Source organism: Arvicola amphibius, chromosome 2, assembly GCF_903992535.2.
Source record: "Arvicola amphibius chromosome 2, mArvAmp1.2, whole genome shotgun sequence".
NCBI lineage: Eukaryota > Metazoa > Chordata > Mammalia > Rodentia > Cricetidae > Arvicola > Arvicola amphibius.
Genome location: NC_052048.2, coordinates 154,184,010 through 154,328,188, shown reverse-complemented (window position 1 = coordinate 154,328,188; position 144,179 = coordinate 154,184,010). Strand labels below are relative to the sequence as shown.

Genomic DNA, 144,179 nt, shown 5'->3' with positions numbered 1-144,179 from the left:
TGTGACTTCCCCTCTGCCACTGGAAGGAGAAGGCTCTTTGCTGTTAGGAGTCACATGGTTAGATCAGGCTCATCCAAATAACCTCTATGTTTTTAAAAGCAAGGGAATGTCATCCCTGGGAATGATAGCTCATCACAAAGACATGTAAAAAGTTTGAAATTTCTGCCTATATCGCTCACCTTGTACTTACTATTTTCCATTGTTACATCTCAGTATTTTAGTTGAATTAATTCAGTTATCCCTGCCATCCACCAAGGGGCTGGGGTTATTTCCATTACACAGATGAGTGATCTGAATCACAGAGAAGACAAACAAATTGCCAAAGGTCATGAAACTGGTGAGTGATGGAATCACTGCCAACAAACTTATGCTCAAGCACTGCTTCTTACCCCTCCAGATGGAGTCGCCCTGGATAGATAATTCTGTCTATTAATCACTGCAGCTGGCAGAGACCTGTCAGCAACAGAGGTGATACATTCAAGAGTCAGCTGAAGAGAGCATATAAGAAACTGTTCCAGAGAGATGGGCATGGTGAATAAGGATGGTGAATGGACAGAGTTTAACTCAGAAGCACTGGGTCTTGTTTCACCATCCCCACCTGAGCAAAAGGGAACAACTGTGTTGCTTGAGGCTGGCAAGATCTGGAGCTGTGGAAGATAACTGCTGTCATGTGACCTATGACCAAGTATCACCATTGCTGGAAACATAGCAGGAAGGCAGCAAATGAAAGCAGAGGATGATGTGCCTCTGCCCTCTCTCTCTTCTTGATTTCCAAACTCCTTGTGTTGGCCAAACTCAACTAGAAGCCTGGATGATGTCCTCCCTAGAGCTATGTTCTAGAGAGTCAGCCATAGAAGGTTAGAGAATAGTAATGACTGGGAGTGAGTGGATAATGACTGAGGGAGAATAGAGAACAGTTATGAGATAGTAGAAATGATTATGAGTGAGAATTTGCATCAAAGTGTTGACCGAGGTTTCTGTCCCACCTGGTCCTGCAGCTATTCAGTCCCAAAGAAACACACAGAGTTCTACATTGATCATGAACTGGTTGGCTTATTAGCTCAGGCTTCTTATTAACTCTTATAACTTATATTAGCCCATAATTCTTGTCTGTGTTACCCATGTGACTTGGTACCTTTCATCAGCAAGGCATTCTCATCTTGCTTTCTCTGTGGCCAGGTAAGAACTGCAGACTGAATCTTTCATCTTCCCAGAATTCTCCTGTTCTAATTGCCCTGCCTCTACTTCCTTCCTGGTCACCCTGCCTATACTTCCTGTTTGGTTGCCGCACCTACACTTCCTGCCTGGCTACTGGCCAATCAGCATTTTATTAAAATAATACAAGTGACAGGATAAAAGACCATTGTCCCACAGCATCAAAGCAAGTCTTTGAGTCCCATGGTTAGAAATGCAGTTTCTACCAGTACTCACCTCAAAGATACAAGTGTTTCTCAAATAAGCACTGGGCAATAACAGCAGAGACTGTAACTGAAGACCACTCTGTAATGCTGGGGTTTTACACACTCACACAGTATTTGTAAGTGTATCAGATTCCATCTGATTTGCTGGTTGTCAAGTCCCTAAAAGGCAGAGCAGACTTCATGTTAATATGCTACACAGCACACACTGACTGGAAAGGGACAACCATTTGGAGCAGAGAAATGCTGTGAACTGGTTGATGACACAATTTTAACTTGAACTTGACCATGTTTGGATATTTACTTTGTAAAACTGAGTAAATGGTACAGACTAAGCTTCTTGCTTTTTTTTAAGGAGCTGGGGGTTGTATATTAGTATACCACTGTCCTTAACTAGTTCTTTGTCTAAGCTCTAATTAAACTGTTGGTCTAGGTTTTCTCAGGAAAGGGACTGAAGCAATGCAACCAAAAAGTGTGCTATCTTGGCAAGATTTCTCAAAGAGTTCTCTGTACACTATTGTAATTCTTTGCAAAAAGGACTCCAGATAAAACAACTTGCCCATCACACAGATGCTAAGACCACTGAGCCTTAGAAATTTCATCAGTGAGGTAGGATTCTGTGCATCTGGCATGCATCTATCATACAGAAACATTTATGGTGCTCTCTACTTCCTGTTTACCAATGCCAGTTAGCATAGTATCAATTTAATGAACCAGTCAAAACACCTTGATTACTATTGTATCTCTGTGACTCATTAAAATAATCATTCCTATTTTATCTCTGACAGCCAAGCAGAAACATTTGGCATCTTCTTTCTACTCCTGGATCCCATTATTCCCATTTCAGTCAGCCTTGTTCCATGGTAGCACATCCCATCGTTATTCCAGACCTAATAACTTTGAAATTTTAAGTAGAGGATTTAAGGCATACCCTAATACTCTAGTAAACAAAAAGTCTTGAGACACTCTTGCAGTTCTGACTGCAGTCTATGTATAAATTCACCAGCCTCAACCATATTGTCTTTCATAAAAAATAGCTCACTATCATAACCTCATTAACTGTAGGCTTTTATTCATTGTCTATACTTCATTCTGGTAAGCACACTCAGTTCTAGTGATGCACCAAACCAGGAATTATCTGTGAGCCTCCATATTGATCCATGTGACTCACTATAGACTCATGTTCCACCTTCTATACTCAGTATAGAAGTCAGTGTCTGGGTGTGTACCCAAGACCCCTACCAGTTTACAGGGTAAGATTTCACCTCTATGCAGAAGAACCTTTGTTTATTACCAGAGTCACCCTCTCTCTTCTCCCTTTGGGCTGCTGACATCAAACTTTGATTATAGGTCTGGAGGTAGGGAAATGGTGGAGCTTGGAGAGGGAACCATCCTATTGCAGGGTGGCTGCCCTATGGCAGGGCAGGAAATGGGTGTAAAGGAGTCAAACTTCCTTGGGGAAGAGGGAAGATTTAGGGGTATTTCAAGACTCAAAACACACAGCACAGCCTGGTATGTACATGTTTCTATTTCAAGTCTCAGAATCTCATTCCTTATTCACAAATGCCTTAGTCAGCATGTGATATCTGGAGAGGTCAAATGTTCCACCCATGTTCCCTCTCTGCAGCACATGTAGTGAACACATGACCTAATTTTCAGTCATATCTATATGCTTGGTAAGAACAGTCAAAGGTCATCTTTTTGGCTTCTTCACTCTCTCCTTGTGTTTTGACTTAGAAGCTTAATCTTTAGTCTCTCCCTTCCCTTCCTGTCCCTCTTCCTCCCTTCCCCTCCCCCTTTGTCTCTTTTTTTCTTCTCTATTCTATTCATTTGTCAATTATCCAAGGTAGTCAAAAGTAGCCAGACTACAAGTAGTAACTCTCGTCCTGTTAAGAACCTGCAACCAGAGGACACCTTGTTACTGACTTGCTCTGCATTGCACACAACTGATGACTGGACTAATCTTAATATTGTTGAAGATTGGTGCCATGATTATCTTAGGTAGATATATGTAGACTCATAAAAATGTGCACAGCATGGGTGATGTTGCTTAGTGATCTTGCTGATCTTGAAGAAGACCAGAGTTCAGTCCCTAGATGCCTAGGTTAGGTGACTCACAGCCATCTGTAGCTCCAAATCCAGAGGATTACACGTCCTTTCTGGCCTCCAAGGACACCTGCATTTGCTTGTACATGAACACATGTACAAATAATCAATCTAAAAACACATAAAATGCACAACAGAAACCCCAAATCCCATTTGAGGGTCTGTTTCTTTGGGTTATTCTCTATACAGATTACTATATCAACCATGATACACACAAGAAACAAATATCATAGTCAAATAGTTTTAATTTAAGAAAGTATAATGAAGGAAATATTTTAAGTATAGAATCTCCTAAGAATAGAAATATATAATTGTATACATACATATGCATACATACATTTACCCCTCCTCCAACACACACACACACACACACACTTGGCTAACAGTTTAGGGATGGAGGAAAGTCCAAAATTTACAGAATTCATATCTTAGTGTGAGTCTGAAGATTGACTGGAATGGTTCTCTGTGTGGTGTTTGCATGAGAAATGTTCCCCCATAAGTCCCAGGAGTTTGAACATGTATTCCCAGTTGGAGGTACTGTATGGGGAGACTTAAGGGATTTGGCTTTGTTGGAGGAAGCACATCACTGGTAGAGGGTGCTGAGACTTTGAAGTCTTCTGACACTTCCACTTTACTTTCTCAGTGTGTGCTTTTGACCATGTGAGCTCTCAGCTTTCTGATCCTGATGCTATACCTGCTGCTTTCTGCTGTTCCTCCCTGCCTTGCTGGATTCTTATCCCTCTGGAGCCATAGGCCCAAGCAATCCCTCGCTTCCTTCAGCTCTGTTCAGTCACAGTGTCTTATCACTGAGACAGAAAAGTAATTAATACACTACAGAAGCAGGAGATGATGTCAGCTTTTTCATACACACACACACACACACACACACACACACACACAGGTATATATTATATGTGTTAATATATCTAGTGCTTCAGCTAATTGGATGAAGCCAATTTACAATTATAGGGGAAAGGAGGTAATCTGTTCTACATAGTGTACTGATTTGAAAGTAATTTCATTCAAAATACTTTCAGCAACCACCCCAAGCATTCTGAACAAATGTAGGCACAGAGAAGTTTGTCGGCACTTGCTGTGCTAGTGAACATACCTCAATATACTTTAAGTTGACACATAAAACACACTAATGCTTGCCGTATACCACAGTTATTAGGGACTCTGGGAACCAAATCAGGGCTCTGAATTAGCTGCAGCACAGTCTGTTACCAGCATTCATCCACAAGAACCGTGGAGAAGGCCTAACGTCAGAGTCTGCGATGGCATGGCGATAGACATGGAAACCACTCAGCTGTGAGCACACCGAAGCACAGTCTCTGTTAGAATCACTCTTGATAACTCAGGATCCCTCTCTCTTCTACCCTCGCACAGTGCACCACCCTTCCACACGTCTTTTCTGTAAGAAGAGTTAAGGACAGAGGAACTGCCGGGGTACTCAGCAGGTCAGCTCCTGGAAGACAGAATGGCACAAAGCACTGAGGCAGGGCATGGAGAAGTCCTGGAGCAGCACCTCTCTGCTGTCACCAGCTACCCATGGGGAGGTGTCTGGACCCACAGACATAAGGACATTTGCATAGACTGTGTACACCTACGGTAAAGTTTAATTAATATGTTAGTCACAGTATGAGATTAATGGTAACTAAAACTACAATATACTACAATAATATACTCCAATAAAAGTTAGGTGACTGTTCTCTCTCTCTCTCTCTCTCTTTCTCTCTCTCTCTCTCTCTCTCTCTCTCTGTGTGTGTGTGTGTGTGTGTGTGTGTGTGTGTGTGTGTCTCCTTCTTTCTCTTTGGCTCAAAGCATCTCTTTGTGCTCATCTTTTGTTTTGTGATGATGTGAGAGGAAAAAGTGCCCCGGCCATGAGATGACGTGAGGTTAACTAAACAGGCACTACTCCATAGAGTTAGGCCCTATTAACCCTTAGGTGACACTCAGAACAAGGAGCAAGCATCAGACCATAGTGATGATGTCAAGGGTCAGATGTAGCAGTGTATGGTCTGATCACTAGGAGGACTGTGATGTGGTTACAGGGCAGGGGTGTGTGGAATGCAGGTACACTGGGAAAGGCATGGTCCATTCTCTGGGCAGGATGAAGTGAGGCCTATGACGGCTCATTGTGCTTCTCAGAATAGTGTATGACTTAAATTTTATGAAGTGCTTATTTCTGGAAATTTTCATCTAATATTTTGAAATCGAGGATGACCATTGGGTACCAAGACCATGGAATATGATACCACGAGAAAGATGCAGGTACATATTAAGTTCATCGGGCTGGACTTGCTCAGTCAACAGGAAGATATACTTCTCCTTTTCATAGCATTCTCAAAGGCTACTAAAGCCAGAGTGCGTGTGTGAGCCCCTGGCGTGCTTGTCCAAGCACGTGCTATTGAATATCCAAGCTCTTGCCAACACCACTGAAAATGTTATCTGCATATAGTTTTATTATTTTTATTTCTCTTTTCTATGAGGAAGCTTAATATCCTTTCATAGAAATTCAACTCCAGTTGAGAGATAATGCAACTCAAATTATTTTGTAGTTAGGAAGAAAGGCAGTCCACAATGCAACAAAATAAACAAAGCAGCAACAACAGCAAAACACCAGTGGTCTGTCTGGATACACATGTTTGGTCTAAGGACTTAAGATGTCACCAAATCTGACTTGGTGTAGCACGTCCCTCTATTCCAGGTTTTCAGTCTTACAACTTCAGTGTGCTCTGCAGTCCTCAGCTGTGCCATGTCTTTACCTATGATGCATTGCTGTGCACAGGACATGCGCAACTTTCCTTGGGATAAACCATAGGACAGCATACCCTTCTACCTGTACATAGGTCTTCACCAATGCCGTATCAACATCCCTCAACTAGACAACTCGTGCATTAGATGTGATCCCCTGCATCCCAGGGGGAGCAAGGGTGCATAACCCTGAACAACACAAAAATCAAGAAGCCTGGGACTGCTCCAAGTTCAGAATCTACAGGAGATGAATATTCTTCCTGGGTAGGTATTAATGTGATTTGTCAAAACCCAGTAAAGTGATTAAATGAATATCATAACTCACACCATGCTTTCAGGGAGATGATGGCAACTGATATTAAACCTTTCATTAAAAAAAAAGCAGACAAGGAAACCAGGCCCACTGACCTCTGCCTCCTGCATACGTAGCAAGGTTCCAACCCTGAGGTGAGGCTGACTCCCTAGTCAAATAATTTCAGGCACTTTGAAAGCTTGCCTTTCTTTGTCTTTAATCTTCCATGGCTCCATAAGAGTTTGGCACCTTTGGCAAGAATAACTCTCCTGGTTGTGTCTGTTCAAGGTCTTGTTTCCCGAGGAAGAAGATTTGAAGTCCTGAAATCACCTCAAAGACTGACAATTGCAAGACTGTTGGATATGGAGTCTTTCTGGATACGACAATCTTTTAAAAAGTTACGAGGCAACAACCTTGTGAGGCCAGTTTTATTATACTCCTTTCCCAGCTCAAAAATATGAAATGACCTCACTTTTTCCATGTAGCTAGAAGTCAGAAAGCCAGCAACGATAGCTATGGAAATCTATGTTTACCCTTCTCTTCCATACAGCTTCCTGTGTGTCCTATGGAAAGTAGATTTCTTTGTAATTTCGCTGTAATTAGCAACAAAGTTTTTATATTGAGCAACTCTAAATAAAATTCACACTTATTTCCCCTAACACACACAAACACACACACACACACACACACACACACACACACACACACGCATGCACGCACACTGCACGCTGTGCTAACTTCCTTTGCAGATCAGGAGAAACATGATGAAAAAGCAGACACATTCTGCCTTTCTCCTGCAGGTGCCACCCTTACTACAGCACAGCTACTCCACCCTCACCACAGCACAGCTACTCCACCCTTACCACAGCACAGCTACTCCACCCTTACCACAGCACAGCTACTCCACCCTTACCACAGCACAGCTGTACCACCATTACCACAGCACAGCTGCTCCACCCTTACCACAGCACAGCTACTCCACCCTTACCACAGCACAGCTACTCCACCCTCACCACAGCACAGCTACTCCACCCTTACCACAGCACAGCTACTCCACCCTCACCACAGCACAGCTACTCCACCCTTACCACAGCACAGCTGTGCCACCATTACCACAGCACAGCTACTCTACCCTTACTGCAGCTACTCCACCCTTACCACAGCACAGCTACTCCACCCTTACCACAGCACAGCTACTCTACCCTTACTGCAGCTACTCTACCGTTACCACAGCACAGTTACTCCACCCTTACCACAGCACAGCTTCTCCACCCTTAGCACAGCACATCTATTTGTGCACTAGTCCAGACATTTCAGAAGCTAGAAGCCCTTAGTTCACTGTGGTTCAGGGTTCCAATAGGCTAGATTTGAATCAACCACTCTTGAAGCCATGGACAGAGTCAGAGTTACTCAATTTATGGATGGGGTGATGTTCAGCTAAGATGTTCAGTTTTACAGTGAGAGATCACGATGATATAATATGAAGAAGGCTACCTACAACTGGCTGGTATATATCACAGGTTTTTCTACAACCCATGACTTTGACAGCACACCACCACACTCTTGCAACTGCACATGTATATCCCTTCAAGAATACTTATATCTACTCAATCGGGTCATTATTAGATATTTTAGAAACTACACCCTTCCCTTACTGAGGGGGACTGCACAGTTCCATCTAACCATTGCTGTAAGTCCATCCTTTCCAGGTGATTCTTCCTGGATCAACCCTAGTGTGACTATTACTCTATTTTCCGTCATAACCAAGGCACAGAGAGACAGGGAAATGATAAGGTAATTACAGAAGACATCCATTTGGCTAACAGGAAAGTGGAAAACTGTCCCTCCTTGAGCTTCGGTCCATAAGAAGTCCCATGATTTTCAAACCAGAGCATCTCTCTGGCCTGGGCTGGCGTGATCACCCTAGCCAACTGGAGGCTCTGCAAGGATCTCCTTTGCCTTTTGCCTTAGGTGGCCCCTAGGGGCTGGTGACCTCTGATCAGGAGACTTTTCTGGAGCCCAATTTCCTTTCTCTTTAGCAGCTGCTCACTGTGGGGATTGTCTTGAAGACTGAATAATCACAGCTGTTGTTTTCTGATTGGGAGTTTCTCTGGGCACACACTTTTTATAGCACACTCCGAGGCATTAACCTATAGTGTAGGTAGCATATTGCGCATTTAATGTCTATGCAGTTTAGCTCAAAAACATTCGTCTCCCCTGCTATTACTTTAAGTCATATAGTTGAGTTTAAAAAAAAAGAGCGAATGGCAAACTAATGTTTGAAAACAAGTATCAGGCCTCCAGTGTGTGTTCATGAAAATTCAGCTTGTAGTAAGAAGCTACTCTGAGGAAAACGGCGGCCCCTCACCAGTGCCCTGCTGACAGTCCTCCGGTCCCCTCAGATGCAGAGGGCGATGAGCAGGGGCACACTCGGCTTGTCCTGTAAGCGTCCGTGTCACTACCGGACATTTCTTTCCAGCTTTGCCCCTGGTCTGTCAGGGATGAAAAGCCTGAGAAATTTTGGAATATGAAGTCCATCCACGTATTATTCCATCTGAGTGCCTTTCCCACCCCCACACGCACGAGCCCAGAGTTCTGTGTCTCCAGCATAAAGCAGGAATCTTCCCATTTACCTTTGTATTTATGCATTTTAGAAGGGTTGCACTATAACAGGATTCAAAAGCTAAGTGTACAAAGTATTCATTAGAAACAAGCTCCTTTCATCTCTGATGGTTACCCACCAGTCTCCTCTCCCTAACCTTCATCATGGTAATTCATTTTTCTATTCTTCTAGAAGTCTTAATGCCTATGCAGGAAATGTCAGCACAGGGTCTTCTCCATCCTTTTAACATGTGATAGGAAGCAGTTCATGGTGCTCTATTCTTTATTTCTATACAGCCACTCATTGTGTGGGCCTTTCTGTCATGAACTCCTAACTAAATTGCACACTCCTTTGATGGACTTTAGAGTCTTGCACCATGTGGTTCAAATTGCTTCTCTGATGGATCCTTATTGCTTGCTGTTTGGAACAATGATGTACCCAGTAATTTCACATATGCCTCATCTTACATATGTGTGTGTATATCAATTGACATAAAAGCATTCTGGGTCTGAATCTGCATGCAGTTACAATTTTAACAGATAAAGCCTAATTTGACATTTTAAAGGTTTGTTCCATTCTCACTGGTAAAATAAGAGAATGTCTATTTCGTTGTAATGAAGCATTGTTAATGTGTCCTCAATGCCAACTTTCTTGATTTGCCAATACAATAGGTAAAAATGCTAGGCAGTTTCTAATATAAAATGCTTCAGAGAATTTTAATTGCAGGAGGAAATAAAACAAACAAACAAATAAATTACATTCGACTTTCAGAAAAGTAGTCATGTGTCTTCAAACTAAACAGCCAAAGGCAAACCCAGTGCACATAGCAAGCCTGGACACAAGGATCTGATCCCTGGTCCCAACGCTTGCGCAGTTCTTTCTCATTTCTCTCTCCTTTTACTTTGTCTTTCTCTGGCTGCCCCACCTCCACCCTGCTCCAACAGTCGTCTTCACTTGTTGGCTGAGGAAGCTCCTAGAATGCATATTCATAGCTCTTTGTTGGGGCTGCATTAATTCAGGCCTTACTTCTAATCAGTGTAGGCTTGGGCACTGAGGATTGAGGAATCAGTTTGTAAGTCATATATATTATTCATATTTGACAAGTGAAGAAACCATGGCTTTAAAAATATTAAATAAAATAGTGCAGTTTATAAGCACTGTATACTGAAAATACAATGTCTAAAACTATTGAAAATTGGCCAAAAAAATCCCCTTTAAATGCTTTTGTCTAAATCTGTACAGTAATGATAGTAAGCATGACTATGAACCTCTAGATGTGGTCTGCATGCTTTTTCCCAGCATCCACAACAGAATCTTGCTGTCAGCACACGGGGATCCATGTTCTAGCTCCTCAGGCTGAGAAAGAAGCTGAAGGTTTCCATTGTGGCCTCTAGATGGCAATGTTGCCACAGGATAGCTCTGCTGCAATGCGGCATAGCAGAGATGTTCTAGAAGGTGGGGGAAAAACGGCTCCCGTGGCAGCTCCCCCACTTAGAACTGCAGGGGGCAATTCTATTGTCATTGCATTTTCCTTTTAAAATATACATTTTAAAAATATCTGTGAAGCGTTTATAATGTTATAACAAACCCCACAACTCAATTTTATTCCCTAAATTTTATGCCACCTCATACCACAAATAGTCTGAATAAATATTCTCTTCAGATATATCCACAGACACAAGAGCAGCCATGAAATGATATCTCCTTTCCTTCTTTGTTTTGGTTACACGGATATCTGTTTTAAGATTACTGGCAATACATATTGAAAAGAGTGTCTGCATTCACATAAAAAGACAAACCTTGTTCTTCACAGCTTCACAGAGTCCCTGGCGCAGTGTGAGTTTTTACATAACCTTACTGATTGCGGTGTTGACAGGTATGTTATATAAGCAATGACATACTCAATACAGCTTTATTTCATGGACACGTACAGCTGTTATGGAACTTCTAGAAGCAGAATCGTGAGCTTCAGGTATATGTGTTTGCAATTTTGACAAACATCTCCAGATGGACTGTAGCTCCTAACCCCCTCACCAGCACATATGGTGGTTCCTCGTTCTCCATAAGCTGAACCACTAAGGGTTGTGAAGGGAATAGATATCAAGCTATGATGGTTTGAGTTAGGATAAACATCTATTTATTGAAGAAACATTGCTTCTTTTTTCCATCTGTGAGAGTTAAAGCTCCCAGCTCCGAGTGACCAAAGCATAAAGAAGAAATTTAATCTTCAAATAAGGGGCATGTATGATTAGTATTCTCTCTCTCTCTCTGTCTCTGTTTCTCTCTTTGTCTCTGTCTGTTTATCTCTGTCTCTATCTGTCTCTGTTTGTCTCTGTCTGTCTCTGTCTCTGTCTGTCTCTCTCCCTCTGTGTGTGTATCTCACATCTTTATCTTATGTGGTTTTGTTTTTTCACCTGGGTGGTGAGCCCTAGCAATTCTAGGACATCAGGTTTTATGAATTTTCTCAGCTAGGTCTAAGCATAACTCCTTGGGTCCAGCCATTTTTACCTGAGATTTAGGATAGTCATCCTTAGTCAATGTAAAAGCTATTTATTAATAAACAATAACAAACTGTGATTAAAAAAAAAACCTGTGGGGAATGCAGGAAGGGGACTGGCAGAGGTGACAGGCTCACGACTGGGCTGCACTACCAGATTTCCTGAGAATAAATCCCCGACTGCTCTGGTTCTGTTCTCTGGGAGATTTTTCTTATTGAAGGTCTCTTTCCAGCCGTGCTTTGGCCATTTCCATGCTCAGACTTGAGTCAGAGAGACTTGAGGTTACCTTAGGAATTGAACACCACTAACTGATCTGAGTTCAGAGTTTTAAACTGAAAACAAAACCTCAACCATTATGCCTCAGACAGACAGGGAGCCTTTGCCCATAGTCAGAACCCAGGCATGTTCCTTTCCCCGGTACACTGCAGTCTTGATGTGCTTGCTCCCTGGGACCTGGCTTTTTCTGTAGCATTTGTATGACTATTAAAACTTTTCTATCAGCAACAAAAGGACATCCTCTGTCCCACCTCCAACCACACATGCAACACCTTAGCTCTTCTGCCTTTAAAGGGGAATCACATTTTAATCACACTTCTCAGTTCATCCTGAAGGGGTCATCTGAACCACACAGCATATCATTTCAGATCATTCACACCTGCAATAGATTAGAAATTCTAGAAGGACAAAGAAGCTTGACAAGCCAATATCTAGAGTAAGCAATTCAGTGCCCGGGGCTCATGCACATGCTTAGGGATTTACGCTTCTGATGAAATTGTTGACTCTATTGTTTTTTAAATGCATATATTGAATATTTAAATAATACATTGCTAGTTCGTGCCCACGCGCGCGTGCACACACACACACACACACACACACACACACAACTTGTGGGCTCTCTTTCATCGTGGCTCCTATCTGCTATGTCTTCATGCTTGCTATCTCGGTGTGTTACAATTTACTATTTTCTTGCATGTTGTGCTACCATAAAATCAATCAAACAACATATCTTAATATAATAAGCATCAGATAATCTTGGTTTGTTTTTCTAGAGTATTTTATTTTAGAGTGCTCTAACATCCAGAGATGCTTTACTCTAAACCAGTCCCCGCCTGACAGGTAAAATGGGACCTCTCTCCATTCTCTCCACTGCAAACTGCTTCTCTTGTTTGGAGGAAGACCAGGCAAGTTATTAAAGGGTTATGAGAGGTTAGTGGAAAAGTCAAGACTTTGCCAGCCTCTGGCATTGGCAAACCAAGTACGGCTAGGCTTAGTGGACAAGAGAACATACAGTTTGTGAGCATAGCTTCCAGGTTTCTGGGTAAAGGAATCTCTGGGAAGCACGTTGGTCCAGTTTCCTCTTCAGACCCTGTGCTAAGGGACAATGATGTCTCCCTGGTCCTGGGTGTATAACCCTTTTCAGATTTGACTCATCCATACTATTTGTGACTCGGGCAAGCAGCTCATATATAGGTGTGGGGTGAGACAGTTAAAGAAATCCTTCTTCTCCGGGTGGATTTTACTGTCATTTCCATTGTCTCTACTCAGTCTTCCTCAGAGTGAACACGCAGAGCCATGGCTCCAGGAAAAGATGGCTGCACAATACTACCTTTTCTAGTCATCATTTTAGAACCTAGTGCTGACTTCGTTTGTAATATGTAGAAGCAAAACACAGAAAAAGCTGTCTTTTTTTCCAGATTCTAAATCCAAATACAAAGAGGAAACAGAATGCACAATGGAAGGCTGGGCCCAGGGGTGTCCAAGCAACTATTCCAGTGTGAAACTGGTGTCGTTCCAATGCACTATTATTTCTTTTACTAAGTTGGTTTAATTGACCAAATGTTTTGTTTTTATATGCACAGAGCTTCAGACTGCTGTTTGATGACCAGAAGCCACAGCTAATTAGAAAACTCAGAAAATATAATGAGACCCTAGAAAACTCTTTCAAGTATTAAGTATCATCCTTATTATAGCCTTTTCATCAGATGTCCTTTTGCGTTTCTGTGGAAAGACCATGAGCTTTGGGAACAGCAAGCCTAGATCAAATGTGGCTCCAGTTATAACGCTTAATGTGATGCTGAGAGGATTATCAAACCTCTATGAGCTTATCTATAAGATAATTAAGGATCTGCATTCATCCAGCAAATTAGGTCATTAGGTCATCACTGTGGTATCTGTAACCCAGGGAGTGTTCAAAAATATTTGTTGCTGAGTCTCCTATACCCAGCTGACACTGTATTTAATCCCATGCTCAAGTGAACAAGACAAGGTTTCCTGCATTAAGATGACTTTACATTATGGTATTGTTATGATGTCAAATAAAGAGACTGGATACTTTGGAATCATTAATAGTCCTTTTAAAGAGAAAGTTGAGAAAAGAATAGAAAACAAAATATGAAGAGATTATATGAAAGTTTGAGGAGTTTTGGTTTCTCATGTGAGCACATGTCACAGTACAGCTTTTGAGAGTGGTTTGAATATTTGTTGATTTAGAACAAGAGACATTTTAATTCCTGAATGCTGTGAGGGCTGTCAGAGAAAGAGAGCTTGCAATCAGAGGGGTTTGGTAAAGGCAGGTGCCTGAACAGGGGAGGTGGGTATTTGGACTGACATTTTTGCGTTTGAGTAGAGGTTTACAAACTTTTAGCCATCTTCTTAAAATGAAGTTCTGGGAGCTGACAGATTGGTCAGCTCTAAGACCACTGGCTGCTCTTCTAGAAGGCCAGGGATTGATTCTCACATGGTGGCTCACAAGCATCTGTAACTCCATTTCCAGGGGATCCAAACTCCTCTTCCAACCTCTGTGGGCACCAGCCACACATGTGGTACACAGACACACATGCAGACAAAACTCCCATACACATAAATAATAAATAAGATTTAAAAACTAAAGTAGAATAAAAAAGAATGCCTTGCAACTCAATAGGTCTGGCCTAGTTTCACATTCTGCAAGTCTAACAAGTTCTCGGATAGCAACAAAGATGGTCTTAGATGCCAGTTTAGAAGTGGTAGAAGTGGAAAGGGTAGACACGGAATAAATCACCCTGTCATATGAGCTGGAGAGATGGTCAGTAGCTCAGAGTGCATGCGGCTCTTGCAGAGGATCTGAGTCTGGTTCTCAGCACCCACATCAGGTAGTGCACAACAACCCATAACTCCGGCTCCAGAGAGACCCTAGCCTCTGGCCTCCATGAACATCAGAACTCACATGAACCCACCCCACATGCACAGAATGCTTTAAAAAAAGAAGAAATAAAGTTACTAACAGCTATGGAAGAGAAATGAAAAGAGATATCCAGATGGATATAGTTGGCCTAGCACTGCAGGTCCTGGTAGTGAAACCAGTCCACTTGATTACATGGCCTTCTCTGTTTACTTAGCAGCTCCAATGTGGGAGCACAGAAGATAGACGAACTCTGTGAGTAGGAAACTTTATTTCATTTGGAAAATACCTAGTATCTTGCCCACACATGATAGGCAAATTGAAATGCTGATAATCCTCAAATGGAAAAAAGAAAGCATATTTAACAAGTGGTGCTGGCACAACTGGATATCAACATGTAGAAGAATGAAAATAGATCCATATCTATCACCATGCACAAAACTCAAGTCCAAAGGGATCAAAGACCTCAACATAAAGCCAGCCACAATGAACCTTATAGAAGAGAAAGTGGGAAATATACTTGAACACATTAACACTGGAAACCACTTCCTAAATAGAACCTGAGCAGCACAGACACTGAGAGAAACAATTAATAAATGGGACCTCCTGAAACTGAAAAGTTCCTGTAAAGCAAAGGACACGGTCAACAATACAAAATGACAGCCTACAGAATGGGAAAAGATCTTCACTAACCCCACATCAGACAGAGGTCTGATCTCCAAAATATACAAAGAACTCACGAAATTGGTCACCAAAAGAACACATAACCCAATAAAAAAAATGGAGTACAGACCTAAACAGAGAACTCTCAACAGAGGAATCTAAAATGGCTGAAAGACACTTAAGGAAATGTTCAACATCCTTAGTCATCAGAGAAATGCAAATCAAAACAACTTTGAGATTCCAAATCTTACACCTGTAAGAATGGCCAAGATCAAAAACACTGATGACAACTTATGCTGGAGAGGTTGTGGGGAAAAGGGAACACTTTTGCATTGCTGATGGGAATGCAAGCTGGTACAAGACTTTTGAATGTCAGTGTGGAAATTTCTCAGAAAATTAGTAAATAACCTTCCTCAAGATACAGTAATACCACTTTGGGTTATATATCCAAAGGATGCTCAATCGTGCCACAAGAACATCTGCTCAACTATATCCATAGCAGCTATGTTCATAGCAGCATTATTTGTCATAGCCAGAACCTGGAAACAACCTAAATCCTCCTCGACTGAAGAATGGATAAGGAAAATGTGATACATTTACACAATGGAGTACTACACAGCAGAAAAAAAAAATGACATCTTGCATTTTGCAGGAAAATGGATGGAGTTAGAAAACATTTTGAGTGAGGTAACCCAGACACAGAAAGACAAGTATCACATGTATTCACTCATAGGTGGTTTTAAAATGTAAAGCAAAGAAACCCAGCTTATAAACCACAGTCCCATAGAATTTAGACAACAATGAGGACACTAAGAGAGACTTACATAGATCATTAATCTACATGGGAAGTAGAAAGTAGAAAAAGACAAGATCTCCTGAGTAAATTGGGAACATGGTGACCTTGAGGGAGGATTAAAGGTAGGAAAATAGAGGCAGGGAGGGGAGCAGAGAAAAATGTAGAGCTCAATAAAAATCACCTAAAAATAAAACAATTCTAACTGAGCTCAGGGCTCTCCGGTTATTCCAATATGCTGGTCATGCGGACAGATCGAGTTTGCAAACTTGATTAAAATAAAGGCTCTTTGCTTTTACATGTGGGGGGATAAAGGGAAAGAAATGCTGATATTCCTTCTGTGATAGAAACCACCTACACAATGTGGCATAACAGCAATAGGCTCGAATAACTCCCCTGCTGCAGTCCTTATATCGTATCTTCATTCTTGTCACTCAAGCCATAACAGCCAAAGTTCCTCTTCTTGATGCTAAGCTTTCTCAGTTGCTGACATACAAATTCAATCTGAGGGTCTTGGTCAGGCAGTTTTAACTACTTCCAGAAAGTCTATATTAATTTTGGCGGGATGTTAAGTCCGTTTATTTTTTTATTTAAAAAGTTTTTTATTTTATTTTATTTTATTTTATTTTTAATTTTACCTGACAACTCCAGTTCCCCTTCTTCTCATTCTCCTGCCCCGCACCTGTAGGGCCTGGGTCTACCCTTGTGCCTGGGGTTCATCTTGAGGACAGTTTCTGGTCAGCTAACTAAGCATCCTGTTTGTTCCTGTGCTCCCTCTGCCCCCGCATGGTAATTCGCTGTAGGGCATTGATGACTCCATTGTTGGTATGGTAATTTCCCACCTGCCTGGGTGGAAATCCTTGTGCAGCAGCGAGGTGTATAAGGATTTCCCCAAATTTAAATAAACGGCATTCGGCTGATCTCCTTCAGAATGACCCAGGTCTCTTTTTGTGTTTTTTCAATCTCCAGGCCCTTGCCCGACTTGCTTACGGTACAGTGGCATGCGATCTGTACCAAGGGGGTAACACAGAATAGGGTGTTACACCCACCTTCCCCATCTCATCCCTCATTCACTCCTCAGAGGGGGTAAGGCCTCACTTGGGGAGTCAATGAAGTCTGGCATACCAAGTTGAGGCACGACCCAAGCCCTTCCCCCCTGTATCAAGGCTGAGCAAGGTATCCCACCATAGGGAATGGGCTCCAAAAAGCCAGTTCATGTACCTGGGATGTGTCTTGGTCCCATTGCTCACCCTCTCCCAACAAATCAAGCCACATAACTGTCACCCACAGTCAGAGGGCCTAGTTTAATCCTATGCAGGTTATTTTAAAGCTTCTAGAATATGAATTCAAGGTGATTGGTTCACAGATAACACTATCCACTGGACATCATCTACCATCCTGTTAGACACTCAGTGTCCCTGATGTTGCAGTTAATACACCCATTTTACCCATTGTTTCCTTACAGTCTCTCTTTCAGCATAGCACTATCATCCAAGGGTCCCTAGCTACTACTCATACCCGGAAACTAATGTATCTCTTTGGCATCTCGATAGCAATGTCTACACAATACCCGTGGCATTAATCTGTGCTTGCTCATGATGCCACATGCTATTATTAATAATTGTGGGTACTCTACCACCACTTTAGGGAACTTGTCTCTGACTAACACAGCATTTGACCTAGAAGATGCCCTGAAAGGATTAGAGGCTGAATGAATAAATAGAGGAACAAATACCAGATCGAGCAAAGAATCAAAAAACAGAAAAATTGATAGGGAGACCAAAAGCAAGCAGTGTGGTAGAAAATAAAGATGTAATAAACAGAATATTGTAAAGACAAAAGAATAGGCTTTAGCAGGAAGAAGACCATTAGAGCCTGGAAGACAATGCGGGTGATTTAATCACAAATAGTTTTAAGAAACATGAGAAAAGAGGTCTGCAGGCAACTTGAAATCGACTCTTAAGTACCTTTCAAACCTGAGAAAAATAGGTAGTGGGAAAATCAATGCATTGGAACCCAACAAGGCTTGAATGTACCATCCCGTTTCAATCACTTGGACGGAAAATGATGTGTTTAGTACATCCTCCTTCTTCATGTTTGGACCTTTAAATAGGGTATTTGGATTCACAGTCTGTAGCAGGCTCAGATTGTCTCTGCTTCCAGCACACTGCTGTACTTTTTAAATGACACCAGCCTTCCAAGAAAGATTGATTGTAAACTTGAAAAGGTTACGTGTGATGTAATGAATAACACATGCTACCCCTCAAGCGTGTCTCCAGAAGGGCACACACCCAGCCTTCTGTATGTTCTCATCATTTAGAAAACGTGGGGATGGATCTTAATAATCAAGCCAAAAGAAAACTTCCTATTATACTCTCTTAATAATCTGTTTTAACTCATTCACTTGGTGAATATACAGTTATTAAGAACCAACTATTTTTATAGTCTACCAATGGCCATGAATAACTGAGCAGGTGAACAAACACATTTTGTGCTAGTCCCGATGCAGGACACAGTGAAGGTATTTAGATAATTAACACACGGGCTCTTCTTTTAACAGATTACAGGTGTATACGGAAAAGAAAACCTTCCTGAAATATGTGGTCTAGTAACCTCCCAGAGCACACATAAAAACGCACACTATGAGAGAAGTAGGTATTGATTGACAGGAGTGTCAGGACTTCTCAAGGGGCTGTGTTGAAGCTGGATCTTGAAGACTATGGACATGCAGAATTTAGTCTTCGGGTAACGACACTGAGGCAAAGAGAGAAAGTGAAGTAGAATGTACAGGGAAGATAAAAGGAGTGCAGTGTGCACCAGATGTGGAGTTTTATAAGGGATGATACCAGGCAACAACTCTAGATTGTACTGAGGGCTTGCATGGAGATCATTTCAAGTTAGAGCCAGAACTTTCCATGGGGTGGTGAGCTGCTGCTCATGTGTTGTCATTATGTGGATTACCTCAGTTAAGGTACATCATAACCTTGGGCTTTCAAGGCTCATGAAGTTCTCTACTTACCCAAATATAATTGGCACCACGAGAGACCAACCCAAATGTCTCAATTAAAATTGAAGATGTCTCAATTGAAATTGAAGTCATTTATTCATGAGTTTTATAATAAATTGTATGTAGTTTGGAAGCATAGGGTGGGCTTAATTAGAACATTATCTTTTAATTTTATTACATTATTGTTAATTTTATGTGTATATTGTTTAATAATGTGTATATATTATTTTATGGATGTGTTGCTTCTATGTATGTTCATGTATCAAGTGTGTTCTTTGTGCCTCAGAGAACAGAAGAGAGTGTCAAATCCCTAGAACTGGAGTTACAGATTGTCATGAACCACTGTGTTGATGCTGGGAACTGAAAGGAAGTACTCAGCAAGCATAGACAGGGCTGTAACCTCAGGCCATCTCTGCAGCTCAGAACTTAGCACCATGACACATTTGTCTTACCTTGTATCTGCATTAGCATTGGCATTTCAACTTTCTATTAGCTCTTTATTATATAGACAAAGAATGATTTAAATGTGTTTGGGGTGGATCTTTTATTTCCAAGAACATTACAAAGGGGCTGGAGAGATGGCTCAGCAGAGGATTGATTGCAGAAAAAGAAAGAAAGAAAGAAAGAAAGAAAGAAAGAAAGAAAGAAAGAAAGAAAGAAAGAAAGAAAGAAAGAAAGAAGGAAGGAAGGAAGAAAGAAAGAAAGAAAGAAAGAAAGAAAGAAAGAAAGAAAGAAAGAAAGAAAGAAAGAAAGAAAAGAGTACTTGTTGCCCTTCCAGAGGACCTGGGTTCAATTTCCAGCACCCACCTACCCACCTGTTAGTTTACAACCATCTGTAATTCCAGTTATCAGGGGATCTGGTGCTTTCTTCTGTTGCCTCTGTGGGTACCAGACATGAATGTGGTACATAGCCATACATGTAGGCAAAACACCCATGTACATAAAATAAAAATAAAAACTTTTTAGAAAGCAACAATCAAGAGAATCAGTAATACAATATCTATATTATAAGATTTTATTTTCAAGACAATCACAGAGGGTTCATTGTGTAAAATTCTTTAAGGTTTTTATGCATTTTCTTTTTCCTTTTTCTTTTCTATTATTTTTTAAATTTTATTTTGCATTCGACCACAGTTCTCCTCCTGCTTGCCCCCCACAGATTTTCCCCTCCCCAGTTCACCTCCTGTCCATTCCTCCCTACTAGTGAGGGCTCCAATGGGGAGTCAACAAAGTCTGACACATTTAGTTGGAGCAGGACCAAGCCCTTCCCTGCTAAATTAAGGCTGAGCATGTCATCCCACCATTGGTAATGAGCTCCATCAAGCTAGCTCGTGTACCAGGAGTAGATCCTGTTCCTACGGCCAGGGGCGCCTCAAATAGTCCAAGCTTCACCACTGTCTCCCACATAAAAGGCCCTAGTTCAGTCCCATGGAGGTTCCACAGCTGTCAGCCTAGAGTTCATAATTTTCTATGAGCTTGGCAGCTGTCTCTGTAGATTTCTCCATCAGAATCTGGCCTCCCTTGCTCATATATTTCCTCTTCCCTCTCTTTGATTAGATTCCCAGAGTTCAGCCTGGTGCTTGGTTATGAATCTCTGAATCTAGTCCCCTCAGTTGCTGGATAAAGGTTCTATGATGATAGTTGGGGTATTCATCAATCAGATTAAAGGGGGAGACCAGTTCGGGCACCCTCTCCACTATTTCTAGTAGTCTTCGCTGAAGTCATTCTTGTGGATTCTTGGGAAACCTAGTACCAGGTTTCTCCCTAACCCTATAGTGGCTCTCTATCAAGACATGTCTTTCCTTGCTCTCCTACTCCATTCTTTGAAATGCTTATCTTTGAAATGTTCTGGTCAATTTCTTTTCATGAACTGTTATCACATTTTAACTCTGCTGAATATGAACAATGGCTTTGTACATGACTCAAATAGTTCCCCACTTTTCTTGACCTTGTGACATCCCACGTCATTTGCATTCTCATTTCGTGTGTATTTAATATTCTTAATTGTCATTATCTGAAATTGCAGAAGTTTTGAACATTGTGTGATAGTGAATAAGCATCTAATAAGAGGCGACATAGCTGTGCAGGGCACTCAAGTGGAGGTTCCAAAGAAGAGGCCAACACATTAGTTAATGTTTTCACAATATGACATGTTTTATGATCCTATAAAGGCTTACATAATAACTACGTGGATGTTGTTGTTTTTCATGGCTCCTAGTTCACACATGAGAAAACTGGGCCTTGCCAGTGAAGTCACACCATGTGCCCAAGATCAGACAGCTTGCTGTGGATGGAAGCACACTCAAAGGCAGCCTGGCTTTCCTGACTCTCGGAGAAGTGTGGGATGAGTCAGGTGTCCTGAGGTGTTGACAGGGCACAAGCAAGGACTTGGAGCCAAGAACCTATCAGGAACTTCTCTTTCTCCCACTGTCTGCTAATTTCTGAATGCGTTCCTAACATTTTTCATTTCTAGTTTTATTAAAACATATGTTATTAATTTAAAGACTGTTTCTGCTTCATTCATAAGATTTGATATAATCTTTTCATACAATGCATAGAAATGCTTTAGAATTTCTGAGCAGGCTGATTACCATTTGGGTTGGGTTTTTTTTTTTGTCCTTCTATCACAATTTTAAAATGTCTCCATGAAGGAGACTCTAGAACCATCAATGCTCATTTATTCCACTTTGGGAACCATTATAGGATCAACTTCAGTAATGTGGTATAGATATGTAAAAGTAAATGATATTTATATTCTTTATAATTTTCTTAGGGTTCATTAGGATACTGTAGGATTAAATTGGATCAAACTTGTTATTTTTTTCTCAGCATGTAATGAATATATAATTTAATTTATTAATTTGTTAATAGGTTATATAATATGATATAATTTAACAATAATACACATAATATATAATTAATATTGATATCTATATTCATGTTACTTACGAAAGGAACTGAATTGACATCTTATGATGAAGAACTTTTCTACTTTTGAGATAATTTTAGTTTTTAATTTTGAGATTATTAAGTGCAGACATTTTCTATATCCTTGGTGGTGGTGGTGGTGTGTGTGTGTCTGTGTGGGCGTGTGTGTGTGTGAGTGTGTGTGTGTAGTATTACATACATGTATATGAATTCATGTGGGAGTGTCTGCTCCTGTGCTCATGGAGGCCATAGGTCAATATTGGATGTCTTCCTCACTCACTCTAATTTTTTGACATACGATCTCACTGTACCTGAAGCTCACTGTTTAGGTTCAATGGAGCAAGCACAACTTGCCGCTTCCCAAGCACCAATGCTATGGGGGCAGTCACTAGAGAAGACTGCTCGGAGATGGGTTTAAGTCAATAGAAGGACTTTATTAGCTGGCTGGTGACAACACTGGATGTTCAGGATCCCAGTGGAGCCCCAAACTTTTCTCAGGGTGAGTTTGTAAGCATGCGTGTGTGAGCACGCACATGCACACATGCACAATGCACACACGCACACACCACATTCTGGGTTGGCATATTTCAGTTAATCAGTAGTGGAACTACAGAAGCTTTTTGAAAATTTCCCAGAACTATCTGGTCTTTGATGGATTAGGACTATATTTTGTTTTTTGGCAGATGATGCTATGTACAGGCTGAGTTTTACAACCTGAATGCCACTTCCATCATGGAGTCAGTTGTGCTAAGGTCTAGGGACCCTGTTACACCAAGGTTACAGATGTATTCCCTTATGCCTAGCTTTTATGTGGGTGCTGGGGCTCTGCACTTGGGTTCTCAGGTATCTCCTTGAGCTCTCTTTAAGTGTTCTGTTCCTTGTCACTGTGCAGTTCACCTGTTCACCACTATAAACATGCATTTTGATTTAAAATTATCATATTGTAGCCACATTAGCTTTCTGTAGCTTAGCATTTTCATGAAAGAATGTTCTTCTTCCTTTGTGTCTGTCCTATGCCAGAGAAGGACATTACAGTTTCATTGTTACAGAAGTTACAGCTTCCTTGTAACTCCATTTATTTTGTTTTATTACACCAGTATTTTATCCACATTTTTGCTCCTGTATCTCATTTGTACAATGCCTTCAGAGGCCAGAAGGGAGCGTCAGTCTCCTTGAAACTTTAGAACTGGAGTTACAGGCAGTTGTGAGCTGCCACGTGGGTTTGGGAATGCAAATCTGGTTTCTCTGGAAGAAAAACCAGTGCTATTAACTACTAAATCATCCTCTCAGCCCCTCAGTCTAACAGTCTAACTCTTACAAGCAGTAGACTAATATTTTAGAGTATATCAATGATTTTAATATAATAGTGCTTAAAGTTCAAAGATACAATTTCAGATCTCATGTTCCAATTAATCTCTTTTGTTATTGTTAAGTTTTATTCAGGGTCCCTCTACATAGTCCAGGATGACCCCATGGGGGTCCCTCTATGTAGCCCAGGCTGACCCCAAACACAGTACCTTCCCTCCTCAGTTTTCCAAGCACCAGGATAAGAAGTATGCACCCATTATCTTTCCAAATACTTTGTTCTAATATTACTTTTTTGTTATCATATGAAGAAATTATTTCCTTGTGATATTGTCCTGAATATATATCACCGTATCTTGCTGCTGTTCACCACTCCCATGGCTGTTCCCCAGAGAAATAATATCTTAAAAATCAGTATTTATTTCTTGGTCTACCATTTTAGTGAGGGTGAAATCTCAGCAGATAATCAGTTTAATATGGAAAAACAGTTTGACCTTTCTTCCTTACCAGAGCCACAAATAAATCTACTAAAATTGCTGTAACAAAATTCTATCGACCGGATGGCTTAAGCAGAAATTTATCATCTGGAGGCTAAGCAGGCAGGAGAAGCGCTTCTGTCCTGGGAAGCCTGCCTTCCTGATTTCTTGATGACTGTCTTCACTTATTATAAAGGAAGAAACATCGAGCTCACTGATGTCTCTCCTTGTGAGGGCACTAATCCCATCCTGGGGGTTCCATCCTGAATACCTCATCCAACCCTGATCTCCCAAACATTGTGTCTTACACACTGCTCTCTCAGAGCTTATGGCTGCAGCTCGTGGCTTTGGGAGGAGACAGGTATACAGGTCATTTCATAACTTGTCTCGTCCACTTGTGGATGTTAAGAGCAGGCTTTCCGTTCACCCAGTGGACAAGGCGCCCATTCTCACCTCAGATCTTTTAACAGCATTAGCCTCTGTCTTGAATCTCCAAGCCTTCTGTTCTCATTGTAGTTCTGGAACCCAGGGGCTTCATCTGCTTTCGCTGAATTAAAGCAAAGTCCTATGCTCAGTGGGTGGAGTTCCCTAGAAGGCCAGCATTACTCTTTCCCTAGAGTGAGGAACCTCTTCTAATCAGCTTTTTTAAAATTGATTTTTATTGAGCTCTACATTTTTCCCTGCTCCCCTCCCTGCCTCTATTCTCCCCCCTGCAAGCCTCCCCCAAGGTTCCTATGCTCCCAATTTACTCAGGAGATCTTGTCTTTTTCTACTTTCTACTTCCTATGTAGATTAATGATCTATGTAAGTCTCTCTTAGTGTCCTCATTGTTGTCTAAATTCTCTGGGATTGTGGTTTATAAGCTGGGTTTCTTTGCTTTACATTTTAAAACCACCTATGAGTGAATACATGTGATACTTGTCTTTCTGTGTCTGGGTTACCTCACTCAAAATATTGTTTTCTAGCTCCATCCATTTTCCTGCAAAATTCAAGATGTCATTTTTTTCTGCTGTGTAGTACTCCATTGTGCAAATGTTCAACATTTTCCTTATCCATTCTTCAATTGAGGGGCATTTAGGTTGTTTCCAGGCTCTGGCTATGACAAACAATGCTGCTATGAACATAGTTGAGCACATGTCCTTGTGGCACAATTGAGCATCCTTTGGATATATACCCCAAAGTGGTATTGCTGGGTCTTCAGGAAGGTTGTTTACTAATTTTCTGAGAAATTTCCACACTGACATTCAAAAGTCTTGTACCAGCTTGCATTCCCACCAGCAATGCAGAAATGTTCCTTTTTCCCCACAACCTCTTCAGCATAAGTTGTCATCAGTGTTTTTGATCTTGGCCATTCTTACAAGTGTAAGATGGAATCTCAGAGTTGTTTTTACTTGCATTTCTCTGATGTCTAAAGATGTTGAACATTTCCTTAAGTGTCTTTCAGCCATTTTAGATTCCTCTGTTGAGAGTTCTCTGTTTAGGTCTGTACTCCATTTTTTTTTATTTGGTTATGTGTTCTTTTGGTGACCAATTTCTTGAGTTCTTTGTATATTTTGGAGATCAGACCTTTGTCTGATGTGGGGTTAGTGAAGATCTTTTCCCATTCTGTAGGCTGTCGTTTTGTATTGTTGACTGTGTCCTTTGCTTTACAGGAGCTTTTCAGTTTCAGGAGGTCCCATTTATTAATTGTTTCTCTCAGTGTCTGTGCTGCTCGGGTTCTATTTAGGAAGTGGTTTCCAGTGTTAATGTGTTCAAGTATATTTCCCACTTTCTCTTCTATAAGGTTCATTGTGGCTGGCTTTATGTTGAAGTCTTTGATCCCTTTGGACTTGAGTTTTGTGCATGGTGATAGATATGGGTCTATTTTCATTCTTCTACATGTTGATATCCAGTTATGCCAGAACTACTTGTTAAATATGCTTTATTTTTTCCATTTATTTTTTCCATTTTTTGTTTCTTTCTCAAAAATCAGGTATTTGAAGATGTGTGGATTGATATCCGGGTCTTCTCTTCGGTTCCATTGGTCCTCCTGTCTGTTCTTATGCCAATACCAGGCTGTTTTCAGTACTGTAGCTTTGTAGTAGAGTTTGAAGTCAGGGATTGTAATGTCTCCGAAGTTCTTTTATTGTACAAGATTGTTTTGGCTATCCTGGGTTTTTTTTTTTGTTTTGTTGTTTTTTGTTTTTTGTTTTTGTTTAGTTTTTTTTTTTTTTTTTTTGCTTTTCTATATGAAGTTGAGTTCTGTTCTTTCGAGGTCTGAGAAGATTTTTGCTGGGATTTTGATAGGCATTGCATTGAATCTGTAGATTGTTTTGGTAAGATTGTCATTTTTACTATGTTATTCTAATAAGTTTTTATCTCTTATTTGTGTGAGTTGAACAAATCTGAATCTCCATGCCTTTCCTGTTAGGAAGGGACAAAGTACAGAAGCATAATATTAATTCTTCTCATGTAGCAGTTCTGAGAAAGAGCAATTAGACAGAGCAATATGCTGCAAATTAGAAATGTTAAGTATAGCAAAAGCAAACAGAGTTTTTCTAATAATGCATTTTAATTATCATAGATTGATATAATGTATTTTGTCTGAGGATATTAAAGTATATTATAACTACATTAGAATTCCTTGAAGCGACCATGAATGTTTTCAACCCAGCAACCACAGAACAATAAAAGGCCATTTGGGATTTGATTGTAAATTGAGTATTATTGACTCATATTTTGAAGATTATAAATGCAATGTCTAGAATAGTGTACTGTTGAAGTAGAGTTTTCTCAGAACATACATGTGTTAAGTAGTCAGAATGACCAACTTCAATGGTGAATTCTCCGGGATCCCCAACTCAGAAGTGAGAGAAAGAGTTGCATATACAAATAGCTTTTATTGGAAGCAGGATGGGCACTGGGGGTCACAAAAACAGTAGTCTCTTTTGTTGTCTTGCTGTGCTCTACTGTTGCTTATTTGTTTTGTTTTTGTTATGTTTTCCTCCAGAGACAAAGAAAAACAGGGTCAGATGAAACAATTCTTTGCAGTTAAGCGTGAATTCAAACCTGAAGTACTTAGCATCTGGAGAAGATGTCACTGAGAAAACTGTCCTGGCTTTGTTCTTAACTGCCAAAAGACAGAGCATCTGGGTAAGGGTACAATCAGAGCTATGAACAAGGGTGTGGTTAGCAAGGCTAACTTTTTCACATTAGGGATAAAAATTAAAGAATCAAACTTATTCCCATGGTATCTTCTAGAATTGATTCAAACCAGCCAGTCCTTACCTTGAGACATATCGAGCAGGATTCAGCTACACATTCATTCTAAGAATGATACCAAATATTAGAGACAGCTTGTTAATGCCACCATGACCCTTCCTGCTGACATTTATATGATTTCATGACAGTCAGACAGCTGATGTTGCCTTGACACTTGCTGAAATACGGAAAGATTACTACCTTAGTGCTTGGTAAAAAGCAGATGAGTGTCTCAAATGCCTGACCAGTCAGCCCTTATGGGGTCTTGTATTCCAGCCCAGACTACACCATAATGAGGATTTACTGCAGGTCTGGTAGCCACAGCCCAGCTCTGTCCCAAGAGTGTGTCCCTGAGATATAGTTCTGACCATTGATGACATAAGTTGCATGTTGCCCCAGTGACCCAAAGGGCTGAAATCATACTAGCTCCTCCATGTCCCTCTAGCATTTCCACTCTGCATGCCCTCGCTTGCTGACTCTTTGAAGGCCACCTGCTGTGGCTAGAGATCTGTTTCAAATCCCTGTCTTGCCATCACCATTGCTGTGCACGCTCCTTCACACTGTATCGTAGAGTGTTAGAGTCACAGATCCAGATAAGGGCTTCATCTGTGCTGCATGGATACAGGAAGTGCTGTAAATGTACAACGTGCCCTGGTCTTTGTGGCAGCATTAGCAATGCTGCAGAAATCCACTTTAATTTAAATAAACCAGACACAGAAAGGCAAGCATTGCATGCCTTACTTTCATGCAGAAATGTTGGTTTGTCTCTTAGATGTAGGAAGCAAACTACTGGCTAGTCAAAGCTGGGAGGAAATGAAAAGAGACGGAGAGGGTTTCATAGGTTGAGGAGTAAAAGGAATAATTTTTAATGCTGTATGGCACAGTAGGTAGGGTATTACCTGTGGGGTAACTACAGCTGACAACTATTAGTTGAATTTTTCCAATGTTCCAGCACAAAGAAATTGTAATTATCAAAAGTTAACAACATGCTGTCTATCTCAATCTGCTCATTTGTCACTATATACACTATTAAAATATTGTACTCACTGCTCAAAATTTATAATTATTGCTTGTGAATTTTTAAGCATATCCATTGTTTTTTTAAAGAAAGAACTGTTTAAATCCTGTGAAGTCTGACATTATCATTTTAACTTGTTAAGACAAAAAAAAAAAAAAAGCCCACTAATTAAATGCAATTTTCTACCTCTGTTGTTCCACATAAAAAATAGTGAAAGCCACCAGTTTGGAATAAAGAGCACCCAATTCCTCACCTTATGAAGCATGCACTGGTTAGTCTTTAGTCTTTTCAACTGTACCGAGAATTAACCATGGTGGGAAGTGATCCGCGGCATTTGTACCTAATTAATTTCATCTGACTGAAAACCACTAACTACCCCATGTGCAGTATGACACATTTTGGAGTTTTAGACCTGAGCTTTCAGCAGGCTTCAACAGCTTGAGCGAAGACAGTGAAGTGTTAGCAGTGACTTAACCTTTCTTGCCACACTGTGGAGGAAACCGTGAGCATTGTGGCTCTCCCACGCCTGCAGAGCTTGTCATCCTCAGGCTGGACCCAAGCCTAAGAACTTAGTTCATCATTTTCTATGCATTATATTGGCATTGTAAACTTATTTATATGTGTGTTCTTCAATACTGTTGGTGTTTCCTGGTAGCATGAATTAATATCCTACCGATGTGTAAACACAGGGTGAAATGCTGAAGGCCAGAGTGTTTTGGATTTCAAATTTCCCCACTATTTCTTTGCATGTTGCAATATTTGCATATGGATAATGAGAGATCTTGGAGGCAAAGACCCAAATCTAACCTGTGATTTATTCATGTTTCAAACATGCCTCAATCACATAGCCTATGGATAATTTTATATAGTATTTTTATAGTATAACATGTATGTAGTTATAATATAGTATGTAACATTATATCTGCAATAAAGTCTCATAAAGTGAAGCTGATCTACTTGCATGTCTTGTCAGGACTCAGAGAGTTGGAGATTTGGGAAATATAGTCAGGCATTGTTACAGGCAAAATAGTCCATGCCTGCTATGGAGAAAATTATTCTCTGACTTAAATAACAGTATCTGTAAGGACCTTTCCTATCTCTATTCAACCACATCAAAGAATGGGTGATTTTGATGCCTATTATGAAACAACAGAATAGAATTTTATCTGATACTTGATAATTTTGCCATATTGTGTTTGGGGGGAAGAAGAGGTCGCTGTTGCAAGACAGAAAGGCATAACTGATTAGTCTATTGGTTACAGCATGAACAGCCGTCCGAGGAGTGTAGAAGATTCAGCTAGTAATGGTTCTCTGACATCAATACAATTAGTTGTTTTTCATCTCTGTTGTAAAATTTCTGACTCACTTTAGCCCTGTGTATTATTCTATTATGGCATGATTATTCTCATTATGTGTCCCCAAACCTAACAACAGATAGAGTCTAGACTCTAATTATCTCTATATTTAGTCAAAATAGTCAGGCTTCATCTGTTTCCAGAATAGTTAATGTATTTGGCTCATTACTCTGAAAACACAGAGTACAATTTAGCTCTGGCATTAGCTTATGTAAGGAGCACAAAGGTCCACTGAGCGACGATTTTATCCTTTCCCGATGGCAGTGAGTCAGGAAATAATAGCTGTTATTTCTGATCACTTACTGTGTACCAGACACTATGTTCACCTCTTATATGTATTATTCATCTAATTCTCACGAAAACAAATTATTCCCACTGTCCCAGTTTAGAAGCTTTCCACAAGTCACACACTGAGGAAGCAGGGGCAGAAAACTCAAAACATCTGATGTCAAAGCCCAAGTCTTAACTACTTTGTTGTAGGATGTCCCTGATTCCACAAACTCTGATGTTAAGTTTGGTGTTCATATAGGCCAATACAGTTATGTGTTTAAAGGTTCAAAGGATGGAATTTGTGTCTCCCTTGTGAGACAGTTCTCGTGTGTGTGTGTGTGTGTGTGTGTGTGTGTGTGTGTGTGTGTGTTCAGCCTATTACTGTACACTTCTGGATGGCTTGAAACTCACTATGTAAGCCCGGGATTCCACAAGTGCACAGAAACCCATCTCCAGCGGCCTCCTCGGTGTTAGGATTAAAGACACATGCACCATGCCAGTCTGAGATTGTTTGTTAATTTGATGATAGCATTCATTTGGGCATATATTTGTGGTGGGATTAGTATGCCTCTGCTCTAAACCCTAGAATGATTTTATATTGGTCTATGTGGAAACTCCAAGTTCTCTCAGTCCTAGGACTCTTGAATTAGCTTCCATTCCAAGGCCTCTTCATTTACTCTGACCCAGACATTCTTTGCTCAGGCTCTCTGCCCTATACCTTCTGATTCCGACGTTTTAGGTCCCTTCAGTGCTTTCAAACTCCATTGTGTATGAATAAAAAGATATTTCTAGAGACTGGAGAGATGGTTCAGTGGTTAAGATCTCTTGAAGCTCTTATAGAAGACTCAGGTTTGTTCCTACCATCCACGTGGTGACAAAAACCACCTGTATCTTTAACTCCAGAGGATTTGGCATGGCACATAGATATATATGTAGGAAAAAGACCCACATACATTAATAAAAATAAGTAAATTTAAAGACCTTGTTTCCTGGTTTCATTCCCAGGCTGACCAGGGTCTGGGCCAAAACCTACCAGCGATCCAACAAGAACACTTCCAGAGATGAAGAGAAAGCCACACCTGCTGAGCCACTGCTTATAAATCTTCTGTCTGGTCAGTGGATCAAAGACGTGGAGACAGTCAAGTGGGGAGCAGACAATGCAACTCCACTCCACCTAGGGAGCCAGCAGGAGAAAACTTGACTGATGACTGACAACGAAGTGTGTTGCTTCAAATGGGTGGACACCAGTACGAGGCTGCAGACAACCAAAGCACAAAGCAAGCGTAGCCCCATCAAAGTCATCTATCAGAGCTCCTCAAATTCTCCTAATTAGGCTCCCTCAACTCTCAATCCAAATCATGTCCTCCTTAATACCCTTTCCATAGAATCCTTTGAATCTATTATCACAGGTTATAGACATATCTTAGTTTTCTGTATCTGAACCTTTTCTTCCAGTTCCAAAATGTAAGATTCATCAAATGCAGGCACAGTGGGGATCTTGTTCATTGCTAACCACTCGAATCCTCAACCCCACACATGTGGCTAGGAAGGCGCACTAAATGTAAGGATGGGAAGGACTCCTGTAGTGGTGTCCTTTGCGAGCGGAAGCCGTGCTGGTGGAATAACTCAGCAAAGCACTACAGTCGTGAACATGAGTCTAAGTTCTCAGCTCTCAAGCTAGACTAAAGGCGTCTGTTTATTACTGGACTACTTTTATGAAAATTCTATTTTTTAAAATTCAGAGAACTACTTTCATGAAGTTACTGAGAAAGCATAAAAATAAGGGTAAGGGAAGCTGTATTTATACTGACTGATCCTTAAGCTGGAGATGTCATGTGCTTTTGACACTTAAAAATAGTATATATGTGTGTATATAATATTCATGTTATCATTTATTTACAATATTATATTATATATTTATATATAATATATTTAATGTATTTATATAATATATAAACATACGATGGTAGTGAAGAACACAGATCTTAAATTATTAGACTATTTTCATCAGATAACATTTCTATGTTTAGGAGTAAAAAGAATAGATGTGATTATACGTTCAACCTCATTTTTAGCAAATCTGGTAAGGGGCAGTGAAGGCACTCATGACTTTGTGACCAACAACTGTTAATTCCAAAGTTTATAAACATTGTTTTCTCCAACTGTTAAAATTTTGGGTCTGGGGAGATAGTTCAGTTGTGCTTGATAGGCTAACATGTGAATCCAGCACCCTTAAAATTAAACAGGGTGCAGAGGCCTGCTTGTAATCCAAGCACTGAGGAGGCAGACGTGGCAGGATTCCGAGGGCTTGCTGACTGGCCAGCCTAGCCAAATCACCAATTTCTCGATTCAGTGAGAGACCCTGTCTCAAAAAACAGTGGAGAGTGACAAGGGGAAGTTCTTGACATTGTCTCAGATCTCCACAGACAGGCACATACAGGCTACACACACACACACACACACACACACACACACACACACACACACATACACACGCACGCACACACGCACACACGCACACATGCATGCACACATGTACCAACCACAATTTTACCAAAATAAGAAGTTGAAAGAGAGCATCAATGAAGATAGATATTCCTAGTTCAAAATCTGTTTTTCTTTACATAGGCTTCCATAGAAATTAATTACAAGGATAATACACATGCATCATTAAAATGTTGGAAACATCTTAAGAAGTATGAACAAAACACTTCAATCCCAACAACTGCTGAAAAATCTGAGGACCATATGGTCTATTTCCTTCCATTCTTTCTCTCGTGTGCTTGAAGTGAACCATATTTGTGATGAATTTAGATTATGCAAGACTGATTATAGTTTTTAAAGTTTATTTTTATGACATGCAAAGTAAAGTATGCATTCAATACACAATATTTTTGGAAAATAGAAAGTATAAGAATAAGTGAACAAGCCCCATATGTCACCGCCCCCACACAACTATTACTGAAATCCCAGCATATGCTCACCAGACTTTTTCTAGAATATTTTCTCATGCTGTATTGGATATTGATTTGAGCAAGCTAACCAAGCTAACATAGAAACATAGAAGTCTTCACAGATCCCATGATGTAGAATAATTTGAGGGCCAATTATTTTTATCTGTTTTGGCTCATCTGCATCTGACCTTGTGGCTCAACAGAACAAAGCTCAGGATAGAACCAGCCTGTAGTGTAAACGCCCCCTCTACTGAGCTTACAGGTGGGCTAATGTGTAAGACAGGAATGTCAAATCTGGCTCACTTGGAGATCCTGAGCAGCAAGACACGTTGTTAATAATGGCAGAGCATGGGCTACCAGGAAGTGTGGACCAAGCAGATGGTCTGTGACATCGTTTCACAGGTCCTGACAGGAACTCTGACCTAGACCAATAGCTGAGGATTGTATCTCACAGGAGGAAGAGATTTTAGTTTATAAACTGTCTCCACCTGAGACTCCAGAGTTGTCTAACACGTGATGTCCTTCAGAGACACTGCGTGGAGGACCTGGAGATGCTAGACCTGTTTGCTAAGTGGTCCTTAGCAAGGGTAGCCCACTGAGGCATCCTGTAGATATGAACCTTTCTATTTAGCAAATATTTTTAGTTTATTTATCTGGAGTTCCCCTTGACTAAGAAAGTAGATGACATTAAGCCACCTTCATTCTCTCTTTGGGATAGTTTCTCCCAACATGTTCAGAAAAATGAATAAACCTTTGACTACAAATGCAGTTGCCACCCCCTGAACAGGTTGTTTGTCTAGCCCTCCCTTCTATATGGTGGGATTTGTGGGGATGACTGCTGGTGGGTTTGTTCTGAAACATACTTAGCCATTTCCTCCTCAACACCCACCCCCTGGAGTGTTCTCTTATTCCTATGCACCTAACATATAAGAAAAGTAGAAACTCCTAGAAAACAATATGAGAGAAAATCCAGACTAGCTTGGGTATAGCCATGGTTTTATCTATCCTTATTAATGCATATTAACTACACAAAACAGTGGATTTTTAAATGATATTTTCATGCTTATGTGTAAGGTACTTTGACCACACTTACCTCCCACAATTAGCCCCTCACCTCTCTGCTCTTCTGATCTCTCTCTACTTCCTAATAAGCCCTTGTCCATTTTCAGGTCATCTTTTAGTTTTACTGTAGGTTCAGCATGTGCCAGAAAACATGCATTTTTTTCTTTAGAAGTCTGGCTTATTTTCCTTAGTATGATGAACTTCAGTTCCATCCATCTCCTGGAAGCATTATTGACTATCCTTTATGGCGTGGTAATATTCCATTGTGTATAGTTGTACTTTCTTTAGGCAGTCATGTGCAGGTGGCCACCGGTGCTGATCCACTCTGAATAGCAGCAGTGATGGAGATGCTCCTGAAGGTACTCAGCAAAACTTAACAATCCTCTATAGGTTGCTTTGGTCTCGACTCTGTTTGCAGCTCTGTGGGTTTTGACAAATGCATCATGCTTTTTGTCTAGCACTGTAACTTAACAACTGTAAAAGCCATGAATTCCTCTGCTTACCACTCCTCCCTCTCCTCTAACTCCTGGCCTCCCTATAACCACTGGGCTTCATTATCTCTGTAATTTTGTGTGTCGTACTCCAGAACATCCCATGGCTAGAATCGCATAACATAATCTCTTATACACTTGCTTCCTTTACTTACTAATATGTTTAAATTTCTCATCTGTTTCTCATAGCTGAAAGTTGGGTATTTTTGTCATTGTTGAATAATATTCAGTTGCATGGACATACCACAGTTTACTTATTCACTTACCCACTGAAAGATATTTTAACTGTTTCCATGTTTTGGGAATAACATGTAATGCTGTTGGTAAATACTGTGTAAAAGTTTCTGTACTGACATATTTTTAAACTTTCAGTCATTTTGGCAAATACCTAGTGGTGCAGTGGTTAGTACATAGCTATTGCTACCATTTTAAGAGATTGTCAAATTGTTTCTAAGTGACTGCATTATTTTGCATCCCAGCAAATGATAAACAGAGTCCCTGCAGTTTCTCTCAGCAGCATCCTTTATTCAGTGCCCTTAGTGAGTAATTTAATAAGGGTACCATTGCTTTCGTCTGGAATTTCCCAATGTTATGTAGAAAACACTACGTATCTTTCCACATACTTGTTTTTCATCCCGTATCTTCTTGAGTTGTCTAATTATAGTGTCTGCCTCCTTTTCATTTGGGTCTCTTGTTTGCTTCTCTGTGAGTTTTTAATTATCACAGCAACCTGCAGTCATATCACAGTTTAGCAGTCACACTGAATTCTTTACAGCGGGGTTGCTTCCATAGTTTCCCTTTCCTCACAATATTTCCATGCTTTTCCCTCACTTAACTTAGAACCGTGCTATTTAGGAATATTTTCTTACAATCTGCTTTCCCATGCCTATGTGTTCTGTGCGTCAAGTTTCCTTGCTTCCTAGTGCTTGGCCTTCACGAGCTTGGCCATGTACTACAGATTGTCCTCCAAACATCAGATGGTCTCTTTCGGGACTTGAATGAAGGGTCACCTTTAGACACGGTCTTAACTCCTATCTCTGCTGGGATCCTAGAAGCATTAACAGTCTATGACAAATTTAGACTAAAATTAAACTAAATAAATCACTTGATCTGTTTTGGGCAATTTAAGTGATGTATTGGGACTGAAAACCTTTGCTAGTAAGACTTGTAGCAATAGCTCCTGGGGGAAGCGCTAGCATTCCGCACATTAAGATGGCCCCCAAAATAGGCCCTTTAAAGTTCAAAAGACACCGTACACTAGAAAGGTCATCTGACTCTCCCCAAACCATCATTCCCTGCATAAAATCAACGTATGGATAATAACATAATAGCCACTGACGTGAGTAGGTGAGCATTTGACAATAGCATTGCAGTTCTACAATGAAAGACTAGGTAAGGCCAGCTGCACACAACAAAGGAAAGGCTATGAAACTCGCACCTATCTATATCTCAAGAATTGTCATATGTGTATGTGTAGAAATAAAAAAATCGCTATGCTGTTCTAGCCAGGGAAGAACAAAAAATATAAGGAAGTCACCAAGTCGATGATTTTTGCTGCTCAAATACCTTCCCTAAGGATGGATGCCACTGATAACCTTTGTATCCCTAATGGGCTTTGAACTAATTGAAGGCAAGGGGCTCTTCAAGAACTGACTGCTATTAGGACAGCGATCCTATTGAACATCATGCTGGATTTGGAAAATAAAGTCAGGAACTGTAATTTATCCTAAAATTTAAAGGAAATTCATTTACAAGCTTTCTCATTTCATGGCTCAATAAGGAATCTACTTTTAAAAGCCAAATTAACCAGATTGTCCATTAACATTGATCATATTAGCAGATAATTGCCACGTCCTCATCTAACTGTGCTAGGTGGGTGCGGCTTGGGGGGGGTGGAGCAAGGCACCTTAATGCAATGTCCTCTTTCACATCAACGTCTTTCACAAAATTTCTCCAAAGGCCTGAGCCCTGGAATGAATGAACTGTGTCCCGACCATTAATTGGAATTGTTTATATCATGTAAATTTAGGGAGGGGCCTGCAAAGCCACGCCTTCCCCAAATGGAGTGCAATGACTGAGTCTTGCAACAATGTGTCACTCTGTAGGAGCAAATGGCTGGGTTCAGAGACAAATACAAGCAGGATTTCCCTAAGAGTGACATGGTGTTCCTTGGAATAAGACTTTAAAGGGGAAAACAAAACCTTCATCCCTCTCATTAGCTACTGTAGACAGACCTGCCCCACACCTGGGGGTCTTATCACCCAGGAAGCAAAGAGTGAACTTTGAGTCATCCATAATCTTTCATAATTTTGCCAATGAAAATCTGATAAATATACTTTGTACCAAACTTGTGCATAGGAAGAATAATCAAACAATAACTAAAAACAAGGCACAAAACATTCACATTTTATTTAGTGAATGAATATAGATCCAGTGAGACCTATATACTGAAAAGATATATTTTGATAAACAAGGGCATATTTTGTGTGTGTGTGTGTGTGTGTGTGTGTGTGTGTGTGTGTGTGTGTGGAGCGAGAGAGAGAGAGAGAGAGAGAGAGAGAGAGAGAGAGAGAGAGAGAGAGAGAGAGATCGTGGCTGGTTTCTCTGCTTTTCTAAAGATTATATTAATTTGTTGTATCATTGGTAAGACTACTCTAAAATTTTCTTCATTTTAGAGTAGAAAAATAAACGCTATTCTGTATAACTTACAGATATGCAGAATATTTGGTGCCAATATTTGTCTTCTTGGGAAAATGAATACCCCGCTCAAAACTCTCAGTGTGATACACTGTAATTATAACTTTTAAACCGTAATCTTGCTTCCTATAAAAACTGAAAAAGGACTCTGTTTTCCCTAGTTGACTATGGTAGAAATTAAAGAATATTTTATAAAAACTCTGTAGAAAGTGCATTAGAAAGATATCAGATTGCATGTTGTTAATTTCTTTAATAGAGTGAATGAAAGTGTAATGAGAATGAAGAATGGCTTGGCGTCTATCAGTGATGTGTCATTCAATAACAGTTGAGTTTGTTTCCCAAATGAATTTCTTTTTCTGTTCTGCTAGTACATTATTCAGACCATTAGAGGAAGATGGTGCATTCTGTGAAGAGAATTATGTATGGTCTACTCGGTAATGCAAGTGGGATCTCTGCTCCCTGATTGCAGCATTATAAGCTCCCATTATAGCACGGACTATAAATCATCTTGCACCCAGGGGACAGGGCCAGATCCTCTGGTAATCTGTGAGCAGTGACACTCTTTATAACAAGGTTACACCATTCTGTCCTCCTCACCATGAGCAGAGCTTCCAGAATACATGGCCCCACATTTCCATTAGACAGTTAGCAGTAATGATCAATAAAAGAAGATCTATTTCTCCTGCATGCAGCAGATTCAGAATGGGGAATGGGAGGATGCACATCCAGCCACACAACTCACTGCGCAGCCCATCTACGGCTTACTCCTGCAGAGCACGTTTGTGGATGGGGATGGGGACAGAAATAGAATGCAGAGCTTGCGTCTGTGTGATGTAACTTGACCTTCAAAACGTTCACATGCAGCAGGTCTGTTGGCATTTTACAGACTTATGCAGTGGTTATTTGGATTGCTCAAGTTCATAAAAATGTCCTAATTTACATTAAGTTTCTCTTTGCAGTGTGTCTGACTGTGCAAATGGAGGCAAGAATATTTCACTGTGTTACTTTATTAAAACTTTAGTTTCCTGACATTCTTAAAGAAACTGGAGTAAAGGTGAACTGAGATGAGAGGGGAAAGCAAGAAACAATGGGAACTTTCTCCAGACGGCAGGAAACTCTGACATGTTATAGTCACATCCTCATGAATGGCACAAGATGGACACATGCAGCTAAGATTGGCGTGTGATATTGACTCCACCTAGTCTTTGATAATTTTGCTCTAATCCTTATGGGAATGTCTTAAGGTGCTTAAGGTGATTAAAGAGGATCAGTTATTTGGCTTTACCCTTTTCTTCAGTTTTTAAACTCTTATGGTTATGATTGCTGTGGTTGTTACTGTACACATGTGATATGTGAGTGTGCCTGCATAGCCTTCTGTGTGAGGGTTAGAGATAACTTTCAGGTTCTCCCCTTCCACTTGTTGAAGGGATTGGTCATATTTTTGCTTCGTGATGTACTACAGCCCAGCATTTGCCTGATTCAGTCACCACCCTCTGTCTTATAATAGGAGAACTGGATTTCAGACACACTACACCTTGCAAACTTTTAACTTGGGTTTCTGGGACAAAATTTGTGTTTTCTGGCTTGTGCAGCAAGGCTCTTATCCACTGAGCCATCTTGAAAGTTCTGATCTGTTTGCTTGTTTGTTTGTTTGTGTTTTTTCTGACACTGAACTTGGTACGCATCTGACCTCTAACTTCCTATGTGGCACAGGCTCTCCTGGAACTGGTCATCTAGCCTCATCCTCCAAACATGCGCCATGACACCCAAACTTCATCACTTACTTGATCTGGCTCTTTTCTACCACTACATTGGCATCATCATCCAGATGCTATCTACCCCTGCTGTTTTCATGTAATGCTCACCAAATAGATTAATAATACTTGTATTCACATGTGTGTGTTCACAGCATGTGTGTTAAAAATTTCTAATTTCATGTACAGGCCGGAGACAACTGAGAGTTCATCAACAAGAGGAGGCCTTGCTGCGTTTGCAGAGGATACAGGGTTGGACCCTCTGAACCCATGCGGCACCTCACAACTGTCTATAACTCCAGTTAGGGTTAAGCCATCTTATTGCCTCTGAGAGTATCAGGCATGCCCATGGTACACATATACACATGTATGCAGGCAAAAGGCTCACACATATCAAATTAAAAATAAATAAGAATTACAAGGCCAGATCACTTTCTGGGTCTTCTAGAGACCACCACGCAGATGTTTTGAAGATATTTTAGACTTTTGAGCCATTTGTATCTCCAGTTAGGGCCGTCCATTTTTAGAAACAGAAACTTAAGATGCAGGTTGAAAGAAAATCCAATGAATGAAGATAATTATATCTTAACTCTAGGACTTTCAAGGTTAGAGCAGGGTTAGGACTTGGCTCCCTCATCACCTCTGTGCTTTCTATGTTCACCATGGGACAGATACTGGGTGCTCAGGTGCTAGGTGCTCGGTTAGAAGAGTAAAAAGGAGGTGTCATATGTACTTTGGGTGCAACTTTGTATATGAAACACATTGGAAATTTTTCTTGTGATTTTTAAAAGAATTCTCTTTTAATTTGGTGTATTTGTGTGTTGTAGTGATATTTCATTTGTATCCTAATAAATAAAACTTGCCTGAAGTTCAGAGAGTAAAACAGTCCCACTGATCAGCCTTACAGACCAGGCAGTGGTGACACACACCCTTAATCCCAGTAGCCACACTAGTTTGCCATAGAAACCAGGTGGTAGTGGTGCACGCCTTTAACCCCAGTACTAGAGAGGAATATAAAACAGGAGGAGACCGCTCTCACTCACAGTCTTTTTCTGAGGTTCCTGAAGGCAAGATGGCTATTTTGGACTGAGGTAGAGGTAAGAGCTGTTTTGAGGTAGAGGCTGGCTGTTTTGCTCTTCTGACCTTCAGGTTGAACCCCAATTTATATCTCTGTGATTTTATTAATTGTGCACAGTGTGCGTTTGCATGGGGTCATGTTCTTGTGAGTGCAGGGGCCCATAAAGATCAGAAGATACTTGGATGCTTGGGAGCTGAATTTAGAGGTGACTGTGAACTAGCTAATATGTGTGCTGAGAGCTCTAGCTGATATGGACGCTGAGAGCTGAACTTGGTCCTCGGAAAGACTGGTACAGGCTTTTAACTGCTGAGCCATTTCCCCGGCTCCTATCTATTAGTACAGAGATCCAAAAGTTGACAAAAAAATTTTTAAAAAACTATCAAAAATCACCTTTTTTATTTCACTTTTTGTTTTCTTGACTCATTGACTCATGAGAGCACTAAGAAATAAGGAAGAATCTATGGATTACAATGCAATTGCATTCATTCTTCCCAAATAGAACAAGCTACATTGCAGTCAATCCTCCCTCAAAGAGCAGGAAACCGACAAGCACAACTTCCTTGTTTGGCCCATGGCGTGCAGCACACAAACTGTGCTTTCCTGTGGGCCCTTCTCCGCTGTCTCATGGTCCTGGAACCCACCTCTTTCTCTGTCAGCTCTGGGAAAGTGATCCTTACACAATGCAACCCAAAGGTACTTAAAATTCTGGAAAAGTGTTAAAGTTAAAAAATAAAACTCTTAGGATCTAAAGAAATGAAATTATAAAGGGCCAAAGGACAAGTTGTAGTGATTGATATGTTTGACCAGAGAACCATATTTGCAGTTCCCCTGAAGCCATATTCTCAAAAATAGTTTAATAATTGATATATTAATGCATTAGCATAAATTTTCATGCAAAAATAAAACAATATTTTATTCAGTTGTTAATGACACAGGTACATTATAACCTTGAATATACAGAGATTAGATGTTATCCTTAATATTTTTTTAGAGCACAATTAACTGCAAATGTGATTATTAAAACATTTACATTCTGTTTTCTTTTAGTAAGTATATTTCAATTTGAATTAAAATTTTACCACCAAAACATGAACCATGATGAATTTAAGCTTTGTTGTATCTTTGGAGTGTTATTTCTCAGGAACACTGATCGAAAGACATAGATTAATTTTATTTATTCTTTTATGTCTTACCTACCAACCATTTGACCCTTCCCTTCATTCCATGTTTCTTTACTAGAGTCCAGAACTCTAACTTCCTCCTGAGCTTAGTTTGTAAACTGTCCAGGAAGCACTAAATGCTGGATTAGTCAGTACACAATGTGTAGTGCGGATGTTGGCTTCCTTAAAAAGGATAAAGTAAACAAGCACCTTGAAAGTGGAGCCAGGATGAGCATGCTTACAGATAATCTCATAGGCTTCTACTCATCTCTTTTAATTATCTCTGTAATAGGTGATATAACTAGATAGTTGATGCAAATAGCACTGCAAATTAGCTGACAAAACAGGCTGTCCTGGCAGCTCTTGCAGCATCGCTGCTGTAATCACGGTGTTGCCATGGTGCATGGACCTCAAAGCAAGCAGGGCAGACTGAGTGTCCTCCAAAGGTGTGCAGAGCATCCCAGTGCATGCTGAACTAGATCTCCCCTCTCTGCCCAAAGCAAAGCAGTGGGAGGAAAAGGGTGCAGTGATACAATTTTGGGGAGTTTTGCCTGTTACAAACAAAGTTTGTTTCTCTTCTTTCTTTTCCACTCTACGGGGCTCATAGATCTGACTCAGGGGCTTATGAACTTGAACAATGTGTCATTATTTTCATTAAAGTCTAACTGAAATTTAGCATATCCTTCTCTTGAGAACATAAGTAAAAAAAAAATCTATGCTTTTTTCATCAGAGGAAATTAAAGTTATTTTCTTATTATATTAAATTGGCAAGTATCATAAAAGGTTGTTTGGATTCTTTTCTAAAGCAAAACCAAAGACATTATTAGACCATCACTAGATGTTATTTAATGTGATTTTTGAAAAGTACACTCATCACTATAGTATAAACATTGCCTAATAGCTTAATAACTGTATTTAAGTGTAATCATCTTTCTTTAAAATCTTGCATATTTTACTTTATTATTGTAATATATTTTTCTGATAAAAGGTCTGTTTCCTACAGACAATGCATTCCTGGCTCAAAACAACCTAGTTTTTCTCATTTCTTCTGCTGGCACCAACATTCTCACTTGTAAACATTTTGTAACATGGAAAAGAGCCTGTTTTGTGGTGGACATATAAAATAACTTAAAATGGATGAAATGAGATTTTATATATATAATAATCTCATTATATATATACATATATATATGGTATACATTTGTAAGAGAGTTGTATGAGTAAGCCAAAACAAGTATTTTCAGTGAAAGTTTGAAAAAAATCCCACTGATCTATCCAAGAGGAAATGTGGGGTGTGTCTTCCAACAAAAGGCAGTTGAATTCTTCTTTAATCACCATAATTGGAACCTTTCTATTCAATAAGTCCAGTGCTCATACCAAATCTCCAACCGCAAGAGGCTCCAGTACTTTATCCCTAAATATATGCATCATTTCTTTGAGAGGTACTTCTGTTATCACTTAATACACACAGACACTTTATACCTCAGTTAATACAGATACACAAAATGTGATTATAGCTAATACGATACAAATCTAAGAGAAAATATCAATCCATGAATTAAGAACAAAATTTTTTAAATCTTTAAAAAAGAACACGCAATATATAACAAAACCAAGGCAGTAGAAATTCTAAAAAGATAAAATATAAGAAAACTCTAAAACTCACTAGAAACTGTAGAGAGTAAAGGTGATGTTTGCTTTTTGCTGCAAAGTGACATTTCAAAATCATAAGGAAATATATACAAGGCCCTGGGTTGGATCCCAAGCACTGGAAGAAGAAGAACTAGAGAAGGGATCCCAGAAAGTCCCCTCAATGGCAAGCGTTCCATAATTACAGATGGAAGTAAAAAGGAGAGGATGATCTGCCTTCTAAAAACCAGATCCCAAAGATATGTCCAAACAATGGATGAAAGAAATCCTAGGTCAGCCATGGGACCGTGAACTTTTACTTTCCTGTTGAAGAAATAATTCTCTAAGTTGACAAAGAGAAAGTCAGAAAAGACCCACGAATCAGGGGACTTCCAATGTAGAAAGAGATACAGGAACATTTGGGAATCACACACAGAGAGAGGAAGTGGCATCTAGGGCAACTATGCAGATGCCAAGGGATAAACCTCAGCAAAGAAAGGTCAGAATTCACCTACCGGTCAGCTGATGCGTTTGTTATGAGGAATTTTAAAGCTTTGTAAGATAAAGTATGTGGCTGTATTATTAATTAATAGGTACATAGAAAAGAAAGGGGGTGGGGAAGAGCTATTCAGGAAAGGACGGGGAAGGAAAAGTGACTGTGGAATATAACATAATATGGTTTAGCTGATATGTTACATATATGAGACATTATTAAAGTGAGTGAGCAGAGAGAAAAGGGTAGTAAGCAAGCCTGATATTGGTTTTGCATTGTAGGAAGGCAATGTGTGATACACACATTCTAAAAGTATGTGTGATTTCAGAATTGACTGTTTGTGTTTGCCACCAGCAACCAACTGCTGTACTCTTCCTACAGAGGGCCACCTCTCTCACTCAGCTTTACTTGGTTTTCTGTAGCTCTTTGTGTAGCTTTGGATCCTTGTGGACTGTCCCCCATCCATGCTGTTGGCTTCATCCTTGTTCAGTTTATGTTTGGGTGGTCGTGGTGGGGAGCCTTTGCAACGGTAGGCTCTGCTGTTAGCAGAGTCAGTCTCGCAGCCAACTCCCTGATGCTCTGCACACTATTTCTACCTCCTTTCTCACAATGTTCCCTTAGCCTTAGGTGTGGGGTGTTTGGTTATGTTTAGGCATATGCATGTATGTATGTATGTATGTATGTATGTATGCATGTATGTATGTATGTATACAGTTACATATATGAAAACAATAACAAGTACTCAAGTACTGAAAAAGGAGGTCATAGGGGAAGGTATATGGGAGGGTTTGGTGAAAGAAAAAGGAAGGGAGAAATGTCATAATTAAATTACAATCTCAAAATAAACAAACAAGCAAAATTTTTAAAGAAAAATTAACATATAGGATTCTAAAAATGAAATCATATGCTGACAGTAATGGAAGAATAAAGTTAGATAGCCTTTGACAGAAACATATTTTCAATAGAAGGAATATAGAGCAATGCAGGGTAAGTGATTTCTTTTGCATATTAGAAATGATCTTACTTGCCTTACATAGAGAAAACTCAGCTGTAATGTTCACAATACAAAGGTAGAGCCTGGGATTTAAGGTTATCAGGTACTGATCCCAGTGAGGGCTTCTTAAGTGTTACAGGTATCGTGGCAGTCTGGAGCCAAGGAATACTGCAAAGTCAAGGTAAGCAGAGCAGCTCCAGGGAAACACGTTTCCTCAATGCAAGTGTAACATTTCCTCTGCTCTGCTCCAGAGAAGAGTTACATCTCCACTCGGGTTCCCTGGAGGGTAACAACTCTGCTCCGCTAGAGGAATGATCCCCCAAGTGAAAGTGTTACCGTTCTGCTCCACCCTCCATTGGCGATGGTTGTTACAGCTGTGTTTCGCTCCTGCTGAAAGTGTCACACCGCACAATAAACTTCAATCAAGAGATTCATTGGGAAGGAAAAATCCAGGAGGGTGGCTGCTTCTAGGGTGAGAAGCCACAGCAAACTGAACCGAGTGCAGAGCTTAGATAGGTATTCTTGGGGTTGTTGGAGGGAGGCTTTTCCAGGGTGACTTTTGTAGCCTGGTTGTGGGGCAAGCTCAGGGATTGGTGGAATTCTGCAGCCTGACTCTGAGGTAAACTCAGGGATTAGTGGGATTTCAAGCCCTTGTCCTGGGGACAAGTTAGGGTCATGGTGCTTTCTCCTTGATCCTTTTTTACCGTACAGGCCTGGAACCAGTAACTTGGAGCCAAGCTCAAGAGGTTACCCTATCTGGCCTTTTAGAGTTTTGCTGGTTTTGCAATTACTGTGCATCTACTTTTACTCCTATTTATAGAATGCCTGCTTCTGAGGACGCATAAGCAAAGGTGGATGGCTCAAAAATGATATGCATCTAGGCCAAGGGGGAACACCAGAGAAGCACTAGAACATGTGTTTTAGAATAGATAGGTTAGGGACAAAAGGCATGAGAGGAAGGACTACCAGGCAGAGGAAAAACTGAAGTCAAGCAAGCAAACAGGTCCTCTCTAGACAGCCATACATGATTCATTTAGCTAGCAGGCATATGGAGGCAGAGAACTCCTCCAAAAACTAAGAAATATATGGAAACAGTTTCTATAGCCTTCAGACCTAATCCCACTCTTTTGTCTTTGTCCCTCGATGAAATAGCCAGAGTTGTGTTGCTTATTCTTTTCTTTTGGTTGCTGTTCAGAACTGGTAGGTTGCTCAAAGGATTTTAAAAAACAACCAGTTAGGACCAGTTAGTAAAAGCTTATGGAAGTAACTATTAAAGTTACATATGAATGTCCGGTGTATTGCTCCAGACTACAAAAGGGGATATCTCACATCCTGATCCCCTTGTTGAACTTCCTTTGTGATTATTCCTTCTGGTGGGATTCAACACAGATTTGTACTTAAGATACACTAACCATACATAGTTGGGAGGAAAATAGTTATTTTTCAAATATCCAGTGTAATATCAAATCTCAAATGTCACTGCTTGACAGAGGAAATGGTTTCATAAGAGAGTAGAGAAATTTTCTGGGAAAATATCAGAATAAAACATATATCAAGACTCTTTGACAGAACAAATAGAGCTGACAAAGACCCTGGAGATAGATTTTGAAAAGGTGAAAAGGCACAAGTACACAACATTGGGAAGACAAAATCAACAATGCTCCAAAGGTTACAAAGACAAGAAGATGTTGTTGGGAATGACTTTATGGTGTACCTGCCAAAGCTCAGGGGAAATGAATACATCTCTAGAAAAGCATTGTGACTTACTAAAATTTACTTAGCAAGAAATAGGGAATGTAAAGAGTATAATGTAAAATGTGTAACCATTGAAAACTGAATAAGATCAGAAAACTCTCACAGGTTCTTTTTTTTTTTTAATTAGGTGGTCTATTTGGTGTTGGTTAACAATTTCTAGCAAACAATATAAATATGTCAAAGAAAAAATAATTGCAATCTCACAAAACTTATCTGAATCTAGTGGAATAGCTCCAGATGACGTTTTTAGATAAGTGGAACCTTGACAGGAAATCCAGCAAAGATGATTAACTGTAGGCAGAGACTGTTCATTTCTTGGCCACCCAGACTCGAAATAATCACACAGAAACTGTATTAATTTAAACACTGCTCAGCCTATTAGCTCAGGCTTCTTATTAATGGACTCGTACATCTTAAATCAACCAATTCCTATTATTTTGTATTTCACGAGCTTCATGCTCGTGGTTTACCGATAAGATTCAAGAACCTCTGTCATCTTCTGCAGCTACATGGCTTCTCCTTGACTCTGCCTTCTTTTCTCTTCTATCTCTGCTTGGAATTCCTGCCTTGCTCTATTCTGTGCTGCAATAGGCCCAAAGCAGCCAAATCTTAATGTGGCTAAATTTTCTTATTCTATTACTTTTTCTATAAGCTTAATATTTATTTTATCATCTTATCTCCTTTAATCTATGACTGTCTGTACTCTTTTATATTATAATTGTCTATACTCTTTTTCCTCTCTCTCTCAAGCCTGCATACATTTATCCAACACTGCAATCCATTTAGAGTCTTTTCCATCTGCATTTGTTTTTATTGCATGTGTATCTGTAATTATTTTCTGACCAGGCAGCATGGCTAGGACCAACTCTGCAGCCCTGCCTGTTGGCTCTGCTCAGTCCAACATGGCAGAGGCATGTTTATTGCCTCTGAGAGCTGTGCATACTGACCAAGTTCCAGGGTCATAGCAGGTTTATGTCACCATTAAGCAATTTGTATCACACTGCTCACAGACCCCATTTAAATGTTCGGCCTCCAGGAAGAGCCAGAGCTGTTTCTGCAACTAGCATGAACCAGGAAGCCCTCCCCTAAAGAAGCTGCACAGCCTTTGCTGCCAATGCTGAGTCAGGAAGACCTCTCTTAAAGGAGCCATGGCGTTCCTGCTCACTGCCAGCAAACAGAGCCCACCCTAAAATAAAATGCGGCTACCAAGACGCTGCACTAAACTCTGCTTTTTGTGTCTAGAATTTCTTTTCAAGCTCTCTCAGGTTTTATGTGGATGTAGTCAGCGTACATTGGTGTGCCAGTTGTAGGCAGAGACTGATTGTTCATTTCCTAGCTACCCAGACCTGAAATAAAAACTGTATTAATTAAAACACTGCTATAAAACAAGCCTATTAGCTCAGGCTTCTTATTAACTAATTCTAACATCTAAAATCAACCCATTCCTATTAATTTGTATTTTATCACAAAGCTTGTGGTTTACTGGTTTAAGGTTTTAAGGTTCCAGGGCCTCTGTCTCCTTTGGCAGCTACATGGTGTCTCTCTGACTCTGCCTTCTTTTCTCTCCTATCTCTGCTTGAATTTCCTGTCTTGTTCTATTCTGCGTTGCCATGGGTCCAAAGCAGCTTCTTTATTAACTAATAGTAATAAAACATATTAACAGCATACAGAGGAGAATCCCACATCAGTTAACCTTGCTCATTAAGAAATACAAGAACTTGGAACAGAATAATAACATAATCCTGAAGCATTTAGGGCACTGGCATAATGCACCATTGGATTAATGTATATTAATTATAAATTAGTTTAAAATTAATGTATTTTCATGTCACCAGATGAAATGGGAGAGGATAATCATCATAACTGAGAAAAAGCAACTGATAAAATTCCACATCCTTAATCTGACAAAACAAATGTGCATCAAATAACCCTCATGGGGGTTATTGAAAGCTCCCTCTCGGACTGAATGAAAGCTGGGACCAAAGCTCCACCTGATAATGCTGTGCTAGCCTTTGTGAAGATCTTAACTTATGTTGAGGCATTAAAAGGTAGAAAGAAATCAGGTCAGGCAGTGATGGTGGCGCACGCTTTAATCCCAGCACTCGGTAGGCAGAAGCAGGTGGATCTCTGTGATCATGAGGCCAGTCTGATCTACAGAGTGAGTTCCAGGACTGATTCCAAAGCTACAAAGAGAAACCCTATCTCAACAAATAAATAAATAAATAAATAAATAAATAAATAAAATAGAAATGAAGTTAATGTTGTGTGGATATAATCTGAACCAGAGTTCTAAAGGAACACTAAACAATCAGTAGCTGTGGATATTTTTAGACCCGGTAGTGGGTTTCATCATGGCACCTTGCTCTGTGTATCATTATATGCACCATGGCTTCAAGACATAAATTCAGTATGTACAAGTATTTTCAACAGCAGAAAATCTAATATTTTGTTTGTTTGCTTTGAGATGGGGTTCCATTATGTAGCCTCGGCCATCCTGGAATTTGCTATGTAGCATAGGCTGGCCACAAATGTGTGGCAGTCCTTCTCCTTCATCCTCGGAGTTCTGGAGTTATGGGGATTACAGGCAAGAGCTGGAAAATCCAACTCAGAAATTTTAACTTAAAACCATCTTTATAATAACATCAAAATTAGAAAATGTTTAAAAGTAAACAAAAAAATTCCAAAACCTAAACAAATCCAACTACAGAGAAGAGCCTTGATACCACAGGAAAATCTGTTAGAAACTAATTGGGAATTAGAACTATCTCATTGAAATTTCAATAGGAGCTGTGCAGTATTTAACAACCCAACTAACTTTTAAAAAATTAATTTTTAATTTTGTTTACTGACTTAAAATTTTAAATAGGAAAGCAAAACATCTACATGAAGGAGTACTTCCTTACCACTCACATTTTTCTGACACCTTTATCATCAAGGTAAAGTCCTGTCAGCACACACAGAAGTGACCTCAACTCTAGAACCCCAAAAATGGGCCTACTCTGACAAAGACCTTTGCAGCAGATTGAAATGTATAGCAGGCTATTTTGGAAGAATTAATTTGCTAATTAAATTATACAGGCACAAGTGGGACTCCACAGGTGAGAAGGTAAAATGATACACCTATCGGCGTTATATTTAAACCCCAGTCTCATTAAATTAAAATCTTTGATGAGAAATGTCAAAACTAAACAAGATAGGAAAATAGCTTTTCTCAATACAGTGAATAATGCCTTATGTTCCACAAAAAGCCAGATAGAAAGTGGCACTGTGTCATTTTAATAAAAAGGCAGAAATATAATTAATGCGCAAAGTGAAGAGTCCTCTTAATATATAAAGTTCACAACAGATTAGGATGAAATACATATAGAGAAAGGGAAGTGATGCCTCCTGCAAGTAAATCAAAGGAAAAAGACACAAACCAATAACATGGGGAAGACCACAAACAAGGCTCCACAGACAAATAATTATATGGGAAATAAATTTATGAAATGACGCTCAGCTTTATAGAAACTATGAAGTGTAAATTTGGGCCCCAGTGAGATATTATCACACACATTCAATACTGATGAAAATTAAAGTCTGGCAATTTATATGCTGGTGAGGATGTGGTAAAAGGGCAGAGTTTATTACAATTCAGAGGAGGCTCAATCATGGTGACAAGCACTTAAAACATAACTTCCTTTCTAATCAGATTGAAAGTGTGCCAACTGTATGACAGAAGGATTCCACCCAAGGGTGGATTTGCAAAAAGGCAACAAAATAAATGCACAAGAGTGTGCATAGTTGCACTATTTACCCCAGCAAGTTCTAAACAACCAAGCAACAGAGAACACAAAGCTGAGTTGTATGTTACTGTGATGGATTACTGCAAGCTGGAGAAATGCAGTGAATTTCAGCTGCACACAAAACAATCTGAGTTTTAACAATATATGTTTTAAAACATAGGTAGTATGGTTCCTTTTACATAAAGTCAAACTATTTTAGGGTTCTAGGAAATGCTAGATCACAGCTACTTCAAAATAAAAAATGGAAAACCACGAGAGAGCAATGAAACGGTTTCAGAATTTTGCCCACATTGATTCTTGCTGGGCGTTGGGTAATGGGTGTTCTCTAATCACTATTTCTTACATATTACACATCTTCACAAAAACTTTAATATTTAATGACTGTCGCTAGCCAATTTCTTTTAAATTATTTGAACCTCATCAGGAAGTCTGTCCCCAGGCTCTGAGGTTTAAAGAGACTAGGCCCGTTAAGCAAAATCCCGTATGTAAAGATGACATGACAGGCCCTTGTAGCCTCTCAGAGTAAGACACTCCACTTAAATTCTCTTATTCCAATTCCAATTCTGTGAACCCACCTCCCAATTATAAATTTAAAATCCCACATAGATTTATCCACAGGGGGAAAGGTTGTTGATCAGCACACACGAGTCACTGGAGAAACTGATAGCTCCATCCTTCACTGTAATTTAAAGCTGGCATGTTGGCTGTTATTTCAAATTCTGTAAGCATCCTTAGGGACAATCTAAGCCTGCTGAAGAGAAGATGGAGAGATGAATCATTCCAAGGACAAGTGGAGGGGGCAGATGAAGTCAGAAGAACAGAAGGGAAGAAGAGTATCCAAAGCCACAATTCAGCATTCAGATGCAGTGTTAAGGGAACTTGTTATCAGGCACTTGAGTGGATGCAAGTAAAACTTCGAGTGTTTACAAAGGAAGTACATGGTTTTATAAGTACTAAGTGCAACTTCAGAACAAAGAATCAAGCAGAAGAAAGTTTTCTGAGTCAGTCTTGACTCACATCTTAGTTCTGTCATTTCAGAGGTCCTGAACTCAGTAGATGAAGATAGTAACACTGTTGATGACTCAATATGAGGTACTGCACCTGGTCCCAAGCAGAGGTAGCTTATTGAAATGGATGTGCTTGAGTTTTCACGCCAGACGTTAGTCAGAATCTGTCTCTTCTATCTTTTAGTCACATGAAGAATCCAAAGCTCATTTTTCTTATTTGCAAAACAGTTAAGGAAACTTACCTGCAGATATTGTGGGGCACAGAGGTGATAAATACAATAGTGACAGTGAGGGACTCAATAAATGTCAGGATGATCTTGTTGTTTAATTAATTAGTTGTTTAAAAGGTAAGATTAAAGATGGGTTGCTCATGGACATTCTGAGGGTGAAAACTATGTTTGTTCAAAAAATGGATAATAATAGTTGATAATAGAGTGAATACTTGTGAGCTGTTATTTATGGATAATTTACATTGGTATTAGATTTGTTACTCTTGTTTACATTATTTGTACACCTATACAAATTTATTTTATCAGATTGTATATATGCATGTTTCTATTTTGGTTTAGGACATTTTGTATATTGATACAACTTTTAGGGTATATCTTCATATTGCATTATATATTACTCCTACCTCCAATCAAGATACTTATACATTGTTTACATTTTGAGGTCATTGTCCTCATTTGTTGCACATTTGTTTACAGATTATTTAATATTCTGACATGAAGTTTTAGTTTTTTTTCCAGTTTATTTATTTTTTATTAAAAATTGCCATCTCCTCCCCTCCTCCTCCCCCTTCCCTCCCGTTCCCTCCACCCACACCCCCACTCCCTCCCTCTTGAGGCCAAACAGCCATCAGGGTTCTCTACACTATGTTGAGTCCAAGGTCCTCCCAACTCCCCCCAGGTCCAGGAAGGTGAGCAACCAAACTGATAAGGCTCACACAGAGCCCGTCCATGTCGTAGAGACCAAGCCCATCGCCATTGTCCTTGGCTCCTCGGTCAGCCTCCACCATCAGCCACCCTCAGAGAGTCCGATTTGGTCGCATGTTCCATCAGTCCCATTCCAAGTGGACTTGGTAGTCTCCCATTAGTTCTGTCCTGCCGTCTCAGTGGGTGAACGCATCCCTCATGGTTCTGACTTTCTTTCTCATGATCTCTCTCCATCCGCTCCTCATCAGAACTTTGGGAGCTCAGTCCGGTGCTCCTATGTGGGGCTCTGTCATTTTCTCCATCCAATGCCAGGTGAAGGTTCTATGGTGATATGCAAGATATTCATGAGTATGGCAATAGGGTCTGGACATTTCTGGCACCCTCTCCTCAGCTGCCCAAGGACCTAGCTGGGGGTGTCTTCCTGGACACCTGGGAACCCCTCTAGAGTCAAGCCTCTGCCAACCCTAGAATGGCTCCCTTAAGTAAGATATATAATTCCTTGTTCCAATATCCACCCTTCCTATATCCCAACCATCCTATTCCCCCAAGCTCTTCCCATCCTCCACTTCACACTTTTCTCGCCCCCATCCCCCCGCCCCCCATCCCACCCCACCCCTATGTTCCCATTTTTTGTCCGGCAATCTTGTCTACTTCCAGTATCCAGGAGGATAACTATATGTTTTTCTTTGGGTTCACCTTCTTATATAGCTTCTCTAGGATTTTTACGAATTATAGGCTCGATGACCTTTATTTATGGCTAGAACCCAATTATGAGTGAGTACATCCCATGTTCATCTTTTTGGGCCTGGGTTACCTCACTCAGGATGGTGTTTTCTATTTCCCTCCATTTGCATGCAAAATTCAAGATGTCATTGTTTTTTACCGCTGAGTAGTATTCTAGCATGTATATATTCCACACTTTCTTCAACCATTCTTCCACTGAAGGGCATCTAGGTTGTTTCCAGGTTCTGGCTATTACAAATAATGCTGCTATAAACATAGTTGAACAGATGCTTTTGTAATATGATTGGGCATCTCTTGGGTAAATTCCCAAGAGTGGGATTGCTGGGTCCTGGGGTAGGTGGATCCCAAATTTCCTGAGAAACCTCCACACTGCTTTCCAAAGCGGTTGCACAAGTTTGCATTCCCACCAGCAATGGATGAGTGTACCCCTTACTCCACATCCTCTCCAGCAAAGGCTATCATTGGTGTTTTTGATTTTGGCCATTCTGACAGGTGTAAGATGGTATCTTAACGTTGTTTTGATTTGCATTTCCCTGATTGCTAAGGAGGTTGAGCATGCCCTTAAGTTTCTTTTGGCCATTCGAACTTCTTCTGTTGAGAATTCTCTGTTGAGATCAGTGCCCCATTTTTTAATTGGGTTCATTAGCATTTTAAAGTCTAGTCTCTTGAGTTCCTTATATATTTTGGAGATCAGACCTTTGTCTGTTGTGGGGTTGGTGAAGATCTTTTCCCAGTCAGTAGGCTGCCTTTTTGTCTTAGTGACAGTGTCCTTTGCTTTACAGAAGCTGCTCAGCTTCAGGAGGTCCCATTTATTCAATGTTGCCCTTAATGTCTGTGCTGCTGGGGCTATACGTAGGAAGCGGTCTCCTGTGCCCAAATGTTGTAGAGTACTTCCCACTTTCTCCTCTAACAGGTTCAGTATATTCAGATTGATATTGAGGTCTTTAATCCATTTGGACTTGAGTTTTGTGCATGGTGATAGACACGGATCTACTTTCATTCTTCTACAGGTTGACATCCAGTTATGCCAGCACCATTTGTTGAAGATGCTTTCTTTCTTCCATTGTGTGCTTTTAGCTCCTTTATCAAAAATCAGGTATTCATAGGTTTGTGGGTTAAGATCTGGGTCTTCTATTCGATTCCATTGGTCGACTTCTCTATTTTTATGCCAATACCAAGCTGTTTTCAATACTGTAGCTCTGTAATAGAGTTTGAAGTCAGGGATGGTAATGCCTCCAGAAGTTCCTTTATTGTACAAGATTGTTTTGGCTATCCTGGGTTTCTTGTTCTTCCATATAAAGTTGATTATTGTCCTCTCAATATCTGTGAAGAATTTTGATGGGATCTTTAAGGGGATTGCATTAAATCTATAGATTGCCTTTGGTAGTATTGCCATTTTTATTATGTTGATCCTCCCAATCCAAGAGCAAGGGAGATCCTTCCATTTTCTGGTATCCTCTTCAATTTCTTTCTTCAAAGACTTAAAGTTCTTGTCAAATAGGTCTTTCACTTCCTTGGTTAGAGTTACCCCAAGATATTTTATGCTATTTGTGGCTATCGTGAAAGGTGAAGCTTCTCTGATTTCTTTCTCTGCTTCCTTATCCTTTGTATATAGGAGGGCGACTGATTTTTTGGAGTTGATCTTGTAACCTGCCACGATACTAAAGGAGTTTATCAGCTGTAGGAGTTCTTTGGTGGAGTTTTTCGGGTCGCTTATGTACACTATCATATCATCTGCAAATAATGAAAGTTTAACTTCTTCCTTTCCAATTCGAATCCCCTTGATCCCCTTGTTTTGTCTTATTGCTATTGCTAGAACTTCAAGTACTATATTGAAGAGATAAGGAGAGAGTGGACAGCCTTGTCGCGTTCCTGAATTTAGTGGGATGGCCTTGAGTTTCTCTCCATTTAATTTGATGTTAGCTGTCTGCTTGCTGTAAATAGCCTTTATTATATTTAGGAATGACCCCTGTATCCCTAATCTCTCCAAGACCTTTATCATAAAGGGGTGCTGAATTTTGTCAAATGCTTTTTCTGCACCTAATGAGATGATCATATGGTTTTTATCCTTCAGTTTATTTATATGATGGATTACATTGATAGATTTTCGTATGTTGAACCAGCACTGCATCTCTGGGATGAAGCCTACTTGATCATAGTGGATAATTTTTCTAATGTGTTCTTGGATTCTGTTTGCCAGTATTTTATTGAGAATTTTTGCATCGATGTTCATGAGTGAGATTGGCCTCTAATTCTCTTTCTTGGTTAAGTCTTTGTGTGGTTTAGGTATCAGGGTAATTGTAGCTTCCTAAAAGGAATTTGGCAATGACTCTTCTGTTTCTATATTATGAAATACCTTAAGGAGTATAGGTATTAGGTCTTCTTGGAAGTTCTGGTAGAATTCTGCATTGAACCCATCAGGTCCTGGGCTCTTTTTGGTAGGGAGGTTTCTGATAACAGTTTCCAATTCTTCGCAACTAACAGGACTATTTAGAGCATTTACCTGGTCCTGGTTTAACTTTGGTACATGGTACTTATCTAAAAAAGTGTCCATTTCTTTTACATTTTCCAATTTTGTGGCATACAGGCTTTTGTAGTAAGATCTAATGATTCTCTGAATTTCCTCTGTGTCTGTGGTTATGTCCCCCTTTTCATTTCTGATCTTATTAATTTGTGTGTTCTCTCTCTGCCGTTTGATTAGTTTGGCTAGGGGTTTGTCAATCTTGTTGATTTTCTCCAAGAACCAGCTTTTTGTTTCATTGATTCTTTGGATTGTTTTCTGTGTTTCTATTTTGTTGATTTCTGCCCTCAGTTTGATAATTTCCAGTCTTCTACTCCTCCTAGGTGAGTCTGCTTCTTTCTTTTCTAAAGCTTTCAGGTGTGCTGTTAAGTCTCCAATGTGAGCTTTCTCCGTTTTTTTTAAGTGGGCACTTAGTGCTATGAATTTTCCTCTTAGCACTGCTTTCATAGTGTCCCATAAGTTTGAGTATGTTGTGTCTTTATTTTCATTAAATTCAAGAAAGACTTTAATTTCTTTCTTTATTTCTTCCTTGACCCAGCTGTGGTTCAGTAGTTGACTGTTCAGTTTCCATGAGTTTGTAGGCTTTCTGGGGGTAGCATTGTTGTTGAATTCTAATTTTAATCCATGGTGATCCGATAAGATGCAGGTGGTTACTAATATGTTTTTGTAACTGTGGAAGTTTGCTTTGTTACTGAGTATGTGGTCAATTTTCGAAAAGGTTCCATGAGCCGCAGAGAAGAAGGTATATTCTTTCCTGTTTGGGTGGAATGTTCTATAGATGTCTGTTAAGTCCATTTGGTTCATTACCTCTATTAAGTCTCTTAATTCTCTGTTAGGTTTCTGTCGAATTGACCTGTCCATTGGTGAAAGAGGAGTGTTGAAGTCTCCCACTATCAGAGTGTTTGGTTTGATGGCTGTCTTGAGTTCTAGTAATGTTTCTTTTATATAAGTGGGTGCTTTTCTATTAGGGGCATAGATATTCAGGATTGAGACTTCATTCTGAGAGATTTTTCCTGTAATGAGTATAAAGTGTCCCTTTCCATCTCTTCTCATTGATTTTAGTTTGAAGTCAACTTTGTTAAAAATTAGTATGGCCACACCGGCTTGTTTCTTAGGTCCATTTGCTTGATAAACCTTTTCCCAACCCTTTACTCTGAGTAGATGTCTGTCTTTGTGGTTGAGGTGTGTTTCTTGTAAACAGCAGAATGTTGGATCCTGTTTTCGTATCCAATCTCTTAGCCTGTGCCTTTTTATAGGTGAATTGAGTCCATTGATATTAAGTGATATTAATGACCAGTGGATGTTAACTCGGTTGTCATTTTTTATTTGGTAGTAGAGATTGTGTTTCCTTTCTTTGTGATGTGCTGGTGAAGGGTCGCTAGATGTCTGAGTTATTTTGGGCAATGCTGGACTCCTTTGTTTGTGAATTTCCTTCTATTACTTTCTGTAAGGCTGGATTTGTGGCTATGTATTGTTTAAATTTGTTTTTATCCTGGAATATCTTGTTTTCTCCATTTATAGTGAATGAAAGCTTGGCTGGGTATAGTAATCTGGGCTTGCATCCATGGTCTCTTAGTTTCTGCAAAACATATATCCAGGACCTTCTGGCTTTCATGGTTTCCATAGAGAAGTCAGGTGTTAGTCTGATAGGTTTACTTTTTTATGTTACTTGACCTTTTTCCTTTGCAGCTCTTAATATTCTTTCTTTATTCTGTATGTTTTGTGTATTGATTATAATATGGCGAGGGGATTTTTTTTTTTGATCCAGTCTATTTGGTGTTCTGTAAGCTTCTTGAACCTTAATAGGAATATCTTTCTTTAGGTTTGGGAAGTTTTCTTCTATAATTTTATTAAATATATTTTCTGAACCATTGAGCTGTGTTTCTTTTCCTTCTTCTACGCCTATTATTCTTAGGTTTGGTCTTTTTATTGTGTCCCAGATTTCCTGAATGTTTTGTGATGAGGATTTGTTGGATTTGCTGTTTTCTTTGATCAGTGCATTTATTTTCTCTATGGTATCTTCAGAATCTGAGATTCTTTCTTCTATCTCTTGTATTCTGTTGGTTATGCTTGTTTCTGTAGTCTCTGTTCATTTACATAGATTTTCCAAATCCAGTTGGCCCTCGGGTTGTGTTTTCTTCCTTGCCTCCATTTCAGTTTTCAAGTCTTGCACTGTTTCCATTATCTGTTTGATTGTTTTTTCTTGGTTTCCTAGGATATCATTTACGGATTTACTCAATTCTTCAAACTTTTTGTTATTCTTCTCGTCCATTTCCTTAAGGGAGTTTTTCACCTCCTGTTTAAGGGACTCTATTACTTTCATAAAGTCAATTTTTTCTACTTCTTCTTGATTAGTGTGTTCAAGTCCTCCTGTTATAAGTTCGCTGGGTTCTGGTGCTTTCATGTTGTTTTTTAAATTGTTGGAGGAATTCTTGCATTGGCGCCTGCCCATTTGTTCTTCTGAATAATGCCCTTTGGGTCTTCTTTTAGAAGTTCAATTCACCCCAATGAATTAAATTCACTCACCCCAATGAATGATGGATCCTCTGGCAGACTGTCAGGTCTCCTTGCAGGCCAAACAGTTCACTGACAAAGGGCCTACCTTGCTGCAGGCAGTCTAATGAAGGAGGGGACCTCCCACCGGCCTGGGTCCACTCAATTCCAGGTCCCTGGGTGCCCAAACAGGCTGAGCTGTGGGATTTTGTGGCCCCAAAGACAGGAGGATGAGGCAGGGGGAGGGGGAAAGGATTCTGGGTGCAAGCTGGGAAGGGACAGGAAGAGAGAGGCAGTATCTAGGGAGAATAACCCTGCAGGAAGAGCAGGAAGTGTGCGGGTGGCAGGGGGAGTTGTGGAATGTCGGTGGTCCCTCTCCGGGCAGCTGCCGTGGTTCGGGCACTCACTCCTCACTCACCCCAAAGAATGATGGATCCTCTGGCAGACTGTCAGGTCCCCTTGCAGGCCAAGCAGCTCTCAGACAAAGGCTTACCTTGCCCCAGGCAGGCCAATGTAGGAGGGGACCTCCCACGGGCCTGGATGCACTCAATTCCAGGTCCCCAGAGCCCAAACAGGTTGAGTTGTGGGATTTTATGGCCCCCCGAAGTTTTAGTTTTTAAGTTATATAGGCATTAATTATTATTGGTCAATAGGTGTTCATGTTTGATGTACATATAGTCAGATCAATTAGGTTTTTTAGATGCATAGAGATTGTATTCTGTCTAGAGAGGTAATCTTCAACCACATCAAGGATCTGTGGAATGTGACATTTAAATAATTTAGGGTTCTGTTGACATAACACATGATTGCTTCTGGCTGCACCAATCTATTCCCAAGAGAATGTTGAGAACTGAAGACACTCCACTTGGAGTTTGTTTTCTTCCTGGCAAAACAGGCCTTTGGGCAAGGAACTGACAATGCCTCAACTACTGACAAGTTACGTAGTATTCAGAAATGGATATCAGGACTGTCAAATCTTGCCAAGACAGAGTAAGATGGTTATGGAAAATTTCCTGCCTCTGAATATGTCAGTAACACTAGGCCTTAGCCAAAGTTGGTTGCTACAACATTGCAAAATGAGACTTTGGGTGATTTTATTTAAATAGAAAGGGGGAGGTGATGTGGGATTCTCCTCTGTATGTTGTGAATACCAGTGGTTAATAAAGAAACTGGCTTGGCCTGGATGGAGTTGGAAGGGCCTTGGACTTCCCACAGGGCAGGGTACCCTGCCCTTTCTTAGGACTGGTAGGGGAGGGGAGAAGGGTGAGTGGGAAAGCAGGAGAGAAGTGGGAGGAGGAGAGGAAGTGGAAATTTTGAATGGTATTATTTATAAAGTAATAAAAATTATCAGAAAAAAAGTGGCCTAAAATGTGGGAATAAGTTAGTCAAAATTGTAACTAATATTTTGTTTATGATAAAAATAAAATTATGCTTTTCTCTAAAAAAAAAAAGAAGAAACTAGCTTGGCCTGATAGGGTAGAACAGAGCAAGGCAGGAAAAACTAAACTGAATGCTGGGAGAAGACAGAGTCAAAGAGAAGCCGTGTAGCCCGCTGGAGCTGTTAAGACCAAGCAGTGATTTAATTAATACCCTTTCTGTGTGGTTATTTTGGAAATCTGGGCTACTGGGAAATGAACAATGAGCTCCTACTATACACGAGGGCACACTTTCTGGAATGGGGCAGGGTTTTGGGAAAGAGAAATGGGGGACTGAGGTGGAGCATCGACCAGAACTTCCCAGACTCTTTGGGTATATGGGCTCCAATTCATGTCTGACTGCATCCCGAAGGCATGGGATTATGTGTGTGTGTGGGAGGGAAGAGTCAGGAGTTGGTGGGCTCATGCTCAGAAAGAGGTATGGGTGGAGAAACATCCAGTTAACTGCCATCCTGAAGACCACAGGTATCTGTTTCTTGAGGAGGTGAAGAAGGTAGGTTGCTGGGAAAGAAAAAAAAATAGATCATTATTATCAGTCCTATGAAAGGGGCTAGCCATGGGAAGGGTGACAACTGCTAGAATGAACAGAACAGAGAAGTGTCTGGTTGTATAGAAGGGGCAAGTGTGAATGAGCGAGACACAAGGGCAAATGTGCCCTTCATTTGAACATCTTGAGAAACCAGGTTCCAGTTGCTGGTTAGGTGCACACTTAAGCCCAGAGATGTGATACCAGTGGTGAAATCCCAGGAGGTAGGGCAGGTGCTGGCATATCTGAAGGACCCTCTGTGAGTTGGCCTTGGCCCAAACATGAGGAGTGAACCTGCAAAATATGCTTGAAAATGGATGGCGTCAAAATGCCAGGAGACTGATAGTTTTTACCAGATTCTTGATACAGTAGAAGAGCTTCTCCCAGGAACCTGCAGGTATCTTTAAGACAGCTGGAACAGATTTACATCTTTGTGTAATATCAAAAAGCTATGGCTTCAGGTCAAAAGGCATGAACATTTTGAGGAGGCAACCAGAGGAAATTTAAAATTTTGTTTTCTGAAGTTACATCTAAAACCTGTTATTTTAGACTATGAAGACTGTGAATAAGGCACACTATCTGTATTTTTAGCAGGAAACTCAACTAATGAGTTATCAGAGTGCTTGTAGCCTTGGGGGTTGGGGGAAAGCTGTTAAATTGGTGGCAAATTTGTCCGTACCCTAGTCTAACACCATCAGTTCTGAGAGGGACAAATTTGTACGAAAGTGAGACAGCTCCATAAGCAGCAATCCCAAGTCTCTCTGTAATCTTTGTTAAGGAGTCACAAGTTTTATAAGCAGTACTTGCCTTTAGCTGCTAAGTCCCGGAGGCCTGACAGACTTTTCTGTGGAGTAGGGATTTGGAGAGATCAGCTTACCTGTCTTGGCAGGGTAGGACAATTGATCTTCCATTGCTCCCCTTGTTCACAGTTTGAACAAGGTCTTTGTAGCAGTTGAGGTGAAAGGCAGGATTTTGGCTCAGTGGCTGGCATTGCCACATTTAAAGCAAGCTTCCAGGTGAAAGTTCTTCTGTGTCCTCTGTCTTCTTGGAGATACAGGATGCTTCAAGGTGCTGGCATGTCTATCATAAAAAAGTTTTTTTTTATTAAATTCCATACTCTCATATCTGTAAAGGCACCTGAGTATCAGGGTGTCATTACCTGTGAGGTGTATCTAAATTAGACACATGTTTATGCTTAACTCTGTGAGCATATAAGTTAAATGTGGACATACAGTTTACCAAATCAGTTACAGCTTACCAATGTTAGTAAAGGCAAGAAGATTAGGAGGAATATTTCAGTCTCTAGTTTTCAGCTGTGGTCCTGAGACCTAGAGCACAATCCTAATCTGTGGAAGGTAAAACCAAGTTTAACATTGTAAATGTTTTAGTGTTTTAAGTCAATATTAAGGGGTTGCTGCTAACAAGATCCATCCCTGTATATGAACACAAAGGTGTAGCTTTAATGTCTCAGGAAACCAACATTGTTTTAAACCTTATCTTTTATAAACTGTTTTTTAGGACAGGAAAGAGAGTATCATACAGAAATATATCCAAACCCAAAGTATACTGGAGACCTATTATCTCCTTGGTGGGGCTAGTCCTTTACTAAAGATGATGGCAAAGTATCTTTTTAAGTACAACCAAAAACTGAGCCTTAAATTACTAAGCACTTCTTAAAAACCTAAGCTGCATCATTCCTAAGGGTAATATGGTCCTGCCTGCTTGCTCAGTCCAGTCCAACATGGCAGAAGTCCGTTAGGGCCTGAGACAGCTGGGTGGGAGCCGTCCTCACCACCTCAACTCTGATAACCAGTTGGCCCATGCTGCCACCAAGTAACTTGCAGCATGCTGTCCACAAACCCCATTTAAATGCTCAGCCTTTTAAAAGAGCCAGTTCATGCTGGCAACATGGTCCAGAGAACTGCTGTTTCAAATCCTTGCAGCTATTTTTTTCTGCTACCACTGAATAAGGAAAATTTCTTAAAGGAGCTGCAGCATACCACCAGCAAGTAGAACTCATCTGAAAAAAATGTAGCTAAATTTTGTTTTTTAGTGTCTAGAATTCCTTTTCAAGCCCACTAAGGTTTTACATGGATTTAGTCGACCACATTAGAGTGCCAATTTGTTGTAAGAGGATGCTTGTTCATTTCCTGGCTACCCAGACTCCCGAAATAACCACACAGAAAGGGTATTAATTAATTAAATCATTGATTGACCTATTAGTTCTAGGTTCTTATTGGCTAGTTCTCACATTATTAATTTATCCATCTCTATTAATCTGTGTATCACTGTGTGGCTGTGGCTTACTGCATAAAGCTCCATCGGGCTCCAGCGAGGCTACATGGCTTCTCTCTGACTCTGCCTTCCTTCTCCTGGCATTCAGTTTAGTTTTCCCTGCCTTGCTTTGTTCTACCCTATCAGGCCAAGAGTGCTTTGCTTTGCATTGCCCTGTTTATTAAATCTGGACATATTAATTCAGCTTGATTTGTCTTACTGCACGGGCAGCAGAGGAATTCAACTACTGGGGATTTAATACTTAACAGTTACAGTTAGGACATTGCCTTGAGTCTCAGAAGAGACTTTGAACTTTTAATCAGTAATGAGACAGTGAAAACCTACTGGATTTTTGAAGTTGGAATGAGTGTACTTTGCATTATGATATATCTATAAGCCTATGGAGGCCAAGGTGTGGATTGTGGTGGTCTAAATGAGAATGACTCCCACAGACTCAAAGATTTGAATGTTTGATTTCCTATTTGGTGGATTGTTTAGGAAAGATTAGGAGGTTGGCTTTGATGAAGGAGGTGTAGGTAGGTTGCTGGACTAAGTTTTGAGGTTTCCAAACCCCATGTCAGGCCCAGCCTCTTGTCTCTTTCTACTGTAACTTCCATATCAGCTGTGCACTTTCAGTTTCTGCTATAGCACCATGCCTGCCTACTGCCATGCTTCCTACCATAATGGTCATGGATTCATCCTCTGAAAAAAACAAGCCCCCAATTGAAAGCTTTCTTTGGTATCTTGCCTAGATTATTGTGTCTTTTCAGAGTAATAAAACAGTAACTAAGACTGGTTCTAATTAAATAAATGTGTAGACTGAATATCAGAATTAAAGTAAGAATACTGTAATTACATTATTATAGAAATAAAAGTAAATAGTTTAGCTAAAGAAAAAATAATAAATGAGTAAGTTGTTTTCTTCTATTCTGAATAAGCCTTACACATTAGACTTCAGTCTTCCAGAAGGACCTCCACAATCCACTGCACACACTTTTCACTTACAGAGCTATAATAGTGGAAACTTTGTGTTTTTGTGCTTTGTCTGTGTATTTTTCCACAAGACCTATCAACGTGTCCCCCACTGAGTGCCTTAAAAAACAGAAATTTATTGCTTCACAAGTCTATAGTCCAGAAGTCCAAGTCCAAAGTGGAGGCACTGCTGGCATTATTTCTTCCTTGACCTACTACACATTGTCATCTTCAAGTTCTTCTTGGACTTTTATCGGCGTCTTATTCTACTGCATACACACACACCACACACACACACACGAGAGAAAGAGAGAGAGAGAGAAAGAGAGAGAGAGAGAGAGAGAGATCTGAACACTGTTCTTACTAAAAATAGAGACTTTATTAATGATATCAGTGTTGCCTTCATTATCACTGTAAGACTTTGTGGTGTTTTGAATCAGAAATGGCCCATAGAAGCTCACATCTTTAAACATTGGTTCCCAGTTGATAGCACTATTTGGGGATGGTCTAGAACTTTTAGGACATGGAGTCTCACTGGAAGAAGTATGTCAGTAGGGGTGAAGGAGTTAGAAGAAAAAAATAGTGGTGCTGGAAGAACAATTAAACAATCGCAAACTACCCAGGGGAAAGCAAGAAGAGGAAAACTGAGCCTGAATCCTGAATATTTTTCTGGCTATCTCTGATCAGCTAACCTTATGACACAATGTGAAATCTAAGCAGAACTTGAGTAGAAGAGATGGCACACACATGTGTCCCAGAAGTTTCTGTTTTATCAACCACATAAAAAAGTGAAAAGCCAAGGACAATGGCACTGGGTTTTGATTCTATTGTATGTACTGGCTTTGTGGGAACCTAGTCTGTTTGGATCCTCACCTTCCTAGACCTGGATGGATGGGGGAGGATCTTGGACTTCCCACAGGGCAGGGAACCCTGACTGCTCTTTAGACTGGAGAGGGAGGGGGAGGGTGGAAGGGAAATGGGAGGCGGTGAGGAGGTGAAAATTTGTAAAATTATATAATTAATTTAAAAAGAAGTTAAATAAAAAATAGACTTCCCCAAAAAAGTGACTATATTTCACACCCATTTTAAAACTAACTTATCATATTAAGGTAGGATTTTTGATGTAGCTAGTAAAACAGAAGCTTGTTTTCTCCCCTCCAAAGCATTATTTGGACTAATGTATCACCTGACTTGGTCCATGTATTTTAGAATGTTTGTTATCTGAGGTCATCCTATTGACGATCATGTGGTTGCAACCTGTGTCTCTATCATGCCAAGCTAATCCAGGAGTTTGGCAGATAGAGAAAGGATGAGTTAGATGTAGTTTACACACCTGAAGTTTCAGCTACTCAGAAGACTGAGGCAGGTGGATGGAAGTTTGAAACCACCCTAGACTATAGGGAGTGAAACTGACTCTGTCTTAAATAAAATGACAGTTTAAGAATGGCTGGAAATTTGTCTCATTTGTAGAATGCCGGTGTAGCATCCATAAGGTCCTGAGTTAATACTCCATTCATTATTACAAAAGAACAGTTTAATACCATCGCTTTCTCTCCCCCAAAGTAGTTTTAATTTTCCACTGGGATAAAAATTTCAATAATAGGCATTGAGTTCCATCTGGACTGAATCTTCATCTGCCGATGGATGGAGCTAGAGACAGAGCCCCACATTGGAGCACCAGACTGAGTTCCCAAGGTCCTGACGAGGAGCAGAAGGAGGGAGAACATGAGAAAGAAAGTCAGGACCGTGAGGGAACCTTCATCTGGCAATGGATGGAGATAAAGACAGAGTCACACATTGGTGCACCGAACTGCCCAAGGTCCAAATGAGGAGCAGAAGGAAGGAAAACATGAGCAAGGAAGTCTGGACTGCGAGGAGTGCTCCCACCCACTGAGATGGTGGGGCTGATCCATTTGGAGCTTACCAAGCCCAGCAGGACTGGGACTGAAAAAGCATGAGATAAAACAGGTCTCCCTGAACATGGCAGACAATGAGGGCTGCTGAGAAGCCAAGGACAATAACACTGGATTTGGACCCTACTACACATACTGGCTTTGGGCGTCCTGGCCTATTTGGATGCTCACCTTCCTAGACCTGGATCGAGGGGGGAGGAACTTCGACTTCCCACAGGGCAGGGAACCCTTACTGCTCTCTGGACAGGAGAGGGAGGGGGAGTGGAGGAGGGAGGGGGTAGTTGGGAGGCGAGGAGGAGGCGGAAATTTTTAATAAAAAAATAAAAAAATAAAATTTCAATAATAATATCAAGGTTGAAAGTGGAAAAAAAAACTGATTCTAAAATGATTTACCAGATATCTGTGGAAGGAGACAGGAATGAGAAGAGTTACAGCAGGGTTGACAACTCACTGACAAGCCCACAGCATAGGCTGTTGAAGCAGGAGGCCACCATAGATTACATAGTGAGTTCCAGAGTAACCTGAGCTATAAACTGAGATCTTGTCTTGAAGAATAAGAGGAAAGGAGGGAGCTACAAATGGGGGTGGGAAGAGGAGGAGGAGAAGGGGAAGAGGAAGATGAGGAGGAGGAAGAGGAGAAGAAGGAAGAGTTGCATTTACTTTGTGATACTTACTAGATTGCAGGCATGGGCTAAACATAATTTGATCTTATGAAACTATTTTTCAGTTCTTTATATAAATGAAGAAGTTTGTCCTGATAATCAAGCAGCTAACTATAAGGCTCTAAGATTTGATATCTGCCGTATGTTCCAAAGGAAACAGTTATGGTTGAAACTCCCACTATTGCTGTCCTATAGAAGAATAAGAACAATAACTTAGATGTCTGATTTAGTGTTTGCTGCTTAAACATGCTGCGGTGGTTGTTTTCCCCATCCATACTTGTGGGTGTAATGCTGGTATTCTGAAACACTGCTACCAAGAAACAGGAAGAACTCCTTACAGCTGGGTCTTCCCTGCTTATAGCCAGAAGTATGTTTTTGTGTCAATCTGGGACGTATTTGGTAATGTTTATGATTGTTTAACATGTATTCAAGACAAGAATATTGGAGCTGTTTGCATCTTAAAGATCCTGTATCTCTATTCCTTGGTGGAAGATTTTGACATTTTATCTCAAAACTGTGAAGTCTGATGATATGACGAGGGGGAACCCAGAGACCAGAGCAAAAGGACTGCTTGCATTCTGCTGGCAGATAGCAAGGATGTGTGCTTCCTTCCTTTCTGCCCTTTAGCTCCTAGCTAGAAGTCTGTTCATCTGTCTTTTCCTTAATTTGAAGACAAAACCTGTTTGTGTTTACAGGGTAAGTGCTGAGTGTTCAGAGACATGTGCTTAAGTGTCTGGAATGAAACAGGAGTCGACCACATGAGTTACAGCAATAGAAAACCTTCCTGATATCATGTCTCTGCTAAGTTACTTTGGCCAGGTCCTCTGCAATTCTTATCTGGTCTGTAAAATGAAGGAAATTGTTGTTGAACATTATTTTAAGATGTGTTACTTTTGTTTATGCTGTAGAACATTTGTTTTAAGGATGCAAACATGTGCTTATTCTTTTATGTTGTATCTGTTTAACTACATGAAGCTGTGTTATTTTGCCTGTCTAAAATACCTATCTGGTCTAATAAAGAGCCAAATAGCCAATGGCAAGGCAGGAGAAAAAATAAGTGGGTCTGGCAGGCAGACAGAATAAATAGAAGGAGAAAAAGAGGGATAAGGAAGCAAGAGAAGAGGAAGGAGCAAGAGAACAGGCAGAGAAGGATGCTAAGGGTCAGCCACCCATCCAGTCATGGAGTAAGAGTGAAATAAGCTATACAGAAGAAGAAAAAGAAAAGGTCTGGAGGTGAAAGGCACATGGGATAATTTAAGTTAAGAAAATCTGGATAGAAATAAAGTAAGCTAGGGTCGGGTATTTATCATAGTAAGCCTCCATGTAATTTATTTTGTGGTAGGCCCCCCAAAGAGTAAAACAACTACAGGAAATAAACTCCATTTACATTTTGACCATTTTAATTGGGTTGAATTTTAATTGGGATGGAGCCTTCTATTTAGTTCTGGTTAGTGGAAATGTATCTGTGAATGGTTTTAAAAAGTGTACATTTTTCCCTCCCCAAATCCCTTCCTCTCATGGGAGCAGAATTCGAGGTAATCTGAAAAAAATATAGAAACAGCCTGGATCTCAGAGGTGCTGATGAAAAAAAAAAATCTACCTGATCTGGTATTACTGTGGCAAGAACAAAAATAATTCTTCCTCTTGTTAAACAAGTGAGTTTTTTTTTTCACTGTGGCTCTCAAAACAATAATTATGCATGGGACTTATGTAGAACTCATCTTATTTTTTTTTCACTAGAAGCAAATGTTTTAAATAAACAGTAAAGAATGCTCTTGCAGACAGAATCAGGCAGCAAAGGAAATGCAATTAAATATTAGCGTACAACCTGAAGAGCATGCATGAAGTACAAAGAGGCCATGAAGCCATATGTGGCCTTGTTTGGGTTTGGAGATTTTATGGTTGTTGGTGGCAGTAGTGGTAATGGTGATGGTGGGGTGTGTATGTGTATCTATGTGTGTGCATGGACACGTGGAAACCAGCGATCAACTTTGGATATCATTCATTACATGCCATTCATCTTCTTTGTTGTGAGGATGAGTGGACTACATCCCACTGCCCGGCTAGCTTAACCCTTGAAATAACCACGCAGAAATTGTATTCATTAAGTCACTGCCTGGCCCATTATCTCTAGCCTTCTATTGGCTAACTCTCACATCTTATTAACTCATTTCTATTAAATCTGTGTATCATCATGTGACTGTGGCTTACCAATAAGATTCTAACCTACTTCTGCTTCAGGCTGGAGATTCATGGTGTCTGCCTCTCTGCCCTTCTCCCCAGAATTCTGTTCAGTCTTCCCTGCCTATCTGAGATCCACCCTATCAACTAGTCCAAGGCGGTTTCTTTAATAACCAATGAAAGCAATAAATGCAGTAGGACCTCCTACACCATTTCCCCTTTTTCTGTTTAAACAAAAAAGAAAGGCTTTCACTTTAACATAGTAAAATTACATATAACAAAACAGTTATCAAGCAAGAATTACAGTTGCAATATTTATATCTATTTTATCTTTTATCATAACTAAGGAAAACTATAACTATCCATTCTTTAACTCTATCAAAGACTCCAGAAGTATATAATATTACCTAAGCCAACAAGAAGTAAGCAACTTCCAAAACTCTAGAAATGACAGAGACATCTTGCTGCCTGGACAGTCACCCAAAGTTCTTTTGTACTATTGGGGCATCCATCTTTGGCCTTCAGGCCCATAATATTCAGCAGACATTTCTATGAATCAGGAAATTTCAAAGACAGTTCAGTCACGTTCTTCTGTATCCTGCAGAATGTCTCACAAGACTCTTTGATGAATCAGAAACCCCGAAGTATCATCTCACCTTTTGGCAAGTTCAGCAGTACTCTCTCTGTGGGTTATTCCTGTCCTGTTTATGCAACAGTCCAGGCAAGATAAGTTTCTTGCTCAAATGGCTAGCAAACTCCATAAGGAGCCTCTTCAATGCCCATCTTCCTCTTGAAGTAGATTGGTGCTACCAGGAGCAGACGTGTCTCATTGTCATGAAAAGCCCTAAGTTATTAAAACATCTTAAGTGCCACCTTCTGTAGTCTTTAAAAGATATGAAGAATGCCTATCTGAAATATATCCATGCACATCTAGAAAATCTAACTAACATGACTACAAACTTGACTATTATAGATGAGCATCCTTTAACAACCTATATTTCCTAATTATACATTACATTTTTTAAATGAACTACGTAATCACAATACCTTAATCAAGATCAGAAATATGCACATAACAAGATTGAGCTTAAATTAGTTTCAGTATACCAAGATTCATATCAATGCAAATTATGCATATCTATATCATATCCCCCTTTAAATGTAAAGAACATTTATAAACAGTATTTGGGAATATGGGCACAGTTTTTCTTCTCCAAACTGCTTAGTGCTGTATGGGGACGCTGTTTATCAGGTCTTTCATGTTGTATCCTGTATTCTAGGTTCATCTCAGTCGGTAGTTGAGCAAAGTAAGTTTTTGAGGGTGTTGATGGCAACCTTTCAGGAGGGTGTGGTCTATCATACCATATTGGTCTAGAAGCAATCCACAGGGTCTCATCCTCTGAGAAAACAAAAGAAGAACCTCTTTTCCAAAGCACCATATCCTTAGACTCAAATTTGGAAGTCATGATACCTTTAGAACATACATGCTGGTTTAGCTTGGCAGACCATACAATGAATGTCTCTTTGTATTTAGCTCCTTCACAGTCAAAAAAGTTAAAGAAAACAAAATAAACATAATCCAGATTCTCTGTGAATTTTCCATTTTTACATGGCTTATTTTTTTATTCTATTACTTTACTCTGTCTCTTTAAAGACTTTACCCCTTTTTAAAAAGCATTAATTTTATATTATGACTCTGTATACTCTTTATCTTTTCTCTCCCAAGCCTATGTGCTTTATCTAACACTGTGACCCATTTAGAGGTCTTTTATGTCTGAATCTGTCCTATTGCATTGTCCTTAATTCTCTACTGTCTTGAAGAGCTTTTAAAATATTAAGCATCTTGGTTGCAGCTGTTCTGGATGTTGACTCTACCTATCTCCAATTTCAAAATGGTGGATGTACCATTTCTGCTAGCTCTGGGGCCACCAGGTAGGAGCCAAATTCAGCACTTTAACTCTGAGAATGAGTGTGCAGCACATACAGCCAAATCTGCTACACAGAGCACTGCACAGCCTGGAAATATCTCTCTGTATGGTGGCAGGAATCGGCCATGCTCTCGTGCCTGCCTAAGCCTGAGCCTACTGTCTGCCCAGATGGGGAGCACTGAGCCATTAGCATGGTTTCAGAGTACTTTCTTCTTGATCCCGAGCAGGCACACAAACATCCGGGCCCACAAATGCCATTGAAATGCTTTATAGCTGGAGTTAGCACTGGCGGCACAGCCCAGGAAGCCACATTTTAAAATGGCGTGGCTTTTTTCTGTTGCTATTGCTGAGTCAGGAAATCTCTCTGTGCCACGCCCCAGCAAACAGCAAAAAGCTGTGTTAAACTGGTTTGTGTGTGTGTGTCTAGGATTCCTTTTCAAGTCCTCTCAGGTTTTACGTGGAGTGAGTTGACCATGTTGAGGTGCCAATCTGTTATGTGGATGAGCAGGCTGCATTCCGCTCGATGCCTGGCTAACTTAACCTCAAAAATAACTGCACAGAAATTATATTAATTAAATCACTGCCTGGCCCATTATCTCTAGCCTCTTATTGGCTAACTCTCACATCTTGATTAACTCATTTCTATTAAATCTGTGTATCACCATATGACTATGGCTTACCAGCAAGATTCTAACTTACATCCAACTCAGGCTGGAGATTCTTAGCGTCTGCCATTCTGCCCTTCTTCCCAGAATTCTGTTCTGTCTTCCCCGCCTACCTGAGATCCGCCCTATAAACTAGGCCAAGGCGGTTTCTTTAATAACCAATGAAAGTAACACAAATACAGAAGGACCTCCTACACTATTCTTTCTTGGGAGCTGATCTCTTATTGTCTTGGTGTTTGCTCATTAGGCTAATCTGGCTGGCCAGTGAAACATGGACCTTTTGTTCCACTCCAGTGCTGAGCTTCCAGGTATAGTTCCCACACTCATCTTTTTTTCATGTGGGTTCTGAAGCTTGAAGTCAGAATGTCATACTTTTTGGGTAAGCATTTTGCTGACCAAGCTGTCTCCTAGCCCCAAATATGACTTTGCTCGTTCGTATACCACATTCCTCTAAACTTCACTAAATATCATCCTGTATCACATTACTTTAGATTTTAGTTCATTCCATATACCCTCACAATGATTCTACTTCTGAGTCAGGACATTACAACTTTCTTGTACAGAACCTTGCTAATAGGTTTTCTGCCCCTGACAATAGGTTTCTCTCCCAAATCAAGCTGAACTGGAAAAGTATAACAAAAAAGATAGGTTTAGTTTAGTAAAGCAACTCCCAGGCTAGTTCTCCAGCCTCAGATTCCGCACCCTGAAGTAAAGCAGTGAGGAGACATCATAGGCTGTAGGTGAGGACAAGGCTGCCACAGCTGGGTTTGTGCCCACACATGGTAAAAAAAACTGACCACTATAGTTGGCGACTTGTGTGGAGGCAACTTCAGTGGAGGAATCCCTAATGGTTATGAAGAATGAGAAATGGGCTTTTTGAAGCCTTTCCTTTGTTCGAAGACTCTCTTCAGGGTTGAGGCGGGGGGGGGGGTGAGGGAGGGAGGGAGGGAGGGAGGGAGGGAGGGGGAGGGAGGGAGGAGGAGGAAGGCGGGGAGGGAGGAAGGGAGGGAGGGGAGGGAGGAGGAGGGATGGAGGAGGAGGGAGGGAGGGATAGGAGGGAGGGAGGGAGGGAGGGAGAAATGAGGCTTTCTGGATTGTGCAGGGCCAAGCTAGAGGTTCCACCTGAATACTTGCCACTTCACTGGATACATTCCTGAGCATTGTAACTCCATTATAGTTGCACTAAATATAGGAAGAAAAACATTTCATAGCCAACAAAATTAAAAATCAAACAATATTTGACTTTTATGTCTCAAAATTGTTGGAAAGAATGAAGTTGGTAGCCAAAGTTGGGGACCATAAAGTACTCCATAGTCACAGACAATAATGGATGTGACAACCCAATGAGAAGTATTAAACTCACAAGGACTCATAGGAGACCTAGACTATCTGACATGGACAGCATAAGTTTCTTAAAGTAAATAGACACTGTCAAAAAATGAGTAAACTTAAAATTTTACACAGGAACTTCCAAATAACACACTGTCCCTAATTATTTTTTAAAGGGTGCTAAAATTAATATAAAGGCAGATCTGTTAGAATTATACCTGATCTCTCAATGGAGACTCTAAATGCCAGAAGGATCTGGACAGATGTGCTGCAGACTCCATGAGATCACAGATGCCATTCCAGAATATTATACCCAGCAAAACTTTCAATCAACTGTAGATGGAAAACTAAGATATTCCTTGTCAAAGTCAAATGTAAACAGTATTTATCTACAAACTCAGCCCTATAAAAGGTGTTAGAAGGAAAAATCCAAACCAAGGAGGTTAGCACCACACAGGAAAATACAGGAAACAAGTAATCTTACACCAGTAAAATTAAAAGAAAGGAGTCTCTCTCTCTCTCTCTCTCTCTCTCTCTCTCTCTCTCTCTCTCTCTCTCTCTCTCTCTCTCTCACACACACACACACACACACACACACCACCACCACCACCACCACCACCACCACCACCAACAACAACAACAAAATAAAAGGCATCAATGACTTTTGTTCTTTGATATCTCCCAATATAATGGCCTCAATTCTCCAATAAAAAGACACATATTAACAGAGTGGATATGAAAACAGAAGCCAGCCTTCTGCTGTGCAGAAGAAGCATAGCTCTACATCAAGGATATTACCTCAGGGTAAAAGATTGCAAATGGATATTCTAAGCAAATGGACCTAAGAATTAAGCTGGCATAGCCATTTTAATATCTAATACAATAGACTTTAAACAAAAATTAATCAAAAGAGATAGGGAAGGATACTACATATTTATCAAAGAAAAAATCCACCAAGATGACATTCCAGCTAACATCTATGCCCCAAACATAAGGATACCTACTTTTGTAAAAGAAACACTACTACAACATAAATCACATATTGGCCATCACATACTGATAGACTTTGATACCCCACTCTCACCAATGGACAGAGCATCCAGAAAAAAAAAAAAACTAAACAGAGAATACTGGAGCTAGCTGACATTATTAGCCAAATGAACCTAACAAATATCTACAAAATATTCCAACCAAACAAAAACAAATATATACCTTCTTTTTAGCACCTCATGGAACAGTCTCCAAAACTGACCATATACTCAGAGTGGTAGTTTGAGGGAAAAAATGGCCCTCAAAGGGAGTAGTGTGGATTTGTTGGAGTAAGTGTGGCCTTGTTGGAGGAAGTGTGTTACTGTAGAGGTGGGCTTTGAGGTCTCATATATACTCAAACCATTCCCAGGGAAACAGACCCCTTCCTGTTCCCTGTGTGATATAGGACTCCTAGCTATTTCTCCAGCATGTCTCCTACATGCTGCCATGTCCCATCATGATGATAACTGAATGACCCTGTGAACTGTAAGTGAACCACCCAAATTAACTGTTTTCATTTGTAAGAGTTTCTGTGGTTATGGTGTCTTTTCACAGCAAAAGTAACCCTAAGAAACTTAGTCACAAAGCAAGTCGTAACAGATACAAGAAAATTGAAATAATTTCCTGCATCTATTAACCATCATGTTTTAAATCTGGATTTCAATAAAAACAAAAGTAACAGCACTCTACAAACTCATGGAAACTGAAACACTTTCTACTGAATGACTGCTGGGTCAAGGCCACAAGAAATTAAAAACTTCTTAGAATTCAATAATCATGATGCACAACATACCTGACCTTACGGGAAGCAATGAAAGCAGTGCTAAGAGGAAAGTTCATAGTGCTAAGTGCCTACTTAAAAAATTGGTGAGATCTCATACTAGAAGCTTAACAGCACACTTGAAAGTGATAGAACAAAAAGAAGTAAGCATGCTCAAGAGGAGTAGAAGGCAGGAAATAATCAAACTAAATGTTTAAAATGCAAGTGAAAAACTTGTGTCATAAATTTTTTGAGCCTCTGAAGAAGGAAACTGAAGAAGGTATCAGAAGATGGAAAGATCTCCCATGCTCGTGGGTTGCTAGGATTAACACAGTAAAAAAAATTGGCCTTCCTAAGGAAAGTCATCTACAGATTCAGCGAAACTTCCATAAAAATTCCAACACAATTATTTACAGACCTTGAAAGGATGATTCTCAATTTCATATTAAAAACAAACAAAAAAAGAAACAGGATAGCTAAAGAATCATGAACAGTAGAAGAATCGTTCAAGGTATTGCTATTCCTGATTTCAAGTTATACTATAGAAATATAATATAATAATAAAAAACAAATGAAATTGACATTTTAAAAAGTGGACATGTTGATCAATGGAATAGAGTTGAAAACCAGGACATAGATCCACAAACCTATGGACACTTGATTATTATAAAGAAGCCAGAAATTCACACTGGAAGAAAAGAAAACATCTTCAATAAACTGTGCTTACCAAAGTAAATGTTTGCATATAGAAGAATGCAAATAGACTCATTTTTATCACCCTGTACAAAACTCAAGTCCAAGTGGATCAAAGACCTCAGCATAAAATCGGATACACTGAGCCTGATGGAAGAGAAAGTGGGGAACAGCCTTGAACTCATTGTCACAGAAGACAACTTTCTGAACAAAACACCAATGGCACAAGCACTAAGATCAATGATTAATATAAGGGACCCCATGCAACTAAAAAGCTTCTATAAGGCAAAGGACACCATCAATAGGACAGAGAGACAGCCTACAGAATGGGAAGAGATTTTTATCAACTCCACATCCAATTGAGGTCTAAAATGCAAAATATATAAAGAACTCAAACATCAAAAACAAACAAATAATCCAATTAAAATTTAGGTAGATCCAGGCATTGGTGGCATTTGCTTTTATTCCCAGCAATCAGGGAGGCAGAGGCAGTGGATCTCTGCGAGGTCAAATCCAGCCTGGTCTACAAACTGAGTTCCAGGACAACCAGAGCTACACAGAGAAACCCTGTCTTTAAAAACCAAAACCAACTCTACCCCACCAAAAAATTAGAGATCTAAACAGAGATTTCTTAATAAAGGAATCACAAATGACTGAAAAACACTTATTTTTTTTTTAAAAAAAAATGCTTAACATCCTTGGCCATCAAGGAAATAAAAATAAAAACTACTTTGAGATTCCATAATACACCTGTCAGAATGGCTAAAATCAGGCACAAAAGTGACGCTTATGTTGGTGAGGATGTGGAGCAAGGGGAACATGCCTTCATTGCTACTGGGAGTGCAAACTTGTACAGTCTCTATGGAAATCAATACGGCAGTTCTTCGGGAAATTCGGAAGCAATCTACCTCAAGACCCATTTATATCTCTCTTGGGCATATACCCAAAGGATGCTCCATCCTATCACAGGGACACTTGCTAAACTATGTTCAGTCCAGTTCTGTTCATAATAGCCAGAGACTGGAAAAAAATCTAGATGCCCCTCGACTGAATAATGGGTAAAGAAAATGTGGTACATTTACACAAAGGAGTAATATTCAGTTCTTTTAAAAAATAACATCATAAAATTTGCACATAAATAGAACTAGATGAAAACCTTCCTGAATGAGATAACCCAGACCGAGAAAGACAAATATAATATGTATTTACCTATAAGTGGATGTTAGCTATTAAGTAAATGATAATTATGCTACAATCCACAGACCCAGAGAGGTTAGGTAAAGAGGATGGCTCTAGTGGCAACACAGAAACTTCTCTAGGAAGGGGAACTAGAACAAATTTTGAGGGTGGATTGGGAGCAGGTGGGGATGGGAGCAGGAAAGATGGGAAGGATGGAGGCAGGGAACACTGGGAGAGATAGCTGGAATGTGGGAGCATTGGAGAGGCATGAAATCTTAGTAGATTCCAAAAACTTCCTGGAATCTGTGAGGGTGACCATTGTGAGGATTCCTAGTAATGGAGAATACAACATAAGAACTGGCCATCTTTTTTAGCCAGCCAAGGTTTCTAGTGGTGGGACTGGGCTGCATTCTGTTGAGTTGTTGGCTGGGAGGGGGTCCCATGGAGGTGACTAAATAGCCCATAGATTGGTGCCTTGTCCAGCCATCTTCAGATAGACTTCCTTCAGCAGCAGATGGAAGAGGATGTAGAGCCCCGCAGTCAGACATTATGCACAAACAGCCTAAATTGGAGGTCTCTTCCCTTGAAGATTGGGGGACCCCATGGAAGAAGGGAAGAAATAATGTAGCAATCAGAGAGAATGGAGGACACCAGGAGAACATGGCCCACCAAAGCAACTAAGCAGGACCCACATAAGCTTATAGAGACTGAAGCAGCAAGCATGGGGCCTGCATGGGTCTGCACCAAGTCCACTGTGTATATGTTAAAGTTACTAGCTTGGTGTTCTTTGAGAATCCTAACAGAGGGAGTGGGTTTATCTCTGACTCTTTTGTTTGCTCTTGAGTCTCATTTCCTCCTATTGGGTTACCTTGTCTGTCCTTCATATCCTTACTCTTGTCTTATTGTATGTTGTTTTGTCCTATATGACTGTTTTCTCTTGGAGACCTGCTCTTATTTGAAGAGGAAACTAGCAGGTGGGGGGAGCATAGATGTGGGAGAGCAGGTTAGTATGGAGAGAATCTTGGAGGAGAGGAGGGATGAGAAACTGTGGTAGTGATGTGCTGTATGAGAGCAGAATCTGTTTTCAACAAAAATAAAAATGAGATAAAATTAAAGTTACTAAACTTAATATATCAAGAAAAGAAAAAACCTATATTAAACACAGTGAGAATTTCCTTCTAAGCAGATATGCAGCTTTATGTTTATGAATAGCTTATGGAAATTGGAATTCATTGGAAACAGGTGGATTGCCAATAACACTGTATTGATACAGGTTGATTTAAGTGTGAACTTCAAAAATAAACAGCAGTGGTTCTATTCCCTGCATTATTTATGAGATAGATTTGCCCAAATCATTTATGGGTCCAGTTTGGATGGAGACCACAGCTGCACAACAAATGAGGACTAAACATCTCTAAGGTGACTACCAGTCTAATCCAAACAAATTATCTCCTGCTTCTACTGAATGTTGCCAAGTCTCAGCTGAGTACTAAGGACAAATATTGCACAGAGTGGGAACGGGTCTAATTGGCTTTCTGTTCGGGCTGTTTAAGCCCTTGATGATAGAACTGAGAGTGGATTTCGCCAGCTGCACAGAAGCCAACATGATGCTGACGTCAGCCTTCGGAAAGCTGTCCAGCCTCTAGATAAAAAGAGAAAGTACACTGTGTAATAAGCGTTTGAAGGAATGAATCAGGCAATTGTGGGGGAAATAAGTCCTCACCATGCAGGAGTCACCATCCAGTGAAGCCTTTTCTGGACCGAAAGAAGGTGGTGAACAGTATGAAGGCAGCAATGTACCACAAATGTGATGCATACCTGTCCTTTGAGTTTATGAGTTAGGAGCATTCTACAACTTAGAGAAAGCTTGATTCCTCCAAGTTAAGCCAACAACTGGACATTTTATCTTATATTCAACACAGCATGGTGATATGGAGACAAAAGAGTCCCAAGTCCTTAACATTTTCCATGGCAATAAACCAACTTCATCCAGTGTTGATGGGATTTAAACTGGGTAACACACTCTGGAAATCAGTGTGATTTTAGTTATAAAGCTAGTTATAAAGCTATGTAAGATTCTACTACACAACTCCTTCGTGTACACCCAAAGATCTCACGGTTCTACATCTCACTCCACAGATAAAACTCAGCAGTGTTCACTGCAACTCTGTTCACAATAGCTAGGGAGTGGAAACAATCTAAATGTCCTTTAAGTAAGGAAAAGATAATAGAAATGTGGCTCATATGCACTTTGGAGTGCTATTCAGCTGTAAAGAAAAATGAAATTCTGAAATTGTCATTGAAATATATGAAACTAGAAAGTTTCATATTGAGTGAAGTAATCCCGACCCAGAAAGATAAATATTACATTTTCTCTCCAGTGTGAGCTTCCTAACTCCAAATCTTCAGACATAGGCATACAACCTGGAGTCACTGCAAAACTGAAGAAAATTAAAATGGAGAGGGGGCAATACAATAGAGAGGGCGAAAGCAAAGTACAAGAGATTTGAATAAGAAAATAGGAAAATGAGGGTGGCTTTAATAGGAAAGAGGAGGAAAATTAAAACAAAAAGAGAGAGAGGTGGAAGAAATAACAGTAAGTATGTCTAGAGATTCATAAAGATCCATATCATCTTTCTACATAAAAATATATATAATTCATGTAAGTATGTGTATACATGTATGTACACTAATTAAATAAAAATTACACATCTGGGCTGACAGTGCTTCCCCCAAGATCCATAAACTCTCCAGCAGCAGCAACAACAAAGGCCAACAGTATGAGAAGCCGCCTGTGGAGGAGTTGCTGGTTACTTTTCTCTGAGAGATGCCCCAAACAGGCTGTTGCTGCTGTTCTTGTTTGCCTCCCTGGTGTACATTGCTTGGTGGTAATCAATAGCTTTCTAACTGAACTTAAATCCTGGTCAACAAGAGGGAAATTGTACCTAGTACTGGAAACATAGATACCTACCTGAGGTTGGTGAGGCAAAGGTTCTTGGGGACAACTTAAAACCACCACTTCACTAAACCAGAATAATCTTAATTCTGTTCTAAATATTTATCATTATACTCTCTGTTAAGTGTAATTTTATCCCATCACCAAAGAAAGGTCTCTTTGCAATGGACAGATTGCTGGAGAAAACCATAAGCAAACAAAATGAAAAGAAAAACTGACAATGAACTGAATCATGCACAACACACCTCTTGAATCCAAAGTTCAGGAGTCATTTCAGAAGACAGGGTAAAATAATATAAGATCCAGAAAGTTTGCTGTTAGAGTTCATCTCTTAGGAATGTTACAAGAGTTATATCCATGAAGTCTCATCAACAGGACTGCCTAAACAAGACCCAAACAATGACAACACCAACAGACATGCTAACATAGGAGGGAGAAAGCTCATGGGCCTCAGCCATCGCCAAAAAACTACCAGCACCTAAAGAATGCTATGCGACCAAACCAGACTCTCTGAATGTGGCCGATGGTGGGGGCTGACTGAGAAGCCAATGACAATGGCGCTGGGCTCTGATTCTTCTGCATGGACGGGCTCTGTGGGAGCCTTCTCAGCTTGGTTGATCACCTTCCTGGACCTGGGGGGAGTTGGGAGGACCTTGGTCTTAACATAGAGTAGGGAACCCCGATGGCTCCTTGGCCTGAAGAGGGTGGGAGGGGGGTATGGGTGGAGGGGAGGAAAGGGAAGGGGAAGGAGGAGGGGAGGAGATGGAAATTTTTAAATATAAAAAAATAAACCATAAAAAAAAAAGAATGCTAAAAGTGGGAGAAAGCCTTCCAGCCCTTAAACTAGTTATCCAATACCAAGTAGTCAGCCCTGAAATCATATACATAAAAGTTACTTCATACGGACTGAGCAGGTTCTATTGATGCATTTATATATTTTACGTATCTGCTTGTATAACAATGATAAAAGAATTAGAGGCCATGAATTTAAAAGAGCAAAATGGTGCATGGGAAGGACTTTAGGGAGAAAATGAAGGATACAATTATATTTTAACTTCAAACAATAAAAATATATATTTAAAAAATTGAATATTTTGGTCACTTTAAGACACATGTTCTGGTCAGCAATGTCCTCACAAATTCTCCTAAACTGAGGTAACCAGTAATCTACTATTAGTAATTTGCATATGCTGATCTTTTCAGATCATTAAAAGCACATGGCAGGTAGACGTCTATAGCTGATTTCTTTCATCTTCTGAACAATTTTCAACATTCCATGCTATATTTAACATTTATCAACTCTACATTCCTTTTTACTGTTGAAAAAAACCTTAACCTGCATCGCTGGTATTAATCATGCTATCTGTCCTTTCCTTAGTGATGGTTTGATACATAATCTCATAGGGAGTGGCAGGATTAAGAGGTGTGACTTTGTTAGAGTAGGTATAACCTTGTTGGAGGAAGGGTGTCACTGTGGGGGCAGCCTTTGAGGTTTCCCATGCCCAGGACACCGCCCAGTGTCAGTGGACTTCCTGTTGACTGCAAGATATAGGACTCTCAGCTACTCCAGCACCACATCTATCTGCATGTGGCCATGATCTCCATATGATGATAATGGATGGACCTCTAAAACTGTAAGTGAACCACTCCAGTTAATTGTTTTAAATGTTTTCCTTTTTAAGAGTTGCTGTAACCATGGTGTCTCTTCACAGCAACAGAAACCTTAACTAAGACAGAACTCATGCATTCCTTCCCTGGGGGCTGTCAATAATGCTGTTGCTGAAATCATGTTCAACTTTTCATATGTATGCAAATATTCTCATTTCAATAAATTAACTTGGTAGATTAAAGGATAACTATAAGTTCAAACTTTTGAAAAACGTCTAGATTGTCTAACAGAAGTATTTGATTTTCTCAGACTCCCTTTATCTTTGCTAATACGTGACTATCATTTTCATTATTTTACTTGCCCCAGTAAGTAAGTGTGAAGTGATGCTCACTATGGCTTTGATTAGCCATTTGTGCATGATCTTTGGATACATATTCAGAACACTCACCATTTTTTAATTAGACTATTTGTCAACTTACTGTTGAATTGTAAGATTCCGTTATACATTCTAAATACATACCCCTTTTAAGATATGTAATCTGTAATTATCTTCACCTATTCACTAAGCTGTCCTTTCACTCTTGATAGTGTTCTTTGTAGAACAAAAGTCTCAGTCTTCGTATTGTTTCTTAGCATGTGTATAAATGTGTTTTTTGTGCGTGAGTGCAAATAAATACACGTGGTACATGTGCTTACAAGTTTCTGGAGGTCAGAGGTTAAATTCAAGTTTTTTACTTAATCTCTACTGTATGCTTTGAAACAAGGTTTATTACTGAATCTGGAGATCACCATTTAAGCTATACTAGCTTATTCCCAAACTCCATACATCTATCTCTTTTATGTTTCACATTACTGAGATTACACACATGCATGGCATCTCTGGGCTTTTTAACATGAATGCTTGGTATTGAACTCAAATTTTCATGACTGTGTGTTTAGCTGTTGGGAACTGTGGATCCCTAGACCCTGAATTTCCTGTGACACCTAGCCTGACAGAGTAAACAACTTGTTTTCCTATGCCTGCAGCTGCTCTGAGCACAAGATTCTTAGGAGTTCCTGATGGCAGGGGAGTGGATTCTGGTGGCTTGCAACTGAGAGTTAGGGTGTGGCCATTTAGTCAAGGAGACCCTATATAAATTATCCTGGAACACAATAAAGGGACATTCTTGGCCCCTCTCTCTCTCTCTCTCTCTCTCTCTCTCTCTCTCTCTCTCTCATTGTGTGTGTGTGTGTTTTTTTTCAATCTCCAGGCCCTTGCCCAACTTGCAAACCATACCATAGTGCATATAGCAGGTGTTATGCTACAAATGGAGACCCCCAGCAAGATCAGGAACTAGGGATCCCTGAGAGATCACCCTCAGGAATGGTGAGGGTGAACTGAATTGGGTATGTGTCAACTCCACTTTTTGGAGGATCATCAGCCAGGTATTCCAATGTTATTTGTTGAAACAGCTATGTTTTCCTCTACTTAATTATTTTTCCATTCTGCCAACTGATTGCCAATATGTTGGAGGGGTACTAGTGAGTCTCAGCTCTAGTCACTTGATCCATATGTCCAATCTTTTTAAAATATTTATTTATTCGTTATGTATACAATATTCTGTCTCTGTGTATGCATGCAGGCCAGAAGAGGGCACCAGACCCCATTACAGATGGTTGTGAGCCACCATGTGGTTGCTGGGAATTGAATTCAGGACCTTTGGAAGAGCAGGCAATGCTCTTAACCGCTGAGCCATCTCTCCAGCAACCCCCCCATTTTTTTTTTTTTTTTTTTTTTGGTTTTTCAAGACAGAGTTTCCCTGTAGTTTCTAGACCCTGTCCTGGAACTAGCTCTTGTAGACCAGGCTGGCCTTGAACTCAGAGATCCGCCTGCCTCTGCCTCCCAAGTGCTGGGATTAAAGGCGTGTACCACCACCTCCCGGCTACTCCCCCCCCCCCATTCTTACAGCAGTAAAACTTCTGCTTTAACTATTTGTAGCTTTCTCAACTTGAAGTTGAGAAACTTGTTTTACAACACTCTTGATTATTTTGGGTTCATTGAATTTCGATGCATAGTTTAAGTCCAGTTCATCACTTTTGCAAATATGTAGATAACTCAGATACATTGCTAGCTTACCAACATGAAGACTTCTTCTAACCACGTACACAGGATATTTTGTTGTTTATATGTTAACTCAAATTGCTTTCAATAACATTTCACAGATTTCTGGATTACTGTAATCAATTTTGTTCATGGTTTTATAGAACTAGCATACATGACTTAAATGATTTTTCATTCTCTGTTTCATTTTTTTTTACTTTTGTTATTTTCCTTATTATTTTTATCTTAAGATTAGCTTTTTTCATTGTTTTTCTTATTTTAAAGTAGAAAGTGAGGTAGTTACATTGTGTGAGTTCTTTATTAATACATGGTGACTTAATCTCATTTTTGTAATAAACAAAACTCATTAATAAAATGGATTTCCTAATTTTCCTGACTGTGTCCTTAAATGGTCTCTTTAACTTTCATCCATATGTTTAGGAATAGTATAAACTGCTTTCTGATACTCATTTATAATTTTATCGTAGTTAGAGACTATACTTTGTATGATCACAATTCTTTCAATTTAATGGGACTAATCTGTTCTTTTCCTAAAATGAGTTTATAAATGCTTCATTGATCAAAACAAGGTCTAATGACATTTAAATAAGGAACTGGAAGAATTATCCTTATGTAACTATTAAATATTAACTTCATATATACCCCATGTTATAGGAATGCTTAAAAGATTTTATCAGTGATGGAGGACTCTCATTGGTTAATAAAGAAACTGCCTTGGCTTTTTGATAGCGCAGGATTTAGATAGCTGGAGTAGACAGACCAGAATGCTGGGAAGAAGGGAAGTTAGTCAATCGCCATGCCTCTCCTCTCTGGGTCAGGCGCCATGGATCCAGCCACTAGGTGAGACATGCTGAATCTTTCCCAGTAAGCCACCACCTTGTGGTGCTACACAGATTACTAAATATGGGTTAGTCAAGATGTGAGAGTTAGCCAGTAAGAGGCTAGAGCTAATGGGCCAAGCAGTGTTTAAAAGAATACAGTTTCCGTGTAATTATTTCCAGGGTTAAGCTAGCCATGTGGGAGCTGGGTGGGATGAAAAGCAGGCCTGCTCGCCTCAGCACTACACATCAGAAGAGAAATTCCTGTACATATATTAAGCGGCAAATTGTTGTACCTGTATCACTTATTTTTCATCTTTGTTTATCCAGAGTGCAAACTACTTATTAGCATCAAAGTTTATGATAGCATAAATTCACATCAATGTGCAGCAGGGTAGGGGCATGGGAACTGAAAAAATACAAGTAAAGAATAAAAATAATAAGACAGAAAACACAGAAAGTATCGGGAGGCTGTTCCAGTGACTGTAATTCACCCACTTTTATTTTTCCACAGCTTTTATGCCCAACGTAAACTGGGGGAGAAGGTAACAAAAGACTTTACTAACATGGTACAAAAGGATAACTCACACAGTCAACTCTGAGACATCCAATCATCAGCATTCTGTTGTCCCTGTAGCCAGATGCCCCAAGTCAAGTACTCTAGGTCACAGGCACTGAAGACAGCCCTTCCCTAGGTGACCTCACAGTTACAAAAAAAGGAGCAGAAGCACATGTGCATATCATGACCACCCATCAGGATGGCACCAAGCTTTCTTAGCCTCAAAAGAGCCAGGCAACCACCTCCTGAGTTAGAAGCTGTAATTATGCCTGTCAGCCTCCAAACTCTGACTGTCAGACAAGGTGGACATGGGCCTGCATTCTTCAACCTCACAACCCTGGATAAGAGACTCCTTTTTACTTGTCCTGAAAAGAAAAAAAGAAAGGCATACCTAATGGGCATGCATATTTCCAGCCTGCTCCTACCCGACATCCCACAATTCCCAAAATGAAGAAAATATAAGGGACTGTGTCTTTAATCCCCTGGTTTTGACATCCTCCTTATCCCTTCTCCCCTTCCTCTATCTCTTCTTTCCTCCCATTTAGTTCTCATCTAAAGTACAATATACATTGTCCATCATTCTGGGAACTTAACTATCTGTCAGCCCTGATTGCTTTAAGATTAGAGCCTAGAAAACCAGGGTGATGCGTAAACACAAAATCCCAGGTGGGTAGGTATTAAATCCTGATGTAGTGAAACTTCACCCAGTCAAGAGATGCATGTTTGTTCAATAAATCAGTGTGTAAATGAGTGGACAAAAGGATTAACTGACTGACGTGTAAGATTTTAACCGAGAGTCTTCCCATGGTGAGGCAATTACACATTTCTTCTGATTCCTGTGTTAGTGTGAGTGAGGCAGAGGAAGAGTTTGGCTCAATCTGTCAGTCAAAAACCTTCATAAAAATATCAATTAGATAGCCTGGTATCATTTCTATACTTTCAGGAGGAAAAAAAGAGAAAGCAGCTGCCTGATGACATTATTAATTGAATTCAGAAGCTATTACCTATGAGGACCTTTAATTTATTCTTACCCAGTCAATCGAAAATAATTTAAGCAAAGCAGAATCTGTTTTCTTCTGAGCCCCATCTGAGCTGAGAGCTGTCACGCCAGTTTTCACCTAGTGTGAATTGCAGTACCTGAACGGTAAACACCAGTAAAAGATACCCTTTCCTAGGATGCCCACAGGTCTGCTTTAACTGACCTTATGCTACTAGGCAACAATCTCAGAAACCCAATATTCTGTTGTTAATTACCCATCTAAAAGGCTAGAGAGGAAATAACAGAGAAAAGCAATCTTCTCAATAATTCCCCATTAGTGCTATCGTGAATCCTCCCTTACCCAGGAAAGAGCGAACACTAAAGTTTCAGAGGATCCCGATTTTCATTCAAATAGAGAAAGAGATGGTTTGTCTCATCTTAAGATAACATACTCTGCAATTCCATACAAAGGCCTTATACCACAGAGTAACTTAATGGATAATACAGTGTGGTAGTAGATGAACGTTACAGGGAAGGTTTCCAGTCTGAAGCAGTAAGAAATACAAATCCCAAACTCATGTCATTAGGGTCGGTCACACTGCAATGTGGACCTACTGACTCCATTCTGTGGCGGTTTGAATGAAAACGGCTCAGACAGGCCCTTAGAGAGTGGCACTATTAGTTGTTGTGGCATTGTTGGAGACGGTGTTATCTTGTTGGAGGAAGTGTGTCACTGGGGGTGGGCTTTGAAGTTTCAGTGCTCAAGCTAGGCCCAGTGTCACTCTCTTCCTGCCTTAGAACTTCTAGTGTTGGACTCCCAGCTCCTGCTCCGGCACCACGTCTGCCTGCACGCTGCCTTGCTTCCCACCCTGACAAAATGGACTAAACCTCTGACACTGTAAGCAAGGGGTTATAATTTCAAAAAGAAAAGGCAAAGATGAATTACACCATACAACAAACTCTCACATTGGAGGTGTATTGGGTAAAAGAGAGAAGGGATAACTGGAACAGAGAGGCACAAATGCCTGTCTGCCTCTTCAGAGGAGCAGAGGAAAAAGGAAGGGGAATGGGTTTTTTAAAAGGGATTAGTGAATGAGCACAGAGACTGCACAGCAACACAGCACATGCACACAGACAACGTAGTGATATAGCGGCTGTAGGACCTTGGGCTGGCCAGGTATCTGCCTGAATGCTGACAACATATGCGAGCCGGGGATGTTCTCAGTGGCTACAGCTAAGGACCCTGGGGTAGGCTAGCACAATGCCTGAAATGCTAGCAAGCATATGCTCATAGGGAGTGGTTATAGTTGATGACATAGTCTTCTAGGTCCCCAAGGGCAGGCCTACATAATGCCTGACTGCTAACACCAGATCGAATTAAGTGTTTTCCTTTATGAGATTTGCTGTGGTCATGATGTCTCTTCACAGCAACAGAAACCTTAAGATCATTCATTCATTCATCTCTGATGACCTTTATAAAAAATATTAGTCTAATGCATATGGGAGGATAAGATGGAAAACAGATAAGCAAGTAGATGAAAAAGGATGATTGTGCCTTGAATTTAGCCCCCAAGGTGATTTGATAAATACTATCCTAGGGAGCCTTATGCAAGCAACTTAAGGAAGGCCCTTAGCATCCTTCCAGTTTAAGGGTTTAGGAACTGTAATCTTCTCTCTGATCTTTTGAAATTGAGCACAGCTATTGTCTTACCATAATAGACAACTAGAGGCTTCTTCAGACAACTAATATTGAGCATGTGAGAAGCATAGGGAAGAATGAGACAGTCTCAGACACTGTGACTGAGATGAGCCAACACAAAAGAACACTCACTTCTGTGTTAGTGACCACACGGTGGGCAAAGAGCCCTTAGAAAGGCTAGATATTAATAATGAGAATAGAAACACTAAATAAACAATTAGATTTCAAAATTCTAAGCTTCTATCAAAGACACTATTTAAGAAATGAAAATATTAAACATAGACAAGAAAAATCAATAATGTATATTCAAAGTACTATGTATGTATATGTGTGTACATTCACCTACCCAACCACCACTTAGGACAACTCACCCTAACAAGTATTTGAGTTTGTCATGCAAAAGTGGTGTGCATTCAATAGAAATTGCTTCAGTCTGACTTCCCCTTCACTGCTAGCATTATGTGATGTGACATTCTCTACATGTTGGATAGCAGATGCCAGCCCTGGCTCGCAGTTGTCACAGTCTCAAGGGGACAGCTAATACTCCACAGTGCATTCTTTAGCTAATCTTAAACTATGATATTTGGTAGATTATATGATAGTGTGCATTATGACTTGTCAAAGTTTCAAGGTATGGTGGGTTTACTAGAAGAAAATGCCTAAAAGAAACCCATTTTGTGGGTCTGGGCTATAGCTTGATTTGTAGAATACTTGCCTAGCATGCATAAAGCCAAAGGTTCAAGCTTCAGCACCATCTGAAGTGGGTGTAGCTTGCATGCTTGTGATGCCAGCACGTACAACATAGAGGCAGAACCATCAGGAGTTCAAGGTCATCTTTAGCTACATAGTGAGTCTGAGGTAAGCCTATGAAATATGAGATTCAAAAATATGTAAATAAAAATAAAGTTCAACTAAATAAAATAAAGTTAGTTTTTGAAGTCTGGTTTCTCCAAGAAGTCACAATCTTAATGCTCCTCATTATTGATGTGTGTGTGTGTCATAAATGAGACCAAGTACATGAACTGAAAGAGAATACTTTGAAGATAGAGAGCTAATGGAGTAGCCATAACCCTCAAACATTCACTGAGATAATTCTACCAAACTCACTAAACCAATCTTGAAAGAGGGTTTGAAAACATATTTGAGGTCTGAGTTTGCACACAAACAGAAGATAATTTATGAAGGAAGTCTCTGTGGCCGGCCCAGTAGACCTCAGAGACTTAATAACTTATCTACATATTTCACATTGGGAATCACCACAAACCAAAAGTTTACCTTTATCTGTGTGGTAGTTTGAATGTAATTGTCTCCATAAGCTCATAGGAAGTGACACTGTTGGGGAAGTGGCTTGTTGGAGTGGGTATGGCCTTTTTGGAGGAAGTGTGTCACTATGGGGGTGGGCTTTGGGATCTCATACATGCATAAGTCATACCCAGCATCTCAAACCACTTCCTGTTGCCTGTGGGTCAAGATGTAGGACTTAGCTCCTTCTCCAGCACCGTGTCTGCCTGCATACCACCATGTCTCACCATTATGATAAATGAACTAAACTTCTGACAATGTAAGCCATGCCGATAAATGTTTTTCATCTATAAGAACACAATGGTTAAGGAGCCTCTTCACAGCAATGGAAACCCTTACTAAGAAAGTCAGCCTATTTCAACGTATTTAAGCAAAAGATATTGTCCTAGTTTGTTCTCTATTGCTGGGATAAACAACATAACCAAAAGCAACCTGGAGAGGAAAGGGTTTGTGGCCTACAGGTTACAATCCATCATCCATTGAAGGAAGCCAGGAGCTCAAGCACAAACATGGAGGCAGAAACTGAAGCCAAAACCGCAGAGAAGGATGGAGAAATGCTGCTTACTGAACCACGTCCACTGGATTGCTCAGCTACCTTTCTTACACAGCCCAGGCTATCTGTCAAGAGATAGATGGTTAACTAAATTCTATTTAAAATTATAACTATCAAAATATATGTATTTTAAATCTCCAAAAGGACAACTTAATAATGCATAATTTCCCATCCACATTGGAGCGTGATACTATTCCTTCAAATTTTCTTACAGAAATGGTTTCTAGAGCTCATACAGAAAGCTTTGCTTTGTCCTTCTCCTTATAAACAGCTTTAGTCAAATAACAATTCAGAATTGTCAAATTGCATATGATACAAGTTGGTTTTCTTATATTGGAAATTGGAATTCATTAAGTTTTGGGCAGGCAAAAATCAAGGAGATTTAAGGAAAAAGCCCTTATTAAGGTTGAAGCACCAATCACTTAAGTGTCTATGTTTGTGGAGACCAGGTATCAGGATTTAGATCGACAGCAAGCTCAACCGAAACCACAATTTTACTGCATCATAAACCCATTCAATGCTGGTCAGCACTGTTGAGGGAATGGTGTAAAGAATAAGAAGCAAGGGAGGCACTGCAGCCAAAAAGTGTGACTGTGGGTCTACGAGACAGGCGGCTGCGGATGGAGTCAGAGGCCAGCCTTGGGGCGTGAGGCTGACTATAATCTCCTGAATGATGGTCCTTGTCAGCTTCTAGAGCTAGTCTGTAAGTCTGTAGTTATTCCTGACTTGTACTATCTTAATTAAAAAGAAAATTTATTCACAAAATCTTTGAGTGGTAATAGGCTAAGGTTCCATAAAGACACTGGGAGTTCTGGAGTAGGAATTTTTGAAACTTAGCAGGTCCATGTCTGGAAGCCATTTGGTCTTCACGGCCCTGTCTCTATTGATAACAATGAATGGTCAGCACCTGGAAGCATCCTCGTGCCTGCAATACTCACGCAAGATTCAAGACTTCCTTAGAGGGTTTGGAGAGATGGCTTTCATTAAGAAAGCACACTACTCTTTTTGAGGATTCAAGTTCAGTGCCCAGCATCATGTGGCTCAAAGATACCCTCAGTGCCACTCCAGGAAGACCCAATGCTTCTCACCTCCTAGGGCGCTACATTCACTTATACAGACCCTCTCATATACACAATTAAAAATGATTAAGTTTTTAAAACTGCATTAGGGAAGGAGCAAGGAGTCTGATCCAAATCCCCACATCCTTCATGGGAGGCAAACAACTGTTCTTTCATGACAAAACAAAATGGTACTGTTTTCCAACAGGAACCCAAGAATCTCCCAAATGGTAGGTGAAGACATTACAGGAGTGCGTTAGCCACGGCTTTTTTATCGCTGTGACAAGTGCCTATAAAAATCAAGGGAGGAAAAATAATAGTAGTTTTGGCTACACTGCGAAGCTATGAAGATCACTCAGAGACACCCTGTCACCTAAAGGAGTCTAGCAGCAACGAGACAGCCGTAGGCCGGGGATGCTGTAAGGATGTTCCTGCTTGGAGAAGTGACTTATGCTCAGTGAACACAAATCAAGGAAAGGCAATAAGGATTTCAGCTCCTCCTGTGGGGAAGGGAGTGGGCGAGATGGTAAAATAAGAAGACCTTAGGTCATCTGAGACAACATTTTATTCAAGTGGAAACTGTGTCAGATAAATGAATGATTTTTCTCTCCCTAAGTTTCTTGGTCAGTAAATATTTAAAGAGAGGAGGAGGAACTATGTATATGTATTTTAATTTCAGAAAAAAAATTTAAAAAGAACGAGATAAAGAGCCTGGGATCTCTGTGCTCAACCCATCTTTCCCTGTTACAAAACACTGCACATGTTGGTTTAAAGGACCACAGTTTGGGATGCAAGGCCTGCTGAGATCCCCATAGCCACCCTTTGTGATTAATAGTAGTGTGGACACAGAAGTGTACTCTTGGGGTGAAAAGTAGGATGTTGAAGCTACGGGGGTGACAAGACAAAAGCATTCACACGTAAATGAGCCTAATGTTCTTCTAGGAGGTCTAATTTGTCAGCATGTCCTTGGCTTTTCTAGTAACTAAACTTTGGGTGCTAAAAGAAAAACATGTGCTGCTTGCCAGCAAGACCTCAGGAAAATGTTACAGCAAAGGCAGATTATTTTTCACCTACTTAGTAAACTTTTAGGCTGAAGAAAAATCAATACTTCACCAGTTCTTTCCGGTGTTGTTTATCTGATATGTCTCCTATGATACTCAGAGCAATATAAACACAGCCTTAATGAGAAAAACAACCGATGGCTGATCTGGAACTGTCTTAAATGGCTCTGTAGACAGTGTGGTGCTTGTTTAAAATGTTTCTTAAAGGACAAATCCATTATTTGTTGCCACTTTTTCCAAGGTCTGTGGAGAAATTAGCTTAATTATTTCTTTGGTTGCCAGAACATGGCAAATCTTTCCTTCTTGAGAAAGGGCAAATGCTATTATTCATTGGCTTTGAGAAATTCTTCTATAAATCAAAATATTGAAAATATTAGACATCTTTCTCTGAAGGACAGAATATATTGTATTAGTTCTTCAGTGCTGGGACAGAAGGAAAGTAAGAGTTTCATTAGAATCTGTATCAAAATACGGAAGACAAGGAAAGCCCAGCTATTTGAAGATCTCGTAAATATGTCTAAGAAGAGTGGCCTCCAATCTGCTACCAAGTTGTTGTAGTGCATAAACTCTTTGACTGCACCCTGAAATGTAATATCCATTAACAAAGAAGGGTGTGCATAACTCAGTAGTCATTTAAAAGAATATCAAAAGAAAAATAAGAGGACAGTAACTCATGGAGAAAGTAGACCATTGCTACCTCCATCTCTTTCTCTTGGATTTCTCCCTAGCACTAGTCATGTGATCGTTCAGTACTCATTCCCCATCCTCTCACAGTGCGGTCCGTCCAGCTGCCCGTCCTTGCCCCAATCAAGGACAGTCTGCCTACTACCTTGTAATATGAAGAGCAAACATGACTATCTTAGCTGATCCAGTTTTCCTCCAGTGGAGTTTACATTGGGTAAATTTTCACCTGGGCTGTGAGCTAGTGAGGTCTTTGTCTTTTGAATACATTCATCGTGATATGTTGGTCACGATCAATCCACATCTTTCAGGGGTGGCAGCTCATGTTTGTCTGACTCTAGAAACCATCTGAATGGAACCTTGGTTGCAAGGTCTCTCTTAAAACAATGTCATGGTAGCCTGTCATGGTAGACCTCCATGTCCTATAGAACCCAGAGCCTGTTAAAAACAAAAAACAAAAACAAAAATCTAATAGCCAACTTCATAGTGCCAGGAGCAAGGGAGGGGCCTTGAGATCCCAGTTTTTATTCTAGCATCTTGAACAGAGAACTTATATCAGTCCACACACATCTGAAAGAAAAGTATTGATTTTAAAACTCTCATCATAAGCATACTTCTTGCCTCTGTTCCTGTTCATTTTTTAATTTTGTTTTTATTTTAGGAACATTAATGTTTTGCCTGCATGTGTGTCTGTGTGAGGGTGTCAGGTTCCCTGGAACTGGGGTTACAGACAGTTGGGATCTGCCATGTGGATGCTGGGGGTTCAAACCAGGTCCTTTGGAAGAGCAATAGGTTCTCTTAATCTTGGAGCCATCTCTCCAGCCCCAGACACTCATGATCTAGAAACTGATGTCATGGCCTGCTTGTGCAACACAGCTCTCAGTGTGGATCACGGTCTGCTCTGTGCCTCTGCTGGCTCTCCTAGCCAGGTTTTTAAGACACACTTTCAAGTGTCTTCGCTGGCCCTGCCTGAGGACCAACTGCTGCTCTGGTCTTGAACAAATAATAAGAAACCCCACAGGTTCATTTATGAAAATGGACTTTTAAAAGGAATCTCTCCCCTTTCTGCTATGCATACTATTTACCTAACATAAACTTGTGAGCCTGCAGGCTGTTCTATTCCTCTTAGTCGGTACTGGGTGTTCCCTCCACCACTTTACAAGCTGTTTTTCCACTTGGGCAGCAGAATTTAGAAAAGCCATGGGGTATGAGCTTAGTCTCCTATCTTGGAAGCTGCCGGAATTAGGCATGGGCTATTCTAGGGCCACTTCTGTTCCGTGTGACCTTTCCCCTAGAGAGCTCTAGTTCCACAAACAGAACCGAGATGCCTGAGAGTTGATGCATGGAAAGTTATTATTGCCGAAGAGTGACCCTTCACCTACTAAACTTCCCCTTGTTGACTGTGCTGCCAGGCGGTGCAGACCGGGCTGTTGGCGTGGGCGTGTGACTGACCTTTCATCTACTTTATCTGGCTCTGGAGAGCAACGAGGTACCTACTCAGCTTCTGCAAGGCCAGCAGTTTCTTTCTTCTGAAATAATCCTGATGAAAACTGTGGGGCAGGAAGTTCTTTATTTTCAAACAAGAGGTGAGTCTCTGCCCTGGCAGAGCAGAGAGTCTTTTTGACCAAACAGCACATTTTCGGGAGCCTGGGCATCGAAGGAAGAGTCGGTGATCCCAGTGTGGAAAGAGCAGAGGAAGAACGGAAAAGGAGAGCCACAACCTTCCCTTCCTCCATACCTGTGTCCTGTTTAGCCCCAGCTCTGGTTGTTCGAGTCCAGCCAGATCCCATCTGTCACTCAAGATCATAAGCATGGTTTTTGAACTCAGCACTTTGAATCCTCAAGTTTATTTTTGGAGCAAAAGTTCTAAATAAGGAAAAGATCCTGTGTCTGTATGATGATTATTAAAATTGAAGACGTTCGTGGAGATGTTAGGGTCAGAGCCTGGGGCCCAGTAGCCCTAACAAATCTCCATAGGGCAATTAAAGAGACAAGAAATAAAACAGAGAAGATGTATTCAGTTGCCCACCTTGTCAAGAAGTACAGTCCTTGCATTGCAAGTCTAGCCTTGGAGTGTGAATATGGACTGGGAGGTAGGCATAGCTCCGCAGTTCTGGTAGAGGTGAGTGCCAGCCCCAGTCTTGCAGGCCAGGAAATCCGAGAGGTAGTTAGAACTGTGTGAAATCTCTTCCTGGGAGAGACATTCCTTCTATGGCTGACACCAGACTTCAGGAGCAATTCCAAACTTCTAGGAGAAATTCCAGCCCATTGAGGACCATTGTTTCAATAGTCTGGTAGCCAAAAGGAGAGAGCAAGGCCAGGGGGTGGCTGCTTTATCCCAGCACTCGGAAGGCAGAGGCAGGCAGATCTCTGTGAATGTGAGGCCAGCCTGGTCTACAGAGCGAGTGCCAGGACAGGCAGCACTGTTTCACAGAGAAACTCTGACTTGAAAAACAAACAAACAAACAAATGAAACAAAAAGGAACCGGTGTCTCTAGAATATTTTCACTCCTCCTGCCTGGATGCTTACAAAAGCAGTCTAGTTTCTCTCTGTGTGACTGAAGTCTACATGTAAGAGAGCATTGTAAAACATCAGTATCACTGAAGAAACAAAAATATTGAGTACGCAGGAAAGTTTGGTATGTTTTCAATTCAGTTTGCATGTTACCTGCTTTTTGACCAACAAAGAAAACAGATATTCTTAGAAATGGAATAGCAAAAAGTCTATGTAAAAAAAATTTCCTAGTTGAAAAAAAATAGTATTTATCAACCCTAGGCAAATGAAGCCGAAATGTCTGTTCAAATTGAGCTTACCAAGATCATGCTTCCTGCTAACTCTCTCTGTTCACTCTTGAAAGGGAACAGAGTAGAGCACTAAGTAGAATGATTCTGATTTTTTCTCTGATAGTTGTGCTACGGGGTTGCCCTTCTGTACTGTAAAAGGAAGGCTCAGAAATCCAGAAGGTGCCACTCGCAGTCCACTTGGACTCCTGGATCAGGAGTAAGAAGCATCACATCTCTCTAAGCTGGTAACTAATTCACCAGCATCTGAGTTCTGGGTGGCAAGGCTCAGTTAGACCAAACAGGAAAGAAGGTAACCATCTGCTTGTAGTGCAGCAGTCCCGGAGGGGTGCTGAAGGACTAACCACCACCTGTAGAACGTGCTTGACTCAACTGGTGTTTCCAGAGTTTTCTGGAGAACATCTAGAGCTCTGTCCTCAGACTGTTAAGAACTGACTTACTCAATGCAATGCTGATATAATTCCTGTCTTAATCCTGCTCTGAGTTAAGCAAAGAAACCACAAGATTACTTATACTGAATATGTGTCTTCCCGATGACCCGGTGCTTGAATGTGAGTGCTTGACTATGTGGAAAAGTCAGAACATTTATCCAAGACTGTCACAGCCACATGAACCAAAGGCAGAGCAGGACAAGCTTTGGAGTCTTCCACGTAAGAAATAAGGATTGTTGCTGGCTTTGATGCACTATGCCCTGAGGTAAGCACCATGGAGAATATAAGGAGGAATTGAAGAGTAAGAAGTGAAAATTCCTGCTGTATTTATTTGCAATGCCATATTTGTTATGGTTGCTCCTGAGACACTGGGCTCAGTTCAGTTCATATTCACATGCACACTATCTCCTTATATTCTCTATCTTTTAAATAAAAATTAGATTACATTATCTACATATAAGCCAATTTCAAATGGGTTTTTTCTAAGATGATACATGTATATGCCATTTGTCTGCATCTATTCTAGGTATGCAAAGCTGAGTGTGCCAGGCTCTACAAGACAGAGCTGAATAGAAACAGTAGCATAAGCTCACCAAGTTGTACCTTAAAAACACGAAGCTTTAACCATAATTTTTTTATATTTAACACCAAATCTATTCCTTTTTAAAAATTTTCTAGTTTAATTTTCAAGGAGTATTCCATGCATGGTCTGCACACAATCTTGCAAAACATTGTGGAATGATTGAATGAAACAAACCAACATATTACTTTACATGCAGTTTTTTGTGGTAAGAACATAAAATGTACTCAGTAATTTTCAAGTATGCTTGCAATCCATTATTATAATAAGGGGCATGGTGCAAGGAGACCTTTTGTGTTCGTAATGCTGACGTTTTGTGGGTTTGATTGACATCTTCTCAGTCTCCAGCCCCTGAGCCTCTGGTAACCATCATATTACTCCCTGTTTGGATGCTTCAGTTTCCCAGATTTCACACACAAGCAAGATCACACAGGATTTGTGACCCTGCCTAGCTTTTTTTTTTTTCACCAGACTCAATGTCTTCTGGTTCCCTCGGTGTTATCACAAATGATAGGAATTGAATGACCGGAAATGAAAAATTAACCAAAGAAGAAAAATAAGTGCATAATAAGTAACCAGAAACATGCTCAAAGCTTTAGCAGCAGATTCCATCAGGTTTTTTCTTTCATTTGCCAATCTGATGGCAGAAAAATAATGCATTAACATCTTACTTTTATCTTCTTATCCATTATTACTTTGAACATGTTTCTGTTTGCTTATTATGCATTTATTTTTCTTCTTTGGTTAATTTTTCATTTCCAGTGTTTGTTTTCCCTCATTGTTTCATAAAAGCAAACATCAAATGTAATTGGAAAAATTCTTGGGAGAAACATGAATAACAAGTTAGGAAGTGACAAACACTCTTCTGTCCAACTGCAAAAATGTCAAGATCCTCAGGATTCATTCTCTCTCTCTCTCTCTCTCTCTCTCTCTCTCTCTCTCTCTCTCTCTCTCTCTCTCTCTCTGATTGGTTTGGAGTCACAAGGGAAAACAAAGAATGAGTTGGTCTTCCTGTGTGTGTGAAATGCTGTGATCTTGAAGTGTGTCAGAAAGTGGAGAATGAGACAAAACCTGTTCCAGAAGTCTCCTATCCAAGGGGAAGTGAGCTGCCGCTGGAGGCTAGCAAAGAAAGCTTTCAGTGACAATTCTGGGAACAGAACTTCACTTTTCGGCAGTGACTGAGTTCTCGCCTTCCCTTCCCTGGTAGTCAGGACTCTCCCACGGTTTTTCATTAGTAAACACATTCCCAAAAAAGCTCATAATGTGAGCTGTTTTGCGGTCAGTCCAACCCATCTGCCTGACTTTTGGTATTGCTTTCAGTGACGAAATCCCTTTCCCCCCAGTAACACAGACTAAGAACACAAGGGAACTTTAACAAACTAAATAAGTAAACTTCATTCTGGTCTTTGTGAAGCACAGAGGTCCTACAAAAACAGTGGCTTCCTCTTAGTTCTCTTCCTCTCTAGTCCCATGTCCTTTTTTTCTTGCTTGTATATGAGGAATTAAAACATACGTGGTGTTTCCTGCTTTGGGGATGTCTTTTCTAACTGCTCCCCTGATGGAGTAATCTCATTGGTTAATAAAGAAACTGCCTTGGCTTTTTGATAGCGCAGGATTTAGATAGGTGGAGTAGACAGAACAGGATGCTGGGAGAGAGGCAGATGCCTCAGAATCACCATGCCTCTCCTCTCTGGGACAGTTGCCATGAAGCCAGCCACCATGTCAGACATGCTGAATCTTTCCTGATAAGACACCACTGCGTGGTGCTACACAGAGTACTAGAAATGGGTTAATCAAAATGTGAGAATTAGACAATAAGAGGCTGGAACTAATGGGCCAAGCAGTGTTTAAATGAATACAGTTTGTGTGTTGTTATTTCTGGGGATAAGCTAGCTATGAAGGAGCCTGGTGGGATAAAAAGCAGGCCTGCCCGCAGTTCCTTCTACACTCCCCATTTACACAAAGCTGAGGACATTTTTTTTAAGATTACTTACATGTCTTTCTACTGTACTCGTAGGCAGAATTGTCTTATTTTTATCTTTATGGCCCCAGCACCTGTCTTGGACCTGCTACACAATAAGTCCTCAATAAAGTTTAATGGAATTCAATTGTTGTTAATAAATTTAAGCAAATATCACAACCTCCCCTTCTCTCTTCTCTCAGGGTGCTCTAGGCAATAGGCAGACTAAACCAGTCATTAGTTCTCTTGTATGTCTGCAGTTTTAATACCTGTCAGGACACAGAGACCTTTCCTCACCACCTACCAATCATTTGGTACTCTTACTCATCCTTCCAAGATCATCCTCCCTGATCACCAACCTAGCTCTCCCTCCAAATGCCCTTGACTTCAATAGCATTGCTGCTTGCTGTCCGGCGTGATCAGTGTCATCACAGCCTATGACACATTGGTTTTTTTGTTTTGTTTTGTTTTGTTTTTCGAGACAGGGTTTCTCTGTGGCTTTGGAGCCTGTCCTGGAACTAGCTCTGGTAGACCAGGCTGGTTTCGAACTCACAGAGATCCGCCTGCCTCTACCTCCCGAGTGCTGGGATTAAAGGCGTGCGCCACCATCGCCCGGCCCTATCACACATTGATTGAGTCTTTCTTGTAGATGGTTGCTTTAATGCCTTTAGTTATAATAATTTTTACACTGTGGATTAAATGAAAGTCTCATAGATTTAAAACTAAGTGAGCACTGCTTTCGGCCATCCACTGTGAGTCTGAGGCACTTAACAATTGATGGTGTTGCAGCCACCAAGACATCTAGGTTAGCTCCTGAGCTTACTGTCTTTTAAGTGATCAGAATTCCAAGAAATATGAGGCCCCAAACTGCCTAATTATCTACACCAATATGCTTTCATGAACATTTTCTATATGCCCAAAAGAAAGCTACTCCATCTCACCTGTCATTCTCTCCAAAAAGCTATCCATGACCACCAAGTCCAAGGTCACCCCAACTCGCATGTTCTTCATGTGCATTTTCTTTATAGCTCTTATCCTAACTTAATGTCAAACTCAGTGTCCATTTGCTTTGGTAATGACTATTTCCCTATCCAAGTCTACAACACCAAATGGGAACAAACTATGACAGCTTTTATACTACTGAAACATTTTTCAGTATCACCATTTATCTGCTACATGTTTTGTAAATGTTTTCTTTAAATTCACTGGTCATCTTTTAACTATAAGTGTTCTATGGTCAATCTGCTAATTTTTCATCATGGCTTTAGAGTTATCGGTGTGTGTGTGTGTGTGTGTGTGTGTGTGTGTGTGTGTGTGTTCCATTGCTTGCTTGAACTATTTTCCTAGAATGTGAAAAAATTGAATAGATGAATAGGCTTCTCTTTAAGGGTTTTGCCAGTTTGACTCCACCCAAAACTTTGATCAAACTGTGACACCCTCAAGGCTCCTATAACAATGATTTATTATTAGATTTCATAAAAAATGCGGAACAATTTAATGTAGGTGAAATTTAAAGTATAGCTGAAAATATAAAGAACCATATGTTGGAACTGGGCTGTTACGTCGGCAGGTTCCGCTGGTTTGCCCCTTCCCAGCACTGAGTCAGATGGTAGATTTCTCATGCTTTGTGTTTACTCAGATGAACACATGAATTGGTTCACACCCATGATTCCCAAATAATGTCTGTGTTTCACCCTTGTCACAATTGAATTCCCTCCAAAATTTGTAGTCAATCTGAGCATAGAGATCACAGGACAGTCTCTAATCATGGTACCACATGACACATTAGCCAACTAGGTAAAAACCTGAGCTGACCATTCCGGCTCGGCTGGCACTGGTGTTGCCAATTATAACAACAGCTACCGCTGCATGGAAATGACATAGAGGAAAGCTGAGAGCGACCTGGTAAATATTATTGGATGGGATAGCATGGCAACAAAATGTTGAGGACCTCGGTTCACACTTAGCCTTTAGTCGTCTCTGAGCATCATATGACTCCACCGGATCCTTAATCACCTCATAGCACCACAGGGTAAGTAAGGCTGAGCACACAATGAACCTAAGAAAACGGGACCTACGTATCATACACAGTTTCCTTCCCTCACCAGATTAAAATATGTGCAATTTTCCCTATGCCTTATCTTGTATGTGGAAAGAAATGTGAATCTGGACTTCCATTGCTTGGGATGTAATCTAAGATAGAAAGGGAACTTTTACCTTACGTTCACCTGCTTTGTCAACGAGTCTTGTTTCATTTTGACCCTCTGGACACATCTCTGGTCCTCAGTGCTTTAGATTAAGAAGGATTCTGAACACAACCCGGGAGTTCTGGTGGTGTCTCTGTGCCAGCTCAGCGCTGCCTGGAGTCCTTTCACGCATAAGTGCTGAAGCTGCAACACATTAAGTTACATTTAGTTTCGCCACTTTCTTCTTCTCCCCCCAACACGCAGTTGCTGATGTCTTTTCATTCATCTCCAGATGATTTCTCAGTGTCTTGAAGAACCCACACCACACCCTAATTACCAGAAAGACTATGGATGTTGAATGTCGTCACAGGCTTTTCCCCATAGATCTGAGCAAAATGCCTGGGTGAAAGGCGATTATAATTTCTAGCATTTATAGGTGACGGCTAGACAGAGGTTGAACTGGAAGGAAAGCCAGGGTGCTGTCTCTAACCATGTCACACAAGTCGACACAGACTTAGACAGGACTATATCAGATCCCCTGTAATGGAGATGCTTTTGAAAGAAGAAAAATGGATGCTAGTCTTGTGAATGGAGAAGCCAGATAAGCATTAGAATGCTGGAATCGCCTCCAGTGGTGAGCTTGCTTTGGAGATAGAAATTGAAAATCAGTCCTGTGACTGGGTGAGATCTCATAGAGAAAAATGCAGAGTGAGCTTGCTCTGGGGTCACCCACGACTTCCGACTTCTCCGTAACACCTGATCCTGCTTAAATACAAGGGTCCAAGGCTAACCAGGATCTTTGAAAACAAACGGCCTTTATCTCCTCATTAGTTCCCATTCCATTGCATTTGTAACCAAGTCATTACCAGCTTCCCCAAAGGCTGGCTTCGGCTACAGCCCATTTAGAGCAGATGGAAGGGCGGAGGAGATTAGGATGACACTTTTGTCATGGGCTAATATGTTTCAATAGCAGCCATTAGCTGAGCAAATATTGAGTAGTAAGAAAGTGGGGTAGGACGCGAGGAGCATCTGACAGAGTTCTAATCTGTCAGGGACAGATGCCAGAGAGCCCCCAGAATTGCAATATGCTACAAGGGCTACATTCGGCAGCAGGGCAGTCAAATAATGAAGAGAGGGCTTTTGGAGTCAATTTTGTGGGGGAGGAGAGGCATTCGAGAGCAGACTAGACTGTCTTAGTCAAAGAGCCGGTTAAAAAAATTCTCTAACGGCAAGAAAACAAAGTCAGGCCGCAATCTCTTTTTATTTTGCATTTAATTAACTGGTAGAAAGTGTTCCGGGAGAGAAACGAACTGGCCTTTCGCCCTCACCCTCCACCCCAGTGCACTTTTAGGGCAGTTTCTAAACTTGAAGAGGTGGGCTGTTTGCTAAGAAGAAAGTTGGGGAAAGTATAGGGTGGCCATTCCTTCAATGGTCCAATGGCAGGGAAGTCCACACACTGGTAAGCAGGTTACTGGCTACTGTAAAAGTCCCGCTCTGAGCAAGCACCAATGCGCTCTCAGAGCCCAGATTCTTGGAAACAGTTTCTGGCGAGGAATGCTTGACATTGAGATGGCTTGGGAGTTGTAAACAAGGACGAGTCTGGGCGGGTCTGAAGCCCCTGGAGTCCCAAGGGGGCAAACTCCAGCCCACATCGTCCCAGTCGTTCCAGATGCCCCGCCGTAGCCCTCCCCCCAACCCCGGGCGCCCAAGTCCTCCTTGGCCTTCCTCTTACCCCTTGCCACTGGCAGGTCAGGGTATCCAAGTCAGGCCTCTCAAGGGTCACAGTGCCAGGCCTTTCTGGTGACGGCGTCCAAGGGGCGGAGCGCAAAGTTCTTCCTCTGAGCGGATTGGTGTGGCTCCAAGTTCAGAGTCCCAGTGACTCCTCCCGGTTGGAGTAGAGGTGGGGAGGGCTGGGAGGTAGATAAAAGACAGCGGGATTTGGGAAGACCTGAGTGTCCACCAGTCACCCAGCCTGGAGCACCGGGGACCCTGAGCCCACAGAGCACCTGCTCCCGCCCGTCAGAACTCCTGCCTCGCAGTTCTCGTTCCCCAAAGGGTCCCAGCCACGACCAGCCTAGGTGGGCGTCAGGATGAAGGCAGCCCGCTTCGTGATGCGCAGCGCCAGCTCTCTGAGCAGCGCTGGCCTGGTGCCTAGGGAGGTCGAGCTATTCTCGCGCTACAGCCCGTCCCCGCTGTCCATGAAGCAGCTGCTGGACTTTGGTGAGAGGGGACTCAGGGTCCAGGAGGGTGGCGCTGAGGCCGGGAAGGTCCCAGGATAGGAAGGGTTGAACTCAGAGCTAGGACAACTGAGGTCCACTTGGCTGAGAAACTCAGGAGCCCCAAAAGGCTGTGCACCGTGTGGTATCCTAGTTTGGTTACTTTCTGACAGTTTGTACCACAAGTGTAGGTCACCTGAAACCCTGCTTTCCTCTTCTGACTGTCTAGATCTTTGAGTTGAAATATATACATATAGATGGGTTGCTTTCAGCTACCGTTTTAATAATGAACTAGAAACTTTCTCTGTTCTTCCTGTTGTACAACTTCCTAATAACACAAACTCATCTTAGACTGCTAGGTTTAACCCACATCTCCACACACACCTACACGGTCGGCCTCTTAGCATGCCAAACCAACATCTTTACCATTCTGCCTTTAATGTTTTACAAGTGTTTACATTACTTCTAAAATAAAGCCAGTTACTCCCTTTCTGCAGCGAGGCCATAAGGAACATTTCAAGATGCTAATGTTGATATAGTTGAATGTTAGTCTCTAAATCCCTCTGCCTCCTTCCACCCAGTCTTTCTTAGTCCGTTCTCACTAGAGAATGTTTTTGACTTTGTGGGAAAGGCTGGCCCTGCTGTCATGGATAGAACAAATGGAGAGTGGTCTGATTCCTCCAGAGTGAATTCTCCTCAGCAAGAAAATAAACAGTGATTGACTTATATTGGTCATTCTTAAAAGAATAAAGGAGGAAATGGAAAGAAAGTTATATGAAAGATATCTATTCCTAAAGTATTTATAAACACTAACCTAACTGTGGTTATGATATCATTTTCCAATGCCCTTTATATTCGATATTTATTTTCTATCCCCCCTCCAAGTGAACATGTTTTATCCACTGCAGGTTCAGAAAATGCCTGTGAGAGAACCTCCTTTTCTTTTCTGCGGCAAGAACTGCCCGTGAGACTAGCCAATATCCTCAAGGAGATTGACATCCTCCCTCAGCGACTGGTGAACACCCCCTCTGTGCAGCTGGTAAAGAGCTGGTAAGGGGCACACTTAGTCTCACCTGAGTAGCTCTCCTTATGCCGTGCTGGCATCACACTCGGATCACACGTGGTCTTGACAGAAAGTAGTTTCGAAAGTTATAACTAAGTTTGTATTAACTTAGGGCAGGTTATCATTAAAATAGATAGAAATCAAGGATAGACTTTTGTTAATGCTCTAAAATATATTCCTTTATTTTGGGAGGAGATTGTGCTTTTATTTTTGTTTTGTTTCTTTTCTTGTTGTCTTTCAAGACAGCTTTCTGTGTGCCAGAAGCTTCCTGGAACTCTTTATATAGCTTAGGATGGCCTTGAGGTGCTCTCTACTTGCCTTCACCTAACTTTCACTATAATATAATTTTGACGTGTGGGAGAAATTTGAAAAACAGTCAATATACGTAGTTTTATTTTGTGCTTTACAAAATAACAAAGGATTAAATCTGAAACTGCACAAACAACCCATTGCCTAGAAATAGGTCAGAATGTCTGCTAGTTAGAGAGGGTCTAATCTTTGCTTCTTTGTTATTAGTAACCAGCGAAAGTGAGCCTTGGGTTCAGATTCTGTCTCTGCATCTCCTTTAGTGTCTTAGCAAGTGTCTTAAACCCTCTCTGCATCAACTGCCCCACCTACTGTTACAAGTGTTGTTGTCTATAGCTAACCTAGTTTGTTTATTTTTTTTTAAAGACTTAAACTAATACACACAAAGTACATGGTCAGCATTTAATGTCAGTTTCTATGATTTTGTCTTGAAATTAAGAGTACTGATACCTAGCAAGCGGGTTTTTGGAGAACAGATTCACTACAGACAGTGGTAGATAAAGTGCCCTACTCCACCTAGTCCTGCACAGCGTTTCAGCCACTGACTGAAGAAACTGTGATTTGCCCTTAGGACGAGTGCAGTCTGCATTCTATGTGCAGACCCTTGCGCTCATTGTCAAGACTCTGGCTCTCCTGAAGACGACAGTCTGAAAAAATACAACTTTTCTCAAAAGTTGATTATGAGTGTTCTCAGTAGAAGAAATGACAACATCTGTCACCCAAAGTGTCTAGGAAAGCAAAAGGTGGAGAACTGCAGCTTTAAAAACATCCTAGCGTTTTCTTTCCCAATGTCCTGAAGGAAAGTTGCAATGTTGAACATAGTGGTCCTTTTCCCTTTCCAGTAATTTCAAAAGGTGTTTTATTGGTGGCCATTTCTTTGCATCTGACATTAATTCTAAATCTTCTGTCATGTCAGGTACATCCAGAGCCTGCTGGACTTGGTGGAGTTCCATGAGAAGAGCCCAGAAGACCAGAAAGTTCTATCAGAGTAAGCCTTCCTTGTAAATGCATGTTTATAAATCCGAGTTCTTCTGGACGTACCTCAGCTTGTTTTTTTAATTAATTAATTAATTTATTATATATACAATATTCTGTCTGTGTGTATGCCTGCAGGCCAGAAGAGGGCACCAGACCCCATTACAGGTGGTTGTGAGCCACCATGTGGTACCTGGGAATTGAACTCAGGACCTTTGGAAGAACAGGCAGTGCTCTTAACCTCTGAGCCATCTCTCCTGCCCCCGTCATCTTGTTTTTGGACCTTTAAATTAAAGAGCACCCACTTCCACAGCAAATTCTTTACCACTTACAAATTTTGGCTTGATGGTTTTAGAAGTGAAGAAACATCGAGCTGAAATGAGTGTTATGTGTGAACGAACATAGAGAACTTACAGTTCTTGTTTCCCAAGGAATTCCATATGCACTTTAAATTTAGTCCAATGATTCTGTTTGCTGGAGAGTTCACTGTAACATAACTTTTAGTGGACTTCTGCCTCATTGGTGATTACACATTTCCTTTTTGTGTGACAATTTCTAACTTGATAAATAATATTTTTAAATTGACAAGAAACGTCAAATGTTTTGTTTTTCACAGTGTCATGATAGAGTCATCTTTGATTTTAATTATTTTCTAGTAAGTAGGCTTAATGAACACTTTTAATGAGTGTGCCAGTCATACAGTGAGTGGTTTCACATGGAACCTAGACACACACAGACCCTCTCATGAAACGGCCTCTTCCACTACAGTACAAGAGTGTGTGGTGACAGTCTGAAAGTAGCATCATCCAGCATTTTATAATTGGTTGTTCTTGGAATGTTGCTGAAAAAGAATGTTAGTTTTCTCTGAAGCAACTTAAGAAAGCGACACATGGGAAACTTCGTTAATGTCTACTAACTATAATATTCTGGCTTAGCTTTGTAGACACACTCATCAAAGTTCGAAACAGACATCATAATGTGGTCCCAACGATGGCTCAAGGGATCCTTGAGTATAAAGACACCTGCACACTTGACCCAGTTACCAATCAAAACCTTCAGTATTTTCTGGACCGGTTTTATATGAACCGAATTTCTACTCGGATGCTGATGAACCAGCACAGTAAGTGGCTTTCTCAACACATGCTCTAGAGGTGTGGGTGCTGCACAGAAGCCATGCTGAGGCTGTGCCTATGACTGGGGACCCACATCCTTTCTTCATGGCAGTTCTAATCACCACTATGGTTTTTATAACATGCCTTTGTCTTATTGTTTTAACAGTCCTTATATTCAGTGACTCAAAGACAGGAAACCCAAGTCACATTGGAAGCATTGACCCAAGCTGTGATGTGGTGGCAGTGGTCCAAGGTAATTTCTAGACTCTATATTTCCCTTATTGAAAATGTATAATGCATGGCTGGCACATCTGTAATGTTGGTGATTCTGTAAATGAATTTGTGCTCACTGTGTTCTGTTCATGCTTTATGAAGTCTGCCAACAAGATCCCTTGCTTTTGAGTGTCAGAAGTATAAACACTCATTTATAGTATTATAAAAAATTTAAACATAGTGGTCCATGTGCCATATTCTTACATATTGTATTTGATCTCTGAAGTGCACATATTGCTATTGGTACAACTTCAATAAAATATTGTTTTAATGAAATATTAAAAAGACATTTTTCATACACATAAGCCAATTCTCCAGTGAATAGAATTCTAGATTAAGGGTAATAAACACATTGAAATCACTTGACAACTGTACTTGAAATAAATTTATTTCATTGTTATGAAAAATTTCTATTCCAGATGCCTTTGAGTGTGCAAAGATGCTCTGCGATCAGTATTATCTGACATCGCCAGAATTAAAACTCACACAAGTAAATGGTAAGCTAGCAGCAAGATACAAGTCAACTCATGTAAAACTTAATGTTACTGTTTTTTGTAAGTATAAGGATGCTTTTATCTTTTTTTTAGTCTCCTAACCTTGCTTAGAATTTTTACAAAAAAAAAAAGCTTTGTTTTGTTTTTTTAAGCCAAACTTCTCCATAATTGCCTCAGCTGAAAAGCTTCAATTGTGTATATCACTTGCTAACAGCAATTCATAAGGAAGAATGTTTGAACAAAGATTTACCTAGGCTCTAATATCTTAGGTCAAGGAAAGATTGCCTACTATAAAATATGTAAGATAATCTTCACGCATGGTGCTTGCTACTGCAGCACTTGGGAAGTGAAGGAATTCAAGTCCTTCCTATATTTCAAACTTTAGGCCAGATGAACTGTATGAGACTCTGCCTCAAAAAGAAAAATAAAAAATGTCATATGAAGAGTAAGGATAATAATAAAGTATGGAAAATATTTGTCAATGGAGCTATCCCTCTGAAGAAGTCATTCACAGGACCAGAGAACAAAAATACTTCACAAATTGTCCTAAGAGAAATAAGATAGACACAGAATGACAGATACCGTATGAGCCCAGTCTTGTGAGGTATGTTAGTAATAGTCACACAAGTGGAGACTGCAACAGTGCTTGTCAAAAACAGGGTTGCTTCTGAATAGCTGTAAAGTTTCAGTTGTGTAAGATGAACAAATTCTTGAGATCTGATGCACAATGTAGTTGACAGTATTGTACTATACACATAGGAATTTGTCAAGTATACTTGAACTTGGGTTGAATGATCCACCACAATTTTAAAAATGTGCTGCAAAGATGTGCTACTATTTGGAAACAAAATGTACTTCAAAATTTGAACTCTATGCTGTCTGCTGAGATAGGGTCTTCACACATGGAAGTGATTACATGAACAATTAAATGGATGAGTTTTATACTCTCCTCTTCTATTCCAGAAGAGAACAGCTTCTCAGATCAAGGCATACTTAAATTGGAGTGATCTTCTATTTCCACTATGTGTTTTTCCGAGTTATGTCTATACGGTAGCATTTGTTAGTGATGCAGCGAGTAGTTAAGACTAGCTCCAGACTGAGGACAGTGAAATACCAGTGAACACTAGGGTAAAGGCAGGAGGGCAATAATGGCAAACTAGCTCAGAGTAAGCGGCACTGGGTTCTACTTGCCGATAAACTGCTGTACTGCTGGGCAAAACAGAGACAGGATTGTGCCAGACCTTCCTTGTGTTTACTCATTCAGACTTCTCCCAGGCCTGGGGCATCAAAGAATACTTCTATTTTTCTTTTCAAACAGTATCATGTGGTTCTTGTTTCTGTTTTCTTTCGCCTGTTGGTGAAGCTTAAGCACATTTAGTCTCTTTAAATTTTTTGGTGATAAAAAAAAATCATGTAATTTAATATGCATTAAAATATGAAAAACAAAACAATCATTAATTTTAATGTTATAAGCATAGCTATTCTTTCTATCTTCAAATACATTTAAGAGTGAAATTGTATAGTTCAAACATATTGAAAGTAGAACCATCTATGTAACTTAACTTACCCCACCACCTCACATGCCAATCAACTACAACTATATTTGCAGAGATGTGCAAGCATTAATTTAGAATACTAGGCAGCAGTTGGGGCAGCATTTTGAAAATAAGCCAGCTTGTTGGGAGGAAAGAGCTGCTTGATTGACCCCGGCAGCTTAACCCTGAAATAATCACACAGAAACGATATTCTTTAAATCACAACTTGGCCCATTAGCTCTAGCTTCTTATTGGCTAACTCTTACATATTAATTTAACCCATTTCTATTAATCTGTGTATTTCTATGTGGCTGTGACTTACCGAGTAAAGTTCTGTCTGGCTCCAGCAGGGCTACATGGCTTCTCTCTGACTTCACCTTCTTTCTCCCAGCATTCCGTTTAGTTTTCCCCACCTAGCTCTGTTCTACCCTATCAGGCCAAGCCAGTTTCTTTATTCATTAACCAATAAAAGCAACACATAGACAGAAGGCTTTCCCACACCACCAGCTGTCTTTACTGTTTAAAAGGGAATGTTCTAAGTCACAGGGTTCAGGTGAGGAAAATGGTGGTTATCCAAATCTTGTCTAAAACTAAAACAATCAAACACATACATGTAAGTTCATTTCAGCATAAGATTTGACTCTCAATTCTGATTAGTTAAACTTTTTTCTAGGAAAGTTTCCAGGCCAACCAATTCACATCGTGTATGTTCCTTCCCACCTCCACCACATGCTCTTTGAACTCTTCAAGGTAAGGTATTTCACAGTAGTCTCGGTTTTGCCCTTGAGCAGTTCTTCCTTACAGTGTTATCATTTCTCTTTAAATAAGAGCCTTTATATATTTGCCTAAGAATCTTTTGGTATAAAGGATCTATATAACCACTGCTTGGGAAAGTGCAAAAACCACAGTAAACAATGTGCTTGAAAATATCTCAGTGTTGAAGAGTGGAGAGGCTGCTCCTGTCATTTCTCCACTAAAGAACTAGTTATTTATTCTTTAAAAAAGGCCATGGTATGAATGCATCAGTGAATGATGTCTTGCAATCTTCATACCATAGACTCTCCAGCTACAGACTCCGCCTCTAGGACCTCTAGGTGGGGCGGACACATTCTGAATCTAAACCAGCCAATTCCATCACATGTGGGTTTGCTAAAATGCAACATCCGATGCAGGTCTGGAGAGTGTCCAGGATACTGAATTTCCAAAAACATGATGGTTATCCACAGTCCATACTTTTTATCCAGCCTGAAGGACCCTGATTCTCAGGCAGTGTGTACCATAACCGTCCATAGGACCTGATGAAAGACAGGTGGATGGAAATGTGTAGATTCTATAGGTCCAAGAATTTACACTTGTGCACTGAAGATGTCTCTAGTCTGGGTAACTAAACACAGATGACAAATCCTTTTATTCATTCTATGATCATACTAATACTCTGACCTTAAATCAGAAAAAATAAAAATCACTTGAAGTTTGTGATGTTCTTCAAGATGATTTTATAGATTGACAGGAGGAGGAAATCTTTTCTAAAAAAGTAAAATCTGCCTCTAATACTGACTTGAGACCAGAATGTACTATTTTAAAACTTAGTCTAATGTTTTGCAATGGGGTATGATTAGACTACTAACAACTGATCTATTTTACTTCACTCCAATGAGTAGTTGGTATTATATAGAGATACCAAAGGATAATCAGAAAGGAAAATAGTTTAATAAAGTGAGACTTTGCCTACAGGGCATTTCCCCTGTATGCTTGTTTTAATTTATTCTGTTAAAGAACTCGTGATCCATTTTCATCATTTTAGTTTATTTTTAATTGAGTGCTCTAACTCAGAGTTATTCTGCCATCACTGGTGAAAGTTAAGATGATATTCAAATGCAAATAAAATTTTAATTTAGAATTATTGACTGTCCTTTTAAATAGTAACAGCCTTTTTTTCCAGCAAGTTTTATAAAAGCCAATAAATTGGTTCAACGATTCACTGTTCATTCCTTATGTAATAGTCTTTGGTGTTTGGATATAAAATGTAATGGAAAGACAGAAAAATAGAGCACTAGGAAATGGACTATAAAAACCAATTTCTACATTTAAATTAAGCTTACAAATAAGAACTTGACAGCTAGCAGAATTGTTTTTCCATTAGGCATTACTCCCAGGAGTTATATTACATGGTAAATGAAGATTTTTCATTATATATTCTACATGACACATTCATAAATGACTGTATTTACAGAGATGTTTTATCACTCACTTAAGAAGTAGGAACTTTGAATTACCCTCTGCTGCTTTTGTTTTAAACATAAAACCAGTTATTTACTGTTTCTCATTGTTCCCCCCAATTGAATTCCTTGTGGTTCTGTTGTCTTTAGAACGCCATGAGGGCCACAGTTGAGCATCAGGAAAATCGCCCTGCCCTGACACCAGTTGAGGCAACTGTCGTCTTGGGAAAAGAAGACCTTACAATCAAGGTAAGCACTCCCGGCCTTTGTTTTTGGTTCTGTCTAGAGAGAACGAAAAGGGGCTTATAATAACATGGCTTTCCATTTGGGACAACTCTCAAAGCCATGTGTACCGGGTGACTTCTGAAGGGGCGGAAGAGCTTTTCCTGTAGCCAGGTGCCCACAGCTGGGGAAGTGGAGCTCTGACCTATTTCCTCGCCTGTTTCAGATTTCTGACCTAGGAGGCGGCGTTCCTCTGAGGATCACTGACCGACTCTTCAGTTACATGTACTCCACTGCTCCAACGCCTGTGATGGACAATTCACGGAATGCCCCTTTGGTAAGACCAGTGATACAGCCGAAGCCATCTCAGCCACCTAGTTCCAAATGAGGGGTGAGAATTGTAACAAAGTATTTAGGCAAGTTAATTAGCTTCAGTTAAATAGGCTTGCAGGAGAATGAGAAATATGAAAAGCAAGCTAACTTTAGAGTAAAGATCTAAGAACCTCTGGTTGGGAGAAAGTATTTACTTAGGTTCTTAAACGTGAGGATGAGAGCGGCTACTAGCTTCTTTCCACATCTGGTACTCCAGTGGTCATGTCTATTTCTTCGTTAACAATTGATCTTCTGTCTCCAGGCTGGTTTCGGTTATGGCTTGCCAATTTCTCGTCTCTATGCCAAGTATTTTCAAGGCGATCTGAATCTCTACTCTATGTCAGGCTATGGGACAGATGCCATCATCTACTTAAAGGTATGCTTTGAACTCAGAAGAAAACCAACTTTTTAAATTCATGGCTTTGTTTACTTCTCTGACTTCTACAGTCCTCCATGAACTCCTTAAACTGAGTTAATCTAAGTAATGGCAGTTGTTATTAAAGTTTCTGTTTTGTGTGTGTACATTTTAAATTCAGCTTAACCAAGAGTAAGCTCAGCCATGCAACCTGCTTCAAGGGTTGACCCAGACGGAAGTGAAGCCTCAGAGCAACAGCACACTGCTGTGAACCTTTTTCAAACAACTTCTCTTGACATCTGTGAGGGTAGCTAGAATTCGGTTTTACTCAGCCTTGTGGGTAACAAGTGCTAAGATGTTTCAGACTGAAATAACAGAAATCAAGACCTCTGTAACCTTAAGATGACCCTATTTAAAACCCAGGAAACAATTGCTGATGAGCTGTCAGTGGGGTGCCAGGCATTTCCTGTTTGAATTTGAAAACTGGGTATATGTTTTTCTATCCCAGATAAAGCCTAAATTTGTTTGTTCAGATCACCAGCCCAATTCTGTTTATCACTTGCCAATGATTTCAACTAAAAATTTATTTTCAGATGGTAGGAACTACAGCATCAAGTTTCTAGGCTTCCGTTTTGTTCATGGGAATTAAATGCTGAAGTGTCCTTTGATTGTCTGAAATAGTTACTGTATTTATTCATTTATGAAATGGGCAAAAGTGTTCAAGCCATAGGGAACAAAGTCTTTAATAGATGGACAGTATCTTCTTAGGTATCTATCAAAGATATCCGGGTTTCTCACTGGAAGGAATCACTTTCTTCTTCAACTTTATTATTTCAGAGGAACCCAAAAGTCATATGGAACTAAAGATGATAATTCTTTAGTCTTATTTTAGAAAATACCTAGAACACCATGGTTTTGGTATATTTTTACTACAAAGTCAATTAAATGAGAGTATATAAATATTACACCTCTGAATGTCTTTTGAATAATGAAGTGCAGCCATGCATAATTTTCCTAATTGGATATTTTGTCTACTCCTCGCTCAGGCTTTATCTTCTGAATCTGTAGAAAAACTGCCTGTCTTTAACAAGTCGGCCTTCAAACACTATCAAATGAGCTCGGAAGCCGACGACTGGTGCATCCCAAGCAAGGAACCGAAAAACCTGGCGAAGGAAAAGGTGGCAGTGTGAAGAGGAACATGTGGACACGTTATGGGATCAAAGTGGGTCTAAGGCTGCTTCATGAGTGTGTGTGGACTCTTGTTTCCGCAAAACAAAACCAGCCAAGCCAACAACAAACGCTAGGACAGACATTGATCCAACGGGGGCTAGAGCTCAGTAGTGTCATCTGGGAGAAGTCAGGGCCTGACTCCAGCAGACAGCGAGTGACCTGCTCCTCATTTGGCAACGCAGAATGGCTCGTGATTATTGCAACTACTGAGTTATATCTCTTTCTCAACAAGTACAGGATCTGAGGTTTGCAATTTCAGCTGGTGGATGTTCTAGAATTCTTGTTACCTTCCAAATTTATTGGTGTTCAGTAAAGATCACTTATTGAGACACTGGTGTTCTCCTGCCCCACAGAGATTAGTGTCACTAGAAATGTGCATTCATAGGTGTTGATGTGCTCTACAAAGGACAGGATGGAAGATGCCAAAGCGCTTTATCTAACTTGCAGCCTGGGCAGTGCAGCCTATGTGCAAACTCAGATGAAAGCCTCTTTGGCAGGACAGCTCTAGTGTCATGCAGCCGTTCTTGTTTGGGCTGCAGTCCATTAGCCAGTGTTCTCGGCTGGTGCCTAGTCTTGAGTGAATTGTTAAATACGCGCTGCACTCAAGAAGCTGGGTTAGAAAGGGAGATAAATTGCCAATGTGCAAAAATTACATGTGGGAAAACCCATGTAAGGAAAGAAATCACATCCTAAGAGCTTAACTGGGAAAGAATGGATGCTCTCTAACTGGAAGTGGTGAAGAATCTGAAAGCATCTACTTTCCGGGCTTAAAAACATGTGAATTTTATATTTTAATTATATTTTCTACACTCCAACATTAACGTATCTGTTCACAATTTCCTAATTTGCTTGAGAGTGATAAAATTAAAAGCCTTCTTGGAGGTTTGTTTTTTTTGTTTTGTTTTGTTTTGTTTGTTTGTTTTGGCTTTTTAATGGAGTAGGCTGGAAGCAAAAAAGTTCCAGGCCAGGGCAATATCATTTGTGAATCATGAAGACTTTGAGAGCTAGCAACTAAAAGCTATCATGTGCATGGTGATCGGGAAAATGAAGGTAAAATTGGCAGGCGGGGATGATCTGCCTTATCCATGCAGGTCATCCTTAAAAAAAGAAAGAAAGAAAAAATGAACAAGGGAAGGGGTGGAGAGAGGGAAGGAAGGAAACAGAGACAGACATCTTCCTATTGTCCCTACCAATTCCTCCAAAGAATTCTGTGCTTTATCCTGGGTAGGGAGGAGAATAAATTGGTGTCTTTGAAAGCAGTTTAGATTCTTAAGTGGGCCTCATCTTCCAGGATGAGGGACTTTGTGAGATAATAAATACATTTGTGTCAAATTAACGTTGAAACTTTTTCTACATTGTAAACTACCAGTCCTGTTTAAGGGAGTCTGAAATCCTCATTGAATTCCCTGCTGACCTAGTGCTGATGTGCTGTTGTCTTTGGCAGCAGAAGTCGCAACCATTTGTTTTGGATTTCACATTTTATCTTTAAAAGTCCTGGTCAGTGACTTGGATGGCAGGACATTGATTTCTGTGTTGACTAACCATACAAAACTGTTAGCAGTTAGCTTGCCTGTTGTGTTGTTGTTGCTGTTTTTCTAGCTGAAATTTCAGCTGTATATTTGTTTATATAAACACCTGTGTTTACCAAAGATCTAAGGCATTAGGTTCAATAACCCAAACACTGTGAGCTATATTTGAGATAGTAGAAAATCTTTAGAATCTCAACAGCGTCAACTGTGTAAACTAAATGGAAACTATCTTCCCTGTTATCTCTGAACCTATGGGAGATTAAGGCTGCAGTGGATGGATATGAATTCTCAGGCCCACTTAACTTATTCGTGTGTGGATTACATTTTTGTCTTTAGGTTATGTGAAGAAAAATGTGATGATTTTTTAATAAATTTTTTATTATAATAGTGATGTGGTCTTATAAAATTCTTTTCTTAAATAATCTCAAAGTATCACGAATGATTTCAATCAAAGAAATTTGTCACTTTATATTCAGATATAACTCATATTTACACTTAGTGTGGTATTTGCATACACACTGTGAAATATCAAAAATAATAACCTGGGTAATTTAAATTCCTGAAGAACTTTGTGTTAAGAATCTGCATGATAATATCGTAGAAATAAGATAGAAATTACTGAAATAGGGCCAGCAATTCAGTTTGGTGGGTAGAGGTAACTTACGCCAAACCCTGGACCTGATTTCAGCCTCTGTAACCCACACAGTAGAAGGAGGAAGCAGAATTCCCCAAGCTGTCATGTAAACTTCACATGAACACTGCTACATGTGCACACCATGAAAACATGTGCACCGCCCACACAGAAACAAAAGGTAATGATGAGAAGAAAAAGAATTCCTAACTTAAATCATCTTTGCTGTTTGGAGCCTTCTTTAACTAATTCAGTCCTCCTACGCCTTTGCAAGCAACTTTGTTTCTGCCATAGTGCTTTTACATGGTGTATTAGTTATTTTTCTATCACTGTGATAAAAAAAACACAATGATCTAGGAAATATAGATGGAAGGGTTTATTTGGAGTTTACAGTTCCAGCGGGGTAGGAGTCCATCACTGTCATGGTAGGCAGCATGGCGGCAGTCAGGCACCCACGGCTCTGGGGCAGTAGCTGAGAGCTCACTTCCAACCCACATACAGGGAGCAGAGAATTCAAAGAAACTGTTGGGAGACTTTTGAAGCCCCGTTCCATGATACATCTTCTCCAACAAGGCCATACCTCCTAATTGTTGCCAAACAGTTCCTCCCAACTGTGGACCAAGTTCTCAAACATAAAAACCTATGTGGGACACTTCTCATTCAAGCTGCCACATTCTACTCCATGGATTGTGGCCAAATCATAATGAACAGTAGAATCAGTTCCCTTCAAAAATCTCCATAGTCTTTCATAGTCTCAACACAGCGTGAAATTCCAAAATCTCTTCTGAGACTCAAGGCAATCTCTTAATTGCAACCCCTTGTAAAATCTAAAACGAAGTCTCATACTTCCAACATACAATGACACCAGATGTACATTACCAATCCAGAAAAGATAAATGGTGGCATAGTGAGGACATACTAGACCAAAGAGAGAGCGATACCCAACCGGTCAGATTTCAAATCTTGGAGCATGTCCAAAGTCAAAGGGCATAAAAGACTTCACCCTTCTGGTTTTGTCGATTCTAGCACACTTCTTTCCCTTGGGTTGGTTCACCTCTGCATCTACAGCTCTCTTTGACAGAAGTCTCAGGGCTCTAGCATCTCTAACACCTTGAAGTCTCTGCACAATCGAGGCTTCACTTCCACACCTCCGTACAAAGGCCTCTCCGGGCCTCTATACAGAGACTCTCCTGCTACACACCTGACCTTAGTGACTCTTCTTAACCATTGAGGAAGAGTCTATAACCTATCTGCTGATTTATCTTCCAGCACTCTAAAGCCAGAACCACATGAACTATACCACCAAATTTTCAGCAGCCTTTGCTGCTGAAGCATAAAATTCCTCAGGTCTTTTCCTTTTCTCATGTGGAAGCTTAGTCGCCCTGAAGGTACCCCTCCTTTAATTCCAGCGGGAATCCCGTGTCTTCGAAATCTCCTTATCTGTTTCAGGAGAAGCTTTGGCACCAATAATAAATTTCCTGGTGCTTTTCTCTCTTCAAAATGTGTACTTTGTACTTCTTGGTGCCTTACTTGCTCTTTTTCATTTTACACAACCATAATTGCGATTAGTAAAATGGGTTAACCATAACTAAATTTTGAAGCCTTATAAATTTTAATTATATTTAAAACAAAATACCATCAAATTAAAAATCCTGCACAGTGGCTTTTTAGTACCTCTTCCCCAGATTTCATTTTCCTTCTATCTCGTTGAAGAACCAGTATTTTCTAAAGGAAATATGTATATCTCTCTCTTCTTTCTCTCTCTCTATTCTCTCCCCCCCCTCTCTCATATACCATACACACACATACACACACAGAAGGGGAAAGTGCTTAGCTGTATACAGTTTCCTTGGTCCAAGCTACTTGACAAGTTGAAAACACAATATAAATCCTCAAAACTTTCACCCATGTGTCATCATGTATGTGTGCAGGTATGTATGCATGTTCATGCATGTGTGCAAATATATATCCATGTGTGTGTGTGTATGGAAGGCATAGGTGAACCTTCAGTGTTGTACCTCAGGAGTTACTCACCTCACATATTTTGAGACAGTGCTATGGTTACAGGTACACGCCACCATGCCTGGCTTCTGACAGGGACTTTGTCACATGGAACTCAGACCCTCTGCTTGTGCAAGAAACACTTATCATTGTCCTATCTCCCCAGTCCAAAACGTCTATCATTTTTGCTCAAGTCGATGTGTGTCCCCACAGGATTCTATTGTCTCCAATCAAAACAGGAGCCACATATTTGTGGAGATTACCTCAAGACCGTTTCACCCACACTTCAAACTTGGTTATAAATAGTAAGCTCATTTGATCCCAGCTACTACAACTTACCCAAACAGAGATCATTGGAGCCAGAAGCAAGTCATGAACTGTGACAATACCTCTGATCTTCTTCACCTCGAAGCGTTCGATTTCACTTGAATATGGGCCCACACTGAAAAGTGTGTGGCGCATCTGAACTCTTTGACCTGGCCTGTGGGTGGGAGAGGGGAGGAAATTTTATTCTTCCACTAGAACCTATGTAAGAAGTCAAAGAATTTCCCCAACATCAAAGTGATGCATTCTGATCTCCATCACCGTCCTAGCCTAGTTGCTCTCCTTAATTTACATTGTTTGTTTTTATCACTTACAGCCAGTAATTTAGGCACTTAGTGAATATTCACTCGGCAAATGCATAAATGAACACATTCTTTGACTTCTGGTTCTGAGACAGATTCTTGCCATTAGAACAGTCTGTATCAAATAACTGTACATGCCTTTTATAAGATTTATACTTTGAGTTATAGTCAAGAAGTTCTGCAGTGTCTCAGATACTCCAGAATTCACTTCCAAACTAGGTAATTTACAACTGGTTTTTCTTGCTCTTACCTCTATCGATCACCTTTAGCCTTTGGGAATTACCATCTATTTCACAAGAACTTAAGTGAAAGGGATAGGTAATTTCTGAGGCAATTTATTGAACATGTCGTCTAGTTCTTCAGATTTGATGTGTATTCTTTCTTGCCCACTTGAGCTCTAATGACAACCTATTATTACCTACATATCACTGCTTCCTGTTCTCTAATGACAACCTGTTATTACCTACTTATCACTGCTTCCTGTTCAATGTGACAGGAGATTTTAGTTATTTTCCAAATGTAAACTAACATTAAAATCTACTCAAAACAGTAATGTCAATAGTATTGATAATATATCAAATCTGTTAAATGATGTGAAAATGATATGAACATACATAATGATAAACCCAGTAACAATAGAGTTCATCAACAGAATGTAAGATATTATTTTCATTTTACTGCTACCATCTAATATAGTGGTGGTAATACCGGGGTGATATAAAATGACACGGCAAAGCTAGGAATTATTTATTGGCATACTGTCTTCCATAAATGTAAACGAATGTTTTAATATCTAAGCTTGTTTATTGAAAGTAATTCCAGAGATTTCATCTATTTCACAAATCTGTGCCTTTCTGGCGAGTTTCTGGCCCCCAGATATACTTTGACATTTGGAAGAATTGCACTTCATTGAGTGTTTTCCTTTCAAATTTATTCCCAAGCATAATAACTTTGTTTTGGATTAAAATTTAAAGAAGGGACTTTAAATTCAAAACTATGGAATCTATATTTCTTATTAATTGCTTACAGATGATTGCTTCTACACTCTGACTAACTTGCACGTTAATTTCCTTAAACTGCCTTCTCACACTATCACCTCAAGTACAAGACTCTTTAGCAATTTTCCAGTATTCAACCCTATTTGTGGTTCTCTACAATTCGAACTAACAGATCAGTCTTGCTATTTCTATCTGTTCAGTAGTCTGTCTTCTGGTCATTGAATGCATGCACTTTCTACAGCCTCATACCCCATCCTCTCTTCTCTTTTATCTTAATGCTACTCAAACTCCTAGACTCATCCTAAACCCCAACCCCATGAATTGGGTTTCCCAGCATCCTCTAAATTCTCAAATGATCGGGTCCATTTTAGTATGTATCACATAATTCCCAAGGTTATTGGTTAAGTGATTCAGGTAGATACTCAATAAATATCTAATTGGAGTCCTCCTTAGTTGCTGCCCACTCTATTAATTAAGACAGAGTCTTTTATTTAAATACAAAGCTCACCAATATTGATAGTCAGGCAAACCAAACTGCTTTGGTCTGAGCACTAGAGTTACAGAAAGGCCTCCAAGCCTGTTCTGCATTAACGTGGGATCTGGGGATCCGAACTCTACTCCTCATGCTTGTAGGGCGATAGCTTTAACTACTAAGCAATGTTCCTAGGCTATATATATAGTAGAGAGGTTCTAGCATGAGACACCATGCATATGGAGTAGGTCCGAATAATTTGGAAACTTGGTCTCTTCTTCTACCTTGGGTTTTAGGCATCCAGATCTTGAGGCTCCTACAGCCAGTGCTCTTACTCAGCATGCCCGTATTTCAATATTTTTAGTGACTGTATGTTTCATGAATCTTAGAAAGAATCTGTATTTTCTTTCCTGTGGTGTGTGGCTATAATACATACACACACACAACTTACTCGAGTTTTCTATTCCATGGTCAACACTAGGCTTTTGGTCTCAGGGAGCTTAGGATCCCATTGAAAACTTGAAAAGTCAAAAAAATAAGTGTATGTAGTGTTAAATAGTGACCACAAGTTTTAACAGCCATTTAAATAAATAATACAGGAGATGCGATAATCCATAATATGTTCAGGAAATTATATTAACATTAATTAATATGAAAATTCCCTAAAGGAAAGTGATTTTAAGTTAGTGTGTCTTGCAGATAGAGGTCATTTCCGTGGGGATACAGAAAGTATCTGGGGATGTTGCAAAGAAGTATGGGATCTCATGTGGAGATACTCTGAATGCGTGGGTGTGGTTCCCAAGGTACCAACCAATAAGGCACTCTCTAAGACATTAAAAGTATAAAAAACAAAATAGAAACATTGACTAAAATCTCAACATTATGTATTTTACAGTTTATTTTCAAAATATAGTACAGAGGCCATAACAGTATACTAAAACTTAGATTTAACTTAATATTTAAATAATCTTGAATTTGCTGGTTGGTGGATGAAATGGATCTAACCCACATATGATATCTGTGAGCCATGTAGCCTCTGAGAACCAGCTGCCTTGATTTCATCCTAACTCTGATGCCTCCCACCAAAGGACAACACTCTCTGCCTCAGTTTTCTGGTCTGTGAAATTTAGATTTTGCTATAATCTCTTTCTTACAGAATTTCTGTGAAAATTAAGGTATTAACACATATAAAACATGTTATTAGTATTTAGTAATACTACATTTTATATAAATATCATCCATTTTAGCAAAAATGTTGATTACTTGATAAATCATTTAAATTCATCAATCCTGTGTTAAATTTCTAAAGCAATGGTAATAAGTATAGTCCTTCATACTTTAATTCATGAAATGTTAGCTTGTCATGGCCAATGACAGCAACAGATCTGCTCTCTGGTGACCTGGTGACCAACTGTAACCCTTGGACTACATCTCTGTGTGAATGCATGGTCTGTGACCTAAGGGGGCTGAAAAGATGGGAAAATCGTACCCAGACTTTGACCTTTTTCAAAACGCATCCAACCAAAAGCTGAGTGATTATTGGTGCCATGTGTCATGCAACCAGACCTGTCAACACTCTTAGGAACACGAAGCTACACTTCCATGACTACAGAGAAGCTGGCAGCTTGCTGCACACTGTAGATAAACAGAAAAAGCCTAACACAGCACCTTGCCCAGGGCACACATTCAGTGACTGTTTGCTGAAAGTCTAAAAACAGGCTTAAGCCATTAGAATAGCAGTTAGGCTTCAGTTGTTCCCTGGGTGGCCTTTTGTCCTTCTGAATATCAGTTTCATCTTGTGAAAGCGGGCCTCCAAATGATAACAAAACATGGTTTTCAAAGCCTGTGGAAACAGTACCCAGTTTTGTTGGAAAGCAGAGAGTATTATTTTAATTCGTGTTCTTAGAATCTCTCACAGTGGTTCTTTGTATGTAGTTTGCAATTTGTGTGATCAGGTCTTATTCTCATTTTTATATATAATCCAGATACTTCCAGTTAGAATCTCTTTTCATCATGAATTAATTTAAAGGAGTTTAAGGATGAAATTAGCTATTGAATTTGTAGAAATAATTTCTTAAATTGAGACATTGATTTGGATGTTGCAACTATATTTTTCAGTGACCATAAATGTTGATCTCATGTATTAGACTTAAAATTAGTTCCACTAGACTTTATTTATTTCCAAACCCTTTTTAAGTTAAATAGTAGGCATCTGAACAATCAACAATAAGTAGCCAAACAATCTATTGAACTTGTATCTCTGAGTATTTAATATTAATTCATTTATCATCACAAACCTTTGCTGTGGGATAATCTTTTTGCACACTGTCAGGATGTGTCATTGTGACTGTTTTAATAAAAAGCTGAATGGCCAATAGCTAGGCAGGAGAGAATAGGTAGAACTTTCTGGCAGAAAGAGGAAATCACAGGGATAAATCTAGGTGCACAAGAGATTTGCCAACAAGACCCAGGGGAAACAGGATGTGCAGTATGGAGATGGGGTAACAAGTCTCTTGGCAGAACATAGATCAATAAATATGGGTTAATGTGTGTTATTGGAGCTGGTTGGAAACAAGCCTAAGCTAAAGGCCAAGTTTCATAATTGATAATAATGATAAGTCTCCATGTCATTATTTGCAAATTGGCAGTCCTGACAAGAAAGTACTATAACAATTTATACTTTATTATATACTTATATATTTATTATTATATGCTTTATTATATTAACTCCCTTAAATAAATTGATTCCTTTCATCTTTACAGTAACTGTAGTATTACCCTCTTTGTGTTACAGAAAAGAAAGCTACACTTATCAGATAAGGTGCAGCTAGCACTAAGCCTTTGTTCTGTATAAATAGTCCCTTACGGAAAGTACCTGACATAGGACCAAGTTAGAGTGATGTCCAAGATCAACCCATAAATGACCTATGGAGGAGAAGAATTTTAGTACTTCTTCAGCATCACTAAGCTGATTCCATCAGCTGCAAGTCCCTGGAGTTCTTCAGATATTACAGGAAGTTCCTACCAATGTGAGCCATTGAAAGCCTAGGATTCTTAGACCATCCCTAACATCTACTGAATGGCACCCAGCCATTTTTCAGGCCTGAGGCAATCTGCTTATTATTCAACAGGCAATCACCAAAGATTTCTTTAGGCCACATCCTGTCAGGCACTGAGGAAATCACAATAAATTACAAAGATTCTTATGCCATGAGACCTAATATTCTACTTTTGAACATAGACATCAACATTTTAAATATTGATGCTTTAAGCTCTATCTTCATCTATATTACCCCAAGATTGGATATAAGTTTTCTAAGACAGGGGCCAACTGTGCTTAGCTACACCATTGGCTGCAATGGTTCCCTTCCCACTGATTTTTATCCCTTCTACAGTGATGTAGCCAATGGATAGCACCTTACACAAGCTAGACTGATGATGTAGACGAAGAACCCCAGGAGGATATAAGATTTCAGAGGGAGGAGAGAGAGCTGTCACAGTAATTTCATGCCAAGAAGGGGAGAGAATTTTTATGCTCCCTAATGCACACAGCTTGCCATTTGAGAGAGAATAGGCATATAAATAAATGTCTGCAGGTTACATGCAAGTACAGAGCCTCTGAGGTTACAACTGCTGGAGTGTCTTCCCACCCAGGGACTCTTGAAATATAAACACACACCTCTTGGGAGCCAGTTTTTATCTATTTCATGATCTTTAAGTTACTAATCTGTCTTTTAGTCAAGATTCTATTAAAATCATACTTAAAATACTGTGAAACAGCCCATCCTTTCCTCCAAGCCTTTGCTCTTTAGTTTGGTCCATCAAGAGAAAGACAGTACATCTGCTCTGGGACAGGACCAACCCAATTTTGTGCATATGGCGTCTTTAAAATCAACCAATGTGGATGTACATGGGAGGGGTAGATGAAAATAGTAGGGAGGGATCTTTCCCTGTGTTGTCGTGGGCTCAGTGGCTGGAGTCAAACTAACTAAAGGCAAATTAGCATGACAGAGTGGATTTTCTTAGCATGTGCACACACATCCACAGTGACAACTCAATCAATAGTTGCTTAGAACTTGAGCTTCCACAGTGTCTGTGAAAATAATGTTGAGAAATAATATGAAAGAGTAAAAGAAATGAAGAAAAGAAGGGAGGGAGATGAGAGAGAGGGAAGGAAGATGAAGAAGAAAGAAAGGAAGGAAGGAAGGAAGGAAGGAAGGAAGGAAGGAGGGAGGGAGGGAGGGAGGAAGAAAGGAAGGAAGGAAAAATAACAACAACAAAAAAGAGTTTGGGCGTTCTAGGATACCAAACTATAGCAAGGGAAACCTATGGAGGAACTAACAGAGTAAAGCTTGGATGTGCTGATCTACTTCATTTTCATGGACTATCCATCTTCATTGTAGTTATAAAACTTCTGGATAGAGAGCGTATGAGAGTCATGTTTTAGAAAGTTTCTACTTATAATCAATGAAAGGTCTAGGAGAGCTTCTACTTCATATAAATATCATCGAGGTCAAGATAATCTTTATATCAAAGTGGCACGTTTGGGAATGACATTCATTTGATCTCTCATTTATCCCCAGGTATGGAATACTTTGATAGCCTGAAGGTAAATCCTGGGATTACAGGAGTGAGACTGGCAATAGTTAGTCCAGTTCAAACCAGATCCATTCTTAACACTTCAGGACTGGGTACAACCTGTTTTGTTTATTTTTATTTGCTATTTTAGCAACTTGTGAAAAAAAAATGTAAAAACTGTTCTTAAACCCCCCATGGGTTTGCTGATACCCATGTTCATGCAAGGAAATCAGAGGTGGTCACTCATCTGTGATTGTAGAGGTGTGTATAATCAAGATGAAATTAAATAGGCCGAGGAGTTCAGACTTTCGTGAAGACATGAACTGAGACACAGAATCCACCGAACACAAGTAGCTCATTATTTACAAGTAGAACAATTAACATTTTAAGAGTCTACTAAGTGCAGAGTTAGACTTGGGTACCATAGTGACAGAAGCAGGCAAGTACCATCCTTCCATGGTACTCAGCAATAGTAAGCAAGGACATAAATAAAGAATAAGACAATAAGTAGTCATGCCATGACCAGGCAGTGGATACAAATTGTCTTTATTCCAGAAGTGTGACCCATGAAAGGACAGAGTTAATAAGTAGGACTTCATTAAAGTCATGGCATGGACTAAATCATGGAAAGGCGGGGGGTTAGGGGGATGGCCCAGTCAGTACTGTGCTTGCAGAGCAGAAATAAGGGGGACGAGTTTAAACTCCAGCAACCACATAAAAGCCAGGTATGGCAACATAAGCCTATAAAGCCCAGCATTGGAGATATGGAAACAGGAGGATCCTTTAGGCTCACTGGTTAGCCAGTCTAGATGAATATAGTGGCTCCAGGCTCAGCTAAAAACTCAAGAGCAGGCTCCATGCCCCAATGCCAACACAAAACAATCACATTTTTGGAGGATCTTTGTCTCATAAAGCTTTGTCATGGCTTTCTTTGTCTCCCCTTGTGTGTGTGTGTGTACATATATAGATGGGTTTTGCATATATATCAGGGTTTCCAATTTTGTGTTTTTAAGGGATTTCTGTCTGGAAACGTGTGTCTCTTTGTCTATATGTGTTTCTTGTACTTTTTCATTGGCACTTTTTCTTCTGTTTGGTTGGTTGGTGGGTTTTTCCTATTCTAATTTATTTGGTCTTGTTTTTTCTTATTTTATTATTTTTTTTTTTTGGTTTTTCGAGACAGGGTTTCTCTGTGGCTATACCTCTTTGTTTCTAACAAGAGAGGGGAAGAAAGGGATGGGGTGAGAAGTAGAGAAAATCTGAGAGGAGCTGGGGAAGAGGACACCACGATCATAACAGATTGTATGCTGTAAATAGAGACTGCTCATTCGTTTCCCAGCAGCCCAGATCTGAACAATAACACAGAAACTATATTAGTTACAACACTGTTTGGCCAATGGCTTAGGCATATTTCTAACCAACTCTTACATCTTAAACTAACCCATTTCTATTAATCTATGTATCGTCATGAGGCTGTGGCCTACCTAGGTAAGGCTCTGGCTGGTGACTCCATCTTCTTCTTCGGCAGCTACATGATGTCTCCTTGACTCCACCTACTTTCTCTCCATATCTCTGTTCGAATTTCCCACCTGGCTTTACTGTACTAAGTTATTGACCAAAACAGATTCTTTAATAACTTGGTTAATAAAGCATATTTATAACATATAGAGTGGAATACATCAGTATTTCCTTTTTAAACATGTTTTTGTGTTTTTGAAATACTTTTTCTTACATGTTCTGATTATAGCTTCTCCTCCCTGTATTCTTCCCAGTTTCTTCCACCTCCCCTCCCACCCAGATCCATTCCCTTTATGCCTTTCATTAGAAAAAGAAAGAGCAGGCTCCTAAGGGATAATATATAATATAAAACAACATAATATAATAAGATTTAAAAAACTAACACAGCAGATTTGGACAAATAAAACTAACAAGGAAAGAGTCCAAGAAAATGCACAAAAATCATATACCCACTCATTCACATCCATGAATCCCATAAAACACTACATTGGAAGCGTAATATGTATTCAGAGGACCTGTACAGACCCAAGCAGGCCTAGTTCATGCTCTTCCCTGGGCAAAGAACAAAAGGGAAGGGGTGGGGTAATGAACATGATCAAGATACATGATGTAAAAGATATGTAGAATATATCAAAAGAAAGGAAAAAAGATCTGTGCATGAGTTTTGATGAGAATGCATTGAGGCTATAAATGAGTCTATAAATGGTAGGACAACCATTTTTACTATGCTAATACTGCCGATCCATGAGCACGGGAGTTCTTTCCCTCTTCTAATATCTTCTTTAATTTCTTTCTTCAGTGTCTTAAAGATTTTATCATACAAGTCTTTCACTTGCTTGGTTATAATTACTCTAAGGTATGTTATATTACTTAAGGCCATTGAGAAAGGTGTCAGTCCCCTGATTTCCTTTTCAGTGGATTTGCCATTTGTATACAGAAGGGCTACTAAATTTTTGCAAGTTCATTTTGTATCCAGCTACTTTGCTGAAAATGTTTATCATTGGAAGAGTTCCCTGGTGAAATTTTTAGGGTCACTTACATATAGTATCATGTCATCTAGAAGTAAAGATATTTTTACTTCTGCCTTTACAATATAAACTACCGTTATTGAGGGAGGAGTAATTATAATCACAATATATTGTATGAAAAAATCTATCTTCAATAAAAGAAAAATGAAAAAATACTAAGACAAAAGAGACACATGAAGGCACTTGAGATGTGTCTCTGGCCTCCATATACACACACATACACACAAGTGTACACACACATGTTTAAGAAAGAAGAAAAAAGATGGCCACATGTCCATATTAAATAGTTGAGAAGTCAACATAAGATACACAGTGAAAACTAAAATCAACTCTGAGAGAAAATAAAAATGATGTAACTGCAGGGAGAGACAAATCTGTCTGCAAAACAGGAACTTACAGATCTAAACCTCATTATTTTTCAGAAGTCAATTCTGTGAACTTCAAGATGTTGTTTAGCTTCATTGCAATCCTAATCAAAATCTCAGTAGGCTTTTTCGCTGGTAATTGGCCAACTCACTCTGTAGAGTCCTGTATGTGATTGAGGTAGAAGAACCAAAATAAACTTGAGAAAGGAAGATGAAAAGGAAAAGATGTGTCTGTCTTCAACACTTATAATGAAGTTTTGTAATGTGGAGTCACGACAGAGAGAAAAAAATCAATTGGTGAGAATGGAGAGTTCAAAATAAACCCAGACATGTATATGGACAATTGATTTTCGACAAAGGTGTCAAAGAAATCCAGTGGAGGAAAGATAGCTTTTGGAAAATGAGTTAGCATGATTGGACATCCACATACAAAAGGGTGAACTTTGATGATGTCAATATAGTAATTAGGTAAGGACCTAAACTAAACCCAGATAATAAAACTTCTGGAAGAAAACATGGAAGAAAAGCTTTATGTCCTTAAGTTGGGGGAGATTTCTTAAACATGTCTATTGTTCATAAACATTGGGCCAGATGAAAATTGAAACTTCCCTTTAAAGACAACTTTTTTTGTCTTTTTGAGACAGGGTTTCTCTGTAGCTTTGGAGCCTGTCCTGGAACTAGCTCTTGTAGACCAGGCTGGTCTCGAACTCACAGAGATCTGCCTGCCTCTGCCTCCCGAGTGCTGGGATTAAAGGCGTGTGCCACCACTGCCTGGATGAAAAACAACTTTTAAATATAAGAATGTTTATCATAAGATGGCAGAACTATTTGTATATTATATACCTGGTAAAGGATTTATAGGTATCATAAAGGAGAAATCATACCATTCAATAAAGAAGTTGGGCAAATTTTTGGTTCATCGCTTCTTCCCTGGAGACATGCATAGAAGGTGTTCCCATGAAATTCGTTCAAAAGCATCAGTCACAGGGGATTACCACTTAAGTATATGGTGTTCCACTTCTTTTAGTCACAGGGATTACCAATTGAATATATGGCATTCCACTGCTTTTAGAATAAGGAAGCATTTTAAATGCTTGAAAACACAACAGCAGAAACTCAGATACTATTAGTGGGAAAGCACAAACACTAAGACAAAAAGTATTAGGCGATCTCTTTGAAAATTAAATATACATCTAGTGTAAGTCCCAACTTTTCCCAACATCCGAAGGAAGAAAAGAAGATAAATCTACCCAAAGACTGTAAGTGAAATACTGCCTAGCCATAGGGACCACTTGAAGGTTAGCATTGCATTTTCTCCTCTTGTTGGCCCACATATAGGATGACTGCAGTGGATGCTGGTAAGCCTGGTGACCTCCATCTCCCCCAGTGAAGACAACTGGGGACTTGTTGGCGATTCAGGATTCCTCATGTATGAGCTTGCATAGACTCTGGGCTGCAGCCGTCTTCAGGGTGAACAAGAGCAGAGCGGTGGAAAGGAATCACTGTTCACAATGCCCCACCACATGCCTGAGGACTCTCATAGATGCAGGGGAGAAAATGGTGATGCAGATAAAAATGAAACAAGACCATCTATCCATGAATGACATTTAGACAAGTACTCAGATGCATCATCCCAAATAAGGGATGGGGATAAGAAAGCGGGATGGCTGTGCTGGACAGAGTTAGGAGAGATTCTTAGGCAGAAACAGAATCTAGCAGCTTTTAAAGAAATGTAGATTTTCAAGAGAGAAAGAGACCACCCAAAAGAATGGAGCATGTTAAGTGAAGTTCTGGGGTATCCATGTGAGCATGGCTACATATTTATGTGGAACCCCACACATGTTGGTCTTACTGGGGATAGAGGAGAGGGTGGTCAGCCTATGAAAAAGTTTATTGCAGGGAAGGGTAAGCTAAGGTTTAAGGTACAAGGGTGGGGATGACCAAGGGTCTAGAAGCACATAGGAATGCCCTGATACATGGTAAGGGGCCAGTATTGATTGTCACCAAATGATCCAAGGAGTGTTTTAGAAAGATTAGAAATACATGTATGTTCAGGGTAGCCTAGAGAGACAGTTTTCCAGCTCTCTGGAAGCACATTGAAAGCCAGTTTTTTAATGCCTGTCCAACTAAATTGGAATTCTGCTAACATATCATTCTCCTTCTTTCCTTCCAAACGAACTTTAATGTGATCAATAAATGGTTGCACATGTCTTTCCACTCTCTCTTGAAGAAGAGTGTTGAAGAATTGTTCTGCTGTTTTAATCCAACAAACACAGTATTTCTCAACTTCTTTATGGAAACCAGGTACCACTTATTTTCAGCTGATGGATTAAAAAATCATTGCCATTTTTGTGACTTAAGTTTTAGCATGGAGAAATTGAGGAGGGTTCATTTCCCAAGAAGCCAAAGGAGTGAGAGTTGAAAACCAAAACCTTTAAGATTAGAGGAAGCCATGTTATTTGGTAAAGACAATGGAATGACTTGAAAGCTTCCCAGCGGACATGGGCTTGTCTCAGGATTATCTCGCCGTGTAGTTTTGATCCCTAACAGAGGGGATTCATGAATGAGTATGTCATCACTATAAAAATCTTCTGCCCACAAGCTTCCCACCTGCAATAAACACATAGTTTTGAGCCATGATGTCAAAGAGTGCCACAAAAATAATTGTTTTACTGTAGGTGGTATAGCGAGGTCACCTATTAAAAAATGGAATTGATTTCTCTAAAGCATTTTTCACTAAGTCTGTAGTGCTCTAATTTTAGTTTTGAGTCTCTACCATGCGATACACTAAAGAGGTTGAGGTCTAGGGAATGTTGGGTTATTAATTCAGGTTTTATTGTTCTTACCTTAATTGACAATCAAAAAAATATCTTCAATATGGATATATATACATATACATACATGGAAAGAACACTTAAAAACTATCCTTTCTGCAGTCTTCAGGCATATAATACATCATTACAGACAATTGCTTGACAGGATAGGAGATCTCCAGAGCTTCTCCTGTCCAAAGGAAATCACTCCGCAAACATCTACCCATCCCCTGCTTTGTCCTGGTCCTGAGAGCTCAGCGTTCTACTGATTGCTGCTAAGTTCACCATTCTCGATTCCACATGTGCTGTGCAGTCACATGACATCTGTGCTATCTATGCTTGGCTTTTTACCACTTTTCACAGAGTGGTTTGACCATATTGTTGCAAAGTGTAGAACTGCTGTCTTTTTAATAGATGAATGGTGCTCTGTAGTGTACTCACATCACATTTTTCTCCAGGAAGTTTGTCAGTAAGTTCTGCAGGTTGGCTTTGTGAGTAAGGTATGGGGGAGCACAGGTATCTCCTTAACACACCTACTTCATTTCCTTTGATCACATAGCTAGACCAGGAATTGCTGGACTGTGTGGTGATTCTGTGTTCAGTCTCAGCAGAAGCCTCCATATTGCTTTCCATAAGGATTTTTCTAATTTACATTTTTAGCATCTGTGTTTATACAAGAGTTCACTTTTGCGTATACCCTGGCAGCATTTGTTGTGTTGTTGTTTTTGATAACAGACTTTTTATTTTCTTTTTTCTTAGTTTTTCAAGGCAGGGTTTCTATGTGGAACTTTTGGCTGTTCTGATGAGGCCATTAATTCAAACATTACTGTTGGGGGAGGAGGGATGCCATCTACACTGTAAACATAAACGCCCCTTAAGAATGGAGGACTTTTTAAATGTTTAAATGGATTTCCACATGTCTTTTATGTATTTACTAGTGTGTTCAGAATGTATCATCGAACTCTCTAGTGACACCTCCCCCACCCAGCTCCTGAGAAGCAAAGGCCAGACCTCATCACTCTCATGAGGGCAGCAACACTCATCCCCAGTGACCAAGTCAAATCCCACCAGCAAGGTGTGGGGAAAAATGGAAAGCCACGCCTGGTGAAGAGAACAAGTGGAAGAAGCCTGAGAGGGCAAGAGGCCAGCGGAGGGACCGCTCACCGCAGGGATAATCAGAACCGTTTGCTCCTCCAGAGACTGGAGCACAGTCATGTGGCGTCTTCCTTCTTTCTGGCCCTCCTCTCCACATCACTGTTGAATCTTCGCTCTTGGGTTCCATGCAAGCGCACGTGTCCCTAGAATGACTTCAGATTCCTTTCCAGGAGTATAGTCTACGACAGCACTTTCGCATAGGTCATTCCTTCCTCATCAAACGCTCCCCCTGCCTAATCCATAACCAGCTTCTCCCAGAGTGGGCCTCTCTGTAGCAGCCCGGTTTCACTAACGGCTCACCAGCTCACCACAGGCAGGCTTTGGTTTCTTGGATAATTTTGTAACTCTAATCACTTACAGTTTTCTTAAATTATTTTGCACAGAAGTGAATTCTCCCCTTCCTCGAGGTAGCAAACTACATTTGTTGTTAATACTTTTAATTTAATCCCCCCACCACTCTCTGCGTGTAGACATAGGTGTCAATTGGAAGTTGAAGGACAACCAAAGTTGAGGAGTCTGCTCTCACCTTCCCCCTGTTGAAGCAAGGTTGTTCTTGTGTTTGTCGGTTGACTGTGTTCTGCAGCTACCTGGCCTCCCGCCTTCTAGGTGATTTTCTTGTCTCTGCTTCCACCTTTGCCCTACAAACTGTGACACTGGCATTGCATGACACCACAATGGGCTTTTTGTGTGAGTTTCCAGGAAAGAAATTTGGGTTGTCAAACATGCACAGCCCTCTGAGTCACCTCCCTGACTCTCGTTTTGTTGTTGTGCTGTTTGTTTTTATTTGTTTAAGAAATGTTTTCACAGTTGTTCTTCATCTGGAGCTCTAAAATAAGATTGCTCAGTGTGTGTCAAAGGTCAAGACCAAGTTCATCCTCTGACCCAAGCCTTGGCTCTACCAGCATTTCTCCCAAGGCCATGCTGCCTTCCTGGGGCTTGACCCCCTCCTCCGTGGTGCTGGCTCACATTTGCAATGCTCCTTCTCCTTCTGTGAAGATTTCCTTCCACCATCCCTATTTCAAAAGGAAAAAAAAAAAACAAGGCATGGGGGTGAGGAGCTTGTTTTGAGTCATGCTCATACCTATTTGGCTGACAAATGGCTTACACCACATTATTAATGACCAAATGATACAGGTGTATCTATTCTTCCAAAATATCCAATAAATATTTGCCTTAAAGTAAAGATGACTTTACTCTTAAAATCAACAGAACGACCATAGCAGTTAATGGAGGAAAACTTCCTGCACAAAATGAGTTTAGTGATTGCAACCCCAATTTCCAGCAGCCTGGGACTCAGTATTCATGACATTGACTTTTAACTCCTTAAACGCCACAGTGCTGTTTGTTTGTTTGTTTGTTTGTTTTTCCCTCGGTCTAAGACCATTATTTCAGTATTTTAAGAATTTGTGATCAGAGTTACTGACAGAATTATTGCTAAGTGGTCACACTTTGAGAAGGACCCAGAGAGTTCAACTCAACATAAAAAATGAGACCCTGGGATGCCTTCTACCAACCCATATCTCACACTGCAAACCCACCCACATCCGGTTCTGTGCCCCCTGAATATGTTAAGTAGATCTTTCCTGAAAGAGAGTTATAAAAAAGGAGGATACAGCCTCGGGACAAGGCTCCTTCCCAATTTGGTCAGGTTGACAGTGAAGTCAGCCTCATTTAGATATAGACACCCCTTGTATGCCTGGTTGATTCTTTTTGTTTATTTGAACAAAGGTTGTTTCAGAGGCCAGGCTTCATACCCAGCATCTAGACAGCTGACTGCTGAGCCCTAAGTAATAACAGATCTAGCTGCCAATAAAATCACTGTAGCCTGTAACAAAGATACAAGATTCTCCAAGGCCGTTCTACGCTATCACAAAAAAAGACCTTACTGTAAATAGAAGGTTCAGATTTCAATATTAGGATTTAGGCTTTCCCTGTTCTTGTGTGTAAAATATGAAGTTTTTCTGGTACTTGCAGGGTTCATTCCCAAAACTCTCAGCTGGTGGCTAAAAGGCAGTATCATTTCTGCACTTAGTTTATCCCCAGGCTAATACTAACACCTAAGCATTTAGTCCATTTCTGCAATATAAGGGTTGATTTTCTTCACTTTATATAAAATTTACTTTACATCTTTATTCTCATTACTGGTTCTCATGGTAATAAAAACCAGAATGAGCTTAACACAGTTTTGAAATTTGTATTCAATGCTGGATGTTCAAACATTGTATATGTGAAATATATTGAATATTTAATCACAGTGATTTTTGAAAAGCTTTACATTATAAACACCACACTTTTAACCAAAACTATGAGCATTAACACCAACATATAGATGTTATAAAATATATCTGAAAATACCAGTATTGTCCTGTTGTTAAAACAATATAATCATGATTAGCCATGGATCTTCACGAAAATGCCACAGCTGGCCCACCGAGTGTACTAAGTGTAGAATGAATGATCTCCTGACTCTCTCAGGTCCCTGCCTCTCCCAAGTGCTTTCCTTCCCAGTGGCACCGTGGCTCCTCCATTCAGGTGTGTGCCTGACCTGACAGCTTTGGAAAGGCATGGCAGCTGTTTCTTGAGCATTGGCATCGTGCCTGGCACTGTGCCATGCTCTGGGCACAGCCCTCATTTAATTGTCATAGATTCAGAACTGTCTTTGCCCAAGTCCCCATTCTACATGTGAGAAAGTGAATGTTCAAACAGTAGCTCATGAAAATTTACACATGTGGCTGATGTGCTATCAGAATAAGCTTGAGGGCATGGGTTTGAACTCCAGAACCTACCTAAAGTCTGGACACAGTGACAGATCTGTGATCCCAGTACACCTACAGCAAGAAAGGCAGAGTCAGGAGACTCCCCCAAAACAAACGTGTCTCTATCTTGGTGTCCACAGTGGCAGACAACACAAGAGAGGTCCTGATCTCAAAGAAGGCAAGAGATTGGGGGCACAGCTGAGGTTGTCCTCTGGCATACACATGCTTGCCCTGGCAAGAGCACACTCCACTCACTCATGCTCATGAAAGCGTGACTAGGGGTGCATCCCCCACAAACGAAGCAAAGAGAGGCACTCTGCGTCTCCAGCCGCAAGCCCAAGGTCTTCTTGCTTCTATTTCACTACCTGTCTGGTCTCCTTGTGGCGTCCTAAGTCTGCAGTAATTGATCTGCCTGCACTCTTACATGAGACATGCTATTTTTAATAACTTGTTTGTTTCTCTTTTTTTCATAACAAAATGGCACATTTTCTTAACCAGGCAGGAAGCAACATTAGATGAACTGTGTGGTCCCCTCTGTCCCTCAAGAACAGGGAAACCCACAAAAATGTCAAAGGAAGTAAATATCTAGAGCAGGAGGGGTGGGCACGCGCAAACACTTAAGAGAAACATGCCCCTTCGCGAGGTGAAATGAAAATTTAGAGACGGTGAGCATGCTTTCCCCTAGTCCAAAACTACAAAAAGAATATCTTTGTTTCTATTCATTTATTCTCTTCGGGTGTATAGGAATAGCATCCATCACTGTGGAGCCTTGAGTGTTGGTTGAACTCTTTCCAGTCTTCTGCTATTTATTGAACTCTGTGACCTCCATGGGCTTCAAACCTGGTGGGTTTTTATTTGCCTGCAAGCCCAGCTTTAACAAACTCCATAGAATCTCTCCTTCCAAAGAGTCTCTGTCATCTCCGGTGGATCCCGGCTCCCTTGCCTTTGGGGTTGTGTAAATGTCTACCATGTACACTGGGCTCAGTGGCAAGGATGGGAAGCCTCTGCTCCCCACCATCCCTTCATCTTCTCTGTGGAAGTCAGGGACAGAAGACTCACAGAAGGGAATGCAGTGTTTTGCTTACCAGTGGCCGTCATGATTTCTACCCTTTGCCAGATGGGCTTCCAAGTGCGGCATCCCTCGGGAAACACCTGGCCATTCACTGGCTCTTCACTGTGTGACCACCCAGCACAGGAAGCTGATCCCCGTGGGCCTCTCACACTCTCCCTTAGGTCCCATTTTGACATATTCCAGCCTGCAGATGCTTGCTGCTGGGTCTCTTCTCTTGGTGACCTCAGTGAGGGTGTGCTTCCACTGTTACACTTCAAGTTTAGTGCCCTCTGTGACATTCGCTGGCCCTACACATGACCCTTATGCCATTTTTCTGCCAGGCAGAGGGAAAGAGCTGCCTTCTTCAGCTCTTCATTTTCTACACCCCAAGTTTTCTTCTTAAATTTCTTTGCTCAAGTAGACAAAAAAAAAAAAAAGAGTTTGTCAGATCCATTGCACAAGTAGCCATCCAACTGAAAAATTAGATTCCAGGTTCAACTTCTTACACACAAATCTTATCTCTACCAATCTCTGCCTATCTTCCTCTTGGAACTTGTCTATCCTCACACTCACATGTGGTTTTATCCTCACACTCACATATGGTCTATCCTCACACTCACATATGGTCTATCCTCACACTCACGTGTAGTCTATCCTCACACTCATGTGTAGTCTATCCTCACACTCACATATGGTCTATCCTCACACTCACATATGGTCTATCCTCACACTCACGTGTAGTCTATCCTCACACTCACATATGGTCTATCCTCACACTCACATATGGTCTATCTCACACTCACATATGGTCTATCCTCACACTCACGTGTAGTCTATCCTCACACTCACATATGGTCTATCCTCACACTCACATATGGTCTATCCTCACACTCACATATGGTCTATCCTCACACTCACATATGGTCTATCTTCACACTCACGTGTGGTTTTATCCTCACACTCACATGTGGTCTATCCTCACACTCACATATGGTCTATCCTCACACTCATGTGTGGTCTATCCTCACACTCACATATGGTCTTTCCTCACACTCACATATGGTCTTTCCTCACACTCACATATGGTCTATCTTCACACTCACGTGTGGTCTATCCTCACACTCACATGTAGTCTATCCTCACACTCACATATGGTCTATCCTCACACTCACATATGGTCTATCCTCACACTCACATATGGTCTATCTTCACATTCATGTGTGGTTTTATCCTCACACTCACATATGGTCTATCCTCACACTCACGTGTAGTCTATCCTCACACTCACATATGGTCTATCCTCACACTCACATATGCTCTATCCTCTCACTAACATATGGTCTATCCTCACACTCACATATGGTCTATCCTCTCACTCACATATGGTCTATCCTCTCACTCAAGTATGGTCTCTAGAATGATGGTACCCAAAGAGGAGAGTTGCATGTTTTGTGGATGTTTTCTCATTTACTCATCCAACATAACTACATATTACCATCTCACTTTATGGATGACATGAACTAAAGCATAGAGAAGGTCAACAAACTGCTAAAGACACAGTGAAGCCTATACTACAGGAATGAGTTCAGAAGCCATACGAGGGCAGGGGAATTCCATAATCTTATATCATATTTGGTATGTGGCAGAGCTCAATAAATATCTATCAGATAAACCAACACAGAAAGGAATAGCTCAAGGTCACACTTAGGAATGGTGAACTGGTGAAATTGCCCTTGAATGGATGATGAAATCCTCACACGAATGCTGATGATTACATTCCCATCCAGTTATACCTGTCAGCGCAGCAGCTAACTTATTTTCCCATGTTCAAATCTGTCCAGGTGATGGCTCCATCCCACACATGGTAAAGCCACCAGCAAGCCCAAGCCTGGACTTGACATTTTGCATTTTTCCTTGAAGGAAACTTTTGCATTCACCAAGATCATTCTCTCTTAAACTTTTCCATTTTCACTTATTTGATAAGCATTAAGTATATGTATGACAGTTTTCATGTTATAGTTTTCATAGATTATTTGCAAAAACAGTTTGTCTTATTTAGGAACTAAACACATAGAGTATGCCTGATCCAATGGATGGATAGATGGATGGATGGATGGATGGATGGATGGATGGATGGATGGATGGATGGATGATAAATTGTTGGATGGATTGCTGGATGTATAGCCAGACAAATACGAATGAAATAAATTTTTTGTGAAAATATAATTTTAATGAAATAAACCATGTTATAATATAGCCTTATCAAACCGCACTTCATCATCTCTTTTCACGCATATTTAAAATTTTATCATAAATAATCATGAAATTAGCACATGAATCTTATGTAGCATTCAGGATATATCAGGCAGCTGCCCAACTCTGGGTGCCCAGGTGTTTTTAATTACAGGTGAGTTTTTACTTCTTCCCAAACTGTTGCATGTATTTTAGGTCTTAAGGTTTAGTCAGCTGTTGATATTCTTATTTGTTTGTTAGTTTTGACAAAACCTTTAAAGCCCCACATCCCTTTTCTTTTTTTTTAATATCACCATAAAATCTTCATCTGCATATCACCATAGAATCTTCATCTGCCGACGGATGGAGCTAGAGACAGAGCCCCACATTGGAGCACCGGACTGAGTTCCCAAGGTCCTGATGAGGAGCAGAAGGAGGGAGAACATGAGAAAGAAAGTCAGGACCGTGAGGAAACCTTCATCTGGCAATGGATGGAGATAAAGACAGAGCCACACATTGGTGCACCGAACTGAGCGCCCAAGGTCCAAATGAGGAGCAGAAGGAAGGAAAACATGAGCAAGGAAGTCTGGACTGCGAGGAGTGCTCCCATCCACTGAGATGGTGGGGCTGATCTATTCGGAGCTTACCAAGCCCAGCTGGACTGGGACTGAAGAAGCATGAGATAAAACCGGTCTCCCTGAACATCGCAGACAATGAGGGCTGCTGAGAAGCCAAGGACAATAACACTGGATTTGGACCCTACTACTCATACTGGCTTTGGGGGTCCTGGTCTGTTTGGATGCTCACCTTCCTAGACCTGGATCGAAGGGGGAGGAACTTCGACTTCCCACAGGGCAGGGAACCCTTACTCCTCTCTGGAGAGGAGAGGGAGGAGGAGTGGAGAAGGGAGGGGGGTAATTGGGAGGCGGGGAGGAAGCGGAAATTTTTAATAAAAAAAATGAAATAAATTTTTAATTTCAGGTGGTTGACACTATGCAGATGCATCCTCATTAATGCTAGTTTCAAAACTAACCACGTGACTGGGACTTAGAAACAATTTAACAGCTTTGAAAAAAATCTTTGCCTTATATACGCATCAGGGGTGTTTCTTTGTGAATATTTCTTTTAAAAATAAAAGAAAATAGTGCTGCTTCTTGCCTGCACTATTACAAGACCATCAGCATGGATAAATTTGGGTTTGGGGTTGGGTCAAGGTGATGCTACGAGAAACTACACAGGAGAGGGGTGGAGACTTGTGCAGGGCCTGAAGACAAAAGCCCAGTTTTCCCTCAGCTTGGATGGCACTGGCTGCATTCCAAGTATCCTTCTACTTCTTTGCCCCAGCTACAACAAAGAGGTAATGGGGCTATGGCTGCTCAGATTTTCCAATCTGTGGCAGGGGTGGGGTGGAGGAACAGGAGATCCATGGCTAGTCCCTCTTGGCTGCACCCCAAAGCTCCACAGTTTGAGTTCCTGAGACACAAATTAAATGAAAGTAGCAAGACCTATTGACATGTTGCCCTGGATAGCAAGATTGTAATTGTCCAGAGGGACAGCAGCCTCCAGCAATAATTCTAAAGTGAACCAATGATTAAGAAGCGTAGAAGAGCAGTGTGTGCAGCTGGTGTGGAAGGCCAGAGGAGAAAAAAAGGGACATGGCAGCCAAGCACCACACAATGTCCCTGTCTGAGCAGAACGCAGCCTGGGTGTTTGTTCTTGGCAGCGATCAAACTCTCTCACAAGTTTCTGGCTGCTTCCCAGACAGAACAACATGTTCCATGCTGAGACCTAAGGGACTTAAAAACATGTTTACTTGTGCAGCCACCAACCGAAGTTTCTCCTTGTCCACGCAGCCTCTCTGGGGTGTCAGGAGGAGGCTCTAGCTTCAGACCTGTTCTGTGAGTCGCACCCATCACTCCGTCCAAGGCACATTGCTGGTATGACCGTGACACTCGTATAACTAGGGCAGATGTTCCTGTAAATTGTGGTTCAGAAATCCTGCCTTGTTAAGAGTAAATATAGCTATGGTCTCAGCTAACCTTCTTTACCATCAGAGGGGCAGCTTTAGAACTTGCACCTGTCTCCCCATTGAGCTCCTCTGGCTGGGTGTGATTACTCACCCTGTGGGAGCTAAGATAACACAGATTAACACCAGCCTGCCAATGCCAGCATGCAGGCACTGACAGCCTCTCACTCTCCCTTATCTGGAAGGTGAAATCCCAGTAGAGGAGGGATTAATCAGCCAGCCCCAGGGGTCCCTGCTGGGACTCATAGGCCTTCCAGTAAATAGACAAGGGGTTATTGGAATTGCTCTGGAAAACAGCCTAGGCTCACTTGTTGGGATTCTAACAAGAAACAGTAGCCAACGTATGGCAGAGTATCTTAGGGAGAGACCAGATTTCCTCAGCAAACACCGGTTCTTGTGAACAAGGTGGGCCATAAAAAGTGGAACCATCAACCGAGCATTCCTCAAAGCTGACCGTGTCTCCACCTCCCGGTATATGTAGCGCATTGTCCAAAGGCCCCTCATGAATTCTCTCAGGATTTTGCCCCGTGGCAACTGACTAGTCTTTCTGGGCTGCCTCTCCCGACATGCCATTTTCTCCCAAGTGTCATAGTGCTACTGGATCTATTTTCCATCCTGATCCATCAACCCCTCAAATTTAACAGAACCAAGTTCCTTCTGGCATGAGAGACAGTGGAATGTGGATCAACACAAAACACAAACTTACATTCTTTGGTAGTAATTGAGTTTGCATTCTGTCCAGACCTCTAATTAGCTGTGTGATATTGGGCAGTTGCATGACTTCTCTGTGTTGCAACTTAACTGTCTAGACAATGAAAATTGTAGTATTTTTGTAAGGCTGGGGTAAGAATAAGCCAACCAAACTATATGTTCAACATTATTATGTCTGTTGTATTTAAAACTAAACGAATGAAATAACAGATGTAATGGTGATTCCAGTACTTAACTCATCAAACTACTAATAGATAAAAGCACAAAGCATAAAACCCAGAATTTGAGGATTCCAGGTGTAATAAGCCCCGTTGGCATTGTGACTTAATGATCATGATAAAGTTATGGAACTTTCCAGTTCTCACTTTTTCAAAGGTGAAATAACCGTGAAAACTGCTGTACAGTAGCTCTGCCAACAGCCTTCAGCTGAGGAGAGGTGACAGGACTTTCCTTCAGTCACAACAGTAGTTGTTCCAGGTTTGGAATGCTGACCATGAGCCTCAAAGAGCACTGAGACTAGAACTGAGAAATGATGAATCTATTTCATCTTACCTACTGTTATTCTTTTGGCCCTTTAAGGGGCAAGCCATGCCCACTCCCGGCGACCCCTGACCTCTCCTTGACATATTGGATCTCTCTCTTACTGTCCTCTCTTGGCATGCGCATGCCCCTCTCTCTCTCTCTCTCTCTCTCTCTCTCTCTCTCTCTCTCTCTCTCTCTCTCTTTCTCTTCCTCTCTCTCTCTCCCTCCTCCTTTCCCTACTCTCTCTCCTCTAAGTAATAAATGTCCAGTTCTATGCCTGCATACTGTGTCTATGTGTCTTTTACCCACCGCATGTCCACACCCGCCTGCTTGGGTGGCTCTCCCAAACCCACCACGAGCTGTCTCTACCCACTCGCCACATGGCAGGACCAGCCCGCCCGGGATGAGCCATCTCTCGTGAAAAGCCTGGGGATCTTGGGCGACCTGCTCTGGACCCACCGTGACCCGCTGGGCTCGCAGCTGCTCTGTGGGGGGATCTTGTAAGCATTTTTAAAAAACATTTTACCTACCCTTCCCATGTAATTAGCAGAGTTCTAGACACAGCAGCGTCTTCTGCAGAGGCTTCTGCAGGTGGGTCTGCCCTCACAGGAGTCAGTATACCCATGGTTAACACTATCTGCAAGAGCTGAGCACAGTGTGTGCTGTGCCTTTGCTATCCCAGGACTGCACTCAAATCAGGACCGAGAGCAATGAGGAAGCACATGTTGAATGCATTGGATATCTCTGTCTCAGTGCAGGAAACAAATGGGAAGATTGGCTTTAAACTGGCTCAGATCTCAGCATGTTGAGAGCGGGCCCCTTCTGAGCTGATGAAACCATGCTGTCTTGGCTATGTCTACCATCTGCTACTGGGCAGATTTCTTCTTGCCAACTGCAGCATGTGAAGTAACTTCAGAGATACATTCATGTATTCCACATGTCTATGATTGCTACATACATGTGTCTAGTCTTTGAGGACTTGTTTGTGCACTACAAATAATTTGCTTATAGAAAATTAACAGGGAAATCAAATATAAATAATATTTGTAATTAGTCAAAAGTTGGGTTGGTGGGGCAACAGTATTTGTGGTAGATTATTTTCCTGGCATGCTCGAAACCCTGAAGCAAGCAGGAGGAGGAGTATAAGGAGAAAGAGAAAGAGAAGATGAGGATGAGGAGTGGGGGAGAGGGGTGAAGAGAAAGGGACTGGTTTTTGTTTTGTTTTGTTTTGTTTTTTTTTTTTTCCACCACTGCCCCATCAACTACAATGAAACACAAATACTCTTACTGTCCCTAGTGGCCAAAGGTAGAAACTGCCTCTGAGTTGGTCAGTGGCCGGCTGTTTCACTGTCAGTTAGGAAAAAATCCTTTGGGTTTTCCCCCAAAGAAAGCACCTTTCTGATCCTGGATGAACTTGTCTGACTTGAGCTCCAGCATGTGAGGTACTGTAACCCTGATCAGACACTGGGCCCTCTTCGCTGACATCACAGGGAAATGAGGCAGAAGCCTGAAGGTCTCACTTAGAAAAAACTTTTCTAGTTACCTCTTGGGCAGCTTTTGTTTCTAGCTTGGCCTTTAGTCCTGCACCCGCAATCTACTGCTAGAAAGAAACAAATTTTCTGTATTTGGAGCTTTTGAACTGGAATCAAGGGGGAAAAAGAATTAAAGAGGCTAACATAGAATTTCCCAGTTTGTGCCTGGCTTAAGGGTAAGCTAAATAGATCCCATAATTCACAGAATGCATAATCAAACATTAAGAAAATTTCAGCTTGCCTTCTAGATGCCCACACTGAAAATCCACCCCAGGTGAGGCAGAAAGAACAACTCAGAGAGCAGATTAAAAACAGAAAGGGGGGAGGGACGGAGGGAGGGAAGGAGGGAGGGAGGGAGGAAGGAAGGAAGGAACGAACTATGGAGAAAAAGCCAGTAATAAAACAGTAATATAGGAAGGAAGGAAGGAAGGAAGGAAGGAAGGAAGGAAGGAAGGAAGGAGGGAGGAAGGAAGAAGGAAGGAAGAACAGAGAGGGGAAAAAGAAAACTTAATGAACAGAACTATGAATAGAATTGTATCTTTCTGGGCTGTACAAAGATAAACTAACCACACCTGAGGCTTCATTGTTGCTTATTTCTGCATAGCAGAAGTGTGGCAGAAGAAAGTTCTACTACAGTGTTCCCTTCAGACCACTCTACCAAAAGCCAAAAGCCATTAATAAATTGGCTCCAACTGCTGCACTCTAATGGGTGACTCCATAGTTCGGGAAGTTGACACAAGGAAAGGGCAATAAACTAGATAGAAGGTGTGTCTCAGCCTTACAAGCCTGGGCGTGCCATCCGACACGGCAGCCCTGCGGTGTGAGCGTGTGAGCGTCTCCAGACAGCAGGCACCTTTCAACCACTGAGAGGAAATCAAAGACACCCATGAGTTTCAGACACAAGATGGGTGTCGTTTTATCTCATTCCCCAGAGAGTCTTGTGTAAAAAGTATTTAATCACGGTTATCTAAATTAAAATGAAGGCTGGGTTAGTGACTTCATGGGACAGTGTTTCCCTAGCCCTTGTAAAGACTTGGGTTCAAGCAACAACATTGCAAAAAAAGAAACTAAAAGAAGAATTGACACTCCAGGTCAAAAGCTGACTAAACTCATATAGATGACTGTTGTAATTGTCCTCCAACATCTTGGGGAGGTAAACAGAGCCTCTTTCCAAAAAGGATTATCCCAGCTGGGCCTGTTGAGGGTGCACACAGCCTGGCAGAGGTGTGTTAAGGGGAATATAGAGCAATCCTGCCTTAATTGCATATAGCATGGGAGTGTATAGACCAGGGGAAGACTACGGGGAGTGCTGTCTGTTAAAGGGACAGCGCCATTCCTGTTAGGCAAACACTTTCCAGATGTCACTTGCTGCAGTTTGGGAGCACCCACAGTCCTGTAAGTAACCTCTCACCTATGTTCTGCATGGAAGCTCACTGATTCCCCAGAGTGTAATTCCGTGGAATCCTACCTCAGTTTTTCACTGAGCCCTTAGGAGAGGGGGTAGATGGTGTTCACGTCTCCCATGGGAAGCAATTTTGCACCGTTAATAAATGGCACCATCAAGATGCTTGTCCCTGTGCCTCATGACAGAGCTAGCTCGAAGGTCAACATTTGACCTCTCTATGACGTCACTACAGAATTAACAGTGGTTACTTAAGATACAATTTGCTGACACCTAACTTTCCCTAATGGACTGACTGTCCTTGGAACCTCTCATGGTCCATCTGATATCAGTCCTGAGGTGACCCTGAAGAGCTGTGGTCATACCTCTTTCTCTACAAACAATTCATTACTGAGTCCTGCCTTGCTGGAAAATCCAGATGCCCCGAATCTCCAAAGCCTGCTTTCCGTCTGTCAGTCCCTGGCGCCTTGGGAAAGAGTATCTTCCTTAATTGATTTTTCAAAAGTACTTACACTTGGATATTTTAAAATGAACGGATATTTCAAAATGTAATCTCTTCCGCCCTCAAGAGTAAATCAGTCTGTAAGACTGGAGAGTTTTACAGGCATGGGTCCATACATTCTCAGCGCTGTGTTTGTTCATCATTTGTTTATTAGTTTGATGAATTAAGGGCAGTGGAGATGATAGTGATAACATGGTCCCCCGGAACTCTTTCTCATGATCTAAGACATTTTACCATATGGTGCTAGCAATTTCCGTCCTGACTCTGCCCTCTTATAGAAAACGGTCATCTCTCGCTCCACTGTGTCTTTGTGACAGGTGTTGGTGACTCTCACTATCTGCTCCAGTGCCAACGATTTCTCTAACCTTATTGTCTGTCGAGCACTTCCCTTATCTCAACCCCATCCTCTCTCACGTCATGGATCTATCCCACCTGTCTGTCTGCTGACTGCCTTCCCTGGCCACAGTGACCACCCCAGTACCGTTACAAGTCTACCCCGTACTCTCATTGCCTTGGCAATGCTGTATGTTTTTGCACCTCAGGATCCCTAGAGGACCCAAAAGAAGGACTGGAGAGAATTTAAAACAAAGTCTATTCACAGAGGAATCAGCAAGGCATGCTGAGGTGCTCTGAGCAGGGGCAAATGCTGGTCAGTGGAAACCTTGTCTTCCTCGAGGTCTGAAGGAACAAAGGGAGCAAGCAGCTCCGATAATCCAGGGAGAGTAGAAACATATGAGAGGCCTCTCACAGGTGGTGTGGTCATGTCAAGGAACCCGCCCCTCCCTTGCAAGCAGCTCAGCAAGAGGGAGCCAGGACTAGATCATCTCCTGCTGTTCTTCCCTTTGACTGGACCCAAGGAGCAAAGATCCCAGTTGAGATATGTGTGGAAGTCACCCTGCCATGACCCTGAGTAGGATAAAGAGGGAATGGGTTTGGAAGGGGAGGTCAGGTTTTACTGCTCCCTTCCTCTGTCAAATGGCTTAAAATTTCCATTGGAACTTAGCTGCCCATTAGCCATATACTGACTTTCAGCTTTCCCCAAACCTGGAAAGAGGAGGGAAGTTAAGTCTTCCTTTATGTCTCTGAGCCCACAGTATCTGGGCTCCTTGGTTGACTTGACATCCTCAACCTTCCCATATATACCCCATGGTGAGAACTCTGTTTTTTTAGTTCCTCCCTACTCGGTAAGCACAAAAACCTAACTAATCCAGGGTCATGTTTAATTTTGAAATTACAAAGTGCACCTCTATTTTATTTCCTGGGCTGAATTAGCATGTATTTCCATAATTGTTACCCAACATCATTGAGGCATACATCTATCTGAGAAAACCAATTAGTAAAGAACGACTTTAACACACCTAATCCACTTCATGTTGCTTAAAAAGACAGGAGGGGAGGAGAAAGCCAGGCTGTGTTATGTGCTGCATCTCATCTGTGGCAGGTATGACCATACACTTGACTAAGGCCAGGTAGCCCTGATTTCAGCTTCAAATATGGCTTCCAAAACTCAACCCCGTCAATCAGTTTATGATCAAAACAAACAGAAAAACAAAATAAAGCAAGTACAACTCAAGTGGATAGTATCTAATTATAACAAACGCTGCATCCTTTCATTCTTGATTTCTTAGTAAAAGCAAAGAGACCAAAGCACTGTGGCACTGAAAGTGAATCTTTGGGGAGTTGTTTGTTTGTTTTGGGGTTGTTTCCTTTTTTAAAGACAGGGTTTCTTTGTTTAGACCTGGTTGTCCTAGAACACTCTGTAGAACAGACTTGTCTCAAACTCAGAGATCTGCCTGCCTCTGCCTCCCAAATGCTGGGATTAAAGGCGTGCGCCACCACTGTCTGACTCTGAAAGTGAGCACTATTGACTTGTGAACCACTTTCTGTTTCATCCACTTTTAGCCCACAGCATGTGTAGTGGTGCTAAAAGAATTATTCCAAGAAAAAGAATAAATGAACGGATTTCTCCAGCCTTCCCAGTTCCTACTCTGATGATGAGCCTGCGTTTAGGAATCTCCTGCTGAGCTATACTCGTTGGTTCCTCTTGTTCTTTTATTACTGAAGACAGAAACAGAAGGACAACCACCTTTGTTTCCATGGAAAATTTTTAGGTGACAACCAACCAGATAGAGACAGGAGCCATTGCCCCCATGTAAACTTATTTATGAAAGAGTAATGTTTTGAAAAGTCATCGGCTTGCTTGTTGCTAATCCCCCACACTAATGTTTGTTCCTCCCCTATTTTTCACCTCAGAAAGACCTGGGGAGGTTCCAGATTATATCTATCCTGTCCTCACTGACCTCCTCATCCCTGAAGAGCCTGGCCCTCAGTGAGAGTCCACTTACCTTCTTCCCCATACATCTGTTATAGTGATAGTTTTAGGCAAAGGTTACATTACCCCACTGGTGGGAGCCTATTCCTAAATCACAGAGACTATAATAGTATCAAAGATGGTGAGAACAACAAAATGCTTACTGTGTGGCATTTTCTGTATTGATTTAGCCCTGAAAAAATAACCTTACTAAAGTGTAGTGGGGTAAGTGCCTCCTTAGTTCCATGTTACAGATGTGAACTGAAGCAGGGAGGAGATACACCATTGTCCGTAGATCTGGGTAAGATGAGGGGAAGAACAGGATCTGAACAAGACCATTGCCAGGGTCCAGACTTTAGTGTGTCTGCCTAGCATTGTATAGCAATTACCATGTAATCTTTTTGGGGTCCTTGTTGTGATACTTGCCTTCAAAGAAAATTAGTCAATAGTTAATCTCTTATTTAAAAGTTTCAAAAAGTGTATGAACCCAGAACTTCATGATTTTGTCATGGTCGATCAGATGAATAGCCAAGATGGAACATGTTACTGTCTTACCCCAGATGATAACTCACTGCAAATGTTTTGTTACTCCCCGCTCCCACTGCCCCATCTTCTTCTTGCTACTGTGTTAGTATCAGAACCTCCTGAACTCCAAATGGGAGGCCAAGTAGAGCTGCAACCCTAGGTGATTAAAAAGAGGAGCACAGGCATGTATAGCTAAAGGGAAGG

At 40.5% G+C, this 144,179-nt stretch overlaps 1 protein-coding gene and 1 long non-coding RNA gene across 4 annotated transcripts; one reads left to right on the top strand and one right to left on the bottom strand.

The window, feature by feature from the left end:
- Nucleotides 1-58,697: 58,697 nt before the first annotated feature.
- On the bottom strand, nucleotides 58,698-106,673 carry LOC119806698. Of its 3 annotated transcripts, none has more exons than XR_005284254.1 (6): nucleotides 106,619-106,673; nucleotides 106,003-106,124; nucleotides 100,055-100,232; nucleotides 98,354-98,526; nucleotides 60,280-60,482; nucleotides 58,698-59,377 (listed from the first exon to the last, which is right to left on the bottom strand). It is a non-coding gene; the product is annotated as an uncharacterized LOC119806698 (long non-coding RNA). The 3 variants fall into 3 exon arrangements; XR_005284255.1 differs by having other exon boundaries at nucleotides 106,003-106,112; nucleotides 106,619-106,666; XR_005284256.1 differs by lacking the exon at nucleotides 106,003-106,124.
- On the top strand, nucleotides 100,241-112,610 carry Pdk4 (pyruvate dehydrogenase kinase 4). The gene is made up of 11 exons (XM_038318588.2): nucleotides 100,241-100,542; nucleotides 101,447-101,588; nucleotides 102,824-102,895; nucleotides 103,818-104,002; nucleotides 104,161-104,247; nucleotides 104,687-104,764; nucleotides 106,970-107,046; nucleotides 108,666-108,764; nucleotides 108,964-109,074; nucleotides 109,372-109,485; nucleotides 110,511-112,610. The coding sequence occupies exons 1-11, from the start codon at nucleotides 100,413-100,415 to the stop codon at nucleotides 110,652-110,654; spliced, it is 1,239 nt and encodes a 412-aa protein (XP_038174516.1). The 5' UTR covers nucleotides 100,241-100,412; the 3' UTR covers nucleotides 110,655-112,610.
- The last annotated feature ends 31,569 nt before the right edge of the window (nucleotides 112,611-144,179 follow it).

What these genes read in the sequence shown, in the direction of transcription:
- Pdk4 (XM_038318588.2), top strand. Translation starts at nt 100,413, where the DNA reads ATGAAGGCAGCCCGCTTCGTGATGCGCAGCGCCAGCTCTCTGAGCAGC. An exon ending in TGTGGTGGCAGTGGTCCAAG is followed by an intron (nt 104,248 to 104,686) that starts GTAATTTCTAGA and finishes TTTCTATTCCAG; the next exon opens with ATGCCTTTGAGTGTGCAAAG. An exon ending in TGCTCTTTGAACTCTTCAAG is followed by an intron (nt 107,047 to 108,665) that starts GTAAGGTATTTC and finishes TGTTGTCTTTAG; the next exon opens with AACGCCATGAGGGCCACAGT.